This window comes from Dryas octopetala, chromosome 4 (genome assembly GCF_963921425.1).
Source record: "Dryas octopetala chromosome 4, drDryOcto1.1, whole genome shotgun sequence".
NCBI classification, from domain to species: domain Eukaryota; kingdom Viridiplantae; phylum Streptophyta; class Magnoliopsida; order Rosales; family Rosaceae; genus Dryas; species Dryas octopetala.
Window position 1 is genome coordinate 17148923 of NC_141369.1, and position 140969 is coordinate 17289891.

Genomic DNA, 140969 nt, shown 5'->3' on the forward strand with positions numbered 1-140969 from the left:
TACTTTTCAGGCCACTTGAGACCCATATATGACTATTACACTCATGCAACCACTGTGAAAGGCCTTAGTAGTTAATTAGTATGCTAGATGAGAACTAGGGTGGTATTTCCTGGCTTAAGTTTGTGATTGTTTCTATTTTGGGCTTTGCCCTAGTCTACTACCAAAAAAATAAAGGGTTAAATACAAAAATGATTTATGAACTTTACAATGAATCTCAATTTGGTCCACTAACTATAAAAAATGTTAATTTGGTCTACGAACTTTCTAAGTTGTATCAAAGCAGTACAAACGTTAACTTCCATCAGAAAATTAACAGAATTTGTCACATGAAAATGTGATGAACAGACTAAAATACCTCTGAAAATGTGGTCACTTGTTGTGCATATGACCAGTTTTCGTTAAATTTTTCGATGGAAGTTAACGTTTGTACTGTTTTGGTACAACTTGAAAAATTCGTGTACTAAATTGACACTTTTTATAGTTAATAGACCAAATTGAGATTTACTGTAAAATTTGTGAATCATTTTTGTATTTAATCCAAAAATAAATTAAAGGACGTATAGCAGATTAAAAAAAAAAAAAAAAACAACGTATGGCAAATCGCAACTAGGCGCGAGACGGTGGCGCGGTGGACTTTTTAACTCCAAACTTCTAAAGCCCAAAATATTTGGCTCTTATATAAAAAACCGTTAACGCCTTAAACCCTAAAACAATAGCTAAAACCTCCGAAGCTGATAAATCTGAGAACACAGAACCCTACCTTTAGGCCAAACCCTTTTTCCAAAACAGAAAAAAGCTTTAGCCCAAACCCTGATTTTATACTTGTTTTCTGGGAAATTGGCTAAGAGTTTTGCACTTCAAAGTTTTTCAAATTTTTGGGGAATCCTAACTCTTTTCTACTGAAAACAAAACGGGTTTTATTGAACTAAAAGTATTCACTGTTTTAAAACGAATTTGACATTTATTTCTGAATGATAATATAATTTTGTTCTGGGTTCTATGTAGAAGGTTGGAACAGTCCGGTTAAGTTCAATCGCTTTTCTGTGTTGTGAATTTTTGTTTCTGAAATTATATATATAATATATATATAGCTCTATTATATATACTAGTATAGTTTTTGCAATCTTTATATTTCAGTTTTCAATGGCCATGGATGGGAGTTTCAGTCTGGAATCTGCACTGGAGAGGTTTCTTGCCCGTTGCCCAAAGCTCCAATCATTTCCCAAGTTTGATTTGCTTGCTAAAAAGGTATTGAATTCACCCATTTGTCCAGCTTTGTTTGGTTGTTGAGAAAATGGAAGAAGAAAAGATGGTCTTTAAGGTGTTACAAAATTTGAAGACTAGAAAATTGAATGATTTGTGTTTATGCAGGGTGGCACGGTGACTCAAGATGAAGTGGTGAAATCGCTAGTTGGGGTGTTTCTGCATCCGAATTATACAATTCCCTTAATGGGATGTTTCCGCCCAATAGCTCAAGAGATTGTGGACAAAGCTGTAGAGTTGCTTCGGCTTGTGCCCAATTTGAGGTCTAATTCTGACAAGAAAGTTGCAAAAGTTGGGAAGGACAGAGATTTAAATGAAGTTGACAATGTTATCGAGTTGTATAATGGAGCTGGGAGGGGTCTGGATCTTCATGAGCTTGCTTGTTTGGCATTTTGTCGTGCCCTTGATTTGGCTCCATTTTTGGTGGGGTAAGTTCATTTGTTTTTGTATAGGGTAATATATAACTTTATAAGTATCCATTTATGTAATATGTGCATACATATGTCTTATATGTATTTGCAGTTTTGTATATGCATGTGTTGTGTGTAGTTGTATATGAGAGCCCAATGAGCCAATGTCTGGGGTGCACGCTTATGTCAAACATGTACTACTATTTGCCCTTTAAAATTTTTTCTTTGTAGGCTAATTCAGATAGCATAACCATCAAATGAATCCTAGGTTCTAGTGACGTTTGATCATTGCAATAGTTATTTTCTTAGAACACAAGCTTTATAAATGAAATATGCACTAGTATTAGTGCAGACTATTATGGAATGGAGCATGTTCTTCATTTATCTTGCTTTTCCAGTAGTTATGACCATTGCTTTGCCTGTGTTGAAGGAAAAACAATTTAATGTTACTTTAAAAGAAATATGTTCTATAGAATACCTCCGTATCTGTGTGCATCCCAGCTCTGGCATGCAACTTTAAAAATGATAACATATTTAGTTCTTGCCCGGTTGGGCAAATAAATTAGAGCTTCTATTTAAGATTGTTGACCTTGGGGGATGCGGCAGAAATAGTCTAATTTTCCACATGGCAGCTCCCTTTACAAAAAGCTACTGGATAAAGCTCTGATTATATGTTCATCAGGCAATATTCCTCCATCAGCTGTCTAAGGTGATGCTGATGCTAGTAATCATGTAACAAGCTTGACCCCATAGTCCGAACGGAAGAAAGAAGTTAAAAAAGAAAATCTCAAAAGTCTTTAATGATGAAGGAGAAATTTGTTGTTCATTATAAGTGCTTATGTTTTGTGTTGAAACTGATATTGTCTCTAGCTCTACTCATTTGCCTTATGACATAAAGGCAAATAGTTTTAGCTGCATGAGTTCTTAGCATTTTTTTAATTATTTTTCTACCATATAAGGATTCATTTAGAGGAGCTTTTCCTTTTGATAGTTGGACGCCGTTAGATGTGCAATGTGGTTGATAATTGGAAATTTGATTTTAGAAGTTGTATCATCTTTTGTATTTGACTTATCTTCTCCCTTTGTGCAGGTCTGTAGTAAGTTATTTTAAATACGCTCCACCTCCATTTGAACGCATTTTGATGAGACCAAAACTTTCTGATCTCTGTGTTGAGGTTTGTAAGCTTTCTAGCAAATATTTGTGTAAATATGGAAAATCTCTCTCTCTCTCTCTCTCTCTCTCTCTCCCCCCCCCCAAAACCCCCTCCCCCTATAAAAATCTCAGCTTTCAGATGTACATATAAAACAGCTACTTCTATGATAATTTTGTTGGTTGTCTGATCTTTTCTCTCAATAATGGACATCTTGTCCATTGTGTGTATTGTTCTGAGTTTTGATCAATAAAAAGTTTCTCTCTTTTCAAAAAAAAAATAATTTTGTTGGTTGTCTGCAAATTTTTTCCCGATGAATTGTTGTTAAGGGAGTCAAATGAGTAGATCAAAAGAGCCTTTACATTTTCTTAGAAATCTTAGAAAAAAAAATGTTGATCGCAAGGGCTTTTATCTTTGCCCACTAGATTTTCATTTTCGGTGATAGATTATTGGCCAATTTTGTTGTGCTGACTGCTGACCATTCCTTTTCCCAAGAATCATGCTTGATGTATTTGCCCTGATGGCTAACAGAGACTAATAATCTCACATGACCTTTTAGGTTCTGCTAATTTTTGGCCACTCTTTCTTTTTTAATTTTCTTTGTTCTGCTTGTATTTTAAAATTGCTTTAGGCTTATATGAAAGCAGGAAATAGTTGAAATATTTTCTCATAGGTAATAAAAAAAAAAAAAAAAAGCAGGGAAAAGGCTAGTGGTTGATAGCAGTGGTGCTATCACTTCTTATGTGGAAACAAAATAAAGTTCTATTCTTGGTGACCCCTTGCATTTGTGAGCTGAGTGTTCCACAATTTTCGATATGTTTCCCTTGTTGATAATTTGTTTTCAATATCACGTTTTCTCTTTTGTAGGTTGAAACTAGTGTACTGCATGTCGTACGGGTGTCCTACCGCCTCCTCTTAATGGAATCTGATATTTTCTCCAAACTTTGGGACTGGTCTTGTTTCTTGGACCTTGTTAAGCAGTCTGCAGATCTTGACCCACACAATAGTACTTCAGATAATGCGGAGGTTATTGCAGACATAAGATGGTGTGGGCTACATATAATTTCACTCATTCTTAAGTTCAGTGATAAAGCAACTGAAAACTTGGGTATTAGAGATGAAGAGGCATTTTCATGTTTATTGCGGTTGGTCTTGTTTACTCCTTTGAGAAAGTTATTTCTTAAATTAGAAATTTAAATATTGTGGTAGTTATGGCAATATTTATCTTGATTTTGTTATTTCAGATGGGAGGAATTCTGTCAGGATGTATCATTAGAGAAGGCTGGCTGGTATGTTGAATCATCCAAACCAAAGGAATTGGACTCTCTGAATGGAAGCGCTGTTTACTGTCAGAAAAGCTGTTTGCAGTCTTTTGGCCTTAATCCCATGCCTATTTCTTCATCACAATTTAGTGAGATTGAGCCAGAAACTAAGCGTCAAAGGTGTGCTACATGGTTTTTATCTTTTGTTTTTGATAGGAACAATGTATATTAACATAATGCAAGAGTTATGGACTATGATCTCTCTCTCATGAAAAAAATCAATGTATTCATACGCAGCAACCTATATTTTTTTATATACTGCCCATCAGCATTCACAACTGTTCTTTTGGTTTCTTACATTGCTGGTAAACTTTTGTCAATATCTTTAGGGATGAGAAATCAGCTGGCAATCCATTTGTCTTGACAGCAGCTGTGAAGAAAAGTTTTGAGATGATGCTATTAGCTGTTAATCAAAAGTGGCCTGTTCTTTTGTATGGTCCCACTGGTAGTGGGAAATCTGCTCTCATTAGCAAGTTGTCCAGGGACAGCGGCAATCAAGGTATATATTATTCTCTCCACTCTAGTTGAACATCTCTCCTCTCTACGACAGTTCGTTAACTTGTGCTGCTTTATGCTTGCAACAAATTGTTTCCATTCTAAATCTGCTCTCACCAACTTTTCTTTCTTTCATCTTCGACACCTTTCCTTGGTCATTTAGTTGTCATCTCAGGGTGGGATACAGTGTGCGGAATGGTAGAATCTGCAAATAGTGCTATTTACTACCTACATCTGAAGCATATTCAAGCCGATATTTTATTTCAAAATAGGCGACATAACTTTAGATTTCTGTAGGATGTGGTTTCATTTTCCTAAAAAATATATGGTGACTTTGCATACCTAACATGTCTCCTGTGATGCGTTACATGAGCAACAATTTTAATGCGTATATACAGCACAATTTCTTTAGAATTCTCATCTTAGGTGTGATGCGGTACAACACAATATGGGTGTTTCCTAGTGTTATGGTGGGCTTAAGACGATAAGAATTTTAAGAAATAGATAGTTTTAGAGAACAAAAGGTTCTAGCTGTATTTTTAGAGATAGCAGAGAGATGGAGAATAATGTCGAAAGGACAGAGAGGACAAGGTAGGGGAGACACCAAGGTGCCAAACCTTCAACAATACTCAATTCTCATTCATCCAAATCTGATATTCTTTTGCTAAAGATATTTTTAGGCTGGCTTCAAATACATCTCCCAAAGACTCCTAAAAATACCAAAAGATTTATTAAATACTAAAAGACCCATTAAATAACAAGAGCCTCTAAGAGAACTTAAAAGACATTGTATTTTCCGAAGACCCAAGTAAACACTCTTAATAAAACTTGACATTACTCTTAGATTGACTCTTGATTCATTTATCTATGTATTCTTTTTTATTGATCAACTCTTAAACTACCACAAACACTTCTCTTTGGGCCAATTAGCTTAATCTTGGACTTCTAAAGAGGTTATTTCTTTTCTAATCAAGCTGTATCTCCTCTCTCTATTTCACAGTTCTATCAATTCACATGGATGATCAGATTGATGGTAGAACATTAATTGGAAGTTATGTCTGCACGGAAAGACCTGGTGAATTTAGATGGCAGCCAGGGTCTCTTACCCAGGTTCGAAATTCTTTTGTCAAATAAAATGTACATGTACTAGGAGTATGTTCTTTAACCTCAACTTCTGCTTCTTGCAGGCAGTTTGTAAGGGGTATTGGGTTGTCTTCGAGGATATTGACAAAGCACCCTCTGATGTGCATTCCATTATATTACCTTTACTGGAGGGTGTAAACTCGTTTGCAACCGGGCATGGACAGGTCCGTTCTTAGTTATTCTGCTTACCATAAAAATGGCATTTAAATAAGCTTTCTTGCTTACTTTTGACCACTGTGGCTTATTTCACAACCTTACTTCTAAATGAGTACGCTGATATTCTCTCTTGCTTTTACTGTAGACTCCATTAAATTTTTTCTACTGTATATCCAATAATAATTGTTATGATTACTATACTTAGTTCTTGGATTTAAGGATGCCAATGAGTACAATCTATTTGTTAAAACTGTTGTCCTTAAGAAAGTTAACAGGCCCAACATTGAATCTCAAGCAACACTCTCGCTGCAATGAGTATGGCTGCCCAGTGAACGTGAACTAAATGTGTGGGCCTGATGTGCATAGACACGATAAATTAGGAAAACAGGGTTACCAAGGTTTGAATCAAAGACTCCACAGAAATCAGAGCTCTGGAACATTTTTCTTTTTAACCAGCTGAACAAGACAAGTAACAGTTAACCCAAAAACCTCAGATCAGTGGAAACAAGCCAACAATCTGTATGAGACACGTACAACACAGCACACACTAACAGGGTGTATAAGGTCATATGATAAAATATAATATTTGTCTTTATTGTTTTTACTTGAGTTTTTGATTTGTATAACATGAATTTTTATGTTTTAAATTTTTTTTATGACGTATATATATTTTTTATAAGAAACATACATTATTAATAGAAGCCAGTGGAAGAAAAGACATGCACACCAGCAAGAAGCTTTAAAAGCCACTGGAGAACCCTTTATTATCACTGCATAGTTGCCAAACAGGGTTACCAAGGTTTGGCTGCAATGAGTATGGCTGCCCAGTGAACCTGAACTAAATGTGTAGGCCTGACATGCATAGACCATATATTAGGAAAACAGGGTTACAAAGGTTTGAATCAAAGACTCTACAGACAACATAGCTCTGGAACATTTTTCTTTTTAACTGAAACAAGACAAGTAAAAGTTAACCCAAAAACCTCGGATCAGTGGAAACAAGCCCAGAATGTGTGTATATATATCAAGGCAAAAGAGTACAACCAAAAGTGGACAAGAAGCTTTAAAAGCCACTGGAGAACCCTTTATTATCACTGCATAGTTTCCAAAGAACAGATGCCTTTATATAGGCAATTTCCAATCCTTTTTCCATATGGACTAACTAGTTTTCAAAATGGAATAACTAGGACTCCTAAATATGCTCCATCCCTCCAATGAGTGTCACAGTTGAAAAAAATCACACATATCAGGGGCAAGCAATTGATGCATTGGCGACCTTACTTAGCTATTTTATTCAAATGCATCCACCTGAAATGTTGCCTCTGTTTATCTGAATAGATGCAGTAATTTAGATAAATTCTAAGGGTACTGTGGGAAAAGTATAAATTTATTGTTTTGACTTATATGACTCATTGTAGGACAAGTATAAATGGAAATTCTGGCACTTATTTTGGATCCGAGGGAGTAGCAGATCTTGACATTATTACCAGACTGACCCGAGTACTAAGATTTTAGAGAACTTCGTTAAAACTTTAACCATACTTTTCCAGTGGCCATAAAACATGACAATATGGTTTAAACCTACTTTAGATTGGCTAAAAAGCTCCCAAGAAGGTTCAAAACCATCACACATCCCAAGGCTTGGGCCTTGGGGTTAGCTTTCCTTTTTTTTTTAGGCCTTTAATATTTTCTGCCAGTTAGCTTCTCCCCTTCTGGTCTTTATAGTTTGTGGAATTTTATCATATTAAATCTTAAATTGATATACATACCATCCCCCTCAAAATTTTCGAGAAAGCCTTTACCATTACAAGTTCCTATCTTTGTGTTTGGAAATTTCTTAACACAATAAGATATCTGTGGACGCTGGATTTAACCAAGAAATTCTTGATTCCATGGACCAAAAAGGAGAAGAAAACACAAAGAGGAAATGTTTGTTTTTATTATTTGCTTTTTGTAATGTATGTTTCTGTTTTCTGTTTTTATTTTTTAACTACGTGCTATTCCTGATTTTCAATACCAGTTTGTACTATATTTGGTGTTTCCTTGGACCAAAAAAGAAGAAGAAAACACCAGAGGAAATGGTTGCTCTCATTATTTTCTTTTCAAGTAATGTATGGTTTTTTTTTTTTAACTATGTGCTATTCCTGATTTTCAATTGGCTCACTGGTGGAATCTCATTGGACCAAGTGTAGAAAGAGTGGGTTGGCACTTTGTTTTTGGCTATGTCGGCACTTATTTGTTTTTGTTTAATTGTCATTTGGTGCACAAGGTGTTATAGCTTACTTATTTTAAGAACTTAATCTCAATTATTCTAATAGAAAAGTAAATGGATTCGATGTGTGTGTTTAGATGTGAGAGAATTAAAAAGTCAAATTTTCAAATGTGAGAGAATTAAATTGAAAAGAAAGTGGGATGAGTTTGCAATGTGATTAGTCGGTTGGATTAGGACAATATGTTATGTTTTCATTGCTCTGCTAATGAAAGTGCTTTCTTTGTCTGTCTTTGGTTTACTTGCATTTCTGTTGTAGTCTTTAATGTTTTTGAAGCATTTTGTATGTGCTATTCCTGATTTTCAATTCCAATTCGTACTTTATTTGGTGTTTCCTTGTAATTTTATTTTTGTCTCTGTTGCAAGGATTATGTTTTCATTGCTCCACTGGTGAAAGTGCTTTCTTTGTCTATCTTCGGCCTACTCACATTTCTGTTGTAGTTCTTAAATGTTCTTGAATTTTGCAACATTTGCAGGAGATAAAGGTGGCAGAAAGTTTTCGACTTTTTTCCACAATTTCAACTTCTAAGTTTGATGCATCTTGCATTGCAGAAGGTGTGTGATCCCATAGAATCACTCCTTGTTTCCTTTTGTCCTTGCTCCTTAGGCTTAATAATTGTACGTAGCAGAGATTTTTCTTGAAATTTTATTGGTGGCTTAATTGCCATTGGTAAATCTCTTTGAAGACAGAATATATCCTGTTTTAGAAGAGATTTCTGGCTCCTTATAGGGTTAACTGAAAATTCTGTAAATCTTCAATTTCATCCTTGTAGGAGTAAAAAAACCGTATTAGATTTTTATTTGAATGAATTATCTAAAGTTCATTTGTATATTAGAACAAATGTGTTATTGTATAAATGCATTTCTGGTACAGGTGGGAGTTCACTTTCCGTTTTTTGGAGGAGAGTGATGGTTGCACCTTCTTCTATTGAGGACTTGCAAAACATAGTGAAAGCGTGGTATCCAAGTTTAGAGCCTCTTTCTGTGAAACTCACAGGTGTGTCATTTAGCATGTTTAAAATTGGTTCATATTGGATGATTCATATTGACTGCTAACTAGTGACTGCTTCCAGAAACATTTGAAAGGGTTAACTCTACCTCATTACATCAAATCGGTGGATTTCAACCAAATAATTCTGCTCCTGTTAGCTACCCAAGTAGATTCTCTTTAAGGTAAGTAAAGTTAGTTTCTGGTTTTCAGATTGGTTTGTTTGTATTTCAATATTTGCCTCAACTGCATTTAATGGCAGGGATCTTCTCAAATGGTGCAAGCGTATAACAGGGCGGGGGTTTAGCTTTTATGGGGATAATTTGACACCTAAATCGCGTGATTGCATCTATCAAGAGGTCTTATTTGATGGCGTTCTTTTTCTCCTATCCTTTGTGTTTTGTGAATGATTAGCTTTCTGTGTTAAATTTTTGGAACATCGTCTTGTGACCTTAGGCTGTTGACATATTTGCGGCCTTCTCAACATCTATAAAAAATCGGTTAACTATAATGAAAGACATTGCCAGGTTGTGGGACCCATCAACTGTTTCAGAGACCTTATATCCTCCTGATAAACCTATAATCCAGGTCTAAATTAATTTCAGAATTTAGATTGCATTGAACTTTGTGTGTGATTAGGTGGCATTATCAATTTCTCATAATTGGAGCTGTACTGCAGGATTCACTCACAGAATTAAGAGTTGGTCGAGTTTCCTTACAGCACCTGCAAACCACTGTTAGTTGGAGCTTTTGACATTGTCTTAATTTGGATTACCTTCAAAACTGCTTTAGTTTTGATATTTCTATGTACTCTTGCAGTCGCGTGACAAAAGGAAGTCTTTTGTTGAGATTCGTAGTTCCATTCACGTACTTGAGAGACTAGCTTCATCTGTAGAGTGGAATGAGCCTGTTCTCTTGGTTGGTGAAACTGGGACTGGGAAGACTACACTTGTACAGGATCTGGCTATGAGGCTTGGTCAGAAACTAACAGTTTTGGTACTATTTCTTATGCCTTTCACTCTCTCTTTTTCTCGCTCTCTGGATGCTAAGTTATTTATGGATGTGTCGTTTTTTTTTTAATTTATTTTATTTTTGTAAAAAAGTCAATTTAATGTGGATTTCTTTTTTGTTCCAGAACTTAAGTCAGCAAACTGATGTTTCCGACTTACTAGGGGGATATAAGCCTATGGATGCAAAGTTTATATACTTTTCCCTCTACAAGGAGTTTGAGGATCTATTCTTGAAATCATTTCCTGGGAAGGTATTATTTAAATTAGACTTACTTTGCTTGATTGTTTGTTGTTTATGTACAGTCTGTGCTAATAGCTTCTGCTGTTGTATGCTGATATGCAGGATAATCATGAATTTCTTGTGCACTTACAAAAGGCTCTTACCGATAAGAACTGGAAAAGGTTATTGGAAGGGTTTAGGATAGGTGTTGGTCGTTTCCAGAAGTCAGTTCGGGAAAGACTTGTTGAGTCAGTTGAAGAGGCAAGATCTGAGTCTGGTAAAAAGCGGAAGCGTAGGAAACCTCGGGCTGAGGAAGAAATCAAAGCCTGGGAAAATTTTAAATTGAACCTAGAGAATGCACGGGGAATGATATTTTCATTTGTTGAAGGAGCTTTTGTAACTGCACTGAGAAATGGTGAATGGATTTTGCTTGACGAGGTGAATTTGGCCCCTCCGGAGACCTTGCAGAGGGTTATCAGTGTTCTTGAAGGGGAGCATGGGTCACTTTGTTTAGCAGAAAGAGGGGATGTTAGTTATATATATCGACATCCCAACTTCCGTTTATTTGCTTGTATGAATCCTGCAACTGATGCTGGCAAGCGGGACTTGCCCTTTTCTCTAAGGAGCAGATTTACAGAGTACTTTGTTGATGATGTATTAGATGATGAAGATCTAACTTTATTTGTTAGTCAATTTTTGGGTGAGCGAAAATCAGATTTAAAATTAGTCAATGATATTGTGTCCTTTTATAAAACGGCCAAGAAACTATCTGAAGAAAAGCTGCAGGATGGAGCTAATCAAAAACCACAATATAGTTTAAGGTCTCTTTACCGTGCGCTAGAATATACAAGGAAGGCAGAAAGAAGTTTTGGATTTCAAAAAGCAATATATGATGGGTTCTGTATGTTTTTCCTCACTTTGTTGGATAGAAGCAGTGCTTTGTATTTGGAAGAAAAGATCTTGACATATTTGTTAGGGGGGAAAGTTCCGCAGAAAATATCTTATGATGGTTACGTAACCATTAAAAGGAACTCTGATGAATTTATAGAGAAGTACAGTGAAACTGAAAGTGTCAAGGATCATCTCAGGAATTTGGCTTGTGCTATTTGGATTAAAAGATATCCTGTTCTCTTGCAGGGACCTACATCCAGTGGCAAAACTAGTCTTGTTCAGTATCTTGCTGCAATAACAGGTCATGAATTTGTACGAATAAATAATCATGAACACACTGATTTGCAGGAATACCTTGGTTCCTATATAACTGATGCTTCTGGGAAGCTTGTTTTCCATGAAGGTGTATTGGTGAAGGCTGTACGAAATGGTTATTGGATAGTTCTGGACGAGCTTAACTTGGCTCCATCTGATGTGCTGGAAGCATTGAACCGATTATTGGATGATAACAGAGAGCTTTTTGTGCCTGAACTTCAGGAAACTATTCGTGCACATCCAGATTTTATGCTTTTTGCCACTCAGAATCCACCAGGATTTTATGGTGGGCGTAAAATGCTTTCTCGTGCTTTCCGCAATCGTTTTGTAGAGATCCATGTAGATGAAATTCCTGAAACTGAGTTGACTACAATGTTAGAGAGGCGGTCCAGAATTTATGAAAAAGGAGCTAAGCAAATGGTGGTTGTGATGAAGGAATTGCAATTGAATAGGCAAATGAGCAAAGTTTTTGCTGGGAAACATGGGTTCATTACTCCTCGTGATTTGTTTCGGTGGGCTGATCGTTTCATGAAACTTGGGGGTAGTTCTAACTCTATGGACCTGGCCCGAGATGGTTATTATCTTTTGGCAGAGAGGCTGAGGGATGAAGGTGAGAAATGTGTTGTTCGAGAAGTTTTGGAAAAAACATTCCGTGTTGAACTTGTTGAAAACAACTTGTACATTCAGGTACTCTCTCTCTCTCTCTCTCCCCCTCTCTCTATGTGTGTGTGCGCTTTTGTGGAGCATTTTGTGGTTCTGTTGGACATGGTTTTCACTTGTTTCTCTTGGGTTGCATTTGGGATTTATTTTCAAGTTGTGTGGCCTGAAAGTTTCTTCTGCTTAATATACCTCATTCCATTGTTGTCTATCACTGGACTAAGTTATTTGTTGAAGTTCAGTCGAAATGGATTCAGCATACATGAAAAAAAGCTTTAGATTTTAGTCTTATTATTTTACTGGATTTGCAGTATTTATATGTTAGTGGACGGGTTAGTGAATGCTAGTTCTTTTTGTGTACTTTATCTATGTGGTTAGTTGGACTTGGATGTCACTGTTAAACTCTATAGATTTGTCACCTTTCTTACAGGTGGAGTTTGTCAGAAAGTAGAAAAGTAACTTAATTTCTGTGAAACCTTATTGCTTTTAGATACTTTCTACGATGCTTGGAAATAACACAATTGGTTATGGTGGATATGATCTGACGTGTTCTGTTTTTTTTCTTAATAGGAATATGTTGGAGGGAATCCTGTTCCCAACTTTCCTAATGGTGCTGAAGTTCCGAAGAGTCTTCAAAAGTATGGGTTAGGACTGTAGTTTTGGTTTGGTCCTAGTTGCTTTTGATTATTTTTTTAAACCATTGTTCTCACACTAATCTGTTCAATTCAGTGTTATTTGGACTAAAAGTATGCGGAGATTGTACTTTCTTGTGGAGCGTTGCTATAAAATGCGGGAGCCTGTACTTCTTGTTGGTGAAACAGGGGGTGGGAAGACAACTGTTTGTCAATTGCTCAGTATTCTTTTGGGTTCCAAATTACACATTTTGAACTGTCATCAGTACACAGAAACCTCTGATTTTCTTGGGGTTGGTTATGCTTTTGTATTTTATTTTTGGTTTTGCTTTTAGTTCCTATTACTGGGTATTCTGCAGATGCTCAATGTTTTCTGGAATGTTAGTTTTATTCTTACTCCACGCAAGATAGAAATGATATTTAATCAACTCTTTTACAGGGGTTTTATCCTATTCGAGAGAGATCAAGATTAATGTCAGATTTTAAAAAGACAATGGAAGAATTGACAGAAGCTCTAAACCAAATTCATCTGGACATTGTAAGCATTTTATTATTTATTTATTTATTTCTTCGATTTTATTCCTTATTCCCTTCTCCATTACTGTGTTACTCACTTGTGCTCAAGCACGTGTGAGGTTTACTCTAGAGCATGGGTAGTATGTCTTTATTTTTTTAAAGTAAATTCTATTTAAGTAAAAATCTTAAGTCGGAGAGAGTCTGAAGTTAAGGTTAGTTGACTTGGGACTGAGCTAAGAGAATGTGGAACATTGGTATAGTTGCTTTTATTTGTTAAAGAGAAAATTGAACAATTGTGATGTGCTTTCTTGTTTTTTATAAAAAAATCCTCGCACATTAATTTTGAAAGTTCCATGTATTCGTTTCCTATAAAAACAATGTAGAATCTTTTTTCCTTTTTTTTTTTTTGGAAAAAATATTTGCGAATGAGGCCAAAAAATGGGTTTTCTTTATGTGTAGTATATTTGTATTTTTCTCATGCATCTCTTTCTCTGTAGACTGTTTCTTCGGACATCGGTCAAGCCTCTTCGACATTGTCCAATCTGGACAAAGTTATGAAAGATTACAAAAAAGGTCTGGGTTCAAGTCCTCATGTCACCGAATTGGAAGGGATAATGTCAAAGCTCTTTAAGATGCACCAAAAGTGGCAGAAAATGTTTGAGTGGCTGGATGGTCCCCTTGTTCAGGCAATGAGGAATGGTGATCACTTTCTGGTGGATGAGATTTCCTTGGCTGATGATAGTGTACTTGAAAGGTTGAACAGTGTCTTAGAGCCAGAAAGAACATTGTCTCTAGCTGAGAAAGGAGGTCCTGATCTGGAAAAAGTTGTTGCACATGAAAGATTCTTTTTGCTTGCGACAATGAATCCTGGTGGTGATTTTGGCAAGAAGGAACTATCTCCAGCTCTTCGTAATCGGTTTACAGAGATATGGGTTCCCCCTGTTGGTGATATAGATGAGCTTAAAAGTATTGCATTTCAGAGGTTGTCCTCCCCGAAGCTCTCATGCATTTTGGATCCTATGCTGAGTTTTTGGGAGTGGTTCAACCATCTGAAGCCTGGGAGAGTGCTTACTGTGAGAGATCTGCTGTCTTGGGTTGATTTTATTAATGTGACTGAAATCAAATTAGGACCTGAGTATGCATTCCTTCATGGGGCATTCCTTGTTTTGCTTGATGGACTAAGTTTAGGGAGTGGAATTTCTAAAAGGAATGTTGAAGAGATAAGGGAGCGATGCTTGTTTTTCCTTTTGGAGAAATTGAAGGTCTGATTGTTTTCTTTTGTATAATTTTTTTTTTTTCCTGATTCTGTTGTCTGATTTTTAGACTCCTTGGATGCATTGCACAACTACACACACTTTCCAATTTTGTTTTCTATTACTTCTTTTGTATAACTGTTAGCTTTGAGTGTCAAACATGACTTGTAGTGTTATGATCATCAATTTAAAGTGGCATTGCTTGCATTAAATTTTGCAAACAGGTGGACAAGACTAAATTGGTGTACTCAAAACTTTCAAGAATGCAAAATTATGGTTGGGGCGATCTTGAAACAACTAAAGGTGATTCATGCAGTGATAGCATGCAGTGTGACAATATTTTTGGTGTGGATCCGTTCTATATAGACAAAGGTAACTATGTGATGCATTGTGTTAACTGTGCTTAATTGTTTTGATGGTAGTTATCCTTAGGCTTTGTATGGAACTCTTTCCCCTCCCCCGTGTTCTGTGGTGCTGAACCTTAATATTTTCATTAAATTTCTTTGATGTTTTAGTCTTCAATCTTAGACACCATCCTCTTGTTATGGTGTACTATAGGTTCTGAAAATTGTGATGCTCAAGGGTTTGAGATTTTGGCACCAACCACCAGGAGAAATGCATTGCGTGTACTGCGAGCTATGCAACTTCCAAAACCTGGTATGTCTCTTTCAGTGCCAGTGTTGCTTCTGAATGTTTTGTGTTTTAAATTTTTGCTTTGTATATCCTAGAGTACTTCCTCTTTAACATTCTAATTGATTTATGCATTCCAGTTCTATTGGAAGGTAGTCCAGGTGTTGGGAAAACTAGTTTAATTGTTGCCTTGGGCAAATTTTCTGGTCACAAAGTTGTAAGGATAAACTTGTCTGAGCAGGTCTGTAATCTTTTGGTCTATCCTACTCTTTATATTTATCTTCAGATCTCTCTCTCTCTCTCTCTCTCTCTCTCTCTCTCTCTCTCTCTCTCTCTCTCTCTCTCTCTATTGCTCACTCGCTCTTGCTTTCTCTATGCATCTGGTGATGTGCAGACTGATATGATGGACTTGTTGGGTTCAGACTTACCTGTTGAGAGTGATGAAGGAATGAAGTTTGCCTGGTCAGATGGGATCCTATTGCAGGTTAAAACAACTTATCCTGAAGTTTTACTGTTTGTATCTGTGGCATGAATTTACCTTCCTCTCATTTTCTTTTCTTACTTGTTAACTCTTGCAGGCTTTAAAAGAAGGTTCTTGGGTTTTGCTTGATGAACTCAATCTTGCTCCGCAATCTGTATTGGAGGCATTGCCATGATCCTTCTTGTTTCTCTATGCAATTATATTTCTATTGTTTCTTGTTTTATAATATAATTCTCTTGCACTTTTTAGTATTTTATTTATTTTTTATGCGAATGATGGTTAATGGAAGATTGATTCTTATTAGGGTTTGAATGCTATTCTGGATCATCGAGCTGAGGTCTTCATTCCTGAGCTGGGTTATACTTTTAAGTGTCCATCATCCTTTAGAATATTTGCTTGTCAAAATCCTTCCTGTCAAGGTGGTGGCAGAAAAGGCCTTCCAAAGTCCTTTCTCAACCGTTTCACTAAGGTATTTGTCTAATTTTATCGGTTCTCCCAATTTAATTGTGTAAATCTGAAGCTTATTATGTAATGTGCACACTTGGTACCAGTATAAATGATCTGTCTCTTAATTTGTTTCAGGTTTATGTGGATGAGTTGGTTGAGGATGACTACCATTTTATCTGTAGTTCACTTTATCCATCAATTTCTAGACCTCTACTTTCAAAACTGATTTTATTTAATAAAAGATTGTATGATGACACTATGGTGTATCAAAAGTTTGCTCTGGATGGTTCTCCTTGGGAGTTTAATCTACGAGATGTGCTTCGATCATGTCAACTAATACAGGGTTTGAACCACTTGTTCTCCTTTTTATTTATTTCTTCTATGAGTTTCGTTTTAAATAATAATGCTGGATTCTAAGAGTTTTTTTTTTTGCAATTTTAGATGCAACCTTTAAGTCCAAAGATTATTGCTTCCTGGACATTGTCTATGTTCAAAGGATGCGTACAGAATCAGACCGCAGAAAAGTCCTACAGCTGTATGAGCAGATTTTTGAGATGAAGCCATATATAAATCCTTATCCACGAGTTCAGCTCAATTCTCAATACTTATTTGTTGGAAATACTGCCATAAAAAGGAATTCTGTCCAGTCATCTAAACTACCTAGCAGTCCTCTTAAAATTTTGCCTGGAATTCGTCAAAGCTTGGAAGCTGCTGCACATTGTGTAAAGCATCAATGGATGTGTATCCTGATTGGTCCAGCATCTTCTGGTAAGACCTCATTGGTCAGGTTACTGGCTCAGCTCACTGGCAACGTGCTAAATGAATTACATCTTTCATCTGGGACTGATATATCTGAAATACTTGGATGCTTTGAGCAGTATAATGCCTTCCGAAACTTTCACTCAGTTGTTGGTCAGGTTGAGTTCTTTGTAAATGAGTACAGGGGTTGGCAGTTAGAGTTGGCTACAGAAGCATTTTTACTTGAAAGAGAAAGTCTTGTAACCAGATGGTTTGCTTTCTTATCAAGCATAAATTATGATTCTATTTCTTGTTTTACTTCTACTTATGTGGAGGGTAGAGAGAGATTTTCCAATTCTCTTTCTTTGTTAGCTGAGATCATTGAACAACTAAAGTTGGTTTTGGACAAAAATGTCCTATCTGTAACTTGGTCAATAGAAGAACTCGATAAAGTCACGAGGACAATTTTCAAGTTGCAAGAAGGTTATGAGAAAGGGCCATTTTCAGCAAAGTTTGAATGGGTTACGGGAGTATTGATAAAGGCTGTAGAACGTGGAGAATGGATTGTTCTGGAGAACGCAAATTGTTGTAATCCCACGGTATGCAAATTTTTTCTATGCTCATGCCTCATATATCCTTTAGCATTATTGTTTTATGACGTTGCCTGATGAAGTTGGTACTCATCAATGTTTATTTATCTTTCCTATAAAAACCTCAATGTCTATTTATCATGTCATCTAATTTCATTTTAATTGTTATGTTTAGGTACTTGATAGGATCAACTCGTTGGTTGAGCCATCTGGATCAATTACCATTAATGAGTGCGGGGTTGTTGATGGAAAGCCAGTTGTTCTCCAGCCTCATTGTAATTTTCGAATGTTCCTCACAGTTAACCCAAGGTATGGTGAAGTATCCCGAGCAATGAGGAACAGAGGAGTTGAAATTTTCATGATGCAGCCACATTGGCTACTGGATGAGAGTAGCAGATACAGTTGTGAGAAAATTGAATTAAATGATGTGAAAAGATTCCTTGTTCTATCAGGTATTCCCTGTGCTAAGTTGGTGCATTCAATGGCCAGATCACATATCTATGCTAGAGAGGAAGCATTGCGATTTAATGTTTCCATCACGTATCTTGAGCTTGCACGCTGGGTGCAGTTGCTCCAGCAACTTCTCATGAATGGCAATCAACCTTTGTGGAGCCTTCAAACAAGTTGGGAGCATATATATCTTAGTTCATTGGGTGAGGCTGTCGGGGGAAATGTTTTTAGTCATGTGAAATGCTCTTATTTATCAGTGATTGAATTGTTTGAATCTGGCTCGTCACTCTCTCCGTCTTTGTGTTTGCCTGGAGGATGGCCAATGCCACTGAAGCTGAGGGATCTTGTGTGGCACTCAAAAGAAGCTCGTGTGAAGACTAACTGCATGTACCTTGAGTTCCAGGGGGCTAGGTATGCATCATACAAATTACAACTGGCCAGGAGTAGGTGCTCTATGTACCAGGATTCAACTGCTGGTGGCTATGCAGGGACTTACTTGATGGGTACGGGGATGTTGAATGAAACTATGATTCACAGGGCTTCCCATGTTATGACTTTAAACTCTAGGGAGAATGCTGAAATTGACAAGATGCTGGCCAAGGCTGAGAAAAAGCTATTGTTTGCTGCCAACTGGGCCATTGACCAAGCTACTGAAAGTGATCTCAAGCTGTACCTTCTGTGGTTTAGCTGGTTTCATTCTCGATTACAGCCCTTTTGTCATTTCTTTGATTATTTTGTGAAGTCAATTACACTGAGTATGGAGCATCCTATTTGGAAATATATGTCCGGTCGATACCATGAGCTTACATCTCTTCCCAAAGTAGAATTTGAAAAGCAGCTGATGCCAATGCTATCATTTGAGTTAGTTGATGTGATTGATTCAAATGAGAGATCCAACTTTTCCAGTAAGTTTCTCCACAATGCTATGAGTTGCATATTACCACTGAGGCTCACTTATCAACAGTGGACTTCTGAGAACATGTATGTGTCCGGGAAAGCTAGTTATTTTGAAAAAGTGTTAAAATCTTTGCGGAAGCTTGAGGAGGAATTCATTTATAAGTTTGTTGATTCATCTCTGATGCTCATTGAATCTCCATCTTTTGACGCACTTATTAAGTTGTACACCGACCTTCTTGAAGGTCACATATTATTTTGGGAACGTTTGGAGTCATCTGAATTTGAACTGTCACTAATTTATTGGCGTATGGTGGTGAAGGATGCTGCAAACTTGAAGAACTTCTGTCCAGAAGCAGTAGATAATCTGCTGGTAGGTTAACTATGATGTGCTGCTTTTCCTTTCCTGTAATGTACTTTGAGCTTGATTGTTCTTTTGTTTTGTCCGGCATAGAAGGAGAGCAAGAATCTGGAAAAAGTATCTTCTTGGCGTTTTCACTCAGAGAAGTCCTTGCTATGGGTTCATGGAGGTCACCCGATATTGCCTTGTTCTACTAAAATATTTGAAAAGCAGCTTCAGATTTTAGAACTTTGTGAGTCAGTTTGGCCTACGAGAACAAGATTATTGGTCCATGGTAGGATGTTATCATTTTCTGTTTCTTTGGTTACTGTGACTTTTAAGTTGAAGTAAATGTGTCTTTTGTTGTTTGTTGTTACAGTGAATGATCCTCTGATTGGACTAGTTGCATCTTCCAATTCCGATCTGCGCTCCCTTGTGTTGGAAGGTAGAATCTTACATACTTTGATTTCACTCATCCAATATAGGACATACCATTACAAACTCCAATGATATTTATAATTTATGTAGGTGTTTCCATGTCATCATGTATCACGGGCACATCTGATTCTGATGAGGAAGCAGACCATGTTGTTCAACGGTTGGATGGCATTTATCAGGTCGGAGATCTTAATTTCTTCACAATCATCGTTTTGAATCTTTCTCAGATGTGCTAATGAAAAAAATATTTTAATCTCTGCAGAAGCTTTTGCAAATGTTAGATAAGGAAAGAATCAAATTGAAGGAGATTTCACTTTCAAACAAGCTTTTTTCCGGAGCAAATTCATCTGTTTGTTGTTCTTTTGGCACTGAGGCATCAGGCCAGACATTTGGGTACAATAATTGGCAGGACACTTATCCCCTGATTGACATTACAAGTTTTTCCCTGGATATGAAGCTTCTTCAGGAGCTATCATCTGTCCTTTTGGTTGATCCCAAAAGATTACAGCTGGTAAGATCATCTAAATTGTTGTACTCTGCTGAAATCTATAACAATAAACCATATATGATATCATTTCGAGCTCATGTGGAAATTTTCTTATAAATCACTCACTGCTCATTCTTGCTTTTAACCTTCTGCTTTAGTTGCTTCAATAGCTTTTCTTTCCTTTTGTTTGTAGAGGAGGGTAATTTCTTCTTTGGACTAGCGGTCCACTATTGATTGTACTCTTTTTCCCTTATTAGTATAAGTACCTTGTTTCCTATCAAAAAGAAAAAGATCAACTCGTACTATTCATAATGTGATATACTGCCTGTAATAATTAAGAGGTTTAAATTTTTTTAGGTTTCTTCCTATTGCAATTGTTCAAGTATTTGTTTTTCATGGGTTAGTGAATAGAAGAATACGGAATCTGTCGAGGGCTTTGGTCTCCTTTGATCTGGTTTATCTGTCTGTTCAGCTTCAGGTTCTTTTATGGATTTTATTTAGTTCTTGGATTTGGTTTATTGTTTCCGTTTTTATTCTTATTTTCAAATATATTTTACCTATGTTTTCCTTTTTCGGTGGATACCCTTTCCAATCCTGTGTAGTGTGTACTTTGATTGTCGGAACAAATGGCATCAGTGTTAGGGTATGCTCTATGCTTAATATCGAAATGACTGAAGGTTGCTACAGGAGATTAATGCTGGAAATGCCTGTTAGGGAATATGTTGTGTTTTTCAGGTGTTTTTGGGTTCTTCCGTAGCATATAGGCATCCATTACTGTTATTGACTACACTTCCTGTGTAGAACCTAGAAATTGGTATTATATTACAAAAGGGTATAAAAGAATTCATAAGTTGATTGATATACGCATGTAAGTGAACCTGACAATTAGACACGTGACAGTGGCTGTATGAGTCCATGTAACATAATCATACTAAAAAGGCGTATTATGTATATTATTAAGTGGATGCAGACTAGCAGATGTGTATGCTTTGTTGAAGGAATTTAGCTGGAGTGCTGTAATCAACTAAGAATTTTTTTTTTGGTGAGACTATATCAATAATTGATAAATTTGGGTTATTCAGTCCTGATTTCCAATTCTCTATCAATTGAGTTTCTTTATTCCATCTAGCCATCAACTAGTGCCTCCTTTTGGATTTGAAATTGTTTTCATTGGATTCTTGTTGGTGTAGTTGTGTAAGATACAATCTTTTCATTAATGCCGGTGTCAGAGAAGCTGGCATGCTCTATTAACTTTAGACTAAGATACTTTTGTGAAACTGTAATAGATAATTGAACCAATTTGGCCTTCTAAATCATGATTTCCAATTCTCACCAATTATTTCCATCAGATTCGTTTTGATTCTTGCTGTTGTGGAGTTTGATCTTACTTTTCTGCAAATGACAGACTTTAGCCAAAGTATCTAAACATCTGAAGTATGCTTTGAAATTCTCATTGGACATCTCGTCCAGACCTCCTCAAATGTTTTTGCCACATCAAAAGATTTTGTGGATACTGGATGTGTGGAGTTCAGTTGATGCAGGTGAATGAACTTTTCTGTTAAATTCTTTTATTTGCTCTGTTATGAGTATGCTTATGTATTTCCTTGTGTGGCAGTGAATGCAAAACTTGCCAGCTTCGTACTCGAGATGTGGTTCAGGTGGCATCAATCTTTGTGGATCTATTGCCCTGTTTCTGTCAAGGTACCTGTATTAGCATATACTTTGGACTTTCTGCAGTTGTAATTTTGTATTTTCATTGACCGACTTCCTGTTTTGCGGTTTGCTAATTGCATACAGAGCTTTTCAAGGACTGATGTTTACAATATCCCAGTACCTGATGTGCTCGTTCAGCCTGTGGTAACAGCAACAGTCTTCCAGATACTGTAAGATGTTTATTTCCATTTGAAGGATTACTGATTCTTCCTTATAATTAGAAATTTAAAAGATAGATATTCTATATGTATTGTATGTTTGCTTGTAGGCACCAGTGTCTGGTGTAATGGGGATTGGTAAATTTTCTTCCAGATGATTATCTATATTTGTAAATAGGTTTGCTGAAATGAGGATTTGACTGCTGGTACAAAATGTTGACCTTCTCTTGTTTGACAATTGCCATTTAATATTGGTTCAAAAAATTTGGTCATCATCTCATAGAACTTTCCTTGCACTTTCTGTTGTCAGTTTGATCAGAACGTATTTCTTCTTATGAAAAGAAAACATAAAAATGATTAGAGTAAAAGCTTTAAGTTGGAGCAATGTGCATATGAATCTTATTATTGATTTGCTTTCTACATTTTTCTTTCTTTGTTTTTTTTTAATGTTGATTGATATGTTTTCTAATTTCATCGATATGTTTTTTCATACCTGTTTCTCTCTCTCTCTCTCTCTTCGTGTGCAAATTAGGCAAAGCACATCTGCTATCAAGGATTATTTTGTGGGCTCTTTGAAGCTTAGAGCAGCATCATGTAATCTATGGCACAGCTCTCTCCCAGGAGCATCTTTGCCTTGTTTTCTATTATCTGCTGCTCGCTCTCTGTTCCAGCAGGTAGGGTATTTTCTGTGAATTGCTGATTCATCTTTTGTTAAGTATAATTTCAATTTATTCATTTAATTCTCTGCTTGCAGATTGTAAATGCACATGAGAAATCTTTTGATGCTGATCAATTCACTAAAATCAAGTCTTTTTTAGAGGTATGTTGTATAAATATAGAATAAACTGTTGAGCTATTAAGTACTTCTTGGAAATGGGTCAAACTATTCTGTTTTCACCCACTTTGATGTTAGATGTAAAATTCGGAATTTAATTGATAGTTATTCCTCTTCTGTACTGAAAGCTTATGATATACTTTTCCAAGAACCAATCAGAGTCATTATATGCAGAAAAAATTATTGTCCAATCTTTTTAATTCTTCTATGATGTCTAATCATATTGATCTTTTAAAAATAAAAGACATTGACTGTACTTTTATATCTTCATGTGGCAACAGCAAAGAAGCAGTCTTGTGGGGTCTCTTATTTCAAAATCAAGTCATCATGGGCTGAAAGATTCAGTTGATATATTTATCGAGCCACTACTTCAAAACCTCTATCCTAATTGCTCATCTAAAGGTTTTTTTTTTTTCAAATTAGTTCTGTGCATACAAATTTGGAACATGTGAAAGCACATTTGTTTTATACTTTTGGAATCTATCTATTACTTATTTTTTATTCACATACTTGTATCCAGATTATGGTTCTTATTCCATTCATGTTTTAGACAAGATTTCTATATTTCCATGTTGTAGTATCTGGTTTATGAATTCTTGGTTTTGCAAACCTTAATTTCAGAGTTTGACTTTAATGGTGGTTGTGCTTGGTTGCGGCTTGGGATATTACGTTTTAAACTCTTGCTTAGCTGTGATGATCTGGATCCTGCCATGAAGTACTACTGCAAGAATTCACTGGTAGCAGAGAAGATATCTTTGCGTAAACTTGAAATTCAGGTTTCTTCCATAAATATATTCATCCAGTCCATGACTAGTTGTAATCAATTCCTTTTCAGTAATTCCAAATTTCATGCTATGCATGTGGTGGTTGTGACATAAATGCACATGTATATCTATTATACTATTTGTATGTGCAAGCATGTGTCAATTGCCATATACATGTAGATATATGTAGTTATATGTGTTTATACGTGTACATGTGTGCGCGGCAGTACATACATCTGCAGATTTATGGTTGATCTCATATAAAATCTGAACTTATTCTTTGACTGCTGTTTTCTGTTGTTGTAAGAAGATTAAGCTGAATAAACTTTGAATGATTTTTCTTATAGGTGCGGAAAAAATGTGAGTATTTGGCAGGGCAGATTTCTACAAGAGATTCTGATGAAAAAAACGCACAGGCTTTGAAAAGGCTTGAAGTGCAGCACAGAAGGCTGCAGAGAAAGGTCTAATTTTTTTTTTTACCTCTATTCCATTTATAGACCAATATATTGTTGAAATTTCATATTCTTCATTGGTAAGAGTAATTTCTGTATGAAATTGGTCACTCTGGTAGTTTTTTGCAATTGTGGAAAATATTCCTTTTATGATGAGCGGTGACAGCTTTGTCCATTTATTCTCTATTCTGATATGGTATCTTATATTTCATTATATTTTAAAGAATTTTACATTGGTAGATATCTACCTCCTGTCGATATTGTTGAGGTAGATATCGGTGCACATATATATATATATATATATATATATAGAGGAGATGGCCTCTAGGTGGGGGAGAATTAGATATCTAGCCTATCTTTGGACATCATTTTCTAAGCATTTAGTCTACTGATTATTTATGTTGATCGGGCCTGGTATTGATTGTTGTTATGCTAGTTTACATTTGTGTTTGCCTTGCCAAGGGAAAAAGATAGAAATAGAGAGAAAAAAAAAGGTAGACACATTTGTGTGAGATGCTCACATAGTGTTTTCTGTGACTATAATTGTTGACTTGCTTTTGGTTGTTTCTCACTTTTCGCTGGAGTGGGTCATTTCGAGAGATTGTTATTCTTTGTCCATTGATTTTTTTGGTGGAATTTTTTTTATAAGATTTTTTTTTTCCTTTTTTGGGTTATGTGGTGTGAGATGAATAGAATAGTTTTCAAGTTTGGGACTCTGAATTGGAATTTTTTTGGGGCATAATGACATTGTCGCCTTCTTGTGGGTGTCTTTTTCTAAGCACTTTAGGGGTTCCCTTTAGTGTAATTCACCCTGATTGTGTATTGACTGTGACTTTACTTGTTTTTTGTTTTTTAATTTGTCTTGTATAGGTGGACTACTTGTCCAATTCCTCTTGTAATTATGTTATTTTATCTCTAAAATTTTGTTTCCTATAAAAAGTTATAATTGTGGATTTTCTAAATACAGAAATCATACTTTAAAGGATTATGTCCTTTCATTGACTAACTGGTTGAATATATTATGTTCATTTCTATGTTTCAAATAGCTTTGGTTTTATAAATTCTTATAAAGTTTTTCCCCCTTTTTTTTTTAGTTCAGGTGTCTCCTATAGTGCTTCTTGTGAGCTGCCTTCTCTTTAGTTTTGTCCCCCTTTTTTGTTCCCTTCCACATTTGTTTGTTTTTGTTTTTTAACTTGAAAGCATGCTAGTTTTATTTGATGAACTTGGTGTCTGAAATAGAAGCATAGGATACCCTCCGATATATTATATTTCTTCAGCTTCACTGCACAATGAACTTAATGTCTCTGCTTTTGTCTCTTCCTTTTCTTTCATCTGATGAGATTTTTTTTGTTTTTACTGTTTGTTTGTTTGGTTTTTTTTTGTTTTTTTTTTATTTTTTTTAACTTGAAAGCATGCTAGTTTTATTTGATGAACTTTGGTGTCTGAAATAGAAGCATAGGATACCCTCTGATATATTATATATATTCAGCTTCACTGCACAATGAACTTAATGTCTCTGCTTTTATCTCTTCCTTTTCTTTCATCTGATGATAATTTTTTGTTGCACAGGTTGTGTTCCGCTCTGACTACCGAAAATTTAAGGGCTTAAAGCACGAATGTGATAAATTTCTTAAACGTGTTACATCTGATGGGTTTTTTCAACATGTTACATCTGATGCATTTTGCAAATGCATTGCATCTTCAGAAGTTTTAGTGGGTAGTGTTGAAGCCATGAAATTACAACAGATTCTCGACCAAGGCTCCAACTGGCAGGTGTACTTTGCTTTACTTGTAATTGGATGTTTTGATAGCGGCCATTCTTGCATTTTTGTTTTAAGCTGTAGGTCTCAGATCACTAATTGTTTGTTCTCTGCTTATATTTATCTCAGAAAATGGCAACCGGTTTTATTGAACAACTATCATCGGACGAGTACCGTGAGCATATTGATTTTGTTCAACCAGTTCTGGTTGCATTATATGAAATGAAATTGGGCTTGTCACTGATTCTGTCACGTGTCCTGCAAACAATAATCCTTATTAGAGTTGAGCTGGACAATACGAATATGATTATGGTACTTCTTTAATGTTTTATCCTTTTATATTTGTTCTTTTTAGTGGTGTCTTGTAGCTTTAAATGGCTGACAAGGAGAGTCTGGCAGGGATCAATTTGTTCATTCATGAGATTCCCCAGAGTATCTGCTTCCAAGACCATTTCTGTTGACTTAAACACTGGCTCGAGTGATTTTCCCTACTATAATTTAGAAATTCCTACAATCTTCAATGCTGAGGATATAGGTCTACTTGAAGAGTTAATTACTTTTTCCAGTGACGTTGCGACTAATAAACTGGTATGTATTTCATATTGTACATCGTTTTCTGCATAGGGTAATCACACTTAAGTTTTTCTGTTTCTCTGTTTAATTTCTGGCAAACTTTTCTTTTCCTTCTACTCCATCTTTTGATATAAATTCAGCATGCCTTTGCAAGTTTTTGTTGACCAAGACTCGTACCTTTTTGTAACAGGTCCCTGTTACACAACTTAAAGCTTCTCTGCATCGAAATATTCTTGTCCGTGTTGCACATTATGTTGCTAATGCGCAGCTGATGGATTCTGCATCTTTTATGGTCTGGTTCTTGCCCATGGTCTTTGCAACTATTTAAGTGGAATTCACTTTTGGAGTTATTGACATATGGTAATACATTTTGTGTTTTGAATCAGCTCTTGGATAAGATATTTAGTGAATTTACGAACCATTGGATGACTATGAAGATTCAATCGAAAACCAAAGACGACTACGCATCTCAGCAATACAAGTTTAGGCCTCGTGCATTTAAACTTGAGAGTATAATTGAACTTGACATATCACCTCTTGGGAAGTCATTTGCAAGTCAAAGCTTTTTGGAATGGAAGGAGTTTCTTTCTGAAGATGAGTATATTGCAAGGGTAATGCTTCTGTGATTTTATTAGTACTAAATGTATGTATTTATTATTCATTCCCGTGTTCTTCTAGGTGCAAATTACACTTATGACTTGTGTATATGCTTCCTGTGTATTTTTCACTTTTTTTTTTGCTTTTTCTTCCGTCTCCTCATAAGGAAATTTTTATTAATTCAGGAGGAACCTTCAAAGGAACTGGACGATGCAGAAGAAGAATGGAACCTTACAGAGGATTCCATTTTGGAAGACGTAGTCCACACTCATAATCAGTTATTTGGGTCAAAGAATCTTGTTCTAGCTGTAAGTTCATTTGGAGGCTCTATGCTCTGTTTGCTTATTGCTGATTTTTTTATTTTGAGGCTCTAGACTGTGTTTGTAAATTGCTGATCTATGAGTTATGCATATTAAACTTGTTAAAATCATTTTATTTTATGACTTTAAAAATAATATCTACAGAATATGACTTCTACGAGTTCATTTGAAGCTTCTGTAGCTGGCATTCTACTGGTGCAAATGTAGATTACTTTAGGTTGAGAATATTTTTAATAATCTAATTTCTTTCTGGGAAGGTTCACATTTTTTCTTATTTTGAAATCCCTACATGTGTGTGCATTGGGGCCTTGTATCTTTCCTAACATAGTGTTTCTTTTAATTCAGCCGGGTACTTTTCATATCAATGATTTGGACAGAACGCTGTCATTCACAGATTCGCATACGCTTGGAGTAGGCATGGTCAAAGGTAATTTTCTGCAGAGAAATTTAGGGTGGATTTTTTTCGTTCTATTTCCTGTTTTCATGTTTTTATTCCCTTTTGTTTCCAGGTTTAGCGGGTTCATTTCTCTCCAGTTTGGATGCCGTACTTGTACCGGAGAATTTGTTTCGTATTTGTTTGGAGCACAGGCAGATATTTGTTTCATCTGACATGTCAGCCAGCAAATATAAATTTTACAAGGTTTGCAAATATCAGTGTCCTAATATGAAAAATTTCTCTTCAATCGCATCATATATTAGACTTTCATTCCTTTATGTGTAGGATCCAAATGCTCCGAGGATGTATGAAATGGTGAAATTGCTTACTCCTCTTCAGCAGCGTATTCATTCCCTTTTAAATGAGTACGAAGATCATCATGAACTTCAGAAAATCTTAGATGTAATTGAAATGCTTTTGAATATTCCATTGAGCACCTCCCTAGCCAAGGTATGGATACTTCCATTTAGTATTGTTTATTTGTTATTGTGTAATAAGTAGTGGTTTGATGCTTTTTCTGTAATGGATCAATTCAGTGTCTATTTGGTTTATTCTTGCTGATGACTGTTTGTCATGGACATCTTAGCAGCGTACATGTGTGTGTGTGTCGTCACGCAAGCACATGCATGTACAAGCTTGCATGCATAGTTTTCGCTGCAAAAGTTATCTTATGTGAAGATCCAGTATTGATCCATTTATTTTATTTTTACTGTGAAGGCTCTTTCAGGATTGCAGTTTCTCATTAACAGGCTCTATTTATTACAAGAAAATGGCTCAAAATTTGCTTTCTCGGGTAAGTGTTCTCCTTCAATGAGCCTTTTTTTTCCTTTGTGGGATCAGTGCATGTGTACTATGTTTACTTTTTCTATGTCTTCTTATAGACCAAGTGAAGCCTATTCATGATCTGGTGCTCTTGTGGCAAAAGATGGAATTGGAGTCCTGGCCAGCCTTGCTTGACGAGGTGCAGGATCAGTATGATATTAATGCTGGAAAGGTAAATTATTACTTGTCTTTTGAAGATTGAATCAATGGAAATGTAATTGACTGGGGGAATGCTCAGATTTTATGCCGAGGACTGGGGAAATAAGACCATGTGAAACTTAAGTAACATAACATTTTAGAACACCAATATATTCCATTCTTGCTTGCATCATAACCACTTATGTTTGAAAAGAAAAAAGTTTTTGAGTCATTCATGGTTTGTGGGTTTAATTATCAAGTTAATATTCAATTATTATTTAAAAAGGTGGAAGCCGTTTGCATAGTTGATTAATAAATTGTTATGTGAGTTCATCTCTCTCAAATGATTATGAGGAACTGTGGTGCTTATGTATCAAAGCAGCCCTGGGCTTCAGTATAGTGAAATTTTACTGATTAATTTTCAGTGTCTAATTTGATATTTTTGTCTTATTAATTTTGCAGTTGTGGTTTCCTCTCTATTCAATTCTAAGACACCGACTTTCTTCTGATGTTGTTGAATATAAACAATCTACTATCCAAAGGCACGTTCAAAATAAATTTCTTTTTCTATACAATTTATGCCTGCTTTATGTTTCTGGTTTTATAGTTTTTGAAGTTACGTGACACGAATGCAACTTTGCAGTTTGGAGGACTTCATTCGCACATCCAGCATTGGTGAATTTAGAAAACGCCTTCAACTTCTTTTTGCTTTCCTTGGCCAAATAAATACTGGAATACGCCTGCAAGTTTATTCAAGGTAGGATTGTAAAACTGTGCTATACTTAAAATGCCGATCAGTTGTTAAAATTCTTAGACGGAGGGAAGCTGAAGCTCTCACATCTTTAATAGTTTTTCCTGCTCAATCCTACTGGCAGAAATTCCTCATAATGGTTTCATAATACTTTTTCCTGCTCAATCCCACTGGAAGAAATTCCTCACAATGGTTTCATTCCACATTGGCAACATGCTGCTAAATTTATAATACCTAGAAGAAATAGTTTTCATATGAAATCCTTTTTGTTTGTCAAGATATATTAATTGTCCATAATTCCTGGCAGTCCTTGCGAGAAGAAAAGTGTGAAGATTTTGTACAATGCGTTTGGATATTATGTGCAATTCTTACCAGAGTGAGTTCGGTTAACTCTTAATGCTTTGTTATTCTCCCCTCCTCATTTTTCCCCTCACTGTCATTGAGTTTTTGTGCTGGTTTCATTCTAGAATTTTGGCGCACATAGATTCTAGTAGACGAAAAATTGAGAAGGAACTGAAAGAGCTTCTCAAACTACGTCAGTGGGAGCATCGTGAGAGTTCACTGTCAATTGAAAGCTTCAAAAGGACAAGGCAGAAGCTCAGGAAGATTATAGAGAAGTACACAGTAAGTAATGTATAATCTATTTTGTTTCGCAAATCAGCGTAAAGTAATTGATTAAAGGCCCAGACTGCATAACTAGTGATTCAGATGGTGTTCCTGACTGCTGCATGAGTGATCTGAAGACCAGGTGTATTCCACCAACTTGATGTTTTATCATGGATGATTCTATCCTCATAATATATTTCTATGCAAGTCAGCATATGTTCAGCTCTGAATCTATTAGGCAAGGCTGCAAAGGTCATTTTGTACAGTGATATAAGAATAGCACTCTCAGTTGTGTCATATGTTAATACAAGTCTCTCTTACATGGCCTTAAAGTTCAAGATCACAACAATGTTAAATAGACTTCTGATTTTGAAAATATTTAAGATGCAAAAATTCCAGTATCAGATTTATTGGTTGACCTTGCAATTCAAGGTCACATCTATTTTTTCTGATGCTTTACTTGAGATGTATTTTTCTAATATCCAATTGTGGAGTAATTTCTTTAATCAGACTGTCTAACATATTATCTTCAATCATGATCGCTGATCAAGTGGAGTCATGTTTGTATGTACGGTCCTTATTAACAGTTTGACAATATAACATGCATGACTCTTTGATAAGTGGACACTACTCCTTGTTTATGTGTTTAGTCCACATTATATATTGGTAAAGGTAGTAATCATATGCCTCTGTTCTTGTGTGGATAGGTTCTCCTGGAACAACCTGTGATTCTTTTCCTTGAGCAAGATGCAGTTAATGGGGCTGAAGCTCAATCTCAACAATGTCAAAAGTTCCTCGTTGATAATGTGAATAGAAAAATAGGGACGACGGATACTGCTTTTGATTGGACAGTGTTCAATGAGGAAGACAGGTAAGTCTCTTCGTCTATTAAAATATTCCTTCTGCTTCATTCTTTAGTAAGAGATCTGAATCCAGAACTTTGACATGATCTAATCTGCAATAGGTGTATGTGGTATACTGGTTGGATAAAAAAGGCAGATTCTACTCTGCAGAACTTACGGCTTGATAAAATACTTGAATTTGGATATTCACAGTCTAAAGGTGCTGAAAGTCTTCCTTTTTCCTTTATGAATTTTCTTGATTTCCTTTTTGTTTGGTTCTTGCATCCCAACACTTTTCAATATCGGGTCTCAATAACAAAGAAATCTGCTCAGAAGTTGCAGGAATTCTTGGGCAATGCCCAGCTTCTCTGTCTGTTTGTCCTTTGTACGAGGATGAATGGAATTCTGTGTGGCAAACACTTCAAACAATATTTAGGGATGCAATGGATTGTTGCAATCTGTGGAAGGATGCAAACAAGAGTCAAAAGAAGGGACGGGCTTTTTCTAGCCTTCTAAATCTTTTAAAAAGCAGTGGGCTGTCTAGGGACATATTTACTGAGGTATGAACATTGGGTGTTTTCTGTTGTTTTTCAGAGCATATTCTTCATATATACCATATATGCGCTCACCTGAGTGACTAGAGATGGTCACTGGGTGAGTGCTACTATCACAATGTAAGCTAATTGTGGTTTTTCTTTTACTGAATGGTTTCTGATAGGATGAAGTTAAATCTTGGTGGTTCGTTCAGCCTTCATATGATGTTCAGCATTTGCTGCTGACACAAAGTAGAATTCCTTATGAAGTTTCTGATGCTGTTGTTCCAAGCAACTTTCAAAGTTTGCCCCATCAAAATTTTGTTACTGAATGGAAAGCAGCTAATGAATACTACTTCAAGAGCATAGCATCTGTGGTCTTTACTAACAAACAGGTAAATACCAAGATTCCAAAAGGATGAACCATTACTTTTCACCTGAATCTTTCCATTTTGGCTTGACCACCAACCTGTTTGTGTTAATGTTATATGCTTTGCAGGTTGGCAAGGCAGACCCTTTTCTCCACCAGCTCATCAAAATACAACAAAATCAACAGAAAGCTGCGAATACATTTGCAGAGCATTTGAGGTGTTTGAAGGAATGCATTTCTACTTTGGAGAATTTATATTCAAATTCCATTGGTTCTGATGATAGAAGTGGTAGGAAGTGCTCTATTGGTCAAAATCAACATGCCACCTTCAAATGCATGTGGCAGCAGAAAGTAATTTCTAACCATGGAATTTCATTTGAATTTAAAGGCTTTTCTTCATATTTTGAGATAATGATAATCTCCTTTTGTTGCAGCAACTATTTGATAGTTTGTGTGCCATGTCGCATGAAAAGTTGTTGTTTCTAAAGACATTCACGCATACCCATTTAGACAATTGTCAAACTGTAAAGAATGAAGCAAATGAGTTTGTTGCTTCCATCGAGAAATTTATTCCAGTTCTGCTGAAATCTAAGGTGTGTTTTCTGTTCCTCGTGTGTTCTACACTTCTACCCTGATTTTGGTAGCTCTCACACTGCATCTATGTACAACTCTGTAACAGGAATCATTGGACAATTACCTTCTTGGCCCAGATAGAGCTATAGCTACAGTTTCTGGCTCTTTGCAATGGTTTTTTATTTCAAAGCAGATGGAACAATTAGTGTTCCAGAACTTCCAGGTTATAAAGGAGTTTCAGGAGCATCTTCTTGCTTTCCATGGGAAAGATGTGGATAAAAGCTCTGTTAAAGACATTTTGCTCGGTCATTTTGAAGAACTATTTAAGAAGGTATCTTTGTGTTTCTCATTAGTTCTGAATACATCTTTTGGTGGTGTCACCCTACTTTAATACATTAGTATGACAAATGAATTCTTTAGCAGTAGCGTAATATGAAATCTGATGGAGATTTCCTGGCAAATGTTTTAAGGCTTTTTGGCTGACAGAAATTGACCATTTATTTTTTGGAATTTTTTCAGGGGAGAGTTGTGGAAGGGGAGTTTAATTCAGTCATGGATAAGAAAATTGTGTCAGTTGGTACACATGACAAGGACGATTTCCGTAAAATTGATGGTGCATTTTGGGAAGCTCTAAGAACTACATTTGAACATATTGGGGGCACAATGCAAAGATTAGGTTCGCCAAGTAATGGCGATGGTCATCCAGACAAGTCCCTGGGGAAAATTACCTCCTGGGAAAAAATATTTGACTCATTTGTGAAAAATCTGAGCTTGGACTGTTTATGTGATAAGCTTTTAAGAACAATCTTTTATGCTGTGAGTTTTATCATATCTATATGTTGTTGGTTTTTGGCTTGTGAATGAATACACAGTAAATCATCTATTGTGCTGTGCTCAGGAAAAACTGGTGAATCATGGTGGTGGTAAATCTCGCAGTGTTTTTGTCCAAATTGAAGCACATTTCAAGCATCTGCATTTGTGTTTGGACATCTTGTTCAACTTTGGTCATGCTCTGATGAAAGAACTTTTAGCTATGCACAAAACTGTAAGTTGGTTTTCTCTGCTTGTCAATCATGCCTATTATCTTAAAGGGAACTTTGTCTTACTTCTTACATTCCCTTTTCTTTTGTTGGTGGGGGTCAGGGAATGGGAATGGGGGACTGAAGTCTCATCCCAATCACTCCCATTCCCATTGAACCTTATGTTTTATTACTCGAAAATGGGTTGGAGATGTTTTCTATCTGGTGATACTCATATCTCAAGGATCTGTGTGTGTGTTTGTAACTTTTCTCTTATTTTCTGTCATCCTCCCGATTCTCACTCTTTCTGTACCGAGATCAAACATGGAGGTGGATTATCTCACCTTGTTTTGCAACTAGAACTACTACCACCCAACCATAATCAAAGTGCTGCCGATAAAGCCAGTACCACTACTATGCACCATCTACCATCTCTTCAATGCCAAGGTACCGTGTTGTGATGCCATCTACAGCTTCCATCCCCAAACTGAAATAATCCACCATGCCATTCTGAACCAATTGCTCCTTCTGTTTCTTATGCCATGGTGGACATCTTCGCCTTCTTTCCTCCACTCTGCCATTAAAGCATGTAAACCTCCTTTCAATTGCAATGCTCAACATCCAACAGAACCACCACATATCTAATGTTTCACTGAAACATCCACAGCAACCAAAATCATTGTCATTTTTGCAACTTGCAAAAAGACCATTTCATCCTATGGCTGTTCCAATCTATCCTACCATAAGCTAAATTTATATTGACCATTTTCACTGAGCAACAAGGCTTGCATGCCTTTACATATGAGAATATAGATGTGCAAGATATAGGGTATTTCATCTGTTATATTGAACTGGAGTTGCTATTTTATTCCAATTTAAGTTTGTAGAACGTTCACTTGGTTATGTTTAGGACGTTAAATTGTTCTTGTCAGTGATTCTTGAATTTTGTGTAACAGTCATTAATATGTAAATTTGTATGCAGGTATCTTTAACCATTCATATGCTTGCAAACGTTTTAGCTTTATATTCAAAGGGGTCTGGGATCTCTTCTGAAGACCAAGGGGATGATACTACTGGTGATGTATCTCAAGATAAAACTGGAACAGGTATGGGGGAGGGTGTAGGACTGAACGATGTCAGTGATCAGATTACTGATGAAGATCAACTTCTTGGAATATCTGAGAAGGTATGGATTTGAGCATATTGAAATTTCCAATCAACTTATCATACTAGGTTTATCATGCACGGCACTTTGTCACAAGTTGTTATTAAATTTTCCTCTGCATGTTTCTGCAGGCCTACGAAGAACAAGATGCCTCAGGCGAAGTCCCAAGTAAAAATGATAAAGGGATAGAGATGGAGGAGGATTTTGCAGCTGATACGTTTAGTGTCAGTGAGGACTCTGAAGAAGATGCAAATGAAGATGATGATGGGGATGAGAAATTAGAATCCGCAATGGGAGAAACTGGAGCTGATGGTGAAATGGTTGATGAGAAACTTTGGAATAAGGATGAAGATGAAACTCCCAATAATTCAAATGAGAAGTATGAATCTGGGAGTTCAGTTAGAGATAGGGATGCAAGTTCTAGGGAGCTTAGAGCCAAGGAAGATACTGCTGCCACTGCTAAGGAACCTGGAGAGCTTGATGTTCATGAACTTGACGAAGAAAATGGTGAGATTGGAAGCCAGGATGATCTTAATGATGGAGAGAATGATGGAGAGAATGATGGAGAGAATGCAGATGACATGAACATGGACAAACAAGAAGCAGTTTTAGATTCTACAGGATTAAAGCCTGATGAAGATATGGAGTTGGATGAAGCTATGGAGTTGGATGATCCTGAAATGCATGATGAACATGATGAGAATGGAAAGCAAGAAGAAGAGCAAGCTTGTTCAACAGATGAAACCATGGGAGAGGCAGTGACAGAACAAATGGATGCAAATCCTGAAAGGGATGACCCGAGTAGAGATCATAAAGAGAATTCTGAGATGAATTCTGGATTAAGCAAGGATGCGTTCGAACTGGGAGTATCTGACTCCATTAGTGATGATGTGCCTAACAAAGAATCTTCAACACAACCAAAGGGTGACTTGAAGGCATCAGATCCAGGGGATATAGCACCAGAATCAAACTGGACAAATAGCAATGATAGTCATAATGAGCTTACTCCTGTGAGAGGTTTACCTTCAGGAAATACCTCTGAGATGGATTTGATGCTTTCCGAGTCATCAAATAATGGGAGATATGCTGGTGAGCAGCTAGAAAGTCAACTTCCTAGGCAAGAATCTTCATCTGTTTGGAAAAGCCAACCAAACCCTTACCGTAGTGTTGGGGATGCACTCAAGGGGTGGGAGGAAAGAGTTAGAGTGTCTGTTGATCTTCAGGCAGATGATGTGGAGGCACAGGATGAGATCAATAATGAAAATGCGAATGAGTTTGGATACGTCTCCGAGTATGAAAAGGGAACTGCACAGGCTTTGGGACCTGCAACATCAGAGCAGATTGACAAAAATGTTGATGGCAATAAGACCAATGAAGATGGTCTTACAACACATAAAGATGGCCTTGCTGAGATGGAAGTTGAGAAGCAAAAACATGAAACACAGCCTAACAGAAGTTCTGCTTCAATCCTTAAAAATAAGATAGAGGATCAGATACATCTTTCTGGTTCAGAAAAATTCCCTGGTGAAGAATCTCAAGAAATTAATAGCCATCAGGATGGTGATCCTAAAAGCATGGTAGAGGATCTGATCTCTGTCAAGAAGTCTTACTTCAGTGATGACATACATCAGCTCAGTAAACTTTCTGTAAATGACGATGACATGGGGAAAGCACAAGATCCTGGGGAATTTTCTGATGATGTTATAAACAATGCTACTGTTCTCTGGAGAAGATATGAGCTGGCCACAACAAGATTGTCCCAAGAGTTGGCTGAACAATTGCGTCTTGTCATGGAGCCTACGCTAGCCAGCAAGCTTGAAGGGGATTATAAGACTGGCAAACGGATTAACATGAAGAAGGTAAAATGCAAATCCATGTAGTGTACACTTCAATTTTGTATACATATACTAATAATTTTTCTTTGCGACCTAATGTTATTAGGTGATTCCATACATAGCAAGTCATTATCGGAAAGACAAAATATGGCTGAGACGGACCCGGCCTAACAAACGTGATTATCAAGTTGTCATTGCTATTGATGATTCCCGTAGTATGTCTGAAAGTCGCCGTGGGGATGTTGCTATTGAAGCTCTGGTGACGGTATGCCGTGCAATGTCCCAACTGGAAATGGGGAGCCTGGCTGTTGCAAGCTTTGGAAAGAAAGGCAACATAAGGTTGCTGCATGACTTTGATCAGCCCTTTACAGGAGATGCTGGAGTCAAGGTCAGTGCCATTAATATCAATTTTATCTTGTAATGAATTAAATAATACTGTAGAGGTTATTTACATCTTTGGCTCATGGGGAGAAGAGTTGGATGTGATTAGGGTAATCTCTGTTTTCCTATTTCTACCTGTCAAGTGGCATATAGCCTGAAAAGTCTTTTACTGATGTTGTGCAGATGATCTCTAGTTTATCATTCAAGCAGGAGAATACCATTGCTGATGAACCATTTGTTGATCTGTTGAAGTTTCTGAACAACAAACTAGATGAAGCAGTTGCAAAAGCACGATTCTCCTCCGCACGGAATCCACTACAACAGCTTGTTTTGATAATTGCAGATGGTCGGTTACATGAGAAGGTAATTTCTTTTTCTTTTCTTTTAGATAATTTTTTTGAAGTAGCCAACAATTGGTTGTTGCTGCTTGTCTTTTCCAATTTCACAGTTTTTTTTTTTTTTCCTTTTTTTGTTTTCAATTTCATTTGTTCAGGAGAATTTGAAGCGGTGTGTTAGGGATGCCTTAGCTAGGAAGCGTATGGTTGCATTTTTGCTTCTTGATAACCCACAAGAGTCCATCATGGACCTCACGGTAATTCTCCATACTTTTTGTTTGATGTATTTGTCCATCTATTCTTCTCTTTTCTTTTAAGTTGGAACAGTGGGTATCTAATTCCAGAATTTTCCTTTTTGCAATGTCTTTTTGACTCTTTAGGAAGCATCTATTGAGGGAGGGAATATTAAATTTTCGAAGTACATGGATTCTTTCCCCTTCCCATTCTACATTGTACTAAGAAACACTGAAGCACTTCCTAGGACTCTTGCTGATTTATTGCGACAGGTAAGCATAATGGTGCATATCTTGCATGCCCAAATTGCGTTTCTATTATCTGAAATCTTTGACCTGCTGTTTGCAGTGGTTTGAGCTTATGCAGTATACAAGGGATTGAAAGAATCGGTGCAATTGCAAAGGTCATACAGTTGAGTGGGACAAAGGTCATTTTCTTCCATATTGTTAATTTGGGTGATGCTTTTTGGAATCAAAAACCAAAAGCAAGATCTGTCTCCAAGACAATTTGTTTATGGGTTTGGTATCCTAAATAGTGGAACTTCAAACTTGTATAGAAAACTCAATACACCCACCAAAGGAAAATTCTTGTATAGAAAACTTTTACAATCATCATCATCAATGAAGATCAACCAGTTTTGCACTATGATCCGGGTTGGTTTTGTCTTCCATGGTTAAGTTCCAATAAATCCAATTTCTTTGTTATTAAATATAAAACATAACTTGTCAAATTTTAGGGGAAACTAACTTGTCCAATTATTACCAATGGCTTTGGTAGTAAATATAGAAAACAACTGGATTAAATAAATTCTGTATACGATGAGATCTGACGATTATATATATTGGCCCAAAGCTCTCACTTCAACGGTTCAACCTGAGGAGGTTCCTGTTATACTCTGTTTGTATTCTTCTCTGAGCATCTCCAAGGGCTATGGCAAATCAATAGTTAAATTTCAAAAAAAAAAAAAAAAAGTTAAATTGTATTTTATTCACTTATGTTGTAAATTTTGATTTTGTTACAAAGAAAGGAACCGATCCTAATTCATTATCTCACTCATCCCATCACTTGGGTTATTCCCAACCTATATGGTAATTTAACATGATACTTTGCTATTTTGAAAATTGATTTCTCTGTATGATATATTGATATGATAAATAATTAGAGCAAATAATAACTTATTATTTATTTCTTCTTTGCTCTAATTTGGGGTGTGGATCAAATTTGTCTTGATTTGGTGTCGGGTCAAACTTTGATATAACTATACCCTATCGGGGCCTATCTGTTAGAGGTGACAAATTTTACATGTGGCACCACAAAAACTTTGATCCACTGTTTGCCATAATAACCCTTGGAGATGCTCCTAGGCTTGCCGGGGCTTTAGCTTTGGCGCTTTGGGTGTAATCGCGGACTAGCCCTCACCATTGTGGGCCATCATCAATTTTTAGAAGTTTCAAGTTTTATCCCTCTTAGATAAAAATTAAAAATACAACGCTACATGCAAACATAAGGCGCTTGTTGCCATGTGGTATGGGGTCCAATTCTATTGTATACAACCTTAATCTTACAAAATTGATCTATCACATGATTAGTATATAAAAGAAGGATTGCATAAGATTTTTGTATTTGGATGTTGAGCTCAACTCCACCAGAGATTCTTCAATGAGGCAGTCATGTTCTTATTTCAAGTTTACAATTTTTTAAGAAAATAAAACCAATGGCATCATAGCAAATTAGCTATGCAGCCTATGCCCCATTTAAAACTTTTCCCTTAGCAAGTAGCCACATTTTATCTTTCTTTTTTTTCACTTTTTTTTTGCCAGGTTATTTTTTTACTTTTTTTAGTTTAAAAGAAATATAATAAATAAATAAAAGGATAAATTAGAAAATCCTGAACTTTTTCTAGGGATTGGGTATTTTTTGGTGTATTTAGAAACTAAATGTGTAATTTAGATAAGGATTTTTTTAAAGAAACCTAATTTGGAGAAGGATTATTTTGGAGTGGGGCCCACCATACAATAATCTTAATCTGAAATGGATAGGATCACACGTCATACACTGTCGTCCGGACAACCCGTTACCCGCCTCCACCTGCAAGTTTGCAACCGAACAAAAAGCAAACTTGGCGAACGATATATTCCACAGCCACCCTAATCTGAAACCGACACGTGCCAGTTCCTCCTCCCTCCTATATATAACCTCCACACATTTCCGGTCTCCCAACCCCCTCTCCATTTCTCTCTCTCATTCTCTCACTCACATCCTTGTTTCTCTGTTTCATGCACATCGGAACCCTAGCTTCTCCGGCGAGCTTCTCCGGCTACTGATGATCGCCTTTTCGGTAAGGTTCTTCGATAAGCTTCGTTGTTGTATCTGAAAATGTTAGATGGATTCGGTGCGGTTCTTGTCCGATCCAAGACCTGGTTCCACAGGAGGAAAAAAACGCTGATTCGTTGATTTTTGGATCCGTTTCGTTGTGAAATTTATCAAATCTGTATCATATTCGAAGCTTTGTTATTGTAAATAGCGTACACTTAGTTTTTGTTGGGATTTGTAAATTTTGTACAGTTTGAGAATCAGGGATTGAATTTTGGATAACAGAATTTGCGAATTGAATTCTGTGAAAGTTGGGGAATTTGAGTGATTGAGAAGGTGGCTAAGATGAATTTGAGCGCTGCCGAGGAAGAATCGGCGCAAGAGATTCATATCCCTGCCGATATTGATTGGCAAATGCTTGATAAATCCAAGTTCTTCTTCCTCGGCGCTGCGCTCTTTTCAGGTGTTTCGGCGACTCTTTACCCTGTTGTGGTGTTGAAAACCCGACAACAAGTATCTCAATCCCAAGTTTCATGCATCAAAACTGCATTTTCGATGGTTAGGCATGACGGGTTTAGGACATTGTATAGAGGATTTGGGACTTCTTTAATGGGTACAATCCCCGCTCGGGCGCTGTACATGGCGGCACTTGAGGTTACCAAGAGTAACGTCGGGACTGCCACGGTTAGGTTAGGGTTTGCAGAGTCCACTGCAGCCGCCATTGCCAATGCAGTTGCAGGGTTGAATGCAGCAATGGCTGCACAGCTTGTGTGGACTCCAGTTGATGTTGTGAGTCAGAGACTGATGGTCCAAGGTAGTGTGAGGCCAAATTCCAAAGTTCCTAATGCATCTGATTGTAAATATAATAATGGGATCGATGCATTTAGGAAAATTCTTCGAACGGATGGGCCAAGGGGCTTGTATAGAGGGTTTGGGATATCGATTTTGACATATGCACCATCGAATGCACTTTGGTGGGCATCGTACTCTGTTACTCAAAGGCTGGTTTGGGGTGGAGTTGGGTGTTATTGTTGTAAGAAAGGGGCTGAGAGCAATGAGAACAGGGTTACGAATGGGGTTACCATGTATACACCGGATTCAAAAACAATAATGGCAGTTCAGGGAGTAAGTGCAGCCATGGCTGGTGGCATGTCAGCCTTGATCACAATGCCCCTTGATACAGTTAAGACAAGGCTGCAAGTTTTGGATGGGGAGGAGAATGGGCGGCGCGGACCAACCATGGGGCAGACTGTTCGGAATTTGGTTAAGGAAGGTGGGTGGATGGCTTGTTACAGAGGATTGGGGCCCCGGTGGGCTTCCATGTCAATTTCTGCAACTACAATGATCACTACCTATGAGTTTCTCAAACGGCTCTCCACAAAGAACCAAGAGGTTTTGACCTGATGAAACAGTAGAGAAAAACAGATGTTTGGTGCTCTGTCTAATCCTGTTTATTTTCTCTTTAAGTTGTCTCTGTTGTTTTCTCTTCTTGAAAGCAAGCAAGAAGTTGTCTCTGTCTTTTCTTTTATGTTAACCTGCTCACTACATTGATCAATGTAACACAATGCAGGCTTTTCTGTTATATACCTTATTTTGTTATCACAATGGACCTTATGCAGAAGCAGAACTTCTGGTTTATGCATATAAGAAATCTCAATAATAATGTGATAGAGAACGGTCTATGCTATGTTGTTAAACTGTTAATTTAATTTTGTGAATTTTAATTTCAATGTCCGGTCCAGATCAGCAGTCTGACAACACATTATACATGTGGCAAAACAAAACTAAATTCAAAATATTTGGATCATTTTACATAGCTTATGATTTCAAGATTCCCGGGATAGAAAATTAGAGTAGCAGTCGCATCATATAGGATTCTGGTGAAATGCCGGCTTTAGTAGAAGTCCTATGCTAGTGATATGATAATTAGGGTTATATCCAGGCTTATATGTTCATTGGATTTATCTTAAATCTCTACCATATCCACTAGTGAGACTGACACCTATCACTCTTTTTCTTATTATTTTCTTTGATATTGGTAGTTAATGAGAGAGCACATGCTAGTTAGTGGGAGAAATTTTAAACAATTATGTTTGAATTCTTGTTGTGGATAAGTCTAATGAATATAAATGGTGAGGCTTCACCTAACTTTTGAGAGGAGGTGGGGCTGGAGAGTAGTACCATTCAAGACTTTTGATTAATCAGTGGGCCACCATTTCCATAATCTATCTTTTCTTGTCTTTAGTCTTTACGGTCTACACTCTAGAATTTAAAAACAGATTTGAAGTTAGTAATGTATCAAAGGGTTTGGTTTATATTCTGCCTTCACATAAAATATTAGCCATTATAATTAATTATAAAAAGCTTTTGCTATGCAACAAGTGTGTTGATATTTATATGTTTGATTCCATAGTTGTGATCTGTAATTTATTTGAGGAATCTTTTCCAAGGGGACCGACTTGGTTTTCACCTGTATTATATAATATGTATATACTGTCTGCTGCACATCCAGATTTGTATAATCAGGCGATGCATGTGCTGGATTTTGCACCTGTTGCAACGCCAATGGGCCATGGTGGTTATTAAACTTTGGAATGATTTGGAGATGGGAGAGAAAGGGTATTTGGGTTTATCGGGTTGGGCTTAATCGATTTACAATTATAATAGAGTGATGCTATTTGCACACCCTGTTTTTTCTTTTTGCACACCCTTTTATAAAAAAAAAAATCAAAACTCAAAGGAAAAGACACACTTACCCCTCACCCAACATCAATTTTTTCTCTTCTGCACACCCCATCAACAGACAAAAAAAAAAAACACACACACCCCCTTCATCTCCCTCACCCGACCACACCCACCGGCCACCCACGCAGCACCCACCTCCTCCCTCCCCTCCACCAAGCCCAGCCCCCACGCAGAAATGCATACTGGGAAAGACGAGCATATCTCAGCCATGGCGACTCCCACAAACCATGTGAAGAATGTGACAACTATCCACCCCCATATTAAGGTTGCAGGACCTGCATAACGCAAGCTTTGGCCATAGAGAGGTGTACCAGTGAACACTGACATGCATGAAAATGTTATTGCAAGTGTCTTAAACAGACTCTGTAGAAAACCCAAGTGAAAAAGATTAGATTTTGATACTCATAAATTCTTCACAAATCCAAATCCAAATTGGAAATAACAGAGTTCTCAACATGGTTGCAAGAAAGTTGTATAAAATTAATGAAGCAAACACCTTGCTATAGCTAGAAAAAGAAAAACAGTGAGAGATTACCATCTCCCTCACCCGACCACACCCACCGGCCACCCACGCAGCACCCACCTCCTCCCTCCCCTCCACCAAGCCCAGCCCACCTCCTTCCCATCCATGCACCCAGCCCGACCTCCTCCCTCCCCTCCACCAAGCCCCAGCCCGACCACCTCATTCCCCTCCACCCAGCCCCAGCCCGACCACCTCATTCCCCTCCACCCAGCCCCAGCCCGACCACCTCTTTCCCCTCCACCCAGCCCGACTTCCTCCCTCCCCTCCACCCAGCCCCGGCCCCATCACATCACATCCCCTCCCACCCAACCCCGTCGCACCCTCCCTCTAGCCTCGACCCACCCGACCCGGCCCACCTCCCTCTAGGTTCGGCGGATGTATGCCGAATGGTTTGTGGGTGTTCGGCGGGTGGCTGCCGAATGGTTTGTAGGTGTTCGGCGGGTGGCTGTCGAATGGTTTGTGGGTGTTCGGTGGGTGGCTGCCGAAGGAAACTCAAATTTTCGGCAAACCAGTGCCGAACAAAGGAGAAAGCAGAGAGAGAAAAGGGAAGGTGGAGGGGAAGGTGGTGGGCTGGGTCGGGGCTGGAGGGAGGGTGCGACGGGGCCCGGGCTTGGTGGAGGGGAGGGAGGAAGTCGGGCTGGGTGGAGGGGAATGAGGTGGTCGGGCTGGGGCTGGGTGGAGGGGAATGAGGTGGTCGGGCTGGGGCTTGGTGGAGGGGAGGGAGGAGGTCGGGCTGGGTGCATGGATGGGAAGGAGGTGGGCTGGGCTTGGTGGAGGGGAGGGAGGAGGTGGGTGCTGCGTGGGTGGCCGGTGGGTGTGGTCGGGTGAGGGAGATGAAGGGGGTGTGTGTGTTTTTTTTTTGTCTGTTGATGGGGTGTGCAGAAGAGAAAAAATTGAGTTAGGGTGTGTTGGGTGAGGGGTAAGTGTGTCTTTTTTTTTTAGTTTTGATTTTTTTTTTACAAAAGGGTGTGCAAAAAGAAAAAACAGGGTGTGCAAATAGCAGCACTCTTATAATATAATGAGTGAGGCTACGCAAGCTACCTTTAGCTGTTGAGTTGACCATTTTAACATATTTTGTCCAATTTTTTTTTCTATTTTACTCTTTATTGCAAAAACATGATGAAATCACTTAGATTCATTCGGTAGCCATCTACCGAAACATCCACCAATGTTCGACAGATAAGTGTCGAATAAATACAAATATTTCGACAAATAACTATCGAATGCCTTTTTCATTTTTATTTGGTGGTTATCCACGGAATAATTCACCAATGTTCAACAGATAACTGTCGAATAACGATAAATATTTCAGTAGATAACTGTCGAATAACCTGAAGAACAAAATTGAAAATTTTTGTTTTAAGAATAAAGTTGAAATTTTGAAATAGGGTGATTAACTCAGTAGTTTAGGGTAATCGGAATAACACTGGCCTAATATAATTTAGGCGAAACTATTAAAACTACTTACTCATGTCAGTCTAGGTCATCAGATCGTGGCTATATTATCAAATTGTCAAAAGAAATTGAAAGATTTTATGAATTTGACTTTAATTAGAAACTAAAGTAAATCACAAAATTAGATTGAAACTTTTTAAAGTGGAAATGCCCCACAACAAGTGTAGTTAAACTAGGATATATCCAAGATGTGCTTCTCGGCATCTCATAAATGACATGTCGTAAGGTACTCTAATGACAAGTCGAATATAATTTAAGGTTGGTGGTCCAGCAACAACATGTGGTATGGTCCATTAAGTCCAAGGTATAATACAAGTCCAAGCACCAAACACCAAACGACAAGTTGGCATGAAAAAGCAAAGCTGACAAGTATACAAGAAAGCAAGATGGGCACATGAAGTAGTACACCAAACAGTACCATTGCTGAATGCTGAGGCAGACTGAGATGTACTAAACTAAACAGATGAGGCATATACAAAAAGAGGCACAATCCATTTACTCATATCAGTACTCAATCACCATTGGAATAAGTAGTAGTAGCTTGAAAGATAAACCATCACCATGCCATCACCATGTCACATTCTTTAAAGTTCTCAAAGACTCTTCTTTTCTTACCTACCATGCTCCTTCTACTAGATGTTGATTTTTCAATTTTCATCCCTAATTGCATTTTGCTACTCTTTCATGGCTTCAACCATGTGTTCTTCTCTTGCATTTCTTGGATCAACATGCGTTAAAAGAGATAAATCATAAGAATTAGTAAGTTGCCTTATATAGACTATGTTGGATATGATTTTGGCTGTAGTCCGTTTCTTTGAATAAGCAAATTCTGTCCTGCCCAAAAAAAAAAAAAAAAGAAGCAAATTCTGCCTGTGCAATAATGCAGTAAATTTCCCAAACTTCTAATTATGGTATGACCTCAGTCTTCCCATCAGTGGATGATGAAACTGTGGTAATAGTAATACTACCGTAAGACAAATCTGGTTCCAAACCCTTTTCATAGAGCCCTCCAAAAATGTGATGAGAATTTAAAAATCTCAACCTGATGTGATTGTTTTTGGCACTACATGCAAGCAAAGGCTTAACAGTATTGGTACTCCATTTTAAGCTTTTAACTTCCTGCATACCACTTTGTGAGTGTAGAACAATTGTGAAATATTCATTTTGGAGTGCAAGTGACCAAAACATAAGTGTTAATAACAATAACCTTTCCCTAAGATGAAAGTTAGTAATATATAAAGCATGCAGAGTCCTCTTAAAGTTAGTAATAACAATGACCATCGTCGAAAACCTATCAACCATCTCAAAATTGAAACCATTCTCTTTATTGGTGGCAAATTTGAAGTATAACCCCATTGAAGGCCATACCAAAATGACTTGGTCCAATAAAAGATACACAAGACAACACCATCTTGTTCTTCTTTCCATTGAGAAAAACTATTCAAATAAAGTCCCTGTGTTGTATGGTGGAAACTATCTTGTTAGGAAGACCATGTCAGTTTGATAACAAGACTTCCAACTTTTGAGGAAAGCTTGTTTCTGTCTTGTATGCATATTGACGATACTACTTATGCAATTGATGATGAGGATAGAGGTATTTAAAAGCTAGAATTACTTAGACATAAGAAAAGTGTCACAAATATTTTATAGGAATAAACAACAAATCTATCACAAATGCATAGTGGAAGTATGATTAGGAAGAACTAAGAAGAGTCATTAGAACTAAAATCTAAAAGGGGCAGTACCAATAGTCTAAACAGAGTTTAATAAAATAAAAGAAGTATTTATCAAAGTATTGGTGTTAAATGTCATGCCGAACTCTCTTGTTGCTGCATGAAGGGCATTTGTACTGCTTAATCTGTTTTGCTCTTGCAGGGGTTATCTTCACACACTTCATATGGAACCATGTCTCACAGAAGTCACACAAAATCCAGGGTTCATCTAATGAGGAGGGTCCCCCTCTGCCGCATGCCCCGCATGTCTCTTCATGTTCATCTTCCTCATCTTCCTCCAAGCCCTCATCTTCGTCCTTTGCCTGCAATACTTCTGAATGTCTTCCCTGAGATTCTGATCCCCGCTGCTTTTTTGTCACAGAGAAAAAAAATAAGAAAAGAGAGAGAAGCAGGCTCAAATCAATTTATAGGTCTAATAAGCCACCAACCCCCAATATTTATCAATTGAAAAACAAAAACCAAGGCATGAAAAGTCATTTTACCGCTTTGGAGTTTGACTTGGATTTGCTGCTACCATGATTTGAAGATGGCTTCTCCTTTACTTGCTTCTTTGCAGTACCAGTCACGACTTCAAATATGGTTGGAAGTTCATTCATCATATTGAAAAGTCGCTTCCTGCAGCAAAAAACAACAATGCATTGAATGGAAGCTGAGAACCTCATAGAATATCAAGAAGTCAAAATTTGAATTTTGGAATCTGAAAAGATGGCAACAAAAGCAATATAAAACAAAGCTTTGAAAAATAAAAAACATTAGGAAAAAAAATAAAGCTAGTGGCTGCCATCTATTTTGGTGTAGTGTAGTTCAAGATCTTACTAAAATCAGAAAAGGCAATAAATGAATAACGAGTAAGCATAAAAAGTTTTGATGACTGTACTGAACAAACATGCAGCACCCAATCAAGAGAAACTTCACTCAGAGTGTGCAACTTACCTGTCAGCCTTGTCAAACCCAAATCTGGCACCAAAATAGAAGGCAACAGAAAGTAGCCATGCATCACTATGAACAGCGACCAAAGATAGCCAGTCCTTTTGTTCCATTCCATCTCTTGCAAAGTTAATACCCAGTGCAGGCTCTGGCAGCTCTGGAGGCACTTCTTCAGCAGGTAGGTTGACTTCCCATTGCTCACTAGGATAGCCATACAAGCTAAGATTCTCCTTCTCTGTAAGTAGAAAATAACTCATAAAGGCTGGTTGAAACAGACTGCAAAAACATAGCCACAATACGAAGTAACAGCCAAAAAATGACAGCTGACTTTTGCTTGTTTGGTAAATAAAATGATAACTGATTGGAAAAGCCTATTAGGTAGAGCTTTAATTGTCAACAATCATTGAAGTATGATAAATCAAGCCTTATGAAGATTTTATAAGGCCTTGAATATATATACATATTATGAAGCTTTTGTGGGGCAGATAATTACTACTGATTCAGAGAAACCATTAAAAAAATCTTTAAAACCATATTGCACAAAGGGCCAAAAAAGAACAACACAAACATTATATGATAACAAAAACAACAATCATCATTGTCATCATTACTTCATAACAGCCTTGTCCAGGATGTAACATCTCTAAACTCAAGAAAAGACAGATAAATCTCCTTTGATTACAGCTCAAAGAAAATTAATATAATTCACAACACAACTCAAGCATACATGTCATGACTTTGTACTGAAACAGAATCTGTGTGCAGACTGCAGACAAACATCATGGACAGTTAAAACATTTAGATTTTTCTTACTTCTCCAAAACCATATTAGTTAGAATCCCCATTAAAGATTATTTCACCGAGTAGGAAGACTTCAATAACACCATGATTCGATAGCAATCACCAAAACACAAATAGCCAACAAAGAAAATTCCTAAAATGCTATCAAAGAATAAGGACAGTGTAAAAAGCTTTTTTTTTTTTTTTTTTGTTTCTTTCAGATAATTGACATCATAAGCATCTCCATTAACATTATTTAAACCAAGACTCCTATATACAACATTGAACATCCTCATAGACACACAAGAGTGCAAACAGCAATTGTTAATGATCAATATATTAGATTTCTGACTGTAGCCTGAAAGGATGTATTGACAACCTAGTTAAGTCTAAAAATAGATGCCACACTTATGAAATAATTTATATCGAATAAACAAAGACAAAGACTTACCAGGATCACACTGCTGGTATAAATCATCAACATCTGCAATGGGAAATCCAAAATATATTAAATCACTCTAAAGTCAAACCAAAAGAAATCAGGTCATAATGTAAACAACTAAAGCTCCAACAAAATCTTTCTAAAATCACTTCAAAAACAAAACTGTAATGGCCTTTTTATATTAGTAAAACACAAACACGTCAGAAGTTTTCTTTCAAATCCCAAACAAAAACATAACAACAGTAATGAAGTATCATTTTAGCTTCTCTTCTCATAGAATTTCTCATAAAACCCAAACACTAAAGATACAAAACCAAAACTTCCAAATCAAAAGAATTTATCTACAATACCCAATGAGCTCAAAAACCAAAAAACACAGAACAAAATTAAAGCAAAGCGCATAATTCCAATCAAAATGAACTTTAAACACTCAATTCACCAATCTTCTATCCTTTCCTTGATTTTCTCAGGACCAAACACAAAAGATAAATGAGCCAAACCCATTTCAAAAGAAAAATATATATTCCCCGATAACTCTATTCCCCTGGAAATGACACTCTAGTGGGAAACAAACACAGTATTCCAAACCTAAAACAACATTAAACACCAAAATTAATATTTTCTGCCGTTTTCCTTTCTGGGTTTTCTCCGGAACCAAACACAATTCAAAACCACTCGTGAACCCAGCAATGAAACATGCAACGACCAAAGCACAAGACCAATTTCCAAAACTCAAATCAATACAACATGAGTGAAATTCACCAATTTCCTTTCTGGGTTTTCTCAAAAATCAAAGCAGAAGTTAAATGAGTTAGAAAAAAAGGAAAATAAAACAGACCAGCAGTCAGGGCCTTGATCATGCCAGTTCTGCGGCCCTTGAAATCTCTGAAAACCTCTTCGACTGTTCGAGGATTGTAGAGTGCTCCACCACTACCTCCTTTCATTGTTCTCTCTCTCTCTCTCTCTCTGCTTCACTGTCTCTCTGAGAAAAACCAAATCAACAGATTTGAGTTAAGCATAGAGGGAGAGTTTTCGAGGGTAAATAGAGGGCCAGAAGGGGGGTGCGTTTTGAGATGTGGGTTGAGGACAAGGATGGGAATATTGAGTTTCATAGGGATTGTTTCGGAAATTCGAATGTGCTTTGTATCATTTAATGTTTCTAACTATGTGATGTCATGAGTCCTTCTCTACTGCGGACCCGGACATCCGCAATTTTTGTTTTTTCACGGATTTCAGGAGCCGAGCGTTGTGGCTGTCACACAATTGACAATGCATTTTTTCTTCTTCTTTCAACTCTTGGTATTTGATTTGTCAATTTTATGTTATATATTAACTTAGTATTTTGATATTCACTTAAATTTTAGAGTCAAAAACTTAACATGCAGCTTTTACAAATCATTTTACATATATGAAGATGAACCACCGATCATAAAACAAGGTAAAAAATGACAAAAAAAAGTGGCTCTAATTGCTTAAAAAAAGAATTGACAGTTCTACGAAAATAGTACAGAGCGCTCAACGCCATTGTCGATCCCTCAACACCTAATATAGCGCTCTAGAGAATTTTTCACTATGTGATTTTCATTTATAATCGTAAGTTAAAGTGCTTGTAATTGTTATCTAGATAAATTACTTTTAAGGACAAAAAATGCAAGATTCTTAACTGGAAATACACCAAAAACAAATTAAGCTAAAGGAAAAAAAAAACACTGAAGAAAAATTAAGTTAATTGATTATCTCTAAAAAAACAACGATGTCGAGGGCTCAGCAGATGCAGACTACAGCCTTTTAAGATGCATCTACATTGTGAGTTAATTTTAAAGTTGCATCTGCAGTTTTTAAGACATTGTGAGCTAATTTTTGAGTTGCATATGCAGATTATAGGTTGCAGATGTAAGCTACATTTGCAGTTTTTAGGTTATAGTCTTATAGACGCAGGCTGCATCTGCAGCTCTCTAGCACTCGGTAAGAATTTTCAAGTGCTTGCCAAAAATTGTCAAATGCTCTGGAGGCATTGCCAAGTGCTCGGTAAGAATTGTCGAGTACTCAGCGCTAATTTTGTCCTACAAGATAAGTTTTGAGCTGGATGAACATTAGGTTAACTTTCTTTCTCATTTTATCGTGCTAGGTAAAAAAGCATTTTTTTTTCCTTAAGCTTGTCTATTGATTTCTTATATTAGTAATATTAATTTTGTACATTTACATGTAATAGAAAGAAATTTGTATAATTATCATTTTACGTGATTGTTGAATCAAGGTTGTAACTCTTGTAAATCGATGAGTATTCGAACACTCTTGCCCTAATTTTGGCATCAAAACTTGACTTGTTTATATATATTTCAAAATGGCTCTTATGATGGACCAATTATGAGGGAATATTTTATAAAAGTTCTTAGATTAATCAAATTGCACCTTTACTCATACTCATTTTACTACCTAATAACCCATTTTAAATTACTAACCTTTAAATAAATTAAAAAAAAAAAAAAACATCAACCAAACTCATTTTACTTGCTCTCATTTTTTACCCCATAGGATGTAAAATGACGCTTATGAAGAATGCATGTTAGGTTTTTAACTGTTAAATTTTAAGGCCCAAAATTTCAGAGTTAAAACTTAACATAGAGTCGACAAATCATGTATCATTTTATTAATCCAAGGATTCAGCCCCAAAATCTCAAAGTTAAAACTAACTTAAATTTGATAAACTAGATGTCATTTGATTAATTTAAGAATTTTTATAAAACAATCTCTCATAATTAGTTCTTCTTTTGGATGCGGCTCTATTTTTTATTTTTATTTTTGTAATGAGTAGTTTGACCTTTGGTTTTTTGGGTTATGGAGTAGTTTGGTCTTTAGTCTTTGAACGGCCAAAAAAAGAACAATCAAAAGGTTATATTTCTAGAATAACCCCAATTATCAACTCAAAACACCTACAAGACCTACATCATTTCTTGTCTTCCGTTCTCAACTTACCCAAACTTTAGATTTTTTCAAACCTCTGCTCTTTCACTGTCCTCCCTCTTATCTTTTGGTGTTTGGTAAGTTTTATAAATTTAATGTCATCTTATACAAGTGTAGTAGGCTTGTGAACGTATATGAATCAATGATTTTTTTTTTTTTTCAATTATTGATGCTTGTTAGAAGACTTGTGAATGTATCTTCAACAGAACTTTTAAAACCAAGGTCAATTGTCTGCACAAACAAAAAACACAATTATATATCATCACATGCAGAAATTTTTTAAACCGGGATCAATTGTCTGCACATACACGCAGATTATTCATCAACACACACATGACAATTGTGTTCTTGTCACAATGTATCAGTTAACAATAGTTCATCAAGCATGCTTGTATTCGCCCAAACACTAGAAAAAAGGGTTAACCGCGGAATGTAAAGGATAACACTGTTGATGAAGAAACACTCGAAAGGAAACTTCAACTGAGCCAAGGATGACTTCCCAATGGGAACACTAGCAGCCGTATTCTCCAACAGAACACTGACCACAGACTGCTGTGATGATTCGTTCACCAGAGGATGGAAAGATGGTGCTGGTTCCCTCCGCCGCGCATATCAACAAAGGGAACTTGCATGGTCCCACCAATGTGAGAGGGGTAGCCAGAGAACCTGAAATCATGTCGTGGAAAGATATCATCACTGTTGGAGGTGCTTGTGACTTCAGAGCAAGACGTAGTGGAAGCACCATCTCTATAGTTTTCAGTCTCATGAACTTCAGATTCTGACATATTTCCGGTCAGATGTAGCTGAGCAGTGCCTGATACATCCATTCTATGGTTTGTGGTATTAGGCTTGGAATCTTGGACCTTCTTCATGTTGAGAAAGCGCCCACCAGATCCTCTAGCCCTCTTTAATGCATGAACATGTCGAGATTCATGGAGATAGGGCTGCACATATTTCACAATGGCTTTCTTAGAGAATATTGCTTTTGTCAGTCAAATTAAGTACACTCTCCATAACAGCATGCCCTGGAGCAAAGAGAAAGGCATTTACAAAATCAGGAAAAACCTTCACATACCTTGCGAACTTTGACGAGTTTGTCCTGCGCTTCTAGCTTGGCACGATATTGTCTCCGCCTGAGAATTGCACGGTACTGTTTTGCATTTACATAAATCGGTTCATCTTCTTTAAGATCAAGAGGCAAGGGAACCCGAGCAGAAGCAATCCCCATCCCCTGGGGATGATGAATCTGGAGACATTTAAAGGTTAAATATCTCATAATTGCAATGGAAAAGGCACATTCTTATGCAAAAACCACCAGTGTACTTTTATAAATCTTCAAGTCATGTTTTAACTAAAGGACAAAAGAATCAGAATCTATATCATAACCACTAGATTGTAGAATCCACAGGGTCTCCACAGATGAAATATAATAATATCTGATAAGACCTCACCTTAACCTCACCTTGTCATAATCATTTTGCATCTATGCCTTGAAAATTCAAACTTCATAAAGATCTAGTCTAGGGTTAATAGAAAGGCAAGAAGAAACTTTACTTCAATAAAGAATTATTAAGATAAGGAAAACTGAGAAGAATAAGAGCAAAGGAGATGCAAAGCAAAACAGAACAAGAAAAATTATAAGATGGAAAAAATACATTGTAAACCTACTTTAAGAACCATAATTATCTGTAGTGCATTCACTTTAAACAATTTGCAAGAAGGATGCCTAGGAAGGTGCTACATGGCTAAAAGATCGTATGTAAACTTTAAAAAAATTTAATGCTAAGTTGATAATGGACCCTTTCTCCTACCTAATAAAGGAATGAAGAGTTTGAAGTGCAAGGCTTATGAACATTGTCCTACAAAGATTTCCAAATTTCCTTTATGCTCATTTTGGCAGTATTGAGGTTGCAACTGTCATAATGAAATATGAGTTAATTATGTATCCTCAAAGATGGTTACAAGAACCTCCTGTAGCATCTGCAGGGTAATTGGAAAAGACAGCCATTTGAAACTTCCTCCAAGAATGATTTTCATGTTTTGAAGCTCCTGATAATTGAAGGAAGCTATTATATGTGCTATCCAAGAGAAAAGGCATGCCATTCATGATTACTTCTATTGATTACATCCGAACAATAGTTTCATGCCAAGGTCACCATATTTGTTCAAGATGTTGCGCAACCACATTGAACGAATAACCAAGCCTCATTTTATTACTCATATAATTAGAAGGTTCTATAAGAACCAACCAACCTCCACTGATATAATTTGATGTGAATTGTGGCAAATATTGGAAAGAATAGTTTTTAAGTTCCTAACAATAATATACTGCAGAAGCAAACAAATACAAATTAGAAAAGATTTCTATGAGTATTCTCTTTGAAGCACTTACCATAGCTTGTGGCCCATAAGCAGCCAGTAAGCTACCGAAGTATGGTTCAGCATAGTGGAATGGAATGTGAGCCTGAATTAGTAGCCATAAAAGAATATAAGATTCCCATCCTGCCTCACAGCCAACAAAAAATACAGGCAATTATCAACATACCATTGAGTGGCTAAAATCAAGTTGTGAAGGGAGGACAAAGTCCTGACTTGTCACTGATGAGAGTGATTTCATGTGACCCCCAACAGGCTTCCCCTGTGTTTCATTATATCCTGCGCAAGAACAAAAGTAACTAAATTTGATATAGTTCTGAGTAGTTACCATTGACTTATCTCTTTCACATAAATTTTTTTAAGTAGTTCAATCAAAACATTAAAAGGATAAACCCATATATACAGAACATATCCACATATAAGGAACCAAACCGCTGTAGAAGCATCAATAAGAAGGCAGTTTCCAAGAGCATATATTCGAAGGAGGAAAAAGAAGGGAAAGAAAACATAGGAAGATAAATATATCAACCTGATTCTGCCGTAACTACGCCTTGCCCACAAGGGTTGCCTTCTTTCATACTAGCCACTTCAGGTTGAGATTTGCCAGTTGATTGAGTTGAGGATGAATCCTGATCTTGAAAGTGAGTTCCAGATTGCTTGGTGTTATGAAAATGTTGTAGAGACACACCCATCTTCAATGCTAAACTTTTGGATTTAGATGATTGTTGGACATGTGTTTCAGTAGAATTCTCCCATGACAAGGATCCAAGAATGAATGGAGAAGTCGAGTGAGCAGAACTAATACCAGACTTTTTCTTATACAAATTCTGCATTGTCTTAAACAACTACTCAGATTGTCTAAAATTGTGGGGTTGAAACTTTATAGATCTTCAAATATGTTAAAAGAGGAACACGTTACTTTTATTGCCCACTCATCAGCAACCAGGCATCCAAGTAAGTGCAAGCTGCAACAATGCTACTATATTTAAGTCATAGAAGAACAGCACCAGAAGTTGAGCTAATTTACTTTTTTATAAGCAATGACAAATTGCAATAATGAAATTTAGAAATCTCAATTGAAGAGGAAAGAAGAACAATAGAGCATAACTTGAGTGAACTAAGATACTGATGCATCAGATATACGAGTATATTACATAGAGCACACCAATTAAAAATGTCCAGGATGCTAAGTAGTGGATATGAAAGCTCCAGTAAGAACCATGAATGGAATTACAGGGAAATTATCTAGGGGATGACAAAAGACATCCAAACATATTCGCGACTATATAGGATTTAGGAAGGGACAAATGCCCTCCACTACTGCAATTGCATTCATCATCTATAGTTTTCTGGATCAACTTATCCTCAGCATTGCATATCAGCTTCGCATACCTCCATCCCATCAATTAGAATTGGCTACAAGGACCAAGCTACTATCTTGGCGACTGTTGTGTAGTGATGATGTTCTAAGCCATAGTACTAATTTGGATATTCAAAAAGGGACAAAATCGAAATACATGTAAACACCTTCTTTCCCTCGATCCTAATTTTAACATGTATATATTGAAAGACATCCAAAGCAAGGAAGACGGCATCAATCAAATCACTAGATAAACAACCAGTGAAAGTAGTGATTCCTATTATGGGGAACAACAGACGAGCATACATTCTGCTCCACAGCAGAAAATCAAATTTAAATAATTAAATTTTGTTAAATATCAGGCTGCCTAAAGCAAATGAGTCATTCATGAATTTTCTTTTAAACTCTAATTTTAAATTATGAAAAAAAAAAAACATCATAAAGAAGGAACCTTCATATAAAAACTCCATATTTTATAAGAAATCCCATCCTCAAATTGGAAACCAGTTTATACATGCAACACCAAGAATAAAAATCTCAAACAAGAAAAAAATAAATCATGACAATTACATTCAAGAACAAGATTAACTCTTAAATCAGCAAAGCATGGGACTCTGAAGCCTTACCCAAAATAAGAAACCCATCATTTCAACCCAAAAAAACTAGAAAATCAAACTCACCATCTTAAGCTCCACATGCAAGCAAATCAAAGGCTCACCACAATACAGTAAAGTCAATAATGGAGCTCGGACACAAAATAAAACGAAAGAAAATAAAATAAAACAAACCCAGTTGATGAAAAAAAAGAAGGCATGAAAAGCACAGCAGAAGGAGTGACTGAGTAAGTGAGAGAGAGAGAGACCTTCGGAATATGGTAAAGTGAGTGAAAATAAGAAATGGGTATTCTTGTAAGCTTTGAATTGTGCATGTCTTCTTCCTCCTTAAAACCACAAACTGTCTCTCTCTCTTTGTTTCTGTCTCTGTCTCTGTCTCTCTCTCACTCTCATTTGGCTTTGGTCATTTGGGTGCAAAGGCTACATCTCCATCTCCTTAAACGACGGATTTCCTTGCATTAAACGCACTCACCAAAGTCACAATCCCACAGTCACAAACAATTCAAATCTCTTCGCTTCTCACCCTTCCACCTCATCACCACCTTCAGCACCTTCCCACCTTCCTCGCTTCCCTTGTCTCTCTCCTTCTCCAAATAAATTAACATTTTTGTACGTGTCATTTCATTTCACTTGGGATTATTTATTCTGTTTATTTTTGTTATCTGTTTTATTTTAATTGTTCGGATCATTTCTCCTAGTTTGGTGCTTGGTCTGTTTCCTTAGTAGTTTGGTTTTTGTCGTCTTCTCTGCTACGCAGTCTGACTAAAAATACATTCACATTTCACTGTTGAATGCCCTTTTAGGCCTTCAGCCAGGAATAGCCGCCCTTGGATTTTCAGCTTGCTTCTCGCCCACGCGCTTCCTGTGCGCGTGCAATGTAGTTCCACATTCTGGGTCAACCACTGTGTTTCTTCGGATGTCCAAATGCTCCGGTTATCAATCGCATAAAAGCCTGCTGTCAACAACATCCAACGGTGATGATCACTTCCTCATAAACTCACAGTCATAGGTAATGTAAGAGAATCCATTGCCGTCCAGGCCGGTCCTTTATCAAGGGACAAAATTGTAGGAGTAAGAAAGGAGAGGACATTGTAGGATTTTAAGGAGGTGTTTGGTTTTTTGGAATGAATGAGCATTTCCATATAGTACCTTCCATGGAAGCAAGGTTGCATGTTGAATTTAAAACCAGACGATATTCCTAAGGTTACGAAGCCATTAAATTTAATACGCGCTTGGAAAGAGAGTGATGTTTTTTGAGTTTTTCCATCACCTTTTAAAAAAAGGCATTATAGCACCCAAGCGAAGATAAGGCAGCTTTTAACACTTGCCCCTCCACATGGAATTTAATGCATGAGTGCCATCTGCCATGGCTTCCATTAATTAATTGAATGAACTATTCTAATTGGCATCAAGTCTAGTTTAATTTTCTAATTGAGGATTACATTTGAAAACAACTCGATCATATAGTCATATGGCCTTCCAAAAGCTCCAAGAGTTTCATAGTGGTGGTAATTTACATTATACTTCCATTATTATTTTAAGCATTTGGCTTGCAATGTTTCCAAGCTTCATTTTTTTTTTTTTGTCCAAGCTTCAATTTTCAAAAGACAAAATTTATGTAAAATTTTTTATATTGGGTTGTTTAAGTTATGAGGTATATATCTCAGACCAAAAAAAAAAAAGTTATGAGGTATCTTAAATAAATGATACCAAAACACAAAGTTTCAATTAAAAAATATTATTCTAGGGTATGATTCAACCTAAACCACGTCCTTAATGGTTTAAACTTAATTATTATGATTTTATGAGAAAATTGAGAATTTATATGAAAAGCTATAGTCATTGAAATTATGAAATGTCTTGAAGACTTTCACAGTTTCACTTAACTAATATTGATCAAAATATGAACTTTGAAATGAACTTTATTAATAAATCAGTATAAGAAATTTAACCTAGTATTAATTTTATTATGTATAATTACCTTGAATTGTGAGTGACATTCAACAAAATTTCACCTAATTACAAGTAGAGGTTGACAACATAGTTTCAACATTGTATTTCTATTGCCCCTTCAGTTATATTTAAATCTCACACTACACTTATTAACACTTAAATCAAGATCAAAGAAAGACTAGAGTGCAATAGTGCAATACTAACTTAAAACAAATAAAGATTAATAATAGAACTCTCACATGCCTCAAACAGTCACACTAATAGAGTTTATCTTTAAGAAGAAAAGAGTAACAATTAATAATATAACTCCCAAATGCCTCTCACACAGTCACACTATCACTATGACCATTGTAATAAAGTTTATCCCATTCACCAACTCTTTATGTTCAATTTTAATTGTCATGAAGAAATTCACTAATACATTGAACTTTGGCATGAAGAAAATTGTCAGTTACATTAATGGTCATGAAGAATTTATAATAGAGAGCTCTCAAAGAGATTGACTTCCACCCTTTTTTAAAATGAGTGTGAGTGTCTTCAATTATGTATGCAGACCATTATTAGATCAAATTAATTTAATCTAATTTTCATGAGTAAATTAACAAAAAGAAAGGAGGAAAGGGCAGAGATTGGCATTTATGTGACCAAAATCCCATCCTACATGCGACAAACCTCAACAAAAGGCCAATGCCATGATTGTCATTTTGTTTATTAATCAATTAATTTATTTTTCTCCGCCTTCATTGTAGATTTGTAGGAGAAATAATTACACTTAATATAAAATAAACATGGTCTTACATTTTGTTGATAATATAATTATTGCAGGCTATAATGATAAGTATCATTTACAAAACATATTAAATAGAGGGGTTAATTAAGTCAAGAGATTACTAATTGTCCATCTATGTTTCCTTAATAGCACTCCAACTCATATATGCTATAGAAGAAAATCATCAAAGAATTAAGCTGCTGGCCATGCCTCGATGAAGTGATATTATTAACTATCATAAATCTTATTTATCAAATAATTTGGCAAAATAAAATGCTTATGCTGCTATATTATAGATAGCTGGGACACTAATTATGTAGAGACTTATCTAGTAATATAAGCACTTAATGTTTTCATATTATATGGTAAAAGAAATTAATCTATTAACCACTATACATAAATTAAAGAGGAATATTCTCTCGTCAAACAATTTAACATGTTAAATATAAAAAAAGAATAATGTTATACTTACCACATTCTTATACCACATTTTTATATCATCTCACGTGTCATTTTTACTTTATTGGACAGAGTTTTTATTTTTATTTTTGGGTTTTTTTTTATTTTTTAGTATTTAATGTATGAATGTCATGTAAGTTGCCACATAAGGTGGTATGAAATTATGGTATAAAAATGTGGTATATCTAGCACTACTGATAAAAAAATGATATGTTATTTATCACTGATATGATAGTGGATTTTTTTTATTGTATATTCTAGATTGAGTCTGAGATAATATAACAAACCAAAATATTTGATAAGACAACATAAACCTACCTTAGATGAAGAATTATGCATCACCATATGAAGGTTTTGAATAATAGACATTCAATAGTTTAATGTTAAGGAATCTACATGAACCAAACAAGATAAAATATTAGAATTCTTAAACAACTTTTAAAAATAGAACTCCATTTAAGAAATGAGGCTTGTGGGGTAATACCACCTGTCAGTTGGACAACTAATCAGCACGTCCCATGCTGGTTCATTCTTCCTATGAATTTAGTATTAATCAATTATCTGAGCATTTGATGAAAACTCAGACTTAAAACAAAAAAAAATTTGGAATATTGTTGTTGTTGTTATGACTTCGCTAAGGGAAAACCTCGTATAGGTACGAATGTACGATGATATCAAGACCTCAATATTAGTCAAGAGACTCAAGACGGTATCATGAATACAACAAATGTAAGATAGAAATTCCAAAATGACAAAAATCATTAGATATGGGCCGGAAAGAGAAATAATTTGTAAATCTAGCTAAAAAAATTATTACACTAAATGCTGGTTTTTAGAGCCCCATTGGTAAAGTTTTCTGTTTTTTGTGATAATTAAATTTTTTGAGACAAATTATATCTTCATCCCATTGTGAATGTGTTATAATAGTGTCTTAACTATCTATGAGACTACAACTATTATCACTATATTTTAAGTGAAAGTAACAAGAATTGAGAACCTGGTCATGGCTTTAGGAATAGGGCTCAAGGGACTTGACAAAATCATGCATAATATATAAAAAATTTCATTTATCATTGTTAGATTTTAAGTAGACAACATTGTTTAGATTTGAGACATGGGACAAAAGGCTTCCTTGGAAGTAGCCAAGTAGGTAGATTCACCACCAGAGAAAAGTTCATTGTATGAATCGGAGTTCCCATAACCTAGGAGACTAGGCCAACTAACTGGTCCGTATGAATTAAAAAACAGTGGTTGCCCTATAGTAAGAATTCTTATGTGATAAAGAACATATCCATTTTACTCTAATGCTATGGCTTCATTCATTACTTACGCAAATGAGCGAAACAACCACATGAATAAAAAAGGAAAAAAAACCATGGAGTACGAAGAATCGGAGTGTTCCAAAGATGAAGACGGAGTCTAAAAAGTAGGAGTTGGGAGATTCACAAATGTAAACCCTATCGTTAAAAAGTGAATCGACTTTGATTCATTCAACCGATCTGAATGAGCTTGAGTTATCAGATCCGCTGCTTCTCAGGGGACTGAAACTCCCAACAACGTAGCAGTGTACTACTAAATGTCAACTCAATTACTAAGAGTTGAAAAAGTACTGGTATGACATATTCCAATTTATACTACAAAATTTTCCTAGAGAGCAAAATAACATACTTGAAATTCATCACGTACGAAACAGTTGTACACGAGAATGCGCCCAAGGCAGTTATTCCCAATTTTATGTACATTAATAATTAAATGCATTAAATTGTGGATCAACCAAAAATAACTAACTCAACTCCAACATATCCATATGGCACGCACTAGTCCGACAAATTGTGTGCAATGTGAATTAAGCAGAATACATTAACCCAAAGGAACAAACTCCATAAAATATAAATGTATTGCATAAATTAAAAAATAAGAGACAATAGGGGATGTACTATATGAAATTCAGAAAATCCAGAGTCAGTGAGTACGGGGTTAAAGCAAAGGTCACGAAGGCATATCCAGGAAGGGGTAAACTTCCCCTGGCGCACAAGGTTCGAGAACAATATAGGATGATCTCTTTGGACTGGAGGTCTCTGTTCTTTGAAAAATCATCCCAAGAAGTCTCCAAGGAATTATTCTTTGGGTGCAAACCAGAACAACCAGAATGTGTTCGTCCGACTAAATGATTAATAATCTCGTCCTTTGTATTGCATTTCCTGTAAAGACACATCCAAAATAAAAATTCATGAGTCTGCACCGAGGTTTGGGGGTTTATTGAATGGAAGAGGGCTACCTCAATGGACCACAAAAACAATAAATTATAATTTAATAGGCGATTGTCCCTCCAATGGACCCAAAAAACAAAGTTATAGGAATAGCTTTCAAGTGTTTAACTAAAATTATATTTTTTTTACCAGGAGTAACCAAAATTATAATTCTTAGACAAGAAAATAGAAGTTTGAGATCAATCAAGCTACAATATACCAGAACATCAAGAGAATTGCTTACAGGTTGGTAGCTTGGCATGTATACAACTTGTTGCCTAGGGTGGCCAAGAAGCATCTGTTGCCCATACTGCAATTAAATGAAAAAATGTAATTACTGTCAGGAATTTGCATTTTGTTATTAACATGCCATACTAGAAATTTCCACATGAACTGCAAAGCTAAGTTCAAGAAAGAATCACACCTGAGGCCCATTTGGATGAAAATATCCTTGGGGTGTTTGCATTGGTCCTACCTGTGGACTAAACATAACAGGCTGGTGTGCAAAAGAGGGTCCAACCTACAAATTTATAAATTTAGTATTATATTTTAAAACTTAATTAATAGCCACAAATAATTGAATGGCTAAAGCTACTCATTCTGTTATTTTATAATTAATTAATTTATTTCTATTTTTTAATAAAATTAGTATGCCTAATTTAATATTTTCGATGATGTTAGTAGATGGTATTCAAACTGTTCTTTTCTTATTCATGTCAACATTTAGTATAAAGGTTATGTCATTAGTAGCGTCTACTTGTGATAAAGTAAGATTTCAGTCTGCAGCATCATAATATCAGATTAGAAGAGAAGATTACAAGAAAAAAAATTTCTTTCTGGAAACATAACAAGTAAACAGTTCAATTGATAGTGACCTGGAAGTGATTATGAACAATTAAAGATTGTTTAGCAGACATAAAAATCCATATAGAACCGCATCCCAACTAAAGTACGTACAAAGTAACAAACAAACAGAGGGGGGAAGACAGGAATATGTTTAAGTACTTACTCCAATGCCAACATGCATGCCTGGCATATGTGGTACAGTAGGCACATTAGATGGATAATAGAAGGAACCATCAGACACTGGGGATAGAGGCCTAACAGGTGATTGAGTTGGAACAAAACTCTTTGCATTCGGATTGAGTCTAAATTCCTGATGATACAGTTAGATGTGTCAGCTATACACATTAGACAAAAGCGCCTAAGTTATCAAGAAAGCATTTTAAGAATGATGATGATGATATCTGTGTGCACTTCAGACATATGATTCATAGAAGAGTGTGTGTATGTTGAGTGTGTGCTAAATTCATGATCAAGAAATACATGGGGATTCAATCACAAACCTTAGCATGGGGATTCAAAGTTGATTTTTCAGAGGACAACGAATCCACTGATGAGCTTGATGATAAACCGGGGGCACAAGGAGCAGAGGCAGCACCTGCACATTCAGAATTGGAAGACGCAGAACTACCAGGTCGTCCATGAGAATTTACTGTGTGGGTTTGTCCATGTGCTTTGCCAGTCACTGGACCCTCCAACAATTCGCTAGAACTCGACTTCTCATGATCTTTTGATGAAGCATTAGCTGGAGCATAAGAGGTGGCATTTGGGGATAATACCCCTTTATCAAAGCCATCTTTCTTACCATTCAGTGATGGCTGTGAATCTACATTCCATAATCAACAAAACACGTTCACAACTAGAGTAATGATAAACTACTGAAAGATAAAGCTAAAATTGCATTGAAGCAAGCTTCTCATTTGCTGTGTGAAGAGGGGAAAAAGGCACAAGATAGAACAAGGTCAAGCTTCACCATGAATATTTAAACGGATTTATTCATGGCTGGTATAACTTTAGATAACTGCACCTAAAATTAACCACCCTCTAGGTATCGGAGGAAAAATTCATACTCAGGAGAAAAAGAGCATCAAGAAACAAGAAATGGAACTCACCATCAGACTTTTGAATGTCCTCAGCTAGCTGTATTGACAATAACATAAGACAGAAGCAATGATTTTAGAGGCCAACCACAACTAACCACACAAGGCCCTTCAAAGAATTTACACATAATAAATATGTTACTATCACTCACCATCTGCTTTTGTACAGATTCGGTAGCATTCTCTAGCTCTCCATGTCCACTGAAAAATATCACAATTTTTTTATGAGCAAAGAAAACGTTTTTGTGTAATCACATTAAAACTTATCGTACCTGCAAGGAAACAATAAATTATTCACAGTTGGAAAAGAAAATAAAAATCAGAAACCTGCTTTCTCCAGCTGTACTGGGGAAACTTTTAGAAGCTGAATCTGATGCCAGCTGTCTAGCAAGGTCATAAGATCCAGAGCGATATAAATCTGGGGCAAAATTTGCTTCAGTGTAATCCTGCAAAGAGGGAAAGGATGAGCAGATTCCCTGCATCTCTTAGTAATTGTAAGTAATGACCTACCTAATAAAACACAGAATGATGCAGGAGCATCTGCTGGGGTTTCCAAGATTTAGTATTTTTTCTAGTAACATTCTTAGTTGGATTTAGAGCTTACTTTACTGATTTCATTAGGTCTTTAAGGTAATGTTACCTAGTGTTTTCCTAGCTAAGGTTTATTGTTTTCCTAGTCAATTGAGGAATATGTTTTCCTATATAAGTTTAAGCTTTAAGTTGTAATGGACAGTTTTCGATGCGTTATATTTTTCTGAGAATTCAGATTCTAGAGTCTCTTGGGTTCCTAAACCCTAGAACTCATCTATCTACGTTCCAACTTTGATTCTATAGCTTTATCCTCTCTCTTTTCTACTGTTTGTTGCTGGAAGTTCTCTCTACTATAAATTTTTGCCCTATTACTGTAGCAAGACAGCAGCCTCTGCTTCTGTCCTGCATCACAGAATGAGGGAAAGGACAAGTAGATCCCCTACTTCAGTAATGACCCGTCCCATAAAATACATGCACAGAAGATATTCAAAAATACTTTATGTATAGCATATAAATAATATTCATACTCAATAACATCCCCAGCTAAGCAAAATAATCACTAAATAGGTTAGAAATTAATCCCACCATACTGAGCTAGCTATAAGCCTATGATGACTAAATTCTACATAATGAGATGAGAGTGAAGGAACTACCACAGATGAAGAGCTTGAAGGCACTTGAGCTCCATTGTTGCTTTTTCCAGAAGAATCTCCGAAGGTTTCAGTATTACGAGAATCCAACAAAATATCTTCATCATCTGCATAACCGCTATCATCAACTGCCTCACCCCGATAAACAGAGGAGTATCTGGTCTCCTCATCAATATCAAAATTTTCTTGAAGGTGAATGCCTCTTTCCTGTAACAACAGATCAAGAAACAAAATATAAGGGGCAAGGACAAGCATGATGAAAACATATAAAAAACAAAACAAAAATAAAACTACATCACCAAAGCCTCACCTCTGCCGAATGCAGATCATGGGTCTCCTCACCCTCAATTTCTCTTGCTATTCTTGTAGCTTCCCTTTCCAACTCTCTTGTCTGAGGACCTTTCTCGAGTTTAGTAGTATAAAGTTCCTCATCAAATGTGCTTTTTACCCCAAACAATGTTGCATTCGTTTCAAATTGATCCCAGTTCCTAAAGGGATAAGAATGCGGAAAATATTGAGCACTCACAATTGTTCTTTTTCAAAAAATACAGAAATCTGTGTTTTTCTTTTTGTGACAATAAAAAATATGCTTCGAGAATTACACATGGGTCAATTAAATTCAAGATATACAACTTCAATATGCCTTAATACAACCATTTTCAGTGGCTCAAAAAATCTTCTTCTACCATTTTCTATGGTCATTATATTTCCAAAATCCATGTTTAAAATAGAATCTTCTTAAGAAATATTTCAATACCTTTAATGTAACCTCCCTACTTTAAACCATATCACTCACTCTAACTAGGGAACTGATTGGTCAATCTACTTTGTTCACTTCTCTCCATCTACATCATCCACTTTTCCAGGAAACTAAATCATCAATGAATTTTGGCAACATATGTAAACCAGGGATGAATCAAAAATCCTCTTCTACCAATACTAAGGCCATTATATTTCCTAAATCCATGTTCAAAATAGAATCGTCTTCAGCAATATTTCAACACCTTTATCGCAGCCTCTCTCCTTAAACCATATCACTCACTCTAACTAGTGAATTGATTGGTCTATCTACTTTGTTCACTTCTCACCTTCTACATCATCCACTTTTTTCAGGAAACTAAATCATCAATGAATTTTGGCAACATACATAAACCATAGATACATCCCCGCTTAAGGACCCCACCCTACCAAGAAATTCCAGCACCATGCGGGTAGAGAAAAGTGAGCATCTATTCAGAAAATGTATAATGAAATGCCTAGACTTCACATAATTACTCTGGATTCCACCACAATACTTTAAATCACTCAACTATTGCCCACGCCTATACATTCAATTAAAATGGATATTCATCAATAATAACTCCAAAGAAATCAACTCAAAAGATCTCTCCGTGGCTCAAATTTCCTTTATAACATAACTAAACAAGAATAACCGGATAGGATTCTGGCATGATCTTGTCTTAGATAGTTAAAAACGAATAGATAAACTTAATGTAAATTATTAAATATTATGTATTAAAAAAATAAAATTCAGGTCACCAACAGAAAAAATAGCGTCCAAACTGCACCCTATTCAAGTAGAGGCTATTTGAACAGTAGAACAATTACCAAGAGATTTGGGTTAAGAAATTTACTATAACAACCTATTCCAAGGTCCATCAAATATATTCTCCAATTCAGGACATTGTGGATCATCTTCATCAGGGACCCACGGTTCCAGTTCTCTCTCCATCTCAGCACGACGGGATTGTGATATGAAGGAATCTAGCATAAGTTCCTGATGTTTTTCATGCTGGACCTCATTTAACAATTCATCCCTAGTTATTGAGACGTCCTGTCACCATTCATTTAAAAATACAATTAGATCACGAGTGGTCAGAGAGACAAAATATAAAATTAGCTGCTTAATCTACCACAACATCTAATTCTTCATAACCAGATCATCCATGTCAGTCTACTAGCTAACACTTATAATAGACTACTTATCAGAGGGAGGGAACCAATCGCTTGCCATTAATTTTCACTCAGCACAGCACAATGATAGAAATATCAATAGTAAAAATAATAGTTTTACTTGGGTCAGACAATAGCATTGCATAGGAAATGCAGAACCTTTGCTATAACTTGCACAAGTTCTTTGGCAGGTATAATAAGTGTCTTTGAAGGAGCCTTGCTAACTGACTCTGCCATAGACTTCTGCCCTCGTGCAGAACCATCCTTTGTCATGCGAGCCATTTTCAAGATGATTCCTGAAAGTGATAAGCAAGTGAATATGATAAATGCAATTAACCAAATAAAGAATTGCATGGAGCAAGAATGTCAGAAACAAATAGCAATTAAAAACAATAGTGACAAAACCATGATCTCTCAACAAATCAACATATGCTAGTGTAGACGGCATAGTCTCTTTAAGAAACAGAAAAAACAAAACAAAAAATCCATTATCAAGACGATTCCTGAAAGTGGCAACAATTGAATGTTGATGAATGCAATTAACTGCATATAAAATTGCATGGGGCAAAAATGTGAGAAACAAATAGCAATTTACAACACAGTGACCCATGCATGATCTCTCACCAAACCAAACCAAAACATATGCTAGTGTAAAAATCATACTCTTTAAGAAAACCAAAATCAATACAAACAAGGAAAAAGAAAAAACTTAACACCAAGTACATACCAAAATCTTTTTCAGCGTTTGTTGCATGAAATATTCCAGAGTACGTGGATCCATTTTTCACCTGGACTTCCACTTGATGCCCAATAAGACATGTGGTTAAATATACTAATCGATCACGTGAAGGACTCTCATTGTTACCGGCTTTGCTTCCTGTTTGAGCATGTATACAGTTAGAAAAGGCAAGAATGCAATATCAAGAACTAATTATATCCAAGAGTTTCACCAGTATTTGTTAATCTGCTGTGGTTTGCTTTTCCAGCCTGTGACTTATTCTCCACCCTAGCACCCCCTTCTCTTTCCCCTCTTCGACGGCCAAAACCATTAGCAGAAGACTTATTATGGGCAGCTGGTTGCATATTCATCCTCAGTAGCAACCTCTAACCTATGAAAAAGAACTTGGGGTCATATTAAGTCATACTACTACAATTAACAAATCAGATGAGTGATATATCTACCAAAAAGTAAATACTGAAGAACAGGAGGGAGGAAGCATGTGGCAGAGTTGATAAAATATAATCAAAATCTAGAAAAGCATGATCTCCAAGGCTCTATTATTATTATTAATATTTTGAAAAGAAGATCTCCATGGCTCTAAATTGTAAATAGTCTGAACTGATAAAACAACACGAATTTTCAAGCAAATTTTATCAAAGTACAGCAATAAAATGCTAAAATGTGAGCAATTGATTGTCCTGCCAAAAAATTCCATGTAATTACTCAAATTCAGACAAAGACAAACAGATGACATGTACACACACAAAATTGCAGGCAAGTAAGTTTAATATAGAAAATCAACGCACAAATTTCAGAATCTTTCTTTAAACTGATGCAAACCGAGGGTGCAGTATTTAATTAAGCAAAGTAATATTAACGATTTAAGTCAGACCATTATCAACTTAAGCATGCTTCTTTTAGAAAAATCTCTAATCCTATTAAACAGAAAAGGCAAAAAGAATTAAAATAAATGTTATTAAATTGTGTACAAAACCAAATATATTAATACTTGAATTTCCATGAAGGTGGGGAAGTGTAAAAGAGAGGCAAATTGGGTTCAGGAAGTAAGCTTTGAAGAGGGTAATTGGAGAAAAGGGGGCACTGAGGAAACAAGTGATTACTTATTGAGCCGAAACTAATGAGACTGGGAAAGATAGGCTATGGTAAATAGAGAAAAACGTTGATTTTGACACCCCATGTCAACAATTTGATTCGTTAGCTTCTATATGTTTAAGTATGGAAGCAGAAAGAATATGACTGGCAATATAACATGCTCCAATCTTAGATTTTTCATTCAGAAAAAACCCCACTATTTGCTTTAACTAAACATAATAATAATTCTGCCAAAATGCATGAAATTTTTTTCTCCTTTTTTTTATATTCCTCCATTTTCTCAACAACCAAAAACAGTATAAAATGCAACAATAACGCAAACCAATACAAAATTAAGTGTTACAGATGTGAAATTAAAAATATGATCCTGACCTTAATAAGCTTAATCAAGCCTATAATTTACTCTGAGGCTGCTTCCGAGTTGGAGGAGAAGCTATGGGCTTGAACTCAGTGTGTTGTTAGGGTTTGATTTGGGTTAGGGTTTGGTTTGGGGTTGCGCGAACGAGCAAAGCTGAATATCAGAGCGCGAATCACGAGGCTAACGAGAGACAGAGGGGAGGGAGAGGGAACAGGGAAGAGAGAGAGAGGGTGGGATCGAATGCGAGCAAAAGCGAGAGGAAAGAGAGAGTTTGAGATTTTGAAGAAGAGGGTTTTTTTTTTGGGCAAAGATTTTGAAGAAGAGGGTATGAAATAGAAACGAACGAGACCTCTGTAAAATGCGCGTAGGTGTGAGAGTGTTCCCCTCTGATCGCGTCTATGATAAAAAAATAGACATCAATATTAGGGCTGTAAATCGGCTGCTCGAGTATGTATCGAATTGGGTTCGAGCTTGGTCCATTTAAGATTGGTTTGGAAAAAAAACAAATGAAAGCCGAGGTTTGCTTGTTTAATAAACAAATTAAGCTTGAGTTTTTGTACGTTTGGTTTGGAAAACTCGTGAGTAGTTTGTATTTTCTTTGTAAATGTTATAAATTATTAATGTTTAGATGAAATTATTTGATATAGTTATATTTTAAAAAAATTATATTTATTTATATGGCATTTTAAAGAAGTATTTGGTGCCTATCTAATTTATTTAAAAACGTATATTAACTTTAAGTTGAATTAACATATTATAATATTTTTAAGAAGAAAATGTTCGGTATAAATTACTATTTCTTTAAAATAGTAACTAATAAAATACTTTAGATAAAATTATGTAAATAAGCTTAATACAGCTCAAGTTTGTATCATTATCACCCTAGTAGTCTTACCTTTCTGAAAGTTGCGGCATTGATCAATTACTTTCTCATTCCTTAAAATTCTTAAAATTTGTAATAAATTACTCATAAATTCAATTTTTGAAAGATTTTTAAGTTGAAACACAGCTAAATAAAAAATTAAATTAAAGCCCAATATATTTCGCATGCGCAGGCTTAGACGTCGAAAACAAGTTACCGAGCGCTCGATAACTTACTGAAAGCTCGGCAAATGCAGATGCACTATGCATATGCATACTTTAAGATTGCATATGCATCTTTTTAGATTGCAAATACTTGTTTTAGGTTACAGATGCATCTTTTTAAGTTGCAAATGACATGTTTTAGGTTGTAGAAATAGTGTTTAGGTTGTATATGCAATTTGCTTTCATATGCAGTTAGGTTGTAGATGCGGATTGCATTTGCAAACGCCGAACGCTTGGTAGACAGTTTGAGTTTTTACTTAATTTTTTGCCCCCCTAGGGTTTGGGTTAAATTTCTTTCTAATTTTAAGTTTCTAATTAAAACACCCTAAAATTTGACACATTGAAAAAATATATATATATACATATTTGTGTTTGTTTGAATCACTAATATGTCGAATATGCCAACATGTTGTTACAAATCTACTTAAACTAATGATAATTTGCATGAATTCATAATGTCATATCAACATAGCACGTGGTGTTAAAAGGGTGGCTTTGAAAATAGGCGAATGAGGTAATCGACTCGGGCCTGAAATGTATAAGGCTTAAAATTTGATAGATATTTCATATACTTATAGACTATATTAGGCCTAAGTATGCACGAAAAGTCGAGGGGCCCATTTTTATAATTCGGCTTAGACCTTTAGAATCTCAAAGTCAGTCTTGTATTACTATTACATAAATAAAGTAAAATGTAATGAATCATGCATGCCATATGCATGTAAATATGTAATGTATAGTAATTACGGATGAAAGTTAAGTAGGTTTAAATTATGAAATATGTAATTACTATAACAACCTTGGCTATGAAGATGTGACATAACAACACTTTAGGTGTGCAACTTGGGTTGGACTAACCCTTACGAGGTTGAGCACAACCTAGTTAATTTTGGCAACTTGAGATCCCGAACCCAACCTTATATTTTATGGGTTAGGGCGGGGTTCAATAATTCTCAAACCTTAAAAAATTCGAATCCAAGCCCAAATTGTCAAAGTGTAGATTCAGAGTTTGTTTGCCTTCGAAACCACTCAAGTTACACTCTTACACCACGTGATATGCCAGCGTGGTATTATCGTCTTTTTTTTTTTTTTTTTTCAAATGGTATTACCACCATTAAATAGTTTTAGTAATTGCATATTTCATACTTTAAATCTACTCATTTTTTTCTCTACAACGGTTGACGCATTACACGCGTATGGCATGCATGATCAATCTAGTTCAATTTATTAAATTATATTTTATTTTCCCGTCATTTTAAATGACTAATCAGAAAATGCTAAGTTTGAATAATCTCTACTCCCAAATTATTGTCAGCCATTTGTTTGTCTTTTGTAGAATTTGCACTCCTTGTATTCTGTTTTAGTTCTCCTAGTTCTAATTCTCAAATCATTTTATTCGAATTGTTTGTACAGTTTTTAGCAAATAACTTTTTCTTTTGAGTGTAAATTTTATTATCAACTTTTAATTTGAGTTTCCAATTTCATAAATTATTATTAAATCATCCTTCACAAAGAGAATTTCATGCCACAGAATATTAACAAAATATATTAAAAATAAAAATCGAGCACATGGGAAGATAAACTGATCAGATCATACTTCACAATTCAAATGAGACATCATGCAAAGGAATGATAAGAGAATTGACCACATCAACACTCTCTCAATCTGCAAATTGTGAACTATACTGCCTGTGAGCTCCATTTGATTTCTATTGAAACACTACCCACATTTTACAATAAACAAACCCTTTTTACAGATCAGAGATCTATATGGATGCTTTGAAAACTAGGAACCCAAAAACAAGAACAACAAAATGATGACAAAGCCAGGTATCCACTATCCAACAACGACTTCCACAGCCTCTCACCAAGTGAGTTAGGGACCCTGCAGGGGACAAGAAAAGCAAGAAAGACTGTTAGGGCCCGTTTGGATTGGGGATTTGAATTTGAATTTGAATTTCAAATTCATGTATTTTAAATTCATGTATTTCAAATGCATGTATTTCAAATTCTATTGTTTGGATAAAAAAATGAAATATGAGAATTTCAATAAGGATTTCAATTGAAAAATTTAAATTTAAATATATTATTATAGTAACATATGATAGGCATGCAAAGATAGCCTATAAATGAGGCCCATGACCTATAAATTTAAAACTAACTCATTTTAAATTGTACTTTATATTAGAAATCACTACATATTGTTAAAAAAAGAATAAAAAATCGTTCAAATCACATATTGGCTTACTACTTTATATTAGAAAAATTACTACTGTTGGGAAATGTAAATTAATGTTCAAGATCACTATAAATTAAAAAACTACTGAAATTCATATTCATAAAAATATAATTTCAAACAACATAAGCTGCTCTAGCTTGATACTCTTCAAACATACTTTCTCTTCCGCCTTTGAGCACCAATAGCTAACATCAAAAAACTAATAACTAAAACAACAACTTGCATTACTTTTTTCTTACGTAATTTCTTTATCATCCTTTCATTTCTGCTTTGAATTAACAAACCTCTCTCACCATTATCCATGAGGGCTACAAAGTGAACCAATATGCCCTAACAAATGAACAATAAAAATTTTGTAATTATGGATGCTAAAGCAATTTTTTATTAAGCAATCAACAAGTAACATGCACCACATATCACAACAATCAACAAGTAACATAAATCAACCAGAATCAGCCAAAGCACCTAACTTTCAACAAATACAATTGCATAATACACAAATTTCTTATGTTTGTTTGTTTACAATATATGGGGGTTTTTTTTTTTTTTTTGAGAGAGAATAATAATATGTGGGTTTAGATGGGTGGGTGAGTGGTGCAGATGTAAGCTCCAAAAGGAGAGTGCATGGTAAGTGAAGATGGTAAGCATGATTAATGTAGGTTCATTATATAGTTATGCTATGTTTTTTACTTGGTTGTTCAACTGAAAACACATAACATACAAGCTCTTTTTTTGGCCTATACATTACATACAAGCTTAACCATTAAAATAAACTAATTTGATTAACTAATAAATAGCTACAGAAAGAAGTAAATTTAATACTGTTAAATGAAACAAAGAAAGAGAAAGAGAACAAAGCAAATTAATAAGAAAAAAAAAAGGTGAAGATCCATCCAGCACATGTTACCTTACTAACCAGAAAGAAAAAGCTTCAACGATTTCAAAGAAAGACACTTGGGGAGCTCAAATTACAGACTATAGCTGCTACTGTCAATTGAAGCACTGCTTAAGGTGAAAAGAAATAGTTATGGATGTCCTAAAATGATATTTACAGCAAAGACAGAGGAGGAAGAAGGCGTTGAAAGGTTGCTATGACATTATTGGAAGCAGAGAAGTGAAGGCTAGAGATAGAGAGAAAAAGAGTAGCTCATCTAAAGTTATACAACTCTAGAATACTTCACAGTAGCTCATCTAAAGTTATACAACTCTAGAATAGTCAATTGATGTATCTAGAAACAAAAGAGTCTAATAGCAGCTCCTAGAGTATATACAACTACAAATTGGAAGTTGAAGCCATTAATGAAAACTAAATTTAACTTCCCTCCGTCAATACCCAGTTTCAATTTAACTTCTGAATATATAACCAAGAAGACACAGTCTTTCTGAAGAGGATGGGCAAATGAAACATGCAAATGGAAAGCAGATCGAAGATTCGTACCCATATATTATAAGGCATTCTGATTCATTGAAGCTCCAAATTGACGATGTTTTCCTGTCGAAGCATGATGAGAGTGAGACCTAATTGTTTGGGTCTCCTAAAATGGAGTTCGTGTTCAAACATTTGGAATTTATGTTACAGAATGCGATGACAAAGAAGCAGATCGAGTTTGTAGAAAATACCTGTTGAGAGGGAATTGTATAATTACAATTCACACAAATTTTTGGCCGGAGAAGTCGAACCCGACAGAGGTGGCCGACGCCAGAAGGAGCTCGTCGACGTTGGCATGAGCAAATCGAAGCTTGGAGGTGGTGGCGAGGTTGGGTTTGTGTAGAGGCCAGATCGGTTAGATTTTCTATTGGACTGAGTATTTCAAATACCTACACTGGGAAGTGATTTTAAATACACGGTTTTTGGCCTTTCAAATCTACCCTGGATTTGGGCCAAATCCAAATCCTTACTTAAAAAAAGCCCAAACAGGTGGATTTGGATTTAGAAAGCCCAAATCCAAATCCATCTCTTGAAATACAAGTTCCCAAACGGACCCTTAATGTCTTTTTCTTTTGGTTCTACTTATTCACCAGATTGTTCATAGCCTACCCAAAATGTCTGATATCTTGCATAGACAATGTGTGGCCTGGTTGTAGAAAATTGCTCTGAAAATAAAAATGCCAAGGAAGATAAGATCATGATATCAACCAACAACAGTTTTAAATCTTGATCTCTTCTTACAGGTAGGGAAGGAGCTGACCAATTTGGCAAAGTACATAACACCACCATCATATTAGTATTATGATAGTTAGGTAATGGACAAAGGAAATGTATCAATGGCAATTATGGCATAAGAAGTAGTTTGATGGGTAAAGAGAATGTGTCAGCTAGTGCATTTTCTTGGACAATTGGGAGAAGAAAAAAAAGAAGAGCGCATACCACTAGAAATTATAGAGGTAGGTTGATCTTCTCAAACCATTTCTCATTTGATAATGTCAAAGTAAGTAATTCTGGAGGACATAACTTGTAGATATAAGCTCTTTCAGCTGGTATGCCAACACCATACAGAGAAAATATTTCCATATCAAGGGCATTTGGTAATCTGCAAAACCAGACTACTAGAGTGAAAGATGATGAGCAGTTTATTGTTCAAGTCGCTGAGCAACAAAAAAGAATTAACCAGCTAAGGAGCTTGAACTACAGCAAACGAATTTAAAATAAAAGGGATTGCATTTTATGATCACCAGTAAAAGCAGACTGCAGAAATCTTTGGTTCACATATAATGCATGCCACAGATAGAAACCTCACTTCATCTCTAAAGGGTTTGACCAAAACATTGAGGCATTCAGTAATCTTTACTTTCAAGAGAATGAGCTAATAAGAATTTCATAACTATACACATGTATATTTCTGAACTAGGCATCTTACAAAGTTACAAGACTAAATCTGAATTACACACTCATATGAATACATGTCAATACATCTTACCTGAAAGTCAATTCTTTCAAACTCAGATGAATGTGCCTCTGCTACATCTTTCCCAAATGATATAATTCTTCCATAATTAGCACATTTGAATTGAGAAACTGGACTTCCTGCCCCATTACTGGCCACTTGCAAAATGGGAATCATGGGTTTTGTTCTTTTTCTTCCTAGGAACATAGCCTTCCTCAGGAGACCAATCAAGACCAACCCATATGGTGTCCCCAGCTTTTGGTATCATTATTTTTAGGCTTAGACATTTTGACTTGAACTTAATCATGCTACTTCCTCCTTTACTTCATATTCAGACACACAATCAATGGCAACCAAAAATTTTAGTTTCTCACTTCACATGGGCTGTTCACATGAATCTTAATTTTTATCTGCGAACCAGAAGATGCTTCCATGTCACAAAACCTAATGCAATCTTGAAGGTACATAAGGCACTTCACGAAGTTGGTGTGCCTTTATATGCTTACAACACCAATCTGATCCTCTCCCACCACCCATTGGGTTGGTGCCTCAACCCACTTCATGAAGTGCAGCAGCCAACAAGTATAAGGCACCCATTGAATGTGGAATTGCTACTTCCCCCACCCACCATTAGTAGCAACCAACTTAGTGTTTGGTCTCGTACCTGTTTAATGAGTTTCAAATACCATGTCGAAGGCAACTAATTCATAACATACTGAATTTAAGAAAATGTATATGCATTAAAGCATAGTAAGTGAGAATCCACAGATTTGATACAATGCCAAGCAAGAAGATCCAGTTAATAAGATTCTCCAATCATATGCAGCCATATACATGTTTGGTTTTTTTCCATTTTTGGCAGCTCAATTTAGTACCCAAACTATATAGCATGTCCGCGAATGACATTGGTTTAGTGGCACCCAATCTTCCTTTGTGAGAGGAGGTCTTAAGTTCAAATCTCATGAAGTATCTAACTATGTATTCCTATCTAATAAGGTACTAAATCATAATTTCTGTCAGCCAAATTAGAGTTTTTGTACCAAATTGAAACACATGTCAGAATGCAGGTACTACATGTTTGTTTCCTCATAAGTTCATAACCAATGTGGGTCATATGTGAGCACTAGACTGAGCTTTCTTTTGGGCTGTTTAATCAATAGATTGGCCCTAATCATCCATTTACAGAAGACACGTACTGGATCTAATCAACTTTAATAGTTTGGGCTGTTAAAACTTGGTGAAGCTTGTGGGCCTGTTGACTGTGGCAGTGATACTTCATGCATATAGCTTAACAGGTCTGCTTATTGGCCCAAATCCAAATTTATATTGAAAAGACAATTATACAAAAACCTAAAACGATTGACATAATGTTATACGTACATAAATACGAAAAAATTTGGGTGACATCGTAATATCACGTGACATGTTAAAATAATGTTACTAGTATTTTAGTACTCAAATTATAATAAGTGTATAATTTTTAAAAGTATTATTAAAGATTTAGGATGTTCGATATTAATAATTGTACATGTGTTATAATTTGATTGAATTTATGACACCACATTAACATGCCACGTAATTTTATAATCAAATCAAACAATTTCTTCGTAAACACGTAATGGATGAATAAAGTATGTAATCCCAAAATGTTACCCACAAAGTAGAAACCACAAAGCACGTAAAGTTGATTTAAGGCTGCATAATATCTTAATATATCTCCCGGCCACAACAAAAAATCCCATACTTGGTTTGCAAGGAGACAGAAAGGTGCACCACAATAGGCTTAGTTGGAAAACGACCTTTACCACTATATATCTATATATTATACTCTCATAGACTCCATCTAATCCATATTATGAAGGAACAATGTGGAGCTTTATCTGCACTTCCATAGAAGCACAGTTGGTTGTTGTCACCTTACAGAAAAGCATATATTACACAATAATGGAGCTTTATCTGCCCTCAATGCCGTAGACCCCATAGCGTTCTACACTTCCACTACTCCACAGATGTTGCCTGCTTTACATATATGTATATAATTTGTATGTAAAGCTATATGTGATTAGGTCACCATATTCTAAATTAACAAAACTAAAGTAATTATAATAAAATAAAATAAAATAAAAGATTCAAGCTTATTGGCTGCTCAAGCTGGGAAACAATAAAGAAATTAAATTTCAACTTAGTGGTGTAACATGGACGGCTTTAATTCGAACCAACTCGAATTTAACTCTAAATTTAATTAAGTTCCAATGAGTGGGTTAGAAAGGGTACAACTGTACACGTAGAGAATGAGTTGAAAAGGTTACCAACATGATCGAATTCGGGTTGAGCTCAATTTATGACTTAATTTTTTTTTTTTTAAATAATTCTTGAATGAAGACCTAAAACTTAAATAATGCTGATCATAAAACCACATGGGACGAGTTCAAAAACTGGTTTTACCCATTTTACTATTAAAATTTTATATGAAAATGTTAGTCTATATTATTTGAACTCACGCCCTTCGGGTTGAGTTTGTAGGTGTTTTCATTTGTCAAGTCTAAATATTAAATGCATGAATTGAGTTTATGCTCGTGTCAAGAGACTAGTCTATCTAATTGAAATACGCATATTAAATTTACAATAGTCTTTATTCGTCAAATGTAGATGTTAAACGTGTGGGTTAAGTGAATCCAATGCCCTAGTTTCAACTTTCAACTTTCAACTTTCAAAAACAACTTATAATCACCGGCTAATAATCCAATACAATGTGGGCCATATTTACAAGTTACAAGAACAACTTTATTTTGACAAACACTGGAAATGCAAAGGACGAAATGGGCATGGTTGTGTGAATATTCATTGGGTAATTTAATTCAATAAACTTTTTTAATATGCAATAAGCCTTTTTTGAGTCTTCCTTCTCAAAACTTACTTTTCTAACCCTTTTACTTATGAAATGTCGAATTTACCCTCGCAATAAAAAGCATAACCTTTTTTGAGTCTTCCTTCTCAAAACTTATTTTTTTAACCCTTTTATTTATGAAATGTCGAATTTCCCCTCGCAATAAAAAGCATAACCTTATGCATTCGACAACGTACTAGACTAGAAATTCGACCATCTTCTTCTCCTCTTCCGGCGACCGTGTATTCCACAACTGGACCAGGAAATTAACCAATTGCTTTTCCTATTTCGGCGACGATCATACAGTAATGACGGCTGCAGATGATCAGAAAATGAAGAATAAGATAAAGGTTGAAAAAGACGAGGAAGAAAAAGAAGAAGTTATTCAAGTTCAAGGGGGTTCTGGGTTTTCGAATCTAGACGACAATCTTTTTTCATGGTAAAACAACCCACCACCACCATCCCAGCAAATTCAACCCACGACCATATATCCTCCACCGACCTCTCATCTTTGTCTTTCTTTCTCTCTTTCTCTCCCCTTCCCTCCCAACTCACTTAGAGAAAACACCCATATATGGATAAAAAAAAGTTGCTTTTTTTTTCCTGATTTGGGTGAGGAGAGAATGGGAGAAAGATAGAGAAATGAGATGATGGATCACTGGCCGGTGAAGGAGGTGGGGCCGACAAGTGGGGCGGGGAAGGTTTTAGTCGTCGCTCTTGGCAACTTTTGTCTTCTCTATGGCTGATGTAGGAAGAAGCTAGGTGGAGAAAAATCAACCAGTGGATTTTTTTGTCGAATATGTGGTCTACATATGATATATGTATAGGAGGTATTTTGGACTGAGAAAATATAAAAGGGTTAAAAATGTAAGTTTTTGAGGTGGAGGGTCAAAAAAACTTATTGCATAATAAAAGGGATCATTGAATTAAATTATCCATATTCGTATATGTACATGGGGATGGAGTGGCGACGAGGAGTTCTTTTTTCGGAAAATTGCCTTGGAAGATGGGCTAAACCAGTGGGGCCCACTACTTAGATCCACATAATCTCTCTCCCTATCTATCATTTTTTGTTAGTGCGATAAAAATTTGTGTGATACTGTTTCTGTCACATGTATGTTAAATGAATAAACAATTCTTTTAAAATTTGAAATGTCCAAAACAAAAAATTATAATCAAATTTAGATTCATCCCACCTTTCAATTGGACTGTTTTGTCGCTTAACATTATTGGTAACAAGAACAACATGGCACAAGTTTTTTTCTTATCCATCAAGAGACCTAGCTATGAACATGTTTGGCTAATTCTGTGTGGTGCATGATGTAAATTGGCCAGTTGGCCTGGATTCAAATCATTTAATGTTATAACAGGAACTAAAGTATGGTCTCATACTTTTATAGTATAGGGGGGAAAATCATAATTAGGGTGCAAGGAACATATATGCATGTGGTTGTGGGGGCTCCTACATTGTCATCATAACTTTCCAGCATGCATATGCTATTTTGCTTCACCCTACATGTGGCCAAGGTTTCTGCTTACGTGGAAATAGTGAATGCATTAATTCCATCTATAAATGATAAATCATCCTATGTCCGTGGATGACATTATGCCTTTCCTCAGGTATGTTTGCAATTGTTTTTGCATGAAATGCTTTTATCTAATCACGAATTTATTAAAATACATGTAAGAGTTTAAGAATATGAATATTTAGTTTGAAACGCTAGCTGCTTCTTTGTATATATATTTTTTTAAGAAGTATTACAAATGCTTTTATAACCCTAAAAATATATACTTGACTTGCTCACACTATTGTTCGAGATATTTAGTTTGTACTTGGAATTTTTTTTTTTTTTTCAGTCGATCTATATAATTTTATAATTTCATTGTATTTATTGGAAAACCAATTATTAATTTTTGCCGATGTTATTGTTAATATGGATTTGGGGCAGGGTTACGTGTCAGTGTGGTTTCATTCCTTAGATTATGTCTTTTTGTTTGTTAGTCTTTTCCTAGAAAAACGAAATCCAAAAATATTTGTCTCAATTTCTGCCAATGTTATATAAATAATTTATTGTTATTTGAAAGTGCTTATGGAAGTGCCATAAACATTATTAGCGCTTTTGCTTGCTATTTGAAAGTGCTTACACTTTCAAACATACCCTTCATTTATTTTTTAATTTAAGCGATTTCAAAATGAAAAATAGTTTAAATTAAGTTCAGCTATTTTCGATTTTTTTTACAACTCTCTTATTGTGCAAGCCATATGTTGGAACTTGTGTAAGAAAATTGGAAAACTATTTGAGGAAAAAAAAAGTTGAATTCTATAACATTTTCTTTTTATGAACTGCAAGTCATTGACTTGTAAAGTTGTAAATTTGTAATAGAGAAGAAGCTATTTGAATTTTGAAGGAAGAATTTTAAATTCGGATAAGGCAGGCAGGGTGTATATTCTTAATTAAGAAAGTGTTAGCTCACGTGACACTCTATGAATCTTCCTAAATTATTGCATGGATTCCCCATGCTTTTCTATAAACGTGCTGAATATTTATTGACCATCACATATTCAAATTTCTTGTGTAGCTCCCCCTTTTTATATGCTCCTTTTATCTTGCAAAAAATAAATAAAATTTATAGTAGGTAAAAATTGAGATTAATGAAAAATTGACACTTCATTTGGAGAAAAACGGTGAAACAAATTTAATGAGAATATCAATAATTACGTCAAAGTCAAAAAATTATTATATATAATCGTATATGACACATTTCTTTCAAAATATTTATATAATTTCTGTTTTTATATGCATATTGAGAGAGATAGGTAATGTGTAGTATTGTACTGATTACCTACAAAAACTGGTTAGTATGTAGTAAACGTACATAGAAAAAGTAAAACTTGTGGTCACCTCGAGGCCTTTTTGGTTTGTAAAATATAGGTTTTGGAAAATAGTAGTGTTACATATATTACATTTTTATACCATAATTTCATACCACCTTATGTGGCAACGTACTTACATGGCATTTATACATTGGATACTAAAAAATAAAAATAAAAACCCAAAAAAGAAAAGAAAAACTTTGTCCAATAAAGTAATGACACGTCAGATGGTATAAAAATATGGTATACGAATGTGGTAAGTATAGCATTATTCTTTGGAAAATCAAATCCTATACATTTTTCTGAAAAATGAAATTTAAGATTCTTAACTTTATGTTTGGTAATGTTGGGAAAATAACTATGATGGAAAAGTAATTAAGAATTAATTTTTTGTCGGTTTTTATTGTTCTTTACATTTTAATGTATGGTTTGTGCATAAATAGAAAACAAAAATTGTATAGTTTTCCAATTATACCCTTATTTGCTATATATAATACATACAGGTATGTACCATAATTGGTATTTTTAATAGGGATAATTTGATTTTGAAAAATTGTCATTAATGATTTCACATGGTAAAGAAGAAATCCAAGTTGGCTAGAGGATTTCATTTTCTCTTTTGGGGGCATGACTTTCTCATGAAGTATGAATTATTTTGTGGAAAGTACTTATGAAACATAAGAATAAAATTGTTTTCTCATTTCTAAATTCTAACCCACCAATCCGCGAGCCAAACAGTAGTTGAAGACTTGAAGGTAGGTAGATAAGGCAAATCTCTCGAGGCTTAAAATGCTGAAGATTTCTAAATTTTTTTGCACCCTTTATATACTATACACCCTAAACAATAATTGACCTAGGAACCCCATAATCTTAGGGCAAACAAGCAAGGAAGCCTAATGGGAAGGTGGTTTAAAGTTTAAACAAGGAGCATGTACAAAACAGAGGAAAGAGAGTAAGTAAGTAATAAGCACTAGCGGCTGGTTTGTACCTTTTTCCCTTCTACTTACTACATACAAAATTACAAATGTTTAAAAGCGGAAGAAGAGGCAGAGGTATAGGGTGGCGCCGCCTGGGGCCTCCTGAGGCCGCACGCATGAGTCATCACTCGTCATGACGCAGACTCCGCACCCAAAAAGGACACCCCTCGCGCACACACCGCCCACACCCTAATCCCCTATGGCCCACACCCCAACACCCACAGGCCCCATTAAATAAATATTTATTTATTACCAAGTCCCCACCCCGGATTGCAATTTGCAATTCCTGCCCAAATCTCAATGTCACATATTGTCACCCCCACCCTCAGCTCAAGCAACAACACTACAACAGAAAGAGAATGAGGGTGACAGAGTCGTTTCTTTTCTCTTTCTTTCTTTTTGTTTCTTAGGAAAATAAAACCGAGGATTAAAATGTGGGGTTTTGACAGTTTTGTTGGTATAACAGGTCATTTGGATCCCTCACTCACAAGTCACAAATCGCCACAACAACCCTTGGCGTCTTTCATTCATTAACATTTAACGGTCACCTGAACCCCTCTCTCTCTGTCACTCTCTGTGTGTGAGAGTGTGACTCTGAGTTCACGCACCCGAGCCCATAAGCTATTATTACTGTTTTCCATGTTGGGTTTTTCTCAGAGTATATATTCACCAAGAACGAGATCTTCTTCTTCAGCTTATTAAGCTTTTGGCTGTGACTCTGATTGTGATTTGTGCGGGACAAGGCAAAGCAAAACACCATCTGATCCAAAAAATTTGTGTGCAATTTTCGATAGGGAATCGGAGATGCTGACGTGTATTCCCTGCTCCAAGCAGCTCAGCAACAATGGATCTCTGCACCACCCGGAAGAAGTCGACGACGACGCGGTGGTCGGGACTCCCAGGACCAAGCAAGCCATCAAGGCTCTCACTGCTCAGGTAAAATGATAAGTGATAAGTCTGCTTGATGAGTTAAGCTTCTGTTTGCTTTCGTAGAAAATGGGGAGAAAAAAAGGAATTCAATGTTGCTCTGTTGAGCCTAATTTGACATTTGGTTTAGAAATATGAAAGACCCAGAACCTGTTTCCTCTATTGCTCCCTTCATTTTCTCAGGAACCAAACAGAGAGTAAGCTTTCCTTCTCTGTTATCAATATTCTTAAATAAAACAGTGGAAATGTAAAGGTTTAATTCAGCTGAAACTTCATACTTTTGGGAACTAAGCAATGGAAAACAGAAGACCCAGGATTTTTTTTTTCTTTGTTTTATTTTCCTGCATTTTTATTGGAAACAGAGAAGGGTTCGGTGAAAAAGGACTGGTTCTGTTTTTTCAGATCAAGGATATGGCATTGAAGGCCTCAGGAGCCTACAAGAATTGCAAGCCATGTTCACGGTCATGCAATGACCACCGGAACCGAAACTATGCTGAATCTGATACCGCCTCGGAGTCTGCGAGGTTCCATTGCTCGTACCGCAGAACCGCGAGCTCAAATTCGACCCCAAGGCTGTGGGGGAAGGAGATGGACAGTAGACTCAAAGCCCTTTCAAGTGGGGAAGGGACGCCGGCGTCGGTGAGTGGGAGGACTGAGTCAGTTGTGTTAATGGAGGAAGATGAGCCTAAAGAATGGGTGGCACAAGTGGAGCCTGGTGTGCTCATCACTTTTGTTTCTTTGCCCCAAGGAGGAAATGATCTCAAGCGTATTCGATTCAGGTACTTTCTCTTGTTTGGAGTTGATATGATAGTGAAGATTCTGATTTGGTTGAGCGTGGATGTGTGTGATCACATGAACCACTGTATCTTTTGTCCTTTGTGTATTGAATTTTTTCTCTTGTTCTTGATCTGGGAAGTATAGCTTCTGATTCTTTTGAGCGTGGTTACTTGTTTTTAGTGTGTGGGGTTGGTGATTGGGGTAGAACTTATTGTGACCTTGTCCTTTGTAGTTGGACTTAACAATATAGTGAAAGGGTGAGAGACTGTGGAAGTCAAATTGCGTGTGAATTGTTATTTCTCACAGTCATTTGTGTGGTAGGTGGCCCTGTGTTAAGAACCATCCATTACCCTTCAAATATTTGAGCTGTCAAAGAGTGAAAGATTTGATTACTTAATTTTTAGGATTGAAACATTCAACCATATTTCTAAAACCAGACGTCCTTGTCAGCTCATCCTAACAACACTGACGTAGTGATAGCCATCTCCTCTTTTGGGTAGCTTCACTCATCTACCAGTATTCAATGACAACCCTACCCCCCATACATAATACAATACCAAGGTATTTTAATCCATTTTCTAATTTGTACCTTGCTAACTTGAGTCATGGATGCGATGCAGTGTGAAGGAGAGAAAGACTTAACTGTTTAGCCTTTAAAACTGTAGCACCTCTATATGGGTGTTAAATATGGGCGAGGCCTAACTTTGTTTCATTTCCAATAAATCATGCTGGGTCATTGAGAAGGAATTAAAAGCATCTCATATCTCACCTTTATGTAGAACTGAAAAATAATTTAGAAGAAAACAGGAATCTCCCTTCTCCAGAAATTTGATTGGAATTTATAATTGTAACCATCAAGTTGGGATATTTTTTTTGTAGCATTGTATAGGAAATGGTATATTTATTATTAGATTGAATGCTGTTTGGTGCTTTGATTTTATGGAATCCTTCTGAAAGTAGTATAACGTCGGAGTCTGATCAGAGTTTAAGCACAGATCAAAGAATCTAGATGTCTTTGCATATTTGGGCACAGTATCTACCTCTTCGTTATGTCCTGTGCAGAATCTACAGTTAGAACTTTACATTTTGGTACTATTTAACTGATTGTTAGGTCAAATAAGAGTTCTGAGTCAGTAAAGAATAGCCCCAGTTTTTAGTTGTAATGTCATCTAATTTGCTGTTGCAAGTATTAGCAGTCTTGTTCCACAGTCATAATCAGCAGGACTTGGTGCATACTTCCTCAAGGAATGGAAAAAGTTCTGTTTTCTTGATGAATTGTTATTCATCTTGTGATCTCTGCACTAAAGCCTAACCAACTAATTGGTGTGCTCAGCACTACTTTTATTGAAGATGTCGATCATGTTTACAATGATAAATCCTTTTAATATGGGGCAAAGAATACTTTACAATATGCCCGAATTATGCTGACTTGTTTATCTTGTTGTGATAGTTTCATGTCGATGACTCTGCTAATCATTGTTTTGTAAATTTGATCAGCCGTGAAATGTTTGACAAATGGCAAGCTCAAAGGTGGTGGGCAGAGAATTATGACAAGGTCATGGAATTATACAATGTCCAAAGGTTCAATCACCAAGCAGTCCCATTTCCAACCCCACCTAGATCTGAAGATGAGGTGAGCTCACTCCCAATGTATTATGCAAATATTTTCTTGTTGGCAGCCTAAGGTAAGTAGGTCAAATAAATTTTCTTTGACAAGTATTCATTTTCGTTTCTAGAACGATCAACCAGAGAACTTCTGTCATTTTGTTCTCTGTTACTTGTACCTTTATTCATGAATTATTTTGCATTTCCCAACACCATCAACTTAAGTGATCGATCGTATGATTGGATGGATTGGTTCCCACCAATTCTATAAAGGGCTTAGCTGGATATTTTCTAGTGTCGGTGATATGTTTTTTCTAGTGTTGTAAGTATTCTTTTTCTCTCCTCTCTTCCAGAGCTCAAAGGTTGAATCTGCTAGGGACAGTCCTGTGACTCCCCCACTGAGCAAAGAACGCCTGCCCCGCAACTTCCACCGGCCAATGGGCATGGGGTACTCCTCATCAGATTCACTTGACCACCATCCGATGCAATCCCGTCATTACTGTGACACCAGTGGTCTAGCTTCAACGCCTAAACTTTCCAGCATCAGTGGTGTGAAGACTGAGTCGTCATCGGTAGATGGTTCTATAAGGACTAGTTCAGAGGCAGATCGCTCAGGGGAGCTTTCAATTAGCAACGCTAGTGATATGGAGACTGAATGGGTTGAACAGGATGAACCGGGAGTGTACATCACCATCAGAGCATTGCCAGGTGGCGCTCGGGAGCTTAGACGTGTCCGGTTCAGGTAAGCAGGTTTCTATATTGTGGATGGTAAAGTAATTTTAATCGATTACTGCCTGGCATATGCCTTTAGTGGTTGTTTTGTTCTTATCTTTTCTCTGAAATAGTGGGAACTGAAACCATGCTAGTACCCTTAGTAGTTTTATTTCCTCCCTTCTGGTGAAGTGATCGAACTGTAGCACCATTCCCATTTAGATGATGTCACATGGAAACCAAAGCCTTCCTGGTTTTTTGTTTGACTTGTGAAGTTGGTCAAAATAAAAAAAAGAAAAGAAAATGAAAAGAAAGTGCAGTGCTTCATTATTCATTTTAGTTATCAAACAATAACAGATATGATCAAATTGGGTTGAATATTATTTTATTTTCTGTATTCTTTTATGCAGCCGAGAAAAGTTTGGCGAAATGCATGCGAGATTGTGGTGGGAAGAGAATAGGGCCAGGATTCAAGAGCAGTACTTATGACTTGGAAGCTAGCACATCTTTGAGATGGTGGCGCATGGATTTTACATTTCCTCTTGAAAATGATATTTAAACAGCTGTATGTTCTTAGGCTCAAACTCATCAACAAAGCTTTCATGTATCTACTGTGCCCCAGTTACTTATTTTGGTAAAATATATCTTTGTGAATTGTGGAATTTCCTTTTTTGTTGGATAATGTTGTTGGTTTCTTGGGATTTTGGTAAATGGGTGAGGAAAATGTGGATGATCGGAAATGGTAGATTGCAAGAATGAAATTTGATTTATATGACACATACTTTTCATCTTACTCATAATGTAAACTGATCTCAGTTTCTTCATCTGAAATGCAATATGATCCTTGTTGGTAAAAAGTTCCATGATTTGTGTTCCCATCAAGATGAAAACTGCTCGATTCTTTTGTTGTTTGGTCGGATGAAAACTGCTACATCCCATCCATTTCTCTTTGGTACAAAAGGTTTGAATATTGACATTGGGTAGGAGGATAAATGTTCTTTACTAGTGAAGGAGCACCGACTCCCCACGTCCCATTTAATTTGACACCACCCTTAATTAATTTATACCACCTCATTGATCTTTCAGCAAAGTTGCATGATTTTTTTTTTTTTTTGGGACAATCGGGGGTCAAGGCCCGAACCAACTTGTGATAAAAAAAAGTTGAGAAGTGCTATTACGACCACCCTAAATTGTTGAGTTGACCATCCTATTTTCAAATTTCAATTTTACCGTTCAAACAAAAAATTTCAATTTTGTTCGTCAGGTCATTTGACAGTTATCTGCTGAATATTGGTAGATTAATCGGTGGATAACCACCAAATAGAAATGAAAAAGGCATTCGACAGTTATTTGCTGAAATGTTTATGTTTATTCGACAGTTATCTACCGAACATTGATGGATATTTCGGTAGATAACCACCGAATGGATCTGGGTGATTTCATCATGTTTTTGCAATAAAGGGTAAAGTAATAAAAAAAATTAAATAAAATATATTAGAGTGATCAACTCAGCAGCTAAGGATGATCTACATAACCTCACTCAAAAAAGTTTTTTTTTTTTTCAGACTTGAGAACAACAGAACCAGGTAGAATTCATAAATATACTTAGGCCTATCAGCCTTTGATGAATTGGGCTATTGTGGTCTAACCTGAAAGCCTACATCCATTCGCCAAAAAAAATTAAAGGCTCAATTACAATTTATCCCTACGAACTATATGAGTGATTTCAGGATGGTCCATTAATAAAAAAAAAATTTCAAACGCATCCATCAATTAAGCGAAAACATGAAAAATGACGGAAACCGTCAATAGAACCGTTAGTTGCCCACGTGGTTTTGTTGACTCATGTTTTTTAACGAAGTGGCTGCCACATATTTACCATAGGAACAGAAAAATAATAAAAACATTTTATAATATTAAAAACTAAAACTAAAATATAAAAAATCAAAAACTACAAACTACAAACTTTCCCCACCTCCAAATCCCATCCTTCTCCTGTGCATCTGCCAGAAAAAAAAAAAAAAAATTCTCCTTCTTCCTCCTCCTCCTCCTTCTTCTTCCCCCACACAACCACATTTTCTCTCTCCTTCCCTCTTTTCTCTCCCTCTCTCTCTTCCTCTCTCTCTTTCTCTTACTTTCCCTTTGTCCTTCCTCGTCTCTCTGTCTTCGCACCATTGCTGAGTTGCCGCCTCCAGATCAGAGGTCGTTCATATCTGTTGAGATGAGAACAATGAAAGAGGGGAAGAGAGAGAGACGACATTGCCAACCTCCAGTTCCTAATAAGGTTGTTCATATATGATGCAAAGCTTAGCAGTGCCGCCATCGCCAAATCCGTCGCGGTCATGGAGGTCGACCATGCCAACGCCTCCCTTCCTCTCTCTCTCTCTCTCTTCCTCTCTTTCATTGTTCTCTGGGTTTTTATTTGAGTTTAGGTTTTGAACAATTTGGACATATTTTGCACAATTTCATTGTTCTATTTCTTTCTATTTTTGTGTTCTTGTTCAATTTTAATATGGAACCAAAAACCCAATGGAAAGAAAACCCACTTGTGATAAAACGATATACATTCAACAATAGAAATTAAAAAACCCTGAAACGTTGTTGTTGGTGGATAGAGTTGGGGTTTTGGTTCTGACTTGTGCTCGGTAGTTTTGGCGGTGTCGGTGGTGGTTTTGGATGTGGGTGGTCGCGGATCAGGTTATAGAACCTTGGTGGAGTTGTTCTCGGTGGGTTGGGCGATGGCAATTCATACAGAAGAGAACTTTTGTTGCAAATGGTTCTAAAGGTTTGGGGCCGTTCTTTGTGGTACTGTTGAGGGGGAGGGGGAATGGGAGTGGCTCGAGTGGGTGTGGGTGTGATATGCAGAGGGTGTGATATGCAGAGAGTGTGAGTGGGTGTGAGTGGGTGGGTGGGTGGGTGGGTGGGTGGTGGGTGGTGGGTATGTGTATGAGTGGCTGAAGAAAAAGAAGAAGGAGGAGGGAGGAAGAAATCGGTGGCCATGGGGTTGCTGTAGCCTGTAGGTGGAAGAAGAATAAAAGAATATTTAATTGTTTTTTTTTTTTGGCATGGCTTGAGGTGAGGGAACTTTTTTTCTTTTGTTTTTATAATTTTTTTATAATTTTTATCTTTACGTGGCATTTCACATCATTAAAAAAATCCACGTGGCACTTCATGCTGGCACTTAACGGAAAAGTTGATGGAAATACTAACATTGCATGATTTTCGAGAGTTGGTGGATGCACTTAAAAGATTTTTTTGTTTGTGGACCATCCTGAAATCACTCCTATAGTTCGTAGGGGTAAATTATAATTGAGCTAAAATTAAAACCCGGAAAGCCTGGTCCAACTCCAAATGGTATGTATTTTTTCATTTTGTAAGTTCAATTGTATGTGTTATCAACATAATGACTGATACGAGGGATTGCGATGAGCTGTTTTATAAGAGCTCTTAAATTAATTAAATAATAAATATTTTTAATCACTCATATTTATTTTATTATCTAGTAACATGTTTTAAATTATTAACTCTTAAAAAAAAAAAAAAAAACCTCATCCAAATCCATTTTATTCATCGTCCTGTTTTTATTTCATCCGCCTACGAGTTCACCACATACTTTTTTAGGGTGTAGAATAGGATTGTGAAGGCTGCATGTTAGGTTTTAATTTTGAGATTTTAGGATGTCAAAATCACAAAGTTAAAACCTAACATAAAACCAAAAAATCATGTATCATTTGATTAATCTAAAGTCTCTTATAAAATAGTCCCTCACAGTTCCTCATAATAGTCCCTTATTCGTCTTATGAATATATACTAGCCTTTCCACTCTCGTTCCCGCGAGTGTGAAGCGGCTCTTTATATTGCGCAAACACCAATATTTTAGCAAGCGTAATCTGTTTAATAGGCTTCTTTTATTTTTATTCTCAAATTACAAATACAAACAAACCTAATTGTTCAACCCAAATAAAAGACCCAAAAAAAATAAAATTGAATATGTGAAATTAAGGGCAAATTAATTAAGGAGAGAAAATTAAAAGAAAATTAACTAAGAAGAGACATGCGGCAAATCAATTCTCATGAGCGGGAAAATAAATTTGGAAAATAGACAATTGACCATTAAATTTAAGTCGAGACGATCAGTCATTCATACCTGGAAATAAATTTTAACATTAAAAAACTATTATGTTTTATTATATAGGTATAACTACTAAAATTAATAAAATGCCTTTAATGAAAATAATAAATAAATACTAGATTGCCATACAAGAATATTTAATTTTGTTGCATGATTAACGGGTGTCATCTCCCTCATCCTTGAATTCTTCATTCTTCATTCTTCATTCTTGCATGATATAATTTTATTATTTATTTTTTATCTCACGGAAGAGAGATAGGAACTTTGATTTGTTATAACATTGCGGAGAAAAATAGGAAAAGACAACATACCCTTAAAATAAATAATGAAAAATTTCAAAAAAACTCATAACTCAAATAAGAGGTGGTGAATTATTATTATTATTTTTGTTTTAAAAAAGGTGCTGAATAAACCATGTTAAGGTGATTTGATCTCATTTATATCGGACTTGTATCATTGTTGTCGGTCAATTTAACAATGGGAAAGATTTGGTGCCTCAAAAATCATGTGTCTTAATATGTTTCTCAATCTGACGTGGAAAAATTAAATAGTACATACATTATTATTTTTTGTGTGATTATACACATCACAATTTATTTGCAATAACAAATTAAATTCATTTTTATTGAAAGAGCATCTTACCTATATTAAATCTAATGGTTATAATTCCATTTTTCTCAACCAATTTCTTCGATACCTAGTCGTTAAAAAAAAAAAAAAACTCTTCCACCCAGTCCATTGGAAGCTTGTTTCTTCTCTCCTATGTTTGTTTCTCTCAATACTAAGAGGGTATTCAATCATACTTTGAAAGACTTTTTTAAAATGACAGACTTTTATGAATTTTTATAGACTTTACATAATTATGATAGAATTTTATAGACTTTTATAGATTTGCATAGAGTTTGATATAAAAAACTTTAATAAAGATTGATAGACTTTTAATGACTTATAATAAATTATATGGTTGCCATGAAGTACAGAAAAGATGTCAACAACAAATTTTTTTCTCAAAATCTCTCTTTTTTATATACCACATACGCTCATTTGTGCCACAATTTTTTTCTATTTTCCTAGATCTCATTCTTGTATTCTACTAGTTTGGAATTTTTTTTTCAATTTTTAGGAGTGCCTAATGGGTTAGTTCAATGGAGCATGTTGGTTCAAAATGTTGTCATCTACGTCCCTCACCATAAAGATCACTCAATTTCTTTATTTTTCATCTGCCAATAACTTATAGTAATCTTATTAGGTTATTCTATTCCTTTAGTATGCCTTTTTGTATACTTTTTTTTTATTATTTTTGTCTCACTGTAAGAAGGGATTATATGTAACCGTTTTAAAATTTTAGGAAGAATATATATGAAAATACAATAAAACTCAAGAGGTATAAATGTAAATAATTTCGTCAATTAAACCCAAACATCAAGGGCAAATCCCCAATTTCTCAAAATTTCAGGATTTTGCTAAAGAGAAATCTTTGAGTGGTAAAAACGTTTTCAAAACCCTCTCTTTCACTCCCACTTCTCTCATTCGAATGCATACAAAACCCTAGCCCTCCCTCGCTTCTCTCTCCCGCCCTCTGCTACATTAGGGTTTTGATTCCAACCTATATATATATATATATATATATATTGCTCGATATATAACATATATTTATTATATAGCAGTGGGTTTTTTTCTTTTTCTTTCTGTTAAGAACTTTTAATTTGGGACAAACTAGAGTGAGAGATGGTCTCTGGATCGCGAGTCGAAGGTGGCACTCAGATAATCTCAGCTGGGGTGAGAAAAACCATCCAATCCATCAAAGAAATAGTGGGTAATCACTCTGATATTGATATCTATTGGGCTCTCAAAGAGACCGACATGGATCCTAATGAAACCGCACAGAAATTGCTCAACCAAGGTGGGGCTTCGCTCTCTTTTGCCTTTGACGCTCTTGTTCATACTTTAAGTGGCTGCTTCCCTTTGTTTTACTGCTGTTTGCTCTGTTTTAGGTACTGGGTGTTGTTTGTTTGTTCTGAGGCTACTGTTTTGCTTTCCGAGGTTAATCTTTGCTTGATACTATGAGTTTGGGTGTTTTTGAGGCTCTTTCATTCTAAAGATTCTACCTTTAGCTCATTCCATGAACTAGATGATTAAATTTTCTTTCTTGGGGCCAAATTTGAGTGATTGGAAGTTGTAAATCAAGTTCAAATTGTAACGATTTTTAAAGTTGTATTTTTTTCAATTGTCTAGGCGTTTCTTTCCTTCGTTATACTAAGAAAAAGCAAATGAAGAGTGCCTATTTACTGAATTTCTAAGTTCTGATTAATTTTTTCTGGAGTTGGTACATGGCTCTGGTGAAATTCATAGATAGCTCAACTGAGATTTTGACTGTTGGTGACCTCTCATTTTGCTTTTTTTGTATCTCCTCCCATTAGAAGTTTCTTTTTAAGCTATATGTACATATCTACATGCGAGTATTTAAACTTTTGCAGCTGTGTTGGGAATTGTATCATGTTTTGCTTTATTTTCCTGAAACCTGTCAATACAACTGTCATTGTTGATTGTGTAATACCTTTTAGCTTGCTTGAAGAGCAGTTTTTATTTTTATTATTTTTTTATCTGTTAACCATAGTGCAGTTTTCTTACTGTGAATGTTCTCACTTTTTTTTTTGTTTACCCAGATCCATTTCGTGAGGTGAAGAGAAAAAGAGACAAAAGGAAGGAGGTATTCTCTAATGTAAATTTTGGTTTGCCTTTGAATTACTGTTTATTTTCCTTGTGGCATCAATTTTTTTTTTTCCAGCTTTATGTGTCGTTATATTTTTAACTTCATACACGTGAACAGTAGTAGATGTACGTAATTCTTGTTCTATATGAAGATCTTAACTTTTCCCGAATAAGGGTGTAATGATGCATATTTAGAACATCTAGATATGCATGGATGGTGAAATACTATTGATGTTGTGGCCTCCTATGCAACATAAGTCATCACTCAATGGTGACAGGGCCACACTATTGTACCATTTACTGGGTTATTTTGACTTATTAGTTTTTTCTTTGATTTTATTTGATGATTCTTGGATAATTGATCCCCAGAAAACTGAAACAAACATTTGTGGTCAATAACATTTTATGTTTGCCGGAATGAATGCCCCTATCATATTGACATCTTATGCAGCTCAAATACTAATTTGACAACTTAGCATCCTATTTTTGGGTTAAGTTGCGGCAAGTGTTTTCTTTTTGGCCAAAAGGGGGGGGGGGGGGGGGTTGAGGGAGAGCAACCACTTAGTCTATCTAAGCAATTTTTGGCTACATTGTAAATGCTTGTGAAGGATCACATTGCAAAATACTAAAATAGTTATTAGTTTGTGGTTTCTAGCATATCCTGTCACAATTTTTTGCTTCATTATGTGGGAGGCAGTCATGGTGTTGTAGGATTCACTAAGTTTTTTTTAATTTGTAATTAATATTATTGTTTTTTTTTTGTTGGAATCTTATTTTAAGAGTACTTATTATTAAGCAAACATTTGACTGATTAGTGTTTTTGTGGCTTTAGAGTTTGGGGCACAAGGTTCCTGCGGATCCACGAAGACCTGTTGAGAGTGCAGGTCAAGGACTGAAATTAAATACAATTTCTGATCGTAATGTTAGAAGAGGAGGTTATGCTCGCAGTGGTTTACCTGGTAATTCATTTGTCCTGATTTATTTACATAGTTTAATTTTAATATTTTTTTCTCTTTTTATATTCATTTTGACTAATATTACTTTAAAGAGGCATCATGCTTTTTAATTGAAATATGGTTCCACTGTAGCTTTTGCAAATAGAATACCTACTTAACACCATGTACTTTATCTGCTTTAATTGATGTCTTGGTTCCACTTTATTAGCCAAGGTCTTTCAAGAATTTATCATTCTTTCATTAACTAGGTACATGAACTCAAAGAGCAGGTTGAACCAAGACGTCAGTTAAAAAGCATAATGTGTGCCGTGTATTTTTGGGATAACCTACTTTACACCATGCACGTTATCCCTTTTGACTAATTTGGTGTTAAGTGGGTATTACTTCTATTGAAGAAGATGTGTTCCGTCTTCATATGCGTCACCGTTCATTGAGAAACCTTGTGCTTTTGGTGGAGGGGAGGAGGTTACTGCTTTGTGGAGTTTTATTGTATTGGTAATCTGGTGTTAAGTTTAAAATATTTCTATATTTCCTTTAAAAAGTAGGTATTGAAGAAGATGGATGCAGGATAGATGAGTGGTCTATGTATTGGAATATAGTCCAATTTAATTAATGCAAAACAAATAGCCCTTCAGGTTGCTGAAATGAAACCTGTATCAAGATTTATTGGAGCTATGTTGACCTCATTTTTATGCTTCTAATATCGCTAAAGTTTGAGGGATGGGGAAACCACAGACTATACAAAGTTTTTAAAAAGGATTTGAAGATAAAAGTTAAGGTTTTCGTGTTGCAAGTTGATCAAAAATCACAAGGAGCAGCTATTATGAACACTGAGAGAATTGGATTGCAAAGTGTTTCGATGAAGCTATATTTGAGAATGGCTAGTGTTTGATGGAAAGTTTGAGAGAAGCGGACAAGCAGGATTAAAGAGCCTAAAATCTATGATTCAACAATCTGTGCTGGAAAATACTTTAATAAAAGAGGTTTTGTTTCTGGAAGTAGTGAAGGTACATGGTGCTGGGCATAGAAACCATATCACATTCCCAGTAGGAGGTAATGAGCGACCAGAAACTTAGAAGCTGCAAAATATCAATTAAATTCTTTCCGGAATTTGTAAAACATTACTGCAATCTCAGAGATATCACCAGGATAGTAAAGTACAATACTAGAAAACTAGAGTACATCATGCTGTCTCTTGTGCAACGCAGTTGGTAAAGGCTTGAAAACATTGCTTAAAAAAGATGTCCCATATGCTATGGAAGCGGCTCAATTGAATGTGCCAAAGCTGGAGGACATGTTTATAGAGTGACAGATGGGATTGTGCGGTGGTTTGTAAGAGGAAGAAGGAGCATGGTTCATAGTACAAAATGAGGAAGAAGCGGCATGGTTCATTGTCAAGCAACTGAAAATAAGCAGAAGCACTGGTTGAATGTTGGTAAAATGACCAAATTAAGAGAGATCATTAGGAAATAAGAGATGATTATTTTGGTATATTAAAAACAATTGATGAGAAATATGTCTAGTAAAAAACAAAATAACCTGGGCAAAATTTTACCACACACGATTGGGTGTTTACTGAAAAAGAAAGCACAAACTCCCTGTGGAAAAACAATCCCTAACAGGGTCTAATTTTACTTATTGGTAAATTTGTATGACCATGTGTACTGTCCTTTTCTTTTAAAAACCTTTTGCATTTTGTGTTTCCAAAGTACTTTTGCTGTAGTGTTTCTGGTTATGTTACTCTCCATAATGTTCCTTTGAACCACTATCTGATGAAAGGATCTTACTAGGTAGAGGAATCAGCAGAGAGTTCCGTGTTGTGAGAGACAACAGAGTTAACCGAAATACGAATAGAGAAATGAAGCCTGGTTCACCACAACGTACCACTTCCACCAATGAGCAAGGGATTTCAAATATTTCTGAAAAGGGGTATGTTTTGCTATTCTTGTTATTGTGTACCAATATTTTAGTCTTGGTTATATGTCTGTGCCTTGCCATAAACTGTCACAGATTTTTTATGAATAATTACCATCTGTTTGCTACATTAAAAAACAGTGGTAGCTATACTAGCATTTTGTTTGATATATAGATTTGTCTGTAAACATGTGAATTGTCACACATTGAGAAATAGAATCTAAGATAACAAGAAAAGCAGAGTGGTTTCAGTGGATGACAGCATTCAAAGTAATGACATCTTCGAACCTTTTGAAGCTTGGCCTTTTGGGATTTGGTATAAGCAAAACCAAAAGACAATAATGAGGGAACACAAGGGGGGGGGGGGGGGGGATGCTATTTTTATCCTTTTATTAGGGGATAAAGTGACCTATGGAAGTATGGATAGTTATTAGGCAATGTAGGTACTTAGAGGAAACCAAGTCTGGATATTTATCAGTTTGCTCATTCAGGGGTCAGTTTGTATTAAATACTTCTGATATTGACACATGAATCTTTGCTGCATTTGTTTTCTTTAATGAATTTTCAAAATATACACGTGCCTAAGCCATGTAATCAATGCATTGATTTATGGTGACTGTTTTACTCCACTGTCAGCCCAACAGGAAGTTCAAGTAGTCAAAAGCCATCTGGTAGACAGAATTCATCACAAGCATTGAATGGGCAAACTAATTCTCAGATTAGAACCAGCGATGCTAATTCAACTGGTAATGTTAGAAAAGAGGCATTAGTGGAGAAGCGAGTTACTCTTCCAAATGCAGCTTCACGGGTGCAAGCAGGGAAACCAAACAATTCCCAACCACATTCTGCAGTGGTGGTATCAAGCAATTCCGTTGTTGGGGTGTATTCCTCTTCCACAGATCCTGTTCATGTGCCATCTCCTGATTCCAGACCATCTGCTTCTGTTGGTGCTATTAAGCGTGAAGTTGGGGTGGTGGGTGTTCGGAGACAATCTTCTGACAACTCAAAGTCATCACCAAGTAGTTCTATCTCAAATTCAATTTTGGGGAGAGAGGGTTCTGCAGAATCATTTCGCCCTTTCACTGGCATCTCTAAAACTGATCAACCCAGCCAAACTTCTGGATCTGTTATGCCTAGCATATCGGTAAGCAGATCGTTTTTAAGTAATCAGCACAATGTCAGGCCGCATCAACAACCTGTGGGTCATCAGAAAGGTATGCTTACTTTAAGAATGAGGTACCAAATTAATGAAGTTTCTCTTAAAAATGAATTTTCCTTTGCACAAACTTTAATAGTACAAATTTGTTTAAAACAAAACATAAGCGTCATGTTCTTGTCAGAATAGCTCACAAGTAGCCTATATGTGGTTTAAATTGTTTTGGAGGTGTGAAAATTAACTTTGGGCTTTGGAGAATCTGAAAAATCTGGAAGGTATTAACAGCTAGTGCATCTTGTGACCGGTCAATCAACAGTAGATAAGGTGGAATTTCATTTACTGTTGTCTTAGGATGAGACTGACACACAAGTGTGTAACACATGCTCACACACTTGCTGTGTTCCGTGATATATTTATGTGCCATTTGAAACCAATGATTTACTGTTGAAGAAATGTTCTATTGTTTACTCAAAAGAAAAAAAAAAAAAGATCTGTTTTATTATGTTAGTGATTGTTTGCTTTTGTTTGAAAAGATTGTCTTCTTAAGCCGTTTAGTAAACATTTTTCCCAAATTATGCGAGAGTATTAATCATGTTTTCAGATGCAGCTACCCAGCCTAATAAGGAGTGGAAACCTAAATCAAGCCAAAAGCCAAGCTCTAATAGCCCTGGAGTCATTGGAACACCAACAAAATCTGTTTCGCCTCCTGCTGTTGATTCTAAGGTCTCAGAGTCAGAAGCGACTAACTTGCAAGATAAGCTTTCGCGAGTAAATATATATGAGAATCGTAATGTGGTCATAGCACAGAATATTAGAGTTCCTGAGAGTGATCGTATCCAGCTAACCTTTGGAAGCTTGGGGCCAGAATTTGATTCAACGAGGAACATAGTTAATGGTTTTCCAGCAGGAGGTACAGAGGAGTCAAACAGGGAACCTGCAGCAAGGTAGGTTTATTTTTAATTATAGTAAGCAATTGTTCAAATTTTGGGGTAACATGAATTTGGTAATATTCATTTCTGAAATATATTAAATGGGTGCAGGTGTAGTTTTAAGAAGTTCGTTATATAGCTGTATTTTCCTATCTGTGTAGCTATCTATAAATATCACTTGCTCTTATATATGATTATGTTATGCAGTTTGTCAGTATCAGCTCCAGAGTCATGCAGTGATGAGGCTTCTGGCACCAAGCCAGTAGATTTATTAGATGACCAAGTTAGAAATTCTGGACCTGACTCTCCGGCATCAGGTGCACTTCTCGAGCATCAATTGCCTGAGAAAAGAGAGACCTCAAGTCCTCAGAATTTGGACAATTATGCAGATATTGGTTTGGTTCAAGACAACAGTCCATCCTATGCACCTTCAGATTCACAGCAGCAAGATCCACCAGAGTTACAAGGTTTCTCGGTGAGTTCACTTTTCAGATTAGTGTCGCCTTTGCTGTATGTATATATAAGATTAGTCACTTTTGGATTTTCACTTGCCCACCATTGTTTCTTGATAAGTGATTGTCCCTTCTGACGCTTTTCTGTTTGCAAGCAGGCATTTGATCCTCAGACTGGTTATGATATACCTTATTTCAGACCGTCTATGGATGAAAGTGTTCGGGGACAGGGTCTACCATCTCCCCAGGAGGTAGGTTTAAGTGCTTACATTATTGTGATATGTCCTACAATTACTGCCTACGTATTTGGACATGCCTTTGAACGCATTAGTACTGCTGCTTGATACTCCTTTGTGGTATGGGTGAAAGTGCTCATTAGCCCAGGGACAGGGTCTACCCATTGCTGTGTACATCCCTACACACTGAACCCTATTTGAAACATCTGTGCTCTTTTGGGGCACTAGAACTGCTTGATACCTTTGTGGGCATTTGTGTATACAATTTATTAATGTCTTGTAGCATACCTATAATGAAAAACTTGTCTTCCTGGTCTATTGTTTTAAAACAATACTGAAGGGAAGATTACTTTTATCTTCTCCGCTACCCGTAGCTTTTGGCATGCAAAAATCTTTAGTTTATTAATTTTTATTCATCATTCAGGTCTACAGTTTTGCCTTTGATACTCTTACTGCATTAAATAATATTTAGTTATGACATTATGCATCTTTTGAGCATTTGACAAAGATGTCTAGACACCATCTCCTCTTTCAGTAATTTTTTTTATTCACATGTTCTACCTCTACCGACCTCATTTTATTTGTGAATTGAAGTTTACTGATATATTGTCTCTGATTCCAGGCCTTGAGTTCACATACTGCCAACAGCATCCCTGCATCAACAGTTGCCATGTTACAACAGCAACCACCCCATGTGGCGCAGATGTACCCACAAGTTCATGTTTCACATTATCCTAATCTTATGCCATATCGTCAGTTTCTCTCACCAGTTTATGTTCCACCAATGGCTATGCCTGGCTATTCCAGTAATGCTGCATATCCTCACCTGTCTAATGGCAACAGCTATGTGTTGATGCCTGGAGGGGGTTCCCACTTAAATGCGAATAGCCTCAAGTATGGGGTTCAGCAGTTTAAGCCCGTCCCTGCTGGAAGTCCAACAGGGTTTGGAAATTTTGCTAATCCTACTGGGTATGCAATCAATGCCCCTGGTGTAGTTGGAGGTGCCTCTGGGCTCGAAGATTCATCTAGAATCAAGTACAAAGATGGCAATCTTTATGTTCCAAATCCACAGGTAAAGTTTACCATTTGTTGTAGGGACTTGTAATGCATTTTCCAAGTTAAAATACTGTCCAGACTGCTACTGGGGTGAAATTAATTTAATTATTGAAAATATGAGTAAATTTGCATGGTTATTGGTAATGGTGGTGCATAAAGGCTGTATAGGAGAGGCTTGACAATGTCTCATTTGTATTGATTATGTTTTTTACATTTGACTTGACAGGCTGAGACATCAGAGATTTGGATTCAGAACCCAAGGGAACACCCAGGGCTGCAATCCAATCCATACTACAACATGCCAGGGCAAACACCTCATGCTGCTTATATGCCATCGCATACTGGTCATGCTTCCTTTAATGCTGCTGCAGCACAATCTTCCCACATGCAGTTCCCAGGTTTGTACCATCCTCAGCCTGCTGCAATTCCCAGTCCACACCATTTGGGCCCTGCAATGGGTGGTAATGTTGGAGTTGGTGTGGCCGCAGCTGCTCCCGGGGCACAGGTTGGTGCATATCAGCAGCCCCAATTGAACCATCTGAACTGGACAACAAACTTCTGAACAAAAAAACCTGTGAAAATCTAACTCCTTGGATGTAAGAGCTGAAATAGAGCTATAGAAGGGTTTTCTCTGTCAAATGAATAACTACCCATAATCTTTTCTTATTTAATGAATCAAAGCTTCTTCTGGTGTTCCATTTTCCAATTCTCTTCATGTGTCATACCGAAAGTCCTTCAATTAACTAGCACTTTTTTCTAGGCCTGTGAGAGATTGCTATCACTTGTTTTTATCCGCCTTAAAAAGAGAAACATAAACAATTTGGGTGGTTGGTCTGTAAAAGAGTTTAACCTGGATATTACTACTGATATAGGAGTTAAGGTGGTTCTGCTGTTTGCATGCTCTTCCAACCTCTCTATTAGAAACAATCCTGTATACAACAATTTTATAAGTGAGAGGGAAGTTGTATACTACGGTTTTGAATTTGAAAGTACAAAACTAAGGAATACGAACATAGTTTTTTGAAAAATTAAAATATAAAACAGGATAAAAAGAGGATGTTTTAAAGTTATTTTTCTCCAGAGGGTGAGAGGAGGGACACAGAGTTCATTGTCATGGTCTTGGCTTTTGTCAGAAGAAAGAAGGGGAATAGGGGGCTTTATGTGCTTTATTCTCTCATAATTCTACTACTACAAGAGAGTAGGGAGGCCTATGCTTTGCTTTGTGTCATTGTTGTCTTTAAAACATGTAAATAAATATTGTCATATTACCTCGGGATTGCCAACACGTCTTCCTTTTCTGTTGTTTCCTCCATGATTCTATTTTCTGCACACACAAGACAACCACAAAACCCCACAAAGATTGAAGAGTGAAGAGTGAAGCCCCACCTTGGTCAAGCAAAACATCCAGACGATTGAGCTTTCAGTTTCCCATGTTGTTGTTTGCATCCATTGGCTATATGTTCTGTGATTGTTTATCCAATCCCACCTTTTCAATTTGTCTTGTTTATAACTATAACCTTTCTAACTGTCTATAATCTTGATTTAATCTTATACACAAATCATGTATTCCGAAGTATTAGTTTCCCTGGTTATGTGGTTCTTGTTTTTTTTCCCATTAAATTCAAATCCATAATATATATGATGTAAATAATGAGACCCATTATCTGATAATATGATTAAATTGTGATTGAAATTAGGCTCTTAGATTTGATTATATGATTAGAATTTGAAGAATATATATTATATATATTTTCCAGGTCAGGTTCTTCTCTTTTATATAAATCCTACATGAGTTGTAGCCTTTTAGGTGGTTGCATACTTGCATTCAATCCAATTAGCAATTATAAAATTCTCTGTGGTTTTATATATCTCTCACCCCTAACTAAGTAATGAAGCCAAGCTGCACGTGTAGGCCCCTGACAGATTGTCAGCCGTTGCTGGTGTTGTGGTCCTCTCATCTCTTATGCCTTCTCACGCATGCTCTCATTCAACTTAGAATTCTTCACAAATACTTTTTGTATTGGTACTACAGTTTTTTTATTTTTTATTTATTTTAAATTTAAAATATCCTCCTATAAAGAGAAGAGTGTGTACCATTCACTAAACTAGATGGCTATTAGTATATCGGTACTACAATTAGATTTAAAATTTTTATTATTAAGATAGTAAATTAGATCTCTAAAACAACGTAATTTTAATCATTTTCAATATTAAAAGTATAAATCATACATTGCTATTTGAAACTTTATACTACATTATATAAGATAAGAGGAAATTACATATTTGATCTACTTATTTTATACTTAGTTTAATTTTAGTTCACGATCTTTTTAAGTTGTTTTGATTCACTAATTGTTCCACTTGTTCAATAAAAGTCCAGATTTGTGACTTTATATCTTTTGGGTTGTGTTTTCTTCAATTATAATTGAAGTATAAGTTATATTTCATTATTTCTTAGTCATAGGAACTAATTTGAAATATTATAATCTAAGAGAATTGAGATTGGGTGAAGTTTGAAAAATATGAAAAATTTTCTGGAAAAAATTGGCAGTTTCGAGTACTCTACTTTATGGTCAATTATCTTGAGTTTCAGAACTCCAATTTGAATTATCTATTGATAAGGTAAAAAGCAAACAAAATTTGAGAAAACAAATATAGACATTTATTGAACAAGTGAAACAATTAGTGGACCAAAATTGAACTGAAAAAAGATTGTGGACCAAAATTGAACTAGTTATAAAATAAGTTAACTAAATCAGTAACATCATCTATAAGATAATGAGCTTTTTCATTAATTGTTAATTAATTTTAGATTAAATGCTTCAACTTTAATATGATATTAGAGACAACAATTCTAGTGTTATGTCCAATATAATTTATATGCATTTTTGGCTTAGTCATTCCATGAGTGAGAGGGTGTGCTGAGAGTATAAATTTCATATCAATTTTTTATGCCTTGCACCATATATAATTAAGATTATGGACTCTTTCATCTATCTATTGTCAATTGATTTGGAGTTGAGTCCTCTAACTTACCTTGCCCTAATATCAATATAGAATGAAGAATAGATAGAGGGTCCATTTATTTAAGAAAGATCAAAGCATTGACATATGTAAGGATTCTTTTCTTCTTATGATATATAGGGATTGAATGATGATCAATAGTGCAGGCGAGGAATTTTATATAGTATTTTTCTTTTTGGTGTTGTGTGTGTTGTTTATGCAGTTGTGAGTTGTATATGGTGGGAACCATATATGCACAGCTCTTTGGTAGCTCTTGGCTTTACAATAGCATGATTAAGATGGGGGGCATAGCAATCTATGGTTTCAACAGGAGCTAATTAATAAAGCTTGGGTCACCATGCATGCACTGCTCAAAAGAAAGATTGATCCACAAGATTAATGATGGAATTAGCATGTACATATTGGTAGTGTGTAATATTGAGGTGTTATCATCGTTTAGATTTATTTCTTAGTAATGAAAAATAGGAAAATAAAAAATAAAAATAACAAGCTAGAGACACCGATTTGATATCATCGATTTTTTACATCCATCGTGCCATGCATGATGCATTAATGTTGAGGCCACTAATTAAAACACCAATTAGGGTAGACCAGTTGGTGTTGCATGTAATGCACAACATCAAACGATCAAATCAAGAAATATGCTGATCTGATCTTAGTATATGCTGAGTGCGCAATATAATGATTATATGTCAAATATGGTTTTTGCCTGTATATGTGTAGGACAAATTAATTTATGTGCTAGCATACAAAAAATGAAAGCCTTTGTGCATGTTGCTTCGATGAATATGTATTTTAATTGTGCTTATTATTATTGCGAGAAAATTACAGATTTGATCAATTTATTTTATATATAGTATAATTTTGGTTCACATGCAATTTTTTTTTTAAATTTTTTTTTAGTTTATTAATTGTTTCACTTGTTTAATAAAGGTTTAGATTTTTTTTTTTTTAATTTTTCTCGCCTTTTACCCTATCAAATCTCAGCTAAATTCAACAAACATATACTTGTTTTAAAGCTATGCATATTCTCTTTCCAACCATATAAAGATCATTTAAATCGAAGTTATAAAACTTAAGATAATTGGCCCAAAAATAGGGTATCCGAAATTACTAATTTTTCCTATAAAATTTTCAGATTTTTTAAACTTTACCAAACTTCAATTATCTTTGATTCTAATACTCTAAATTGGTTCATATGACTAAAAAATGATGAAATATAATTTATACTTCAATTATAATTGAAAAAAACACAACCAAAAGGATTTAAAATCATAACTTAAAAAAGATCGTGGACTAAAATTAAATTAGGTATAAAATAAATAGACCAAAATTGAACTTAAAAAAAATTGTGGACCAAAATTGAACTAGGTATATAATAAGTTGACCAAATTTTTAATTTCCTTTTATTATTAATAATTTCACTTAATTTTGTACTACTGTACTAGCAAACAAATTGAGTCTTTTGCTTCCCAAATTCAAGAATTAGGTTCTAATTATTAATTTATCATGTACTGGCCGGTAATATGCTGATATATATTTAGGGATCAATTATGCTATACTAGTACATAAACTTTTATGATAATCACAAATTTTTTGATTCAGAAACGGTAAGAATCAAACTCTTATTATGAATGTAAATAATAAGTGAAAGATAAAAATACCGTAATATAATTAAGAATATAGTCATATCGATGGTTAATCACTCGTAATGGATGTAATTGGGATTAGGTATGATGGTGGTGGAAATTGGAGTCCACATCCACCAAGAACATTGTTTTCATACGTACGTTGTTCTTAGGTGGGATGATGGCCGGTATGGTAGTGGGAATATGTTGTACAGATCGATAGCTTTTTCCTGGTTAGGGCATGTCAATGCTGCACTGAATTGATGATCAGTTGGTTTTTGGGTCCCCAAATTGGTCATTCACTCATTCCATGACCTGAATGGAATCTTCATAACTTCTTTGATATATATATATGCCCGTGATGATCTGAATGGAATCTCAAGCCTTTTCATAATAAGCCTATTCTCTATACATCATAGAGTAATATAGATCGAGAGATAGATAGGCATAATATTCTACCAAAGCACCAACCACCATTTGGTGCAATTTCTTGGGATATATAAAGAATTGGAAGCTCAAAATTTCTACCTTGTGTGATTTGTGAAGTAGTTTTTCTATTATTCGCCAAACATATGTACCAAACATTGGTGAAGCATATAGATATATGTGTAAATACTTATTCTACCATCCAATCCATGATTAGAGTTCGATTCTCATTTTTTTTTATTTTTTGAGTCACTTTATTGGAAACAACAAAAAAACTCTTGATCTTTAACTTTTTATTTTTCTAATAATCAATATAAACTTTTATTGAATTGAAAGAAATGGTTATAGTCTTAGATTATGAGCAATAAAATCCATCAGCCGTGTAACCTCTAGTCTTTAGCTTACCGTTTCTCATTTTATAAAGTACCAAACCAAGTACCTTAAGATCCTATAGATACACATGATCAATGTAACTATAAATAGAAAATAAGTAACATGAATGACTTGATGGTCACATTTCTATATATTAATTTAGGGTGTGAATCCTTACCCACTACTTTCTTTTTGTTCATGTGTACGGTTAAACTGAATAACTAGCAAAGTAGTTGATTAAATTATGTTAACTTTTGGCATGGAACTTGAAAAGAAATCGATTTCATGGCCATAGCATGATGAATAGTAGGGCTTTTATGGATTATAAATATACATGATGTAGGGAATATATACAATAATGAGGAATTTTCTTGAGCTTGAAGACTTGATCGAAGGGTATACGTACATGTGAGGAAAGGGAAGGGAAGAAGAGCAACGGCACACGCACGTTGCTTTTAGGAGGCCTTTTCTTTAGTCTATTGGCTTAATCTTGCCTTTTTATTTTTATACTCACACATTCTCTCTTGTCCTAATCCTTTGATGGATTAATCAAATCACATATACCTAGCTTAGCTGGCTTTGTTATTCCTTTTAATTAATTAGTCTCTAGATCTCCATTTCTAGCTCACCCAAAAAGTTTAGGAGCCACGAGTGCAATCATTGTGGAAATAAGCACCCTCCACTAAGAACATGCTCTCTCTCTCTCTCTCTCTCTCTCTCTCTCTCTCTCTCTCTCTCTCTCTCTCTCTCTCTCTCTCTCAAGTATATATTGAGGATATAAAAATCTCACAGTCGGCTATTTCAAACTTTGCATTGCAATAAATAAAATTTTAGATCTCTATTAATTTGATATACATTATTCATCTAATCTTTGATAATTTAATTTTTTAGAGTTCAGTACTGGTTCTCTACCATAGCATTAGAACTTTAATTTTAGGAAATTCTAAATTCGAAATCTTGATCTCACTTATCAATTATCATGTTAATTTTATCTTCACTTATCTTACTCTTATGATAAAGCTAAAGAAGTGTTAATTTGACTCTCTTTTTTCTAAGTTCGTAACAGCTTAAACTTTAAGAATTAGATCTCTAACACTCTCCATCTATGACCAATCATTTCTGAATTGGATGTCTTAACTTTAGCATTCATACAATACAAAAGATTTGATGGTTGAATTGCTCAAAATTCAATTCCTTGCCATGCTAGTAAGAAAAGGTATTATAAATTTGTAATTATCAACTTGGGTTTTGCTTCAATATCATTTCAACCTCAAGTTAGATCATAAAAGTTACATACATGAAGTCATGAATACATATTATATATACATTGCACATGTATATGAATGAGATGATGCATATACATATGCATGCATAGGTATGTAAGAGAAGTGAGAAAGAAAAATTTACTTATTTTTCCATGTGATATCACATGATATTTTCACTTTCTCTTATTAGCTCTTTTTTTTTTTTTTTTCTCTTGTTTCTGTCTTTTTCTTTAAGAGATGTCAGATTATTACAATATAAGAATATGTAAATTGTTTTGATCGAGAGAACATGCAGCTTTAGCTTTAGTAATGATTTATTTGTTTGTTTACGAAAAAGTAAAGAAGTTTGTCAACGGTGTCGATTAATAAATTTTAACAACTTGGTCCTTTTTATGTGTTTCGAGGTGTCATAGCCTAACTAGACAGAGGAAGGTAGCTTAATTATAGTGACTAGTGAGTGAGCCGCATTAGTTGACTGCCAATTAGAGGACTAATTAAGCAGCCAAAATAGCCGGAGTTGGGGTTGCCCAATAATACTGCTTAATCATATACTCCTATTCACGCCCGATTCCACCTTCCAAATCCTCATGCTTCACCTCTCTTCCTCCAAACTCCAAAGTAAGTACAACCCATCTTTAGAAATCTCATAAGATGTGTCCTTTATAACAAATTTGAGAATGTATTAACCTATGGTGGTATTTATAGTAAAAAAACTTTTTTGAGATAATCTTATATGTTTAATGTGCATATCTCAAGAGATATATGCATGCGAGTTGCCATTTAATGAAAAAAATAAATGCATAAACATATAAGATAGTCTCTTGTAAATTTTTATAAGTTTGAAGGATATTAATCAACCTATATGCAATAAAAAAAAATAAAAAAATGAATCATTCTAATGTTGAAGAACTCCGTGTAATTAGCTCGTGCTTAAGTCATTTACTTATGCACCTTGGCTTAATTAGGATTCAATTAAGGAGGAGTTGCTTGAAATTGGGTTGTCTTAAATAAACCTTTGCCTACATACCATGTTTTTAGACTGACCTTGCCTAATAGCTCGAAAATAAAGGAAACTATCTTCTTTCCTTATGAGATCATATACAATAATCATTTAGTGTTATGAATGAGATCTAGCTTGGAAAAGTTAGATCTTTAACTGTTATTAAAGTGTCATTATCCTAAAAAAAATTACTGTTAAGTGTCTTTCAAAGAAAAAAGAGAGCCTGCCCTATATAAATTGGTAAATAGGAAGTAATAATAGTAAAGACCAATTAATTAATTAAAAAAGGTTGTATTATTGTTAGGAATTAGGATCAACATCTTCTATTAATGTCATACACTAGACATTAATTAATAACTAATACCCTTTTGTTATCTTTATGGCTTAAAAGCAAAGATCTTAGGTCACCTCAACTTCAAGTCTAAGTGAGCAGCGAGGCAAAGTGTGCAGTGTGTGTATCATGTAGGACACAGAAGCAAGAAGAAAGAAGAAGGCAATTCAATAATGGCAAAAATTATGAGAATCATTTAATTAAAAAAATAAATAAATAAAATACCACGTCATCAGTGCCAAGCTGGGCCCTCATTCCAACTTGGCATTTGCATGCACGCGCTCCCAACCACCTATAAGAGCGTGTGAAAAAAAGAAAAGAGACTCACACAGACTCACAGTCTCTCTGTCTCTCTTTCAATTATCATCCTGCTTTGTTCTCTCTCTGCACAAACAGGCGTGGCCTCTGGTTTTCATTACTCTCTCTCTCTCTCTCTAAAAGCTATCAAGAACCCATCAAAGCCCATGCGCACTTTGTTTCTTTCTTCTTCTTCTTTGCCCTCACACAGCAGACACAGTGATGAGAGCAAAAAAACAGAGCAGAGTTAGACTCTGTGTCTTCAAAATCATGTCTTTCTCATAATTCTCTCTCTCTCTCTCTCTCTCTCTCAGCTTTTGCTTCTAGCAGACAAAACAGGAAGAGCTTCATAATTGAAAATCATTGAAAACCCAGTACTTACTGTTTCCCATCAACCCTGTACTCTGTTCTGTAGCACTATAAAAGCCATTAATGGAGAGGTGGGATATTAAATCAGAAAGATCAGAATCTCGCCACGGCCGACACCGCAGAGAAAACCCATCTTTCTCTTCCACTCTCCTCGACGCTATTTACCGCTCAATTGACGAAGGAGGCAACAACGGCGGTGACCAAAGAGAAAGACCAGAGCTCCTATTGTACAAAGAAACCATGAGAAAGAAACAGAGCACAACCAAACAGAGCACCACGAAACAGAGCACTACTACTGCAACTGCCACTGGGTTCAAAGCAGAGGAGGATGAAACGATGACGTTTCGACGAGCCTGTTTGATCGAGAAGTGGATGGAGAAGAAAGCAGCAGCCGTGAGCAGCGAGAAGACCAACACCGTCCAAAGTGTTCGACGAAATTCCATGGCGGATCTCGACAGAAATAAGTTGCAGTCGCAGCACTACATTCATCAAAATCAGGAGAATTACGCATATGGGTTGTTGAATTCGAGCTCGAGCTCGTCGGAATCGAGCTGCGGCGGCGGGTTCTCTTCGTCGGAGTCGGAATATTCGGCGTACGCCTCGAGATCGAGGTCAACCTCGTCGTCGTGCTACAGCATGCAGAGGCCCAAGCCCATTCGGACCAGCAGCGTTCCGGCGGCCCGGCCGGAGAAGCCCAAACCCGAAAACGGGTTCGGGAAGACGAAATCAAAGGCTCTGAAGATCTACGGCGACTTGAAGAAGGTGAAGCAGCCGATCTCCCCGGGCGGTAAGCTCGCGAGCTTTCTGAACTCTCTGTTCAATGCAGGGCACGCGAAGAAGGCAAAGATTCACGAGAAATTGGGTTCGGAGAGAAAATCAATGTCGTCATCCAAGTTGTCGTCATCATCATCATCATCATCAACAAAGATGGGGTACTCAAGTACCACCACCAGTGCTTGTTCCTCCGCGTCTTCGTTTTCGAGGTCCTGTTTGCGAAAAACGCCTCTTTCCATGAGCAATGGTGGTGGTGGTGCTGCTGACGTGGCGAAGAGGTCGGTGAGGTTTTACCCGGTGAGCGTGATCGTAGGCGAGGACTGCCGGCCGTGCGGGCAAAAGACCCTCGAGCCGGGATTAATGGCGGTGGCTGCCGCCATTAAAAATCCTGCATATGAGGACGAGCTTCGGGGGTGTTATGTAATGGACGAGGATGAGGATGAGAATGATCGTCGTCGTCGAGTTGAACAAGTTGCTAGAGATTACTTGTTGAACAATTATCGAAAGACCAATGGGAACAAGAACAACAATCACGATGAGGATGAAGAAGATGATGATGATGCGGCGAGTTATGCGAGCTCTGATCTCTTTGAGTTGGATACGGTTGGGGTTGAAGAAAGGTACCGTGAAGAGTTGCCTGTGTATGAGACTACGTATTTCGATAGAAATCGAGCCATTGCTAATGGTTTGATCTTGTAATTCCATAACCCAAAAAAAAAAAAAAAAGGGTTGGTGATATGGGAATTTTATTAGCTTTAATTTTGAAGTAAATTGTGTGGGGGTTTACATCAGAAAATAACATTAATTTAACTCTTTCTTGTTGTAATTAGTTCTTTAATTATCTTAATCTCTTCTTGTTTTTTTTTTTTTTACTTCATTTTCTTAATTCGCATGAATAATTCTAAACTCGTTGATGATAATTAATTTTAGCATATTAAAATTATTAATTAATGATTTATTGTCGTACACAACATGCATGAAGGATTGTGGCTAGCAAAGCTCACATATTGGAAGATGTGAATTTGGATATGTTGGAAATCGATTGTGTTTTGTTCACACTCGAATTAAGTGGAAGAAAAAGAAGTGAAGAGATGGATGAAGATGAGGCACTCAAAAGCAAAGGCAGATTTTCTTCATACTTTCATCACCATGGTGGGACCTACCTTGCTTGAATATAACACTATCTTCATGTAACATGTATATATATATGATATATATGATATATATGAGGAGTTGATAGTCAAAAAGGGTACATTTTGTTCATCCCTTTTTGGTTTTAATTAATCATATATTGTTTGTGCAAATTAAACATTATTCTTTGGTTAATGTTTTGATTAAAGTTACCGACCGGAGAGTGAATTTCATTGGCGGCGTGGATTTAAGGGCAGTAAAAATGAGGGGAATTAATGATGAGTTTGAGGAAAAGAAAAGAAGGAGAGAGATGCATGGTCTCCAAAGCTGTGGACAAAAGAATCTAATCTTTGATCCGATATAAGCATCGATATCAAATTTGGATGGCTTCCAAAGTTGCAAGCTAAGAGATTGGGATAAAAAGCATTTGAAAGATATTTTTAAGCATCTATAAAAGTGTTCATAAACTTCATTTTCAAACCAAATATCACTCTAGCTACCGCTAATATATTTTGGGTCAATCGCATATAAGGACAAAACAAAATTCTACTAAGCCAAAAAGTTCGACACACAGTAAAATAATGGTTTCGATCGATTTTTAAGTCATCGTGTTATTGCATGAAAAGAGATGCAGCCTAGTTTATGGTGGGCAATGGAAAAAAAAAAAAAAAATTAGTATGTCATGAGGCCATAATATGTAAGGCCTTATTTTCATTTTTGTAGAAGGCCTCCAAAATTTCATGATGTGCGGATTCATATATTTACTATGTTACGTTTTTTTTTTCTTTTTTTTTGGGCAAATGAACGTTTTTTTTTTCTTAAAGGAAAATTAAAACATGCATTGTTCGATCTAACAAATTAAGATGCATATATGTAATTTAGTAAGGAAGAAAAACAGTCACCCTAGCTTGCTAGCTAGGGTTTTCATTCGTTTTTTGTGTCGATTTTGTACATATCGTTGTTGGCTTGATGTCCATGATTGGCGGCAACTAGTGCTTCATATCAAAATGCAAAATGTCAAAAGACAGAAGCTTTAATAACAGTTTTGGTTTTAATTTGGACCATTCATTTAGACATGACATATTATATCTTGTACTTCACTTGAACATAAGGTGGTTTGAGGGAATAAGTTAGGAGAGGGGGACACAATAACTTTATAGGGAGCCACAAATTTCTTTGAATTTCATATCAAACACACATGGGAAATTTTTTGGAAGATGTGAGGAATTTGGTTGCTGAGAATTGTTGGGAAGAAATACTAATTAACAATTAACTAATGAAGCTAATTATATATCTTTTATGCCTAATTAAAGCATATTCTATGAAGCAAGCTAGTCTTCTAGGAGACTAATTAGGGAAGGACCACAAAATCATAACAGTGTGATATGCTAAATAAATTATCATAGCATTATGCTTAACTAATTATTTTAAGAGCAGAACATGAAAGCTAGCTTAGACTGTAGGAAAAGAAAAGGCTATCCTATGGTCAAAAGTGGTATAGGCTGAAATGGTACTGGCCTGTATAGGGAACTTCATTGGGTGTATATAATTGAGATAAATACTTTTTTGTTAACTTTAGTATTAGCGTGTATAATCATTAATCATATTCATACATGAACAACGAATAACCATTGATCAATAAACTTAATTATAGTTGATCGCCCAAGTTGAGCTTGAAAAATGAGTTGATACGAGTCGACCTAGTAATTAAACAAAGATTTAAAATTTGCTAATGTTAAAACTTAAAACACTGATCTTTTTTTTTTTTTTTTTTTGTACGTGGTAATTAAAATAGTATATTGCTCATAATTTGCATATGCATGGTTGGTGAAGTGGGAGAAGTTGACAACAATGATGCCATTAAAATGATAGTGGGCTACGTGACCACCTACCATCCATGCGTACGTTGACTAAATTTTTATTCGACATTAACCCTGATCATATTCTAATCGCATTGCCCCGCCCCTTAATTAATTATAAACTTTTTTCCGTCTGACTATGAACGAGCCTATAAGCCCTGTACAAAGGAACTAGTGTTTGAGTATATATGCACGTATGTACAATTTATAATAGAAATTATAGAATGTAAAATTCGGTACGGTGGACCATCTTTTTAATAAAAAATTAAGATTAAATATCAAATTTTAATAATTTTTTGGTATAGCATGAATATCATATAATATTTTAATTGAACTATCAAATTTAAATATGGTTTTTTAGATTAGGTCACAAATATGTTGGCCCCTTTGATTTGAGCCTTTTTCATTTGACATTTTATCCTTTGGCCCATATATAATTAGTGTTAGTTAAATTGATAAGGTTTTGACAAAATTGCCCTTGAGGCTTTTATATTATCTTAAAAATTTGCTAATGTAGTCTCAACTTCACATTTAGTTGTAACTATACGACACTCACAACTTCAAATTTAGTTGTGACTGAACGACAGTCACATTTAAGTTGTGACTTAATTAAATTTTTTATAGAGAAATTATACTACAATATAGTATAAATAGAGGTCAAAACAATAGTTTTACTCAAAATAATATATAGTATAGTGGTGTGAATTGTCTCTTTCAATTTACCAAGACAGTCACAGTTAAGTTGTGACTGGATTAATTTTTTTTAATACAATATAATATAAATTAATGTAATATTGTGATGTAATATTTTTTTTATTTTTTTTATTGTAGTGGCATGTAATGTAATAATTGTAAATTCTAATACTTTTTACTTTATTAATTTGTTTGACTTTTCAACTAGTACCTAATCTAAAATTCTATTTAATTTTAGTACCTAAACTAAAAAATTATTGAAATTTAGTAGTTAAAATCAATGGACCTTCTTTTTTTAATTGATGTACAATTTACTTGTGAGGGTCTCATCTTTATTCAAAAGATGATACAAATAACAGTGCTTAATTGGTAATGGAAAACTATTTGTACTACATTGTAAAAAGAAATATATATGAGAGAATCATAGATTTGAATTTAGGATTTCTTCTAACATAATAAAGAGAAAGATTATTAGACCAATATTCAATTAATTTGCTATTTTTTTAATTTCATGCATAGATTGTTAATTAGCCATCCACAAAAGCCATACTGAATTCAACATTTTTATAATGAGTTTCACATATTAATTGTGTGTGAGAACTCGACGTACTATGTGGAGGATAATTAAGAGGATATCAATCCATTCATTTCCAACCAGCCAAGTAGTTGGTCAATCATCAATCCTTCAAACCAATAATTTATTAACTATTATTAATTTTATAGAATAACCAAGAAAATATGAGAAAAACATACTTAATTATAACAGATATATGGGTTGATTTAACATCTCAAAAAATAGTTTCTATGTTGAAATTGGAGAAATTTTTATATGATGAAGTATAAAATTAATATAGATGTCATTATGTTATTGGATTGAGATACTAAATTAGCCATATCTCTGTTGCAGAAAAGTTTCTCTCAGAAAATATTATCGTTTTTCCAAAAAAAAAAGGAAAGGATACATATGGGTGACTCGATCGTATTGGCAACATCCACTATATATGCAACATCTTGATAACAAAACCGAAAGATCGAGTTGTTGCTGTCATGCATGAAGCACCACGTGCGCTGCGCATTTGTGGGCAAGCTTAGCCTTAATTGGATATATGGTCATGCATGCAAATATGTCACTTACCAACCATGCACAATTAATCACAACAGGCACGATTGAAATTAATTAGAGCCAGTTTATATGTGGCTTTTACCAATTCAGGTTAGCCTCCAAGTACATACTACAAATGACTTGATCACTGGGCTTGGCTATGTCCATGTACAAGGGTGCATGATGGGTCACAAAAATTGGACTAATCTGTGTTGTATGCAACACTGTGTCCCAAGAGATATGATATCAATAACTATAATTTGCTAGCTAATGCAATTGTGCATTTTACATTATTGTTAGTCTCAATAATTTGGCTGGTTCACGTTTAGAGGGAAAACAGACAAACAATAGATCATAAAATTTGTAGTTGTGTGATTTTTGGTGGTCTGCAAGTTTGTTCTTTTTTCTAATGCATAGATTTTTCAAATTTGGGATATTTAATTGAGTCTTGTCCATTAATTACATACATGATTTCTTAGGCAGTAGTTTGTAAGACAGTGATTGATTAGTACTTGATGCACAATGTGGTGGAATAAGGGAACAGTTTATGAACTTATAAAGTGGGAATTAATTATTTAAGAGGGTACCCAAGATGAGGAAATTAAAACAAATAATTTGGTAGATCGATTGAAGAAGTGCTTAGGTGAATTCTGCAAATCAAAAGCACTCTTGCTTTGCCACATGTAATATGGTTACGGGTACACTTTGTAGGCCCAGAATTTATATTAAACTGAATTTATGTAAAAACAGAAAGAGGCAAGATCACTTATTTCAGTTTAAATAAGTCTTAAACCAAAATAACAATCAGCTGAGGTAGAAAATATGACTTCATAAATGGCTGAATTAAGATTTTTCAATCTAATAGTTTACATTCTCATGCTTATATATGCTTACATTTTTCGTATTTGTAAAAAAATTTCTCTCCAAATAATCCAATTTTACATGTATATTTTCTTACCATGTACTTCTAAAGCCTTTATTAAACAATTTACACAAAATCTTAAATTTGTTCTTTCTTTTAAATCTTCATATCCAGATGCAAGCCTAAGACTTGTTGGGTCTAAAAAGAAAGATAATTTTCTTTAGTTAGAGAAAACGTATCTTCTAAACCCTTCTCTTTGCTCATCTTGGCTTGCTCAAATTCAAATTTGAGCATTCTTCAATCTTCAAAAAGGGAAGGAATGCTTTTGATCTTTACAAGTTGGAACAAAACAAAGAAAGATGAGAGAAGGAAAAGGTAAAAATGAATGTGGGCCCAGTAGGGTACGTAGGAGCCCACAAGAGCACTGGGAATCCAAGCGTGCTACAGCGATCTCATGACCAGTACACAAATTGGATTCTGGATTTGGAAGGAAGGCAACCAACAGTGAGTGACTCTACTTTATAAGACTTTTCTCCCCGCACGTGATGGGCCTGGCCCATCATGTCCCAGTCCTGTCTAGCATTCACACGTGTGATAGCTTTTCAGTGCTCACAGATCCCCATAAGATTCGCTGTCACACACACTAACACAACTATTAAAAAATATTGTTAGAGATTCCAAATTTATGAATTAAGTTTAAGAATTTTTTTCTCTAACACTAGTTAAAAAATAGGCTGGATATGTGTTAGTGTTCGAGCGTTCTTTCACACCAGAAGTTTAAAGAAAGAGAAGACCTCATCAAATTTAAATCTCAAATATTATAATAGTGTTTTATTAATGTATATATGTGTCTACAGCAATGCTCTGCTGCCATACGTCTGGGAGGAAGATTCTGCGCGACTGATACATCCCAGCCGCTCATTCGCTTTTAATTGAATCTTGTGGCTGGTAATTCATGTAGTGTTAAAATAAAATAAAATAAAAATCCTTTTTTCTCTCTCTTGCCCACTCTTTCTCTTGCCCAGCTGCCCTATCTGATCTGTGTTTTGCTATTCCCCCAAAATTCCAGCAATTTTCTCCTGCCTTTTCCCTTTCTCCTTCTCGCGTTCGTCAAAAACCCAAAATACCCAGAATATTTTAGCCATGGCTACCAAATAGCATTCTCTCCATTCGAATCCAAAAATTGAAAATCTCTTCCTCTCTTTCAATCAATGTTAGCTTCTGCTCTCTCCACTCTCTCAACACACATATTAGTTTCTGCTGTTAATAGCTTAAATTGGCGCCGGGTATGCTTTTCAATTTTTGGATTCAAATGGAGAGAATGCTATTTGGTTGCCATGACTCAAATTTTCTGGGTATTGTGGGTTTTTGACGAACGCGAGAGGGAGAGAGGAAAAAGGCAGAAGAAAACTGCTGGAATTTTGGAGGAATAGCAAAAGACAGATCAGATAGGGCAGCTGGGCAGGAGAGAGAGTGGGCAAGAGAGAGAAAAAAAGGGTTTTTATTTTATTTTATTTTAGCACTACATGAATTACCAGCCACAAGATTCAATTAAAAGCGAATGAGCGGCTGGGATGTATCAGTCGCGCAAAATCTTCCTCCCAGACGTCTGGCAGCAAAGCATTGCTGTATGTGTATATACACATATTTGAACAAAAATGCTCTAAAGTTAATTAGTTAGTAAAACTGCGTGTCTACACCTTTGGTCCTTTGCCCCCCTACTGCCTAGCAATACCACTCAAGCTCTGACACCTGTACTGCTTGCCACGTATGGCTGTGTTGGGTTTGGCGGGTGAGAGTACGAAACTGACCTTGGGAATCATGGGGAGTTGTTTTTTGAGAAGGGTAGTTTTGGGATGAGGGAATTTGGAGAGAGAGAAAAAGAAGGGAACAAGGCAGCTTTAGTAAAGAAAAGAAGGTAGTGGTAATGGTGTTTGTGCGAGGGAGTGAAAAAGAGAAAGTGGAGAGAATTTTGGTGATCCCAAGAAGATTGCTTATAGTGAAACGCAAACACCCCTCAAAGAGGTTTGAGGTTGCAGCTTTTGTTTTTCCTTTATATTGGAGAGAGAGAGAGAGAGAGAGAGAGAGAGAGAGAGAGAGAGAGAGAGAGAGAGAGAGAGAGAGAGAGAGAGAGAGAGAGAGGAGTCTTTTTTTTAGGTCAATTATAGTGAGGGGTCTATGGGAGAGATAAAGGGAGGTGATCCTTCACATTTTAAGAGCTTTCCTAACATCATTCATGCGCTGATTGTAAGTCATTAATAGTATAGAAGTAATACGTAGAGTTTACATCCATCATCAGCTTGTGAATACTTACACAAACATGAGCTTTGATGCTAGCAAAATCTAAATTTTAATAAGAAGTGTGGAACGTTCATGGGCTATCTTCTTACAACGATGAAGAGGCCCCATCCTACCATAAAAGAACTTTTCGTGATAGAAAGCATGACACGCAACCTAAAAAAGTTAAGTGATAAATGATTTTTGAGTAGGGATGATGTTCTATATATATACAATTGTATTACACTTTGTCAAATATACAATTGGTACAACTCATCATAAGAATACCTAGCTTGGAGGTTGAGAATAAAAAGTTTTGCTAAACAACATTGTCACATGTACAATTGTATTACAATCTTCAAAGATATTGGGCGGGATCTAAATTTTCTAAAAATTGCCAAACACAATGGCTTACTCATATGTAAAAGTTGGAATTTTCAGGAAGAAGCCCTTTCAATTCTTAAAATGGCCTTGTTCTTATCATGTGCCCTATAATGGAATCCTTTTAACTTTGAATTGGTTCTGTTGAACCACAAAAATTCAAAAAATATGGTTGGGGATATAAACCCCACGTTGGATACATTCAAAGTGAGAGGAAAAGAGTTTTAAAAAGGAAAGGATTAGATGTCAATCCAAAAATAAAAATCAGATCATATTATTTGAATAAGGGATTGGTATTTGATTTTGAATTCAAATAGACTTAATCCTCATCATTTAAGCCTCTCATTGTCTCTATAAAATATAAATAGAGTAGAGATGGCCATATAAAAAAAAAAGGGGAAAGAAGACACCGAAAGGCTGAAGGAGAAAGTACAGAGAAAAGAGAGAATTAATGCAAGACCGTTGCTGTTCAAATTCAAGGTAGTGGCCCTTGACGGTGTTCTTTCTTTTAATATGGGGGTTCAGGTCAGAACCCTCCATAAATCACTTTCATCTCAAGATGGGGGTTCTAGTCTGAACCCTCCATAAATCTATCATCTCTGAAGAGATGGAGGTTCAGAGATAGAACCCCCCATAAATCTATCATCTCTCAAGAGATGGGGGTTCTGGTCTGAACCCCACAAAATTAATTTTCCAAGTTGGTGGTTTTATGCTGAACCCCACAAAAGAAATCACCTTCTCTACCATCTCAACCAACAAAGAAATCAAATCTCATGGCTGAGATATATTTCCTTTGCATTAGACAAGGAAAACAAAGAAATGACAGAAAGCCAAGGCAAAATTCTTCAAATTTCCTTAGGAATTAATTCATACAAATTTCTTTGAATTAATTTTGCACCAAATCAAATCCACCCAAATCCTTCATAAATTAGTTCTACACACAAAAATCTCTGAATTAATTTCTCAAATCCAATCCAAGGGCTCTAAACCCTACCCAAATTACACAAATCTTTTAAGTGGGTCATCCACCCATTTAAATCCTACAACCTTGGAACTACGTGTGGTTTGATCCTGCAATGGGTACGTAGGCAACCTAAAATACAGGTGCAACTGCAATCATAAATAAATTTCATTTCAATGGGTCGTTTATCTATTGGAAATCCAAACACTTGCAAGATGATCTGTTGGTTTCATAGCAATTGGAATCAAAGAGTATTCCCTTGAGTCAAAGGACTGTAATTAAGAGATGTACTTCATCTTGAATGCATGGGTCATACCCAAAATAATAAAACCCTTATTTCTGAAATGAATTTGGGTAAAATTATGTTAGGTAATATTATTATTATTATTTATTTACAAATTTTGTTCAACAGGTTCATATTAATATTGTTTGCTCTTGACTCTTTTGGTCGTGAAAACTAGTTAGCTATAAAAACATATATTATACGTACGTACTACCAAGCCTGCATAAGAACTCTCTCAGTCTCTCTCTCTTCCTTTAATTTATTTCAGAAAGCTAAAAATCTTCATTTTTTCATGGAAGAAACTTGTCCTTATTGTAATGGTGATGTTAGTCCCATAATCATATAATTAATGATGAAAAAAAATTGTAGTTACGTGAAAACCATGGCACTGCTGAGTTACTGTGCAGCAAGCAATTACATGATCGAAAGCGATTGCCAAGGACAAGTACTGCTACTTAATTGTGCCATAATTTTCAGCAAAGGTTGGTGTGCATGTCAATTGAAAATTAAAGCAACAGGTGTTAAGTAATTGTTGAGCGAAAGCCGATTGATGAGTCTGATCACAAATCAATGAAATCATCACTGACCCACACACGCCCAAACTTATTGATTTTTACTAAAATGTCTCGACCATTAATGGATGACTCCTTACATAGTCGATGTGGGATTACATATATACACGACTCTAATATAAGTCACTTTTTTTCTAACGTCTATTATGGTGACAGCAACTGGCCTAGAGAGGTTGGTTGGATACCGAGAAAAAGCCACCAAGAAAAACCATGACCACGAGCTCCAAGAATCTCTTTGAATCGTGAGCTTCAAAAACGTTGACATGTTAAGCCCTAGCTAGTGGAGAAGCCATTCTCCTAGAAAGTGAAATCGTGTGCGGTGGCTAATGAAGCAGGACAGTGACACAGTGCCACCCTCCACTATTCAGTGTATACACTTTTCTAACATTGTGCTAAACGTGGCGTTACAATCTTAGTCTAGCACCATTTCTTGGTCTTCCTGAAAATGTCATATACACTTGGAATGTCATTATCAGTTCACACACACATTGCTCTATAAAGCAGTAGCTAGATGCTCTTAATTAGCCTTCAAAGCAATAAAAATGAAATTAGATTCTTAATTACCCATTAACCCCTTTTTGATGTTTATTAAGTTAATTGACTCCTTAATCATAATATTTTATGCAGAATGTATATATCTGTAGTCTGTGCCTTGTACTGGTGGATATTTGACGAGGACTTGTTCAGAATCAAGGACACTGGACTCACTTGAAGCAACACTATCATCATCTACAGAAATGATATACATTTTAGATTGGTACAGTGATTACTGTCAGAGTAGTTGCAGTCTAAACCAAACCAATAGTGGTATGCAATTAAAGCCATTCAAATTGGTATAAAGATACACATGAGTATGGTATTGACTGCACCTAAAATTGAAGTTGAATGATCAATTGCATTATTTGATTGAGACTAGAACTAGGCCAAGCTGGAACTAGTGCTTTCAACATATGGTAAAAGGATTTAGGCAGGAGTCTTTGTTGCGTGGTTTGTGTGTTTTGTGTGCTGATTTTAAGCTTTGAAGACTGCAACTAGTAAATGGTAGCAAATCAATTATTGTTGTCAGTCAAACTTTGATTGAGAATGAAAATGAAGTGGGAATCATTTGATTCAAAGAACTGATGACTCTGCGGCCTCAGTTTCCAAACTCTTGTTAGGCTGCATTCACAATATGACAATATGATGTGACTGACAGCTTCCACTTGATGCAGCAAAATCATGAGGGGAAAAACAAACGACACGTCGTTTGATTATGAAACCTCTTGTTTTATCTATTTATTTGATATGAGGACATATATAATGACATATCATCTATGAGGGGTCTGTCACTGTAGGCCCATGTTCTTTTGGTACTGGGCAAAAGAACATAGGCCTGCAGAACAATGAGTTACTTATAAACAATTAAGCTATTAACATTTGAAATTGTGGTCATTATTCATTGTCATCATGATGAATTTGAAGTTTGAACTGTGATATTGTAAACATAATGTTTGATGCATGTGCGTGATATTATTACCATTTCATGCATGGTCTGTAAATTTACATGCACCTTAATATCTAAGTGAGCATTTATGTCAATAGACCAAAAACAAAGAGCGTATATGTTGTTAATTAAGCGCCCAACCATTGATTTAAACTAAAAGATCTTAACATGGAAGAGCTTGTTATACTGTAGAAACTATGAACTATAAAAGGATATATCTATTTGAAAGTTCATTGGAAATTTATACTCTCAAATGCTACTCAAGACTAACGTGTAGCGGGATTTGAGCCAAACATATAGATGACTTATAGTGGATGAAGCGAAGAACGTGTGGCTTAATATTACACCTATAACACGTAGGTTAAATGCTTTGATATCATATAAATGTTGGAGTACTATCTAAACCCAAAATCAATTGATAATCGATAAAAATCAAGGCCCATAACCTTACATATTGTGACGCAAAGCTCAAAATCACCGATGTGAGATTCTATTAATTTGAGGAGGAACTAAGGAAGGGAACTAAAAGCTTCAATTTCTGATCAGTAACCAAAAACAGAAGGCAGTCTGTCAATTATTGGTGAGGAGCTGATATCTACTCTGACCTCCTGAGAGTTCCTGCCAGGTGTCAACACCCCATTGTCCTGTGCAGGTAGCTGTCAATGGGAGTACGGCAGATGGGGCAGTCAGAATGAGTGTAGAACCACATATCAATACAAGGTGCATGGTAGGTGTGCTTGCATTTTGGCAACTGCCTCACAAGCTCCTCATTTTGTAAACCTCTCAAGCACACCACACATTCAATTTGATCACAGTTTGCTTCTTCATCTTCATCATCATTTATTTCTTTCTTATAATTGAATGTGAATAAGTCCGGCTTCAACCCCGAATAATCGGAACACTTCTCCTTAACTGGCTCGCCGCCATTTGCAGCGGATAAGATTTGGCGACGATATGCATACCATCCAAGTGTATAACGAATGTATACTACGAACGAAATGATCATCCCCCCCAGTACCACAATGCCGGAGTAGATCAATGACATGGGGTTTCTTGTAAATACTGATTTACTTGTCCTATTAGTAAGGGCTTTAGAGATTTATAGTAGCTAATCATTCATCCGATTATCACAATGACACATAGTAGTGATTAATTAGTTGGTTTTTCTTGTTGATTGCCGAATTAGTTTTAAGATTAAGGGGTGTGAAAGTGAAAACAGGGGAACATTAGTTTTAATATTAAGGATCCAATGTGGATTGTTGTGGTTTACTATGATACTTATGGTGGAAGCTAGTGACTCACAATTTTGTGTGTTCTGTCAGTTTTATTTAAAAAGAATCTCCAAACTGCATGGACAAGAATTTGTGATAGTGGATGGATATGGACACCTTATTACTAACTCTCTATCTCTCTATGTATAATCGGGGATGTTCTCATTTTAAGAAAAATAAAGACAATATTATGAATTGTAGAACTTTATCTCGCAATATGATTTTATGATCCAAACCGTTGTCTATTTCTGAAGTGTGCCTTCAATCATCATACTTACAAAAAAAGTAGTCAAATGATGGTGCAATCAAAGTACATGTGGATGTGTGTATATGGGCTAACATTAGGGATCAATTAATTCTTTTACTTTTCCTAATATTTAATCGGATGGTGTAACCAAAGTACAAAATATGATCTGCTTCTAAGTCACACAGGACAACAGCTAAACTTCACCTACAGAATTTTTTAGTGAGTAGTCTATTATACTTATACATAAAGGATAATTTCAGGTCTCGAATTTCCGGCTGTCACTAAAAAAATTTCTTTTCGATCACTTACAAAATCCTCCCATCAAATAGGAATCAATGTCGATCCAACCAAAATTGGACGGCATGTGTTGTTGATTTTGATATTTGGGATAGAAAATGTATGGCTCTTTTTTTGGTCAGATTATAAAAAGTCAACACAGAGAAAAAAGATTAACTAGCCAGTCATTTATTATTATTATGATTATTATTATATGTTATAAACTTATATTGAAGAGGAAAATTTGAGCTTCGGACCACGGTAAATGCTTTTAACCACTATAGCTATAAGTTCCCACTTCGGCTTTGCATATAGAAGACAAACGTTGTAGAGTTAACTATAAAGGAGAGAAGGAAAGACATGAATTTTCTGTAATAAAACTGCAATTTAAAACATTGTCCTTGTCACAACTCACATGACTTCAAGTTCCAACAATTTTTATATGAACAAACCTTGGGAACTTAAATGTCTAGATATCCAAAATTTTATAGATAAACTGCAGAAAATTTCAAAGTGGGTGTCAATTAACAAGTCAAATAAAAAGCCTTTCTTTTGCTTCATAGTTTGAATGCCAATTGCCAGATGTTTTCTCCTTATTAATTCTACAGTCTGTCATATTCTATGTTTGTGATGACTATCACAGTTCTAAACTATATAATATGCATGGCCTATTTTGGGTTAAGTTGTAAAGACCAAAACTACTGTGTTGTGTGATGGCATCTATTTGGAACACCAATAATCTCACCAAGGTTGATGCCTTGGATCCATTTCAACTTCCCAATATCACAAAGGTTTGATTTCAGTTGTTGGTAGATCAGATATCGTCCACAGGCCCAAAACTAGAAATGAACTAATTAAATGGTGCTCATATTTGAACTTTTGGTCTAGTTGGCAACCTTTCAAGTTTCATGTCTAACTTTTATGAGTTGGCAATCCTTTTTACTAAAACAGAATGAGCTGCCTGAGCATGAACATATCTGTTGGACCCATTTTTTGTGTTCCTAATCAACCTTGAGGTCCTTGATATATATCAAGGCACTGTAATTACTTAGTACAAGGTGTTATAAATTAATCAAAACTGCTTTTGTTTTGGGACAGTTTAAGATTGCTCTTTGCCAGTTGTCAGTTACTTCTGACAAGAATCAGAATCTTGGCCGTGCCTGTAGTTCCATAAACTTTGCTGCCAAGCAAGGTGCAAAGCTGCTTGTTTTACCAGTGAGTTCATTAACTACCAGTCTACCCATGTGGTTGTTGCACCCATGTAGTTTGAATAAATGCTTGTTAGAAGTTCTGAAAACCATAATTCATGCTGATTTGAATTGCATTGCATTTTTGTGAAGGAAATGTGGAACAGCCCTTATTCAGCTGATTATTTTGCAAAATATGCTGAGGATTTTGACAATGAGGATGGCTCGCCGACGTTGTCCATGTTATCAGAAGCTGCTCTTTGCCATGGGGTCACAATCGTCGGGGGTTCTGTGCCTGAGCGGAACAATGGCCGGCTATATAATACTTGCTGCATATTTGGACCAGATGGGAAGCTAAAAGCAAGGCATAGGAAGGTAAGCACAGATAAATTCGATAACATTAGACTGGAAAGGAGGGTAAAAGTGGATAGAACTCTTGAAAGAAGGATGGTGTTGCTTTGCAGATACATCTATTTGACATTGACATTCCAGGAGAGATCTCATTTAAGGAATCTGACTCCTTTAGTGCAGGAGATAGACCTACCATTGTGGACACAGGTATGCATCTTGGCTCAATCCCCATTGCTCACCAATTTGCAACTGAAGTTGCCCCTAGACTTTGTTTGAGGAAACATTTGATTTCAAAATTTGAAATCAAACTTTTATTTCTCCTCTGCTCCTATAGTCCTATTTTATTCTTAATATTTTAAGATTTTATCCAGATTACCTATGAATTAAGCCACTGATGAGCAATTACATATATGCAGAGGTTGGTCGTATCGGAGTAGGAATTTGTCATGATATACGCTTTCCCGAACTTGCCATGTTATACAGGAAAAAGGGTAGGTACTGGATTTTGTTGAAAGTTGTTTTTTTAGTATGTATATCTTATCTATTATTCAAACAATAAAATTGTTGAATGCAAGGGGTTCATATCATATGCTATCCTGGGGCATTCAACATGAGCACTGGTGAAATGTTGTGGGAGCTGGTACAGAAAGCAAGGTAATGCATGGACAGCAGTACTTCTGAATCCATTACCATTATCCCGGGCATTAATCACTGTTAGGACAGATTATTACTACCATTCCATAATCTATGACATACTTCAGGCCAAGCTTAATCACCTACACAGAGCTCATAGACTAGAAGCTCATCAAAAAAAAAAATATATATATATATATATCACATACTTTGCTAGCTTCTAGCATCTTTATATATGAATACTTTCTGGAGAACTAAACACTTAGAAGTTGATATGTGTTTTTCTTGTTCTTCATATAAGGACAACTCACTCTTCTGTCCTTGCTGCCATTAATACATTCCAAATGTTTTCTGAGCTCATACCATTTCCTAATTCCTATAATACTTCATCTGTACGTACTAACAAATCCTTTCCTCTTTTCAGGGCAGTTGATAACCAGGTACTAAACAGACTAACTCTGTCACTGTATATTTTTTACTGCCACAACCCAAAAGCAATTCTAACATGAGCTCTCCCCAATGGTGCTCTAGTTATTTGTGGCAACTTGCTCACCCTCTCGAGACTCTAGTGGCAGTTATACAATATGGGGCCATTCCACATTAGTCGGACCGGTACGATAAAGTTTGGAAGGTCAATATTTTTTCACCATAAGGGTATGCATGCATGAAGAAAAGGTTTAACATTTTATGTGTGTGTAACTGGCAGTCGGGTGAGATAATTGGTACCTCAGGGCACGAGGAAACTGCAGTTATTGCCGAGATTGATTATTCTAAAATTCAGCTTCAAAGGTGAAATTGAAACTTTTAGCTATATGCATATTATGTTCATCCTTTCTAATAGATGTTGTATGGAAATATGCAGAAAGAGCCTTCCACTTGATGATCAAAAGCGGGAAGACGTCTACAAGTTTCTCAACGTACATGAACACAAGGCTTGAAGGATAAGAACTCACGATAGCATTGGCTCAAGGCAAGAATTACAAGAGTCTAGGATTACTCTGTTTTGTGAAATAAATTTCTTGGTGGCATCTAGCTCGACTTTGGAGCATATGTTTACTAGCTAATTTGTATAGAGCACCAACCTACTGGCCTCAAAATAATAAAAATATATGTTAACGGTCTTACAATTGGACATGCTTTGTTATCACATTGTCAATTTAGATTATTGACAAGTAATTTATATTTAAATATGTGGTCGAAATTGACTATTTGATAACATAATATAAAATAACATTACTCATATCTTCAGACTCATTTAGGTGCAAACGTTAGTACGTTTACACATAACGTCAAACTCTTGGTGACCATTGTCGAATGCTCAGTAGTGTATAATTTTTTTGTACTGAGTGCTTGGTCTAAATTTTCAGAGTTAAACCTTTAACATAAACGTCTCCACAAAAATCATTCTACAAGAGTATGGGGTGAATCCGTTGGCCTATACCCTTAAAATCGGGCGAAAGAAGCAGTGCAGAGTGCTGCAAAAAACGATCGCATGTTTTAAAAAAAATTTAACGAACGCTCAGTATCACAAGTGCGAACATTCGCTCAACGGCTTTGCTTGTATCTTAATTATAAAATATAAACATACAATTATATAAAGTTTAGCCTATAAACTTTGGAGGATAGTCCTCTCAGCATTTCTTTAGTTGTGCTGAGCAAAACTCGAAGTCTTATTCTCACTACATAAGGGATTGGGTTCTCAGGCTCATACAATTTTAAGGTCTAAAGCGCCAACTATGATGAAGTAGACAGGAGTGAAGTTCATGACTACCAAGTTCCTTCCCTCCCCAAACCTCCCTTACAACCAACCTAATACTAATATTATCACCCAGTATCTCCACGTCAGCAAAACCATTAACCAACTAAAACAAACCCACACTCTCTTACTCAAAACTCCAACTAAACCCCACCACCATTACCATCTCTGGGCTCAGTTGCTGGACCGGGTACTACAATTTCCCGGTGACAACCTCTACTATGCCCAGAACCTGTTCGACCAAATACCCAAATGCAAAAACCAGTTCCTTTGGACCTCCCTCATACAATCCCATTTGCTTCATGATCATTTTAGTCAATCCATCACTTTATATGCTAAAATGCACCGGGCTGGCGTATCGCCATCTGGGTTCACGTTCTCTTCGGTTCTCAATGCCTGTGCTCGCATCCCGGCATTCTTTGAAGGGAAACAAGTCCACGCAAGGGTTGCGCAATGTGGTTTCTTTGGAAACAAGTTTGTGCAAACTGCACTTCTTCATGTGTATGCAAAATGCGGGTTTGTAGGGGACGCGAGGGACATCTTTGATAGGATGAATGATAAAGATTTGGTTGCTTGGACGGCCATGATTTGTGGATATACTAAGATGGGATTGATGGGCGAAGCAAGGTGGTTGTTTGACAACATGGGGCAGCGCAATGCAGTTTCTTGGACTACCATTGTTGCTGGGTATGCGAACCATGGTGATATGAAAACAGCAAAGGAATTGTATGAAAAAATGGTGGAGAAAAATTCAGTTGCATGGGTGGCTATGATATCGGGTTATGGGAAGTGTGGTAGTGTCATAGAGGCCAAGATGGTTTTTGAGGGGATACAGATGCCGGATGCACCATGTTGGGCAGCAATGGTGGTTTGTTATGCTCATAATGGCCATGCAAGGGAAGCCATTGAGATATATAAGGAAATGAGGGAAGAAAAAGTGACGGTCAATGAGGTGGCAATGGTGGGAGCTATTTCAGCTTGTACACAACTTGGGGATCTTGAAATTGCAGCCACATTAGTAAAGCATGTGGAGGAAGGGTGCTGTGGTAAGTTCTGATTAAATCAATTCTATAATCTTCATGGCTTGCTGTGGTATGTTTTTTACTGATTCAATTTTGTTTTCCCATCTTGTAATGCTGATGTTTCCTCACTTATCAAACACTTTCAGACCGGACACTCTTTGTATCCAATGCATTGATCCATATGCAGTCAAAATGTGGGAACATAGATCAGGCATGGAGAGAATTTAACATAATGAGTACCAGAGATGTTATATCTTATAGTGCCTTGATAACTGCCCTTGCCGACCATGGAAAGGCCAAGGATGCTATAGATCTTTTCTCAAAGATGCAAGAAGAAGGAATAAAACCAAACCAAGTGACATTCATTGGGCTCCTCAACGCCTGTAGCCATGCAGGACTGGTAGAGGAAGGGTGCCGATATTTTGAGCTTATGGCTCGGGTTTTCGGCATTGAGCCACTGAAGGAGCACTATGCTTGCATGGTTGACCTTCTTGGAAGAGCTGGGCTTCTTGAAAAGGCATACAATCTTATAACAGACAATATGGGTGCTGCTGATGCAAAGATTTGGGGTTCTTTGTTAGGAGCTTGCAAGGTTCATGGAAATACCGAATTGGGCGAGATTGCAGCTATGCATCTCTTCAAAATAGAGCCACAGGATACGGGAAATTATGTGATTTTGGCAAATACTTACGCAGAAGAAAATAAATGGGATGATGCTGAGAGAGTGAGAAAGATGATGAGTGAAAGAAGAATGAAAAAATCTCCCGGGTGTAGCTGGATTGCAAAGTTGAGATGAATAGTAAATTATAAATGTAGCGATTACTTGCTATTTTACCATTCTCATAGTTGGAGCATCCATGCTTGAAAGCTGCACACATTTCCTATAGGACCATGAGCATGATTGTAATGGTTCGAATGCTGTGCAATACCTACCATTCATTCGTTCATCATCATCGGATCTCCGAAAGAACAAGATTTAATGATTCCTTAAGCAGCTAGATAAAATTTTCTTTCACACAACATCCAGATAAAGGCAAGGGATATTTTAAGAATATATTAATCACTCTTATCTGTAAAATCAGAGATCATGGTGGTGCAGTTTATCTTCAAAATTCCAAGAAGTTTTCCATTAATCACGAAACATACAACACATGGACCCAAAAATCTACCTATTCTCATAAGCCATTCTAATACCGATTTTTTCCCTTTAGACTAATTTTTCATTTGAATAAATGATATAATTGCTTGATAGGTTTCTTGTGACTCTGGATCATTCTTCAGTGGCCTTCATGAAAGGAACTCAGGTCCGCATGTATGCCTATCAAAGATATTATGTCTTCAGGGGAGCCTTCTTCTCTCTGTCACATATACGAGCAGGGGCAGTTGAGTGCGACTTGAACCGACCCCTCCCTTCCCCTTCCTTGTCCTGGAGAATGCATGTTCCGATTATTAGATCTTTATGAAAAGCACATTTCCCCATCTGGTTGCAGGGAAAAAAAAACACCAAAAACTAACAAGCATCTGGAATTAAAATAATTATAAGACCCCGGAACTCTTTTCCATTATTCAGAAATCCAATGGGACACTATCTAAAAGCAACACAAGGAAGGAAAGAAGGAATTGTAAAACCCTATCAAAGTATAATAATACAGTGACCATGCATACTCAACCATCATAGTTGTACTTCCACTCAACCAAACAGAAAAAACAGGTTTACCTTTTTCTTTACAATCTGAACCACGTCCTCATCATTAAGAACATGACTGAGGCCACAATGCTGAGGGTAGTGCCTTGCACTTGTACCCCACACTAGCACATATTTTACCTCCTTTATCAGACTCCTGTGTATGTGGTTACAAAAGTCTCCAACCGTGCAGCCACCTCTATCCTACGTATACATGCAAAGAGTAATAAAATAAAGAAATGAATGAGGCCAGAACGCATCTAAGAATAAATAAATAACCAATAAAAAGATATCAGAGAAAAAGATTTGCAACATACAGCAGAAAGAACTACAGGATCGCCAAAATCAGGTTGCTGACCCTGTGGCTTTGTATAAACTCTAACAAGTCCCATCTCATCCCACATCTTTGAGAGTAGTCTGTCTAAGTTCAGCTGTTAAGCAACAGGAACAATTAAAGTTAATGTTCCTATAGCAATTTCATATGGGAAATTCAGTGTTAACATGTTAGTAGAAAAATGGTAATATAATTTTGCACACGTTGCACATTAAGATCCACCAAAAACATCTTTTTCATGGAAAGAACTATAGTAGACAATGCCTTATGACTTAAAGTTTTGCAATTGTGACAGAGTTCAGATACAAGTCTCTTTTTAGTAACAAGGTCACAATCCTCTGTGTCTCGTTACCATTTAGTGAAATAAAAAGTGTAGGACTTACCTTCAGATTGCAACTAATGACAACAGAATTAGGTTGCCGGGCTAATTTGTCCACATCATCAATACCAATAACATCTATCTTGTTGTATACATATATACACTTCATGTATTTCCGGTTTCCCTCAATCACATCAATAAGATCGTCCACTGTGGCATCCTCACGAAAGAGCAGCTGCAATAAAATTTATCACTGCATAAGTATTCTTTCCCATGGGATGGCTAAGGAATAATACACAAAAAGAAAGTATCAACCATTTCATGGACTTGAAGAATATCGTGTACCACTAGTTGTGTATGGCCAATAAAGACTCATCATTAGTTGTGACAAAGGACAATCTTAATTAACACAAAGTAGAAAGATAAGTACCTCAGCATTGTGAATTTTGTATTCGTGTAGAATTTGATAACAAAGCTTCTCATCCACATGAGTTAAAGTGAGGGTGCTGTTGAAAGAAATGCCCCCAGTTTTCTTCTTTTTGAAGTATATCTGCCCAGGAAACAAAATGAAAAATCTGGCTAAAGTCCCAGTATATTAACAAAGCAAAACATGAAAAACCATAAATGGAAACAACTAAACAGTTGACAGAAACACAGACCTAATCTCAGTCCGTTTTAGGATATGCCAATGTCCATATTGAAAAGATAAAACTTACTTGAGGTGGTCTCTTGTTTAAACGCAAACCCACAGCTTCCAGCTCCTTTGTCAATATTTGGCGATGACCTTCACTCTGAAACATTTAGAAAACAATATGCAGTACAACATGAGTGTTAGACCAAAATAATTAACAGAAAACATTTCCAAAACAGGAAATCAATATAAAGTATCAACAGCCCAGAAGGTAGAGCAGGTTGCCAACAATGAAAAAATTGAAAATACAAGTAAACAGACAAGAGTAATAGATTTAGTTATTAGCTACTAAACTAGCAATAGCTGCAACAGACTGTTACTACAGAATAAGTACTTACTTTTGAGGCATCAAGTACCATTAGCACAATATCTGAAGACTTGGCAACAGCAATAACCTGCAAGAGACATAGCCTTGTCAAATTCTAGCCACTTCTGTGATACCCAGCAATACCGAGCAGAAGATAACATATTGCATGACCAAAGCTAATTTAAAAGTCATCTCCTCTCTATCATGAGACATTTATCAAGCATCCTTTTGCAAAGTTCTCATAATATTATTTGTAAGATAAAGAAATGCTGACAAGTTATGACAAGTGGACATGAAGTTTAATGATTTCACCTGCCTCCCACGACCTTTGCCTTCAGAAGCACCTTCAATAATTCCAGGAAGATCGAGCAGCTGAATCTTTGTATCATTGTAATGTATAATCCCGGGAATGCAGGTAAGCGTTGTGAACTCATAAGATGCAGCTTCAGAGACTGTGCCCGTCAACAATGTCAAAAGTGTTGACTTTCCCACACTACAAGAAATAGGCAATAGTCGTAAGGATTGGTCATTTCTTACTATTTTTTAAGTCATGATTTTTCATTTTGCTTTCTTTAAAAGATACACAATACATGTTGAGGTTATATAGATGTGGCAAACCTTGGAAACCCAATTAGTGCAACACGTCCGTGCCCAAATTTTGTAACTTCAAAACCCTCTCCACCTCCACTAGAACCCTGAATCAGGGTTTTAAATCATAAACAATGAACAGTAAACCTTGAACACATGCAAAAATTTGATTTACACCAATTTCACAAGTGTAAAGCATTTAACAAGGAGCTTAAGACCACCGAAGCTCCCAACACTAATACAAGAAAATTCTAAATTCACCTCAGATTATTCTTTGCATAACAATAGTATTACACAATCTAAACATCACACAAATACACATGTGGGTGGGTGGGAAAGAGTAGCGTACTTTTGGAGGCTCCAAGAGCTGAGTCCTTAGCCTTGCAATCTTTGCCTTGAGCTGACCAAGATGATACTCTGCAATTTTCAACATTTCAATACGAAAAATTTAAGACCCAATTCATAAGACACCTTAATAGAAAATGTTAAGAAAAGAAAAAAGGGAATAATTGTTAAAAGAGGTAGAACCTGTGGCTTTATTTTTCTGGGTCCGAGCCATTTCGGCCTCAATTTCTTTGATCCTTTCTATGATCCCCATTGTTACTGGATATTTTCAGCTGCTACCACTGAAAAGCAAGAACAGTAAACGGATTGAGAAAAAGAAATTAACTAGTTTCTTTTGGAGAACGAACGTCTGTTTGGTTGCTGGGAAACCATTGGTTCAACTAAGAGGTATCAAAAACCAAACCAATAGTGAATTATAGTACAGGAAAGAGGAGAAGTTCGATTGTTCTAGAAAAGGTTAATTATTGACGGAAGTAATGCTTATTGTACGAATTGGAAGAAATGGAATTGCTTCGGTGGATAACTCACCCTGACTGAGTTGGAGACGATCTCTCTGGAGCTGAAAGCAGAGAGAGAGAGAGGAGTGGTGGAGTGGTGGAGTTAGGGCTGAGAAGAAGAGAGAGAGTATGGGCTAAACTTGAGAGCCCACTTGACAAATGAAGATCAAGCTTGGAGGCCCATTGGGCCTGTTTTGTTGGGTACTATTTGATCAAGGAAGTCCCCCAATCTTCTTTTGCTATGCCCTTATAAATATTTTTTTTTTTTCCAAAACTTCTGCTTTTTTACTTTTTCCCAAAAAATAAAAAACATTGACAATAGGGAGGTTGAGATTGAGAGATGACAAAGGATGGGAGGAGCAGAAAGAATGAATATGTAATTAGAATGGTAATATTTAAAAGATCCTATTCGATTTGGCTCAATTTTTTTAGGTGGTTTACAAATAGTTCAAATCTCGCCAAATCGAAAATAATGGTTTAATTTGATTTATGAACCAATAAACTTCTTGTGGGCGTAAAACCCCAACTAAACCATCCCAAATAGTTAGGTAGGTTTGGTCGGATTAATTAGTTATATGCCCACCCTTAATTTAATTTTGCTAGTTTGTTAAAAAAAATTCCGGTAGGCATTACTTGTTGGTGCACCTTTGCAAACGAAAGCATCCATTGAGTAGCTCCTTATTAAGCGGAAGAAGAATTTGATGGTGAGCAATTTTTTTTGGTGTATTTTATGATGAGTAATTAAGCGAGAATATTGTTATGGCAAATTTTTTATAGAAAATTATGATTAAATACCAAATATCAATAGTTTTTTAATAAAGCAGCAAGACACTAATTTTTTTTAATTTAGGTACTAATCTAAAGTAAAACATTTTGGATTAGGTCACAAATCAGTTTGTTATACAGTTATAACTGTCGAACAGTTACAGTTGTAATTGTCGAACAGTCACAGTTGTGACTATTTAACATTTATAAAAAATCAAAATTTTTAAAGGTTTCATACTTTTGATTTAGGTTTGGGGGATGAAGTCCTATAACCCAAAGACTAAATATTAAAGTTTAAGCCTTGCAAATATTGAAAAAAATAAATAAATCAATAAAAAATTTATGACTATTAGACAGTCACAGTTTAATATAACCATATTTTTTAAAGTTGATACCTAAACTGAAATTTAGTACCTAAAGTAAAATGACATAAATGTTTTAGTAGTTGAAATGAAAAAACATTATAATTTGATACCTAAAGTCAATGGACCTAATTTTTTATAAGAATGTTTTATGCACACCCTCTTTCCTCTCACTACACACCCCTCTCTATCAATTTATAAAATTAAGTTTACCCCAATTCTAAATTATCATAAAGGACAAATATTATTTAAAATAAAAAAAGAAAAAACAACAAACCAACATGCCTCCTGCCACCCCATCCCCCACCCTGCCTCCTGCCACTCCGCCGTCGTTCTCATCGTCGACAGTCGACGCACTCCTCCTCCCTCTCTCTTTCTCTTCCTCTTCCTCTTTCTCTTTCTCTTTCTCTTCCTCTCTTTCAGACCCTCCTTGTCGAACGGGAAGAGAGGCCGACAAGAAGGGTGCAAAAGACAAAGGAAGAGGAAGAGAGAGAGAGAGAGAGAAGAAGAGGAGGAGGAGGAGGAGGAGCTCTGGTGGCTGTGTGCATGGGTGGAGTCGGGATTTGGGTGCAGGGGTGTTTTTTTATTTTATTATTTCTATGCAGGTATAGGTATTTTGGAATTTAGGAGATGTTTATTGAGAAATTGTAAAATTAAAAAAGTTAGATAAGGTATGTAAGAGGAAAGGGTGTGTAGTGAGAAGGAAATAAATGTGAATACAACAACACTCTTTTATAAAAGGATGATATGGTGCATAATTTTTGTTGAATAAGGGCTCGTTTGATGCATAAAATTAGATTAAATATGTTAAATGAATAGATTCATGTGATTGAAAAAAGAAACTTTTAGCTAAAAGAAAGATGGGAAAAAGATGGATTAGTAGAATAACTTGTCTCTTCCAATCCCCACGAGAAAATTTGTGGGGTAAATTTTTTCTTATGACTAATCCATCCTTTCTGTTAGAAAACACCCTTTATCTTTAAACATATGTCTCTAGTCATTTAACATATCCAATCCAATTATATGCATCGGTCTAAATAGAAACACCCTTGCACAATTAGTCAGCAATTAGTTAAGATATGTTATCTTTGAAGCCCTGTTTGTATGGTGAATTGTGCTCGCTTTTTAGAAGATCAACAATATTCAGGGAAAAAGGAAAAAGCACGCAGTGCTTTTTTTTTAAACTTCCTGCACTGCATGTTTCTCAAGCAGTCAAACCAAAACACTACTAATCTTTCAAGTCCAGCGCAATAACTCTAATCTTGATCCTATACTTTTATTTTTTGGCCACTTTGATCCTAGACATTTAATTATGTTTAAGGATTAATAGTCATAAACCTGTCATGCGTTTTGGAAGGAAAATGTGTCGGTGAGAGAAAATGTATGACAAACTTCCTGAAGACTACAGCCTGCAATCCATTTGCAGCATCAACTGTGTTAACAAGTGAATGGTAATGGTGCAGACTCAAAAGGTTACAGGTTCAGTACCTTTATTTTCGTTTCGCACAACTAAAATGGCCATTTTATATACAATGTTACAAGTAACCTGATCTCGTTTGATGCACACTCCGACTAACACTGGCTGGCTTGCCCGACCCTAGATTTGGAGGTACCTGCGCATGCACCTCAGCAAGCTCTCTCACTTTTAACAAAATCGATGCTGGGATGGGTACTGAAGCATGTTTCCGGGAGTTTACCTATATAATTCCCCACAGAAAAAAGACAAGTTAACCCAGAAATTAGAAGAAAATAAAACAATGATTTATAATGCATGACCCAACACCAAAATATAAGTTCGCACAAGTTACAAGGAAACAACCCACCATAGTAATGGCAGAATTTTACTGCCAGTTAAAGTAGTAGAAAATTATGGAGATATGATAAGTTTGGAAATTTTAAATATAGAATATTGACAATTTTGGGAGGAAATATTTGATAGCAAAACTAGAAGATAAATGCTGACCAAAGAGTTAAAAGAAAGCATGCATTTGAAAGAGACATGAAGTTGAACACTTCCCACCTCACCAACCCATAGAAGAGACAGAGGGAAGGAAAATACTCACTCCATCATCAGCAGGTGTTTGCGCAAAGCTAGCTTTAAGCAGGTTCCTCCACTTGTCCTGCAAAATAATACAAGTTTAACAATTGACCAATTTTTTAGAATAATTGGATGCCACATGAACATACTCTTTTGAGTTTTGACAATACAAAATGTGAAACAAAACATACCTTCAGATCAACAGAAGTGCGATATGAATATGATGCAAAGGCAAGCCTTTTTATCTCAGACCACCTACCGGTGCCACACTTAGACACACCCTCAACCAATTTCATAACCTCGACAAGAGTCCAAGCTCGATGGTGTTTCCTTCTCATTCCACCTTTCGCGGTGGGAACTGTTACTATGCTATCGTCTGAATTGTCCTCAGATGAATATGTCTGTTTCAAGCCTAAGTTCCTCCCCAATTCGATTTTGCCCATTACTGAGGGCCCCTTGTCTTTCACTGGTTCAGCAGCAAACTATGTATGGAACAAATTACCATTAACCAAAAAAATTAGCATGCAATCAATGTACAATTATGAGATATAGCACTCACAATAAAAGGCAAACCAATATATCAACAAAGCAGTAATATTACAAAACTTCAAAATGATATCAACCCATGCAACAGTGAAATCTGAGAAACCCCATGCATCCATGCAGAACAACCCTATGAGAAACCCATTCCATCATTCCCATCTCCCGGGTACTACTTTGGCTTGCAAAGCCTAAAAATTTTCATATTTTCGTACCAAGTCCTTTTCACCAGCTCCGAAAACATCTCTCTAACTATATAATAAATACAACATAATCCTGGTCATCATAGATGAAGTCTATCAAGAAACATGATCAGACTCTGTCAACTTGTTTCTATTTATATCATCACCCTTGGAGACTACCACATTCTGTCATATATGCTCAATAATTCCATAGTATTGGTGGCCAGGGCATAGTCTTTTGGTAGTCACACCTCTCTTCTAACGAGAAGGTCCCATGTTCCAATATCCTTCCCAAAAATGTCTTAACTGATCCAAACAGAAGAAATAAAAATGACTCCTTACTCTTGGAAAACCCATCTTAAGGCATTATGCATGATAGAATTGGATTAGATTAAAGTCAAAATACCAATCTAAAACTGACTTATGGAGAGAAATTAGCCTGAGACATAGACATTATTGTAACCCAATTCAATCCAAATAAGTATGCCCATAAGTCAATGTCAAATAAGAATAATTAAATCCAATTAAGCAAAATTGATCTTACCAGTGGTTGAATCTGTTCAGAAGCAGATCTTGGTTTCAAGACTTTGTCTGCACACTCACTCTCAGGTAGAGAACTGCGCACACCAAGGGCCTCTTTTACCAGTTTAGCTGCCATGCCCATTCCACTTGGATCGAATTTCTATCAATCAAAATCCAAAATCACTTCAGTTATTATGTCATGTGGATGATTTCTAGCGCTACATTATATCCTTGGTTAATTTTATTAAATTCGAAAGAAACTTAAAAAATGGATTCAGAAGAATAGCCTTCTGAAAAAGACCAGAAAGAGAGAGGAACCAACCCCACCCCCAAAAAAGAAAAAATGAAAAAAAGAAAATTCCTCAGTCATGTACAAAAACTTGCATGCATAAAAAATGCACACAACCTGTATCATGAGGCAACTAGTGATTTTGCTGTCTGCTGGCAGATATGGGAAGAATAAAACAAGAGAGATCTTTTAGATAATTAAATTCCCATGCTTGAGAAAGAACAGGCCAAACTTAAAGGTCCAATATAGAAATCTGTACTCATATTGCCCAAATATGAAATGGTTTTACCTACCATAAGAGCCATAATATTTTTCCTTGGGCGACTTCTTCGAACCCGAGAAACATAAGGAACCTGAACCCCAGATCCACCAAGAGAATCCAACCTGGTGACAATAGTTCTCTCATTTGAGGAGACATTTCCAAGAGGCCTTACACAAGATTTTGGAGATGTTTGTCCAGGTCCAGAATTTTTAGCTAAACTAATCACTTTTTGGCTAAAATCTCTTGATTCAACTTCAGATAGTTCTTCAATATATCGCTTAGTTGGCTTCCGAACTCTTTTGGCAGCTCTCTGTTCCGGGTGAAGATCCTCACTTCCACAATCACGTTCTACAATAAGCTTTCCCAATCTCTTGCCCAAAACAATTTGATGATTTTCCATTTGACTACTGTGGCTAGTTGGTGAATTTTCATACGCATCATTCTCTGCTCCATCATCAGACCCCTCAGTGAACATACCTTCTGCATTCTGAAAGCTATCATATTTGCCCTTCACCAATTTGTTATCTATAATAGTGAAAGTTGTGGTTGAAACATCACAAGAATTAGTCAATCCCATTGTGATCCTCCTCTTAAGCCACAGCTTGTCCTTAACAGTAGTTTCTCGCCCAAAAGTTGCTCTAAATAATTCATGAAGTTCTCTAATTGATAGGTTGTCCAAGCATATCTCCCCCTTTAATGTATAAAAATTACGCTTCGAACTAGTGCAGATGACAGAAGCAGATGATCCACTTTCTATTCTCCCATCTAGAGGTTTTGAGCACTCCCCAATTATCCCAGATTCATTTATATGGCTGCCATCTAAATTCAGTGCTGATGAAGGAACAATTTCCTGCAAACGAATTTCAGATTGCAGCTTCTCATCAATAGCAGGCAATTTATCATGCTGATCAGAACACTGGCTGTCTACATTCATAAAAGCAGAATAATGATCAGGAGAACCACATGCTAAGCGGAGCCTCTCTTCCTGTTTCACCTTTTGCAACATCTCCTCAATGTACTACAAAGATATTTTAGAGGTCGAGAAGGATCCAAGACGATTAATAACTAGATATGCTAAAATTATGCATATACATGCAGGCATACAAGCAGAAAGCAATATAAGGAAACTATCAATAAAAGTTAAAAAAAGTGGGCAACCAAACCAGATGGAAAAGATATAAACCAAGAATGTAATACAGAAGAATAAATTCCAAGATCAAAAATTTACTTTTTTAGAAGATTATAACATACAGAAACTATAAAATATTCTTGTTGTACATGGGGCAGCTGTAAACATATCCAAGCATTTGAACAGATGTATTAAATAGACATAAAAATCAAATTATACAAAAGATATATGCTATTCTGTACAAGTATAAGCAAGATAGTACTCATCCATCTGATTCTGCAACAGAAGAGGAAATTGTATCTAAAGAAAGAAAATCAATACCTCAAGCCGTGCACTTAATTTTGCATCAGTTTCTGTGTTCTCTGAATGTGACAGACCTGGGAACATATAGCTCGATAAGGCATGAAAAATATTACAGAGCCAACACCACAAGATACAAAACAGAATGTGTTCAAATGATTTGATGAACCAAGTTCCGCAACAACTAGTTTCCTATATAAGCCATTTGGTATATATTATTAAAACCATAAAGTGAGGGTAAGGTAGGTAAACAGAACATGAATATAAATGAGAAGTACCAAAAACTTGGCAACTTCAGCTATGAAAATAAAATGCACCCCAAACCCATTGAGAAAAAAAGAAAACAGAAATAAAATGGAATAAGCTTTCTAAATTATACCATTTAGAAACTCAATTTTCTTTTAAGAAAAAAGAATCTGAAAGGAAAAAAATGACACCTAGAGTGTCCCTCTAGTCATTTAGATACAGAAAATCTAGCCCAAGCTTCCAAAACTGTAAGTAAAGCTCCATTAATTTATAGTCAAAATGATCCATAATGGTAAAGATGGAGTGAAATCATTAGTAACAACAATAACTCAAATAGACCTTCTGAGCTTTCTTGCTGAGGCTTCCCAGAGAAAGACCCTTCGTTGGAAATGCACCCTACATTTCCAGTGTCTGTAACAACAGGCAATGCAATCTTCTCATCAACAAGAAAATCCTCAACCTCCATTACTTCATCATCCGTTGCTGGCACTAATCTCCCATCACCTTCAACCTGGGGATCGACATCATGGCATATGAAAACAACAAAACAGATGGCAATGGAAATATCAACAATGAACTAATAATGTCCATATTTGTAAGTGCAATGTCATTTCAACCTTTTCCCCCCTTAAAGTATTATAGTCTTATAGAGAGCCTCATCTGACCAAACCCAAAACCAGCCTCACATTTAATCCAAGTATAATCCTCAAGTTTACAGGTAAAGACGGCAGATTCCTCAACTTCCAACTGGACATAAACTAGATCCCCAAAAATCAAGCTTCAGATGGAAGAAAAATATCACATTTTAATGCTCTAGATTTAATGTGTTTCTATTATGATTTTGTTAAACCTGAATCACCCTGCCCAATAATTGAATTGCTCTAGATTTTAACAGCACTAGCTGATTTCCACTAATGATTGGGGGATTGACTGGCTTCTAACCACAATTATCAATAAAATAACTGTTGTAAACACTTGATAGAAAGTCCTTTTTATCAACTCCATATCAGTGTAATGAACACCCATTACTTAGCTTAATCGAGTTTCTTTCAAAATTTTAAAAGTTGAATTAATCATAATAAATTAGCTAAAGTTTCCACATCTGAGCAGCTCCAATCTTAACAGACTTTTACCTCCAAAATATAAGAAAAGAAAGAAGAGATTCTCATTTCAATTTATGCGCATAAAACTACTACCACCAACGGAATAGTTAAAACTTCTGTATAAATAAAAGCATACCCGAACGAGCTTGTATACAACAGGATCGGCAATCTGCTTTGGTGAAGAGAAAGAGGAGCTACTTTTCTCAACCCCACTCTCCTCACACTTCCCATCATCATTCCCCTCAACACCAACCACTGTTTCCATGGAAAATCCACCACATGCAACTCAAATACACAAACTGAAACCCCAAAAGAAATAAACAAAAAACAAAAACAATGTAAATAAACAAAGTTAACATGTATAGTTTTCAAAAATAAAAAAAATATAAAACCTTATCAAATAAAACATAAATGCACCTCAAACCTACAATACTCATATTCAAAACACATACAAAAAGTTTCAAAACTCTTTTACTCCCAATTTAAATATTCAAACCTACAAATCTACATTCCAAAATTTAATAGTTCCTAAAACTGAAAGCAAACCACAACAAATGAATTTCTTTAGGGAACAAAAAAAGTACCATTTTAGGCTAAATTGCAAAGCAAACCAAGCGAAATCACACTGAGCGCTACGAATTCTTATGCACAGGTACCAAAACAGTACAAATTGATCAAAAATTTCGAATTTGAAGCCAAATTGAATGATGAATGAAGCGAAATTATGCAGGATGGGGCTCACCATAGGAGTGTGTGAGTGGTGAGTGGTGACCGAGTTGAGTCAGTCGACGCAAGTGAAAGCGACCGATTTGAAGCGCCGGAGACTGAGTCGAGTTGCGAAAGCTTGTGAGAGACGCTTTGAGTTTGTAACTTTTTATACGAAAGGGAAAACAATAAGATTGGTGTGTGAGCCCGTGTGCCTCACTCTGTTTTTGGCTCGCTTTTTTAGTACGCTGTGTTTACTAAAACATACAGTTTCCGGACTCCAAACTCTCTTTCAAATTCACTTCGGAAATGAGTCTTGGCGTCCGGCTGCTTTCGCCCTTGGGTTTTCTTCTTTCTTTAACTGGTTTGAGATCATTTGGCTGGAAAAAATTACTCATTTGGTTGTTGGGGTTTGAACTTTTAACTTCTTTTTGTTTTTTTTAAGGGTAAATTATAATTATATATTCAACTAAACAACACTTTTCAATTTAGTACTTCCAAGTTTAAAAAGTTGCATTAAGGTACACTAATTACGAAACCGTGTCAATTAGGTACTTCTGTTAGTTTAGCCGTAAAAAAAGCAGTTATCTGATAACATGACACATCATTAAAAAGCTTTATTTCAATTTAGTATCTCAATTTTACTATATTTTTCAAGTCCATACCTCAAGTTAAAAAACTTACAAATAAATAAATATTTTCTAATTTTAATATCAACTTCACCCCAACTTTTGACCAATCAAATCTTTACAAAAATCAATAATCTTATACTCATTTTGAAACTATAAATCTCCTCTTTATAACCATATAGAAATAATTCAAAAAAGAACTATGAAACATGAGATAAGTAGTCACAAATTAGACTACCCAAAATTACTAATTTGTTTAGAAAATTTGGCAGTTTCAGGTAGCCTACTTTGTGACCAATTATCTCGAGTTTCATAACTCCTTTTTGCATGATTTTTATATGATTGTAAAGAGGAGATTCATAGCTTCAAAATGAGTATAAGATTAATAATTTTGGTGAAGATTTGATAAGTCAAAAACTGGAGTGAAGTTGAGATAAAAACATAAAAATATGTATTTA

At 35.9% G+C, this 140969-nt stretch overlaps 12 protein-coding genes and 1 long non-coding RNA gene across 23 annotated transcripts; 7 read left to right on the top strand and 6 right to left on the bottom strand.

The window, feature by feature from the left end:
• Positions 1–753: 753 nt before the first annotated feature.
• On the top strand, positions 754–38043 carry LOC147287470 (midasin-like protein). Its single transcript, XM_086239107.1, has 73 exons — positions 754–1248; positions 1372–1691; positions 2764–2848; positions 3692–3969; positions 4069–4266; positions 4476–4645; positions 5642–5751; positions 5829–5948; positions 8686–8764; positions 9084–9206; positions 9283–9382; positions 9460–9556; positions 9654–9785; positions 9877–9933; positions 10017–10193; positions 10333–10458; positions 10551–12320; positions 12861–12928; positions 13020–13215; positions 13362–13460; positions 13936–14700; positions 14916–15063; positions 15250–15348; positions 15462–15562; positions 15716–15805; positions 15900–15965; positions 16107–16271; positions 16385–16592; positions 16691–17586; positions 17753–19294; positions 19376–19556; positions 19641–19706; positions 19790–19878; positions 19962–20210; positions 21592–21727; positions 21802–21887; positions 21984–22069; positions 22590–22731; positions 22812–22877; positions 23174–23294; positions 23514–23668; positions 24004–24117; positions 25678–25881; positions 25998–26180; positions 26268–26456; positions 26632–26733; positions 26828–27052; positions 27224–27346; positions 27704–27785; positions 27868–27998; positions 28080–28244; positions 28512–28587; positions 28676–28788; positions 29217–29296; positions 29398–29511; positions 29813–29881; positions 29973–30129; positions 30819–30982; positions 31076–31173; positions 31287–31513; positions 31672–31881; positions 31986–32207; positions 32291–32449; positions 32536–32760; positions 32949–33245; positions 33328–33474; positions 34431–34634; positions 34745–36472; positions 36555–36836; positions 37013–37192; positions 37323–37421; positions 37545–37670; positions 37747–38043. Exons 1-73 carry the CDS (start codon positions 1144–1146, stop codon positions 37777–37779), a joined length of 16395 nt encoding a protein of 5464 aa, XP_086095233.1. The 5' UTR covers positions 754–1143; the 3' UTR covers positions 37780–38043.
• Positions 38044–39583: 1540 nt separating this feature from the next.
• LOC147287471 (uncharacterized) lies at positions 39584–41375 on the top strand. Its single transcript, XM_086241288.1, has one exon. It carries the CDS (start codon positions 40057–40059, stop codon positions 41113–41115), a length of 1059 nt encoding a protein of 352 aa, XP_086097414.1. The 5' UTR covers positions 39584–40056; the 3' UTR covers positions 41116–41375.
• Positions 41376–46063: 4688 nt separating this feature from the next.
• On the bottom strand, positions 46064–49351 carry LOC147287472 (PHD finger protein ALFIN-LIKE 4-like). Of its 2 annotated transcripts, none has more exons than XM_086241428.1 (5): positions 49155–49351; positions 48326–48358; positions 47101–47329; positions 46650–46782; positions 46064–46514 (listed from the first exon to the last, which is right to left on the bottom strand). In XM_086241428.1, exons 1-5 carry the CDS (start codon positions 49258–49260, stop codon positions 46236–46238), a joined length of 780 nt encoding a protein of 259 aa, XP_086097554.1. In that variant the 5' UTR covers positions 49261–49351; the 3' UTR covers positions 46064–46235. The 2 variants fall into 2 exon arrangements, with proteins under 2 accessions (XP_086097554.1, XP_086097555.1); XM_086241429.1 differs by having other exon boundaries at positions 46064–46511; positions 49155–49346.
• Positions 49352–51513: 2162 nt separating this feature from the next.
• Positions 51514–56248, bottom strand: NF-YA6 (nuclear factor Y, subunit A6). Of its 2 annotated transcripts, none has more exons than XM_086241426.1 (6): positions 55879–56248; positions 54186–54621; positions 53826–53935; positions 53673–53744; positions 52356–52526; positions 51514–52224 (listed from the first exon to the last, which is right to left on the bottom strand). In XM_086241426.1, the coding sequence occupies exons 2-6, from the start codon at positions 54487–54489 to the stop codon at positions 51847–51849; spliced, it is 1035 nt and encodes a 344-aa protein (XP_086097552.1). In that variant the 5' UTR covers positions 54490–54621; positions 55879–56248; the 3' UTR covers positions 51514–51846. The 2 variants fall into 2 exon arrangements, with proteins under 2 accessions (XP_086097552.1, XP_086097553.1); XM_086241427.1 differs by lacking the exon at positions 55879–56248 and adding an exon at positions 55697–55849.
• Positions 56249–60591: 4343 nt separating this feature from the next.
• On the bottom strand, positions 60592–68695 carry CID4 (CTC-interacting domain 4). The gene is made up of 15 exons (XM_086241425.1): positions 68344–68695; positions 67088–67246; positions 66865–67014; positions 66297–66433; positions 65828–66018; positions 64495–64672; positions 64188–64391; positions 63331–63449; positions 63156–63204; positions 63016–63043; positions 62407–62729; positions 62070–62216; positions 61485–61580; positions 61305–61370; positions 60592–61012 (listed from the first exon to the last, which is right to left on the bottom strand). The coding sequence occupies exons 2-15, from the start codon at positions 67224–67226 to the stop codon at positions 60983–60985; spliced, it is 1857 nt and encodes a 618-aa protein (XP_086097551.1). The 5' UTR covers positions 67227–67246; positions 68344–68695; the 3' UTR covers positions 60592–60982.
• Positions 68696–71682: 2987 nt separating this feature from the next.
• Positions 71683–73636, bottom strand: LOC147287475 (uncharacterized). The gene is made up of 3 exons (XR_015122013.1): positions 73275–73636; positions 73093–73146; positions 71683–71984 (listed from the first exon to the last, which is right to left on the bottom strand). It is a non-coding gene; the product is annotated as an uncharacterized LOC147287475 (long non-coding RNA).
• Positions 73637–81718: 8082 nt separating this feature from the next.
• LOC147287476 (protein Brevis radix-like 2) lies at positions 81719–85960 on the top strand. Its single transcript, XM_086239914.1, has 5 exons — positions 81719–82214; positions 82608–82984; positions 84480–84615; positions 84941–85329; positions 85709–85960. The coding sequence occupies exons 1-5, from the start codon at positions 82083–82085 to the stop codon at positions 85785–85787; spliced, it is 1113 nt and encodes a 370-aa protein (XP_086096040.1). The 5' UTR covers positions 81719–82082; the 3' UTR covers positions 85788–85960.
• A 4983-nt stretch (positions 85961–90943) lies between these two features.
• On the top strand, positions 90944–99539 carry LOC147287477 (dentin sialophosphoprotein, putative (DUF1296)). Of its 4 annotated transcripts, none has more exons than XM_086241722.1 (10): positions 90944–91333; positions 92097–92152; positions 92975–93101; positions 94889–95027; positions 95649–96226; positions 96770–97112; positions 97305–97572; positions 97708–97800; positions 98408–98857; positions 99068–99539. In XM_086241722.1, exons 1-10 carry the CDS (start codon positions 91159–91161, stop codon positions 99401–99403), a joined length of 2565 nt encoding a protein of 854 aa, XP_086097848.1. In that variant the 5' UTR covers positions 90944–91158; the 3' UTR covers positions 99404–99539. The 4 variants fall into 4 exon arrangements, with proteins under 4 accessions (XP_086097848.1, XP_086097849.1, XP_086097850.1 ...); XM_086241723.1 differs by having other exon boundaries at positions 96776–97112; XM_086241724.1 differs by having other exon boundaries at positions 92097–92140.
• Positions 99540–107230: 7691 nt separating this feature from the next.
• On the top strand, positions 107231–109226 carry LOC147287478 (uncharacterized). The gene has a single exon (XM_086240583.1). The coding sequence runs from the start codon at positions 107617–107619 to the stop codon at positions 109024–109026; it is 1410 nt and encodes a 469-aa protein (XP_086096709.1). The 5' UTR covers positions 107231–107616; the 3' UTR covers positions 109027–109226.
• A 13073-nt stretch (positions 109227–122299) lies between these two features.
• LOC147287479 (omega-amidase, chloroplastic-like) lies at positions 122300–125007 on the top strand. 3 transcript variants are annotated; one of them, XM_086241066.1, is made up of 10 exons: positions 122300–122516; positions 122824–122940; positions 123066–123287; positions 123377–123470; positions 123680–123754; positions 123839–123917; positions 124321–124336; positions 124428–124508; positions 124603–124685; positions 124759–125007. In XM_086241066.1, the coding sequence occupies exons 1-10, from the start codon at positions 122439–122441 to the stop codon at positions 124832–124834; spliced, it is 921 nt and encodes a 306-aa protein (XP_086097192.1). In that variant the 5' UTR covers positions 122300–122438; the 3' UTR covers positions 124835–125007. The 3 variants fall into 3 exon arrangements, with proteins under 3 accessions (XP_086097192.1, XP_086097193.1, XP_086097194.1); XM_086241067.1 differs by having other exon boundaries at positions 122300–122474; XM_086241068.1 differs by lacking the exon at positions 124603–124685.
• A 598-nt stretch (positions 125008–125605) lies between these two features.
• Positions 125606–127678, top strand: LOC147287480 (putative pentatricopeptide repeat-containing protein At5g37570). The gene is made up of 2 exons (XM_086239157.1): positions 125606–126698; positions 126821–127678. Exons 1-2 carry the CDS (start codon positions 125660–125662, stop codon positions 127468–127470), a joined length of 1689 nt encoding a protein of 562 aa, XP_086095283.1. The 5' UTR covers positions 125606–125659; the 3' UTR covers positions 127471–127678.
• A 24-nt stretch (positions 127679–127702) lies between these two features.
• On the bottom strand, positions 127703–131534 carry LOC147287481 (developmentally-regulated G protein 2). Of its 2 annotated transcripts, XM_086239158.1 has the most exons (12): positions 131471–131534; positions 131126–131223; positions 130947–131014; positions 130628–130704; positions 130322–130502; positions 130041–130097; positions 129728–129802; positions 129442–129561; positions 129076–129246; positions 128676–128789; positions 128392–128562; positions 127703–128100 (listed from the first exon to the last, which is right to left on the bottom strand). In XM_086239158.1, exons 2-12 carry the CDS (start codon positions 131193–131195, stop codon positions 128005–128007), a joined length of 1200 nt encoding a protein of 399 aa, XP_086095284.1. In that variant the 5' UTR covers positions 131196–131223; positions 131471–131534; the 3' UTR covers positions 127703–128004. The 2 variants fall into 2 exon arrangements, with proteins under 2 accessions (XP_086095284.1, XP_086095285.1); XM_086239159.1 differs by lacking the exon at positions 131471–131534 and having other exon boundaries at positions 131126–131442.
• Positions 131535–133939: 2405 nt separating this feature from the next.
• On the bottom strand, positions 133940–140077 carry TRFL6 (TRF-like 6). Of its 3 annotated transcripts, none has more exons than XM_086242454.1 (9): positions 139920–140077; positions 139314–139476; positions 138414–138585; positions 137850–137905; positions 136431–137417; positions 135871–136008; positions 134796–135086; positions 134630–134686; positions 133940–134263 (listed from the first exon to the last, which is right to left on the bottom strand). In XM_086242454.1, the coding sequence occupies exons 2-9, from the start codon at positions 139440–139442 to the stop codon at positions 134102–134104; spliced, it is 1992 nt and encodes a 663-aa protein (XP_086098580.1). In that variant the 5' UTR covers positions 139443–139476; positions 139920–140077; the 3' UTR covers positions 133940–134101. The 3 variants fall into 3 exon arrangements, with proteins under 3 accessions (XP_086098580.1, XP_086098582.1, XP_086098581.1); XM_086242456.1 differs by having other exon boundaries at positions 136431–137249; positions 139920–140076; XM_086242455.1 differs by lacking the exon at positions 139920–140077 and adding an exon at positions 139762–139898.
• Positions 140078–140969: the final 892 nt, after the last annotated feature.

What these genes read in the sequence shown, in the direction of transcription:
- LOC147287470 (XM_086239107.1), top strand. Translation starts at nt 1,144, where the DNA reads ATGGCCATGGATGGGAGTTTCAGTCTGGAATCTGCACTGGAGAGGTTT. An exon ending in TTTCTGATCTCTGTGTTGAG is followed by an intron (nt 2,849 to 3,691) that starts GTTTGTAAGCTT and finishes TCTCTTTTGTAG; the next exon opens with GTTGAAACTAGTGTACTGCA. An exon ending in ACGTTGCGACTAATAAACTG is followed by an intron (nt 26,457 to 26,631) that starts GTATGTATTTCA and finishes TTTTTGTAACAG; the next exon opens with GTCCCTGTTACACAACTTAA.
- LOC147287471 (XM_086241288.1), top strand. Translation starts at nt 40,057, where the DNA reads ATGAATTTGAGCGCTGCCGAGGAAGAATCGGCGCAAGAGATTCATATC.
- LOC147287472 (XM_086241428.1), bottom strand. Translation starts at nt 49,260, where the DNA reads ATGAAAGGAGGTAGTGGTGGAGCACTCTACAATCCTCGAACAGTCGAA. An exon ending in ATACCAGCAGTGTGATCCTG is followed by an intron (nt 47,330 to 48,325) that starts GTAAGTCTTTGT and finishes TTCTACTTACAG; the next exon opens with AGAAGGAGAATCTTAGCTTG. An exon ending in GGGTTTGACAAGGCTGACAG is followed by an intron (nt 46,783 to 47,100) that starts GTAAGTTGCACA and finishes TTTTTGCTGCAG; the next exon opens with GAAGCGACTTTTCAATATGA.
- NF-YA6 (XM_086241426.1), bottom strand. Translation starts at nt 54,489, where the DNA reads ATGCAGAATTTGTATAAGAAAAAGTCTGGTATTAGTTCTGCTCACTCG. An exon ending in CTTATGGGCCACAAGCTATG is followed by an intron (nt 52,527 to 53,672) that starts GTAAGTGCTTCA and finishes AAATGTCTCCAG; the next exon opens with ATTCATCATCCCCAGGGGAT. An exon ending in AACTCGTCAAAGTTCGCAAG is followed by an intron (nt 52,225 to 52,355) that starts GTATGTGAAGGT and finishes AAATATGTGCAG; the next exon opens with CCCTATCTCCATGAATCTCG.
- CID4 (XM_086241425.1), bottom strand. Translation starts at nt 67,226, where the DNA reads ATGAATATGCAACCAGCTGCCCATAATAAGTCTTCTGCTAATGGTTTT. An exon ending in CTTCAAGCTCTTCATCTGTG is followed by an intron (nt 63,450 to 64,187) that starts GTAGTTCCTTCA and finishes CCCTCTTTGCAG; the next exon opens with GATTACACTGAAGCAAATTT. An exon ending in GGACATTCAAAAGTCTGATG is followed by an intron (nt 62,730 to 63,015) that starts GTGAGTTCCATT and finishes TATGGAATGTAG; the next exon opens with ATTCACAGCCATCACTGAAT.
- LOC147287476 (XM_086239914.1), top strand. Translation starts at nt 82,083, where the DNA reads ATGCTGACGTGTATTCCCTGCTCCAAGCAGCTCAGCAACAATGGATCT. An exon ending in CACCTAGATCTGAAGATGAG is followed by an intron (nt 84,616 to 84,940) that starts GTGAGCTCACTC and finishes CCTCTCTTCCAG; the next exon opens with AGCTCAAAGGTTGAATCTGC. An exon ending in CTTAGACGTGTCCGGTTCAG is followed by an intron (nt 85,330 to 85,708) that starts GTAAGCAGGTTT and finishes TCTTTTATGCAG; the next exon opens with CCGAGAAAAGTTTGGCGAAA.
- LOC147287477 (XM_086241722.1), top strand. Translation starts at nt 91,159, where the DNA reads ATGGTCTCTGGATCGCGAGTCGAAGGTGGCACTCAGATAATCTCAGCT. An exon ending in AACAGGGAACCTGCAGCAAG is followed by an intron (nt 97,113 to 97,304) that starts GTAGGTTTATTT and finishes TATGTTATGCAG; the next exon opens with TTTGTCAGTATCAGCTCCAG. An exon ending in CAGAGTTACAAGGTTTCTCG is followed by an intron (nt 97,573 to 97,707) that starts GTGAGTTCACTT and finishes GTTTGCAAGCAG; the next exon opens with GCATTTGATCCTCAGACTGG.
- LOC147287478 (XM_086240583.1), top strand. Translation starts at nt 107,617, where the DNA reads ATGGAGAGGTGGGATATTAAATCAGAAAGATCAGAATCTCGCCACGGC.
- LOC147287479 (XM_086241066.1), top strand. Translation starts at nt 122,439, where the DNA reads ATGGCATCTATTTGGAACACCAATAATCTCACCAAGGTTGATGCCTTG. An exon ending in AACTTCCCAATATCACAAAG is followed by an intron (nt 122,517 to 122,823) that starts GTTTGATTTCAG and finishes GTTTTGGGACAG; the next exon opens with TTTAAGATTGCTCTTTGCCA. An exon ending in ATTCCACATTAGTCGGACCG is followed by an intron (nt 124,509 to 124,602) that starts GTACGATAAAGT and finishes TGTAACTGGCAG; the next exon opens with TCGGGTGAGATAATTGGTAC.
- LOC147287480 (XM_086239157.1), top strand. Translation starts at nt 125,660, where the DNA reads ATGACTACCAAGTTCCTTCCCTCCCCAAACCTCCCTTACAACCAACCT. An exon ending in TGTGGAGGAAGGGTGCTGTG is followed by an intron (nt 126,699 to 126,820) that starts GTAAGTTCTGAT and finishes AAACACTTTCAG; the next exon opens with ACCGGACACTCTTTGTATCC.
- LOC147287481 (XM_086239158.1), bottom strand. Translation starts at nt 131,195, where the DNA reads ATGGGGATCATAGAAAGGATCAAAGAAATTGAGGCCGAAATGGCTCGG. An exon ending in TAAACAAGAGACCACCTCAA is followed by an intron (nt 129,562 to 129,727) that starts GTAAGTTTTATC and finishes TTTCCTGGGCAG; the next exon opens with ATATACTTCAAAAAGAAGAA. An exon ending in ACAAAATTCACAATGCTGAG is followed by an intron (nt 129,247 to 129,441) that starts GTACTTATCTTT and finishes ATTTTATTGCAG; the next exon opens with CTGCTCTTTCGTGAGGATGC.
- TRFL6 (XM_086242454.1), bottom strand. Translation starts at nt 139,442, where the DNA reads ATGGAAACAGTGGTTGGTGTTGAGGGGAATGATGATGGGAAGTGTGAG. An exon ending in TTGTATACAAGCTCGTTCGG is followed by an intron (nt 138,586 to 139,313) that starts GTATGCTTTTAT and finishes GTCGATCCCCAG; the next exon opens with GTTGAAGGTGATGGGAGATT. An exon ending in CTGAACAGATTCAACCACTG is followed by an intron (nt 135,087 to 135,870) that starts GTAAGATCAATT and finishes TTCCATACATAG; the next exon opens with TTTGCTGCTGAACCAGTGAA.